Source organism: Pleurodeles waltl, chromosome 2_2, assembly GCF_031143425.1.
Source record: "Pleurodeles waltl isolate 20211129_DDA chromosome 2_2, aPleWal1.hap1.20221129, whole genome shotgun sequence".
Lineage (NCBI taxonomy): Eukaryota > Metazoa > Chordata > Amphibia > Caudata > Salamandridae > Pleurodeles > Pleurodeles waltl.
In genome coordinates, this window is record NC_090439.1 from 516825073 (window position 1) to 516969251 (window position 144179).

General features: G+C 45.2%; 1 protein-coding gene across 1 annotated transcript; it reads left to right on the forward strand.

Moving 5' to 3' along the window:
• Positions 1-26526: 26526 nt before the first annotated feature.
• LOC138276528 (histamine H3 receptor-like) lies at positions 26527-78822 on the forward strand. Its single transcript, XM_069219200.1, has 4 exons — positions 26527-26827; positions 32958-33127; positions 69361-70019; positions 77613-78822. Exons 1-4 carry the CDS (start codon positions 26527-26529, stop codon positions 77644-77646), a joined length of 1164 nt encoding a protein of 387 aa, XP_069075301.1. The 3' UTR covers positions 77647-78822.
• The last annotated feature ends 65357 nt before the right edge of the window (positions 78823-144179 follow it).

A 144179-nucleotide genomic window follows, 5' to 3' on the forward strand; every position in this document is an offset into this window, starting at 1 on the left:
ATGTGGGCCAGTAGCCTAAGCCCTAATGGGCAGCTATACCACCTTACCACTAAGGAATTCCTCAATTCTAGATGGATCATGTGTCCTGGCTCACCACCGAAGAAGCCTAATAGGCCTTTCCTTAAAAAGAACGGGATGGCCTCACATACCCCCCAGGTGTCATACATCTTATAGGCCATCCCATGCTTGCTAAAGCATACTCCAGTGGTGAGAGGGACCCCCATCGGGAGACTGGAGGACCATTGAGGAAGCTCAGGGAAAGGAAGATATTTGAACAAAAATCCCTGCCTCCTACCCAAGGTATATGCTAACTTTATTGTGAGGTGAAGCGGGTTGGTTAAAATCAAGAAAGTGATGGACGAGCCACAGTTTTGATACTCCTGTCCAACTTAGGCTGACATGTTCCAGCCCTTAGTTGGCCCACCAAGGGGTCTTGGTACTTTTTTTCACGACAAGGAGGAAACTATGCAACCCTATTTATTTCCCTAATTGTGGCACATGTACACAATCCCTATGCATACACATACAATACAAAATCTCTCATTTCTGATTATGTCAATAAGGACATTTTTCCTTCTTAGAAAGAGGTCCCTTACTCTGGGATACTCGTACTACATGGAGGAGCGAGGGGGAGAATAGCCTTGTAGTCACACATTCATCAAAGGTAACCCCACCAGAACACCTATTTAGTCTCTTGTTCTCCTCCCGAGCATCACAGAGATATGACTCTCTCCTCCCATCTGCCTAGACCCGGTGCTGATTTCAGCTGCCATGGGCCAGACACACACCTTGGCGCCATAGCGCTAGGTTGTGTGTGTGAGTCTAGCATAGGTTTTGTACTGGAAGGGCACCCTTCCAGTACAAAATACTATGCTTAGACACACTTAGAAACTTGTCATACTTTGTATGTGTGCTGCACAGTGCAGCATGCATGCAAAGTCAGAAAAGAAAAGAGAAATGAAAACATTTCTCCCTTTAATGCCTACTTTTCAGCTGGTTAATTTTGGATCCTAAACCCTGTCTACTAATGATAGTAGATGGGGTTTAGCATCAAAAAGCATGGATGGTTGCATGGGAATGCCCATGTACTATCCATGTAGCGCCCCCTTTGACACAAAATAATGTAAAGCAGGTTTTTGCGCTGCTTTCGTCTTACTTTTGGGTACTTTCCAGTGCCCAAAAAGGTTTACACCGAAAAGTGAATCAGGATAAATACATTTTTGTGCTGAGTAATGTCACTTTTGTGACACTAACCCAGCACAAATTCCTTGAGAATCTCCCGCCTTGTGTTTTTTAAGAAAATGATCTAGAGGTGATCATTGAAGACTTTGATGCTATTGATTGCATGTTACAACATTTATGGTTTACCCTAAGATTCAATTTGTTTTACTTTCTTTTTCATCTCTCACCACTGAGTCACCAGATCAAAATGACTGTCCTCTCTGTGATTGTGTATATGCACCACACATATTCTCTGTTCAAGCAACCAAACAATGGAATTCATTATCCCCACCCATATTGGTCAAAGATAACAATCTCATCTTCAGAAGACTGCTCAAGAGTTGGTTGCTTCCTACATGACCACCACACTCAAACACAAATGTAGAGCATTTTCTTGTGCATTTAAACATGCATAATGTGATTATATTTATGTATTTCTATTTGTTCATTTCTTTGTAAAAATATATATACTACTTATGGTTTAAAAAATATAGATCTTCACTAGGTCTATTTAACAAATTCCTTATGTGTGTGTGTTTGTCTGTGTGTGTGTGTGTGTATATATATATATATATATATATATATATATGTATATACATATATATGTATATCTATATCTTAATCTCTCTCTCTCTCTATCTATATATATATATATATATATATATATATATATATATATATACATATATATGTATATCTATATATATGGATAGATAGATAGATAGATAGATAGATAGATAGATAGATAGATAGATAGATAGATAGATAGATAGATAGATAGATAGATAGATAGATAGATATACGTATGTATATGTTTTTGTGTGGAAGGAGGCCATGTGCCCCCCCGGGCTGATCTCAGCCCTGTGGACCCCAGCCTAAACATTTTTGGGGTTTTTTTTGGAGGGGAGGCTGCTCAGCTCCCTCCTCGAGCCATTCCCGGCCCTGGGGACCCCATCCCCTGGGGCCCATCCATGTAACCTGGGTGCGTCCCAGGCCACCCAGTCACCATCATTGGGACCCGCTGGGGGAGCCTGAAGGCCCCTGTGGTCCCGGCAAGCTCCCCTGTGAGAGCTGGCATTGCTGTCACAGAGAGGGAGCTGCTAATGATGCAGCTTCCTCTCTGTGAAAGCATTGTTTCCTCTGTTTCCCTGTATGCACTTCTGCAGTAAGGGAAACAGAGGAAACCTCCCCTCCCAGCAAGTGAGAGCTGTTTGACAGCTCTCACTTGCTGGAACAGGAGTGCATGTTCTGACTTGCAGAAGCTGACAAAGCCCCTGCCAAGTCAGAACAAACAGTTATGTCTCAGAGGTGGGCACCAGAGGGCATTGCAGGAGCCAGCCCTAAGATGTTGGTGGCCCCCAGGGGCATAATTGGCTCAATGAGGTAGCCATGCAGCCCCCACCCACCAACATTAGAAATTTCCCTGGGGAAGTGGTAGTCCCTGGGCTGGGGGTCTGAAACAGACCCCCTATTTTATTGAAATTTAGCCCCATGGAGGTGGCGGTCCCTGGGGCCTCGGGGGTGTGGACGCCCCCATATCTCATTAGAAATTGTGCCCTGGGGAGGTAGCAGTCCTCTGGACTGTGGGGGGGGGGGCTGGGTGTGGCCCCTCCACATTCCATTATCAGAAATAGTGCCCCAGGGAGGTGACAGTCCCCGGGGCTGTGGTGGTGCCGGGCAGCCCCCTGCATTACATTATTAGAAAATTTGTCACATTGAGGTGTCTGAAACAGGCCTCCTAACAAATTTAAATTTAGCCCTGTGGGGTGATGGTTCCTGCGGCTGCAGGGAGTCTGCACACCCCCTCACACTTCATTAGACATTAGGTCAAGGGAGGTGGTGGTCCCTGGGGCTGTATGGGGGCTAGGCTCTCTCCTGCATTCAAAATTTAATTGCCCTCGGGACTTGCCCCACCCGGGGACTTTACTGAAACAAGCACGGGAGCCCACCCTTTTTAAAAAAAATTCAGTGGATATGCGTATCCCCACCCAAAATATTTAAAAAAAATGCTCTTTAGTCCCTGGTGGGTCCCTCTGACGCCCCAGCACCAGATCTAAGGGGGCAGAATGCCTCTGCCCTGGCCTGTACTCTGGCCCCTTTACCTAATTTTACACTTTTTTGTGAGACTCAGCTGAAGGCAAGACCCAAGATGGCGGCCAACTTTTCCTGTTTGAAGTGCTGGCTGTCAATCAGATATCAGCACAGGGACAGTTAGGTCTGTGGAAGATACACGTCCCTATATATCTATATTTTTTCAACTCTAATTTCTCTAAAACTGCTGAAGGGATTTACACCAAATAGGAAAAAGCACGCTTTCTGGACCAAGAACTAGCTTTCTGCCCTATTTGGTGTAATTCCGGTTCAAGATCTAGTTGTACTTTAAATAATGGAAGAGTCACAGCAAGCAAAACTACACTCCAGTGGGTCCGTGTTTTTAGACTGGTGAACGTGCAATCTGAGCAAACTGGTTTTGATATTGATATCTATGTGTGTATATACATATTTATAAATATATATATATATTCATATATTTATTATTTTATGCTTAACATGTAAATAGGTCACTACATAGTTTTCATAGAAGTTATTTGGTTAGATGCATAAATGTCTATGTTTATTTTATTTATCTATCACAATATGTAAATATGGTCACAACAACTGTATCTATAAATGCTTCATTATTGAAATATTGAGGAAAACCTAAAAATAAAATAAATATACAAAAAACTATTTTAAAAATACATAAATCGCTTTGATTTGTAGCAACACCTGAAATTCTGAATTTCTAATAATCTATCTTTACTTTCACATATGGAACGTTATGCAATACAATTTTATATATCTTTATTATTTTCCTTATAAATCTACACCCTTTCAATGTAGTTATATATCTATAGGTTTATTACTTTACCCCTACTCTCGAAAGAAAGAATCAAAGAAAAAAAAGCATTCAACTTCCTCCAATGTACTACTCTGTGTCTTAACTCTCTCAATATATCCTCTACCTCCACTCTCTAACTCATCTCAAACCTCATTGTATTAGTTGGATTTCCCTAAGAGCTTTTCTTGACCTTTTCCTCTTCTACCTTCCCTAGACTCCCCATAACCTCATTCTCCTACTGTAGGAGGCTGGCCTGGTTTGTAGTGGGTACCACAGGCTCTAACACCTTATACCAGGTCCAATTATCCCTTGTCAGTGAAATGTAGTCAGTGTCTAGAAGTCAGGCTGTCTAGAGGTAGCTGTTGGCAGAGCAGCCAACGCTGAACTAGGAGACATGCAAAGCTCTTGTAATACCACTGTTGTCACACAGTACTTACAGACAAGAAAGACAATACTCTGTGTCACAAAAAATAAAGGTACCTTATTTTAGTGAATCGAGGCCAAAAATATCTCAGAGACTATACTCCTTTAGGATGTAAGTATTATACACAAAATATACAGTAGTAACCAAAATCAGGTAAGTAAACAGTCAAAGAATAGTGAAAACAGTGAAAGTCAACATAGGCTATAATGGGCCTAGGGGCAACACAAACCATATTGAAAAATAGTGGAATGTGAATGTCGGTTTCCCCCTAGGCAAGTGTAGTGTGTAGAGGGGTGCTGGGAGTGTAAGAAAACACCAAAGGTAAGTAAAGTACGCCACCCCAGAGCCCAGGAAAACAGGAGTAAAGCACAGCAAGTTTCCTCAGAACACAATAGGAGTTGTGGTAAATGATTATGCAAAAACCAAGCAAGACTGCAAGACACCAATGATGGATTCCTGGACCGGACGACCTGTGGAGAGAGGATACCAAGTCCAAGAGTCGATGAAGAGTCCAGGAAGAACAGGAGTTCCTGATAACCCGGATGAAGGTGCAAAATGGATTCTCTGTTTGGAAGAAAAAGTCAGAAATCCACCAAAGAAGACAGTTGCGGGTTCCTGCTTGGTGCAAGAGATGTCCCACATCAAGTCATTGGATGCAGGCTTGTTTTTGTCATTGGATTTCCCCAGCAACCCTTGGTTCGCGCAATGTAGGAGGTTGGCCTGGTTTGTAGTGGGTACCTTGGGTACTTACACCTTATACCAGGTCAAGTTATCCCATATTAGTGAAATGTAGTAGTGTTCTAGCTGCTTAGGCTGATAGAGGTAGCTATAGCAGAGCAGCTTAGGCTGAACTAGTAGACATGCAAAGGTCCTGCAATACCACTTATAGTTACACAGTACTTATACACAAGTAAAGACAATACTCAGTGTTACCAAAAATAAAGATATTTATTTGTGTGACACAGTACCAAAAATATCTTAGAGACAATACTCCTTCTGGAGGTAAGTATTATATACAATAAAAACACTAGACACCAAAATTAGACAAGTAAATAGTCATAGAATAATGCAAACAATAGGAAATGCTATAGATTGCATTAGGAGAAAATAGGTCTAGGAGCAACACAGACCATAGACTAAGAAAGTGGAATATGAATCACAAATTCCCCCCTATACAAGTGTAGTGTGTGCAGAATCGCCGGGAGAGTAAGAATACAGTAAAGGTAAGTAAATTACCCCACCCCAGAGCCTAGAAAAGCAGGAGTAAAGTACTGCAAGTTTCCTTAAGAGACACTACACCTCGTGATTGGGATTTTGCAGCAGCCAACCAAGTCTGCAAAGAACAACTGCTGGATTTCTGGACCTGAAGACCTGCAAAGGAACAGGAACCAAGTTCAGAAGTCGAAAGAAGTTCCAGGAAGGACAGGATCCCCTGCCAACCCAGAAGAGGGTGCAAAAGAAGAGTCCACGGTTAGTCGAAGACTGCAGAAATGCACCCTAGGAAGATGCCAGCAGGTTCCTGCATGATGCAAAGGATGTGCCACAACGTGAGGATAGTTGCAAATGTGATTTTGTGTAGGAAGTCGCCAGCAAGCGTTGGCTACGATAAAAGTGAGTTTTGCGTCAAAATGGCACTGGATGTACCGAGGAGGGACCTGGGGGCCTCAACCTTGTGTGAGGAGGAACAGGGGGCTCTCAGCACTTTAGAGAACCCTCAGGATGCCAGCCGACACCCCCGGAGGTCCCAGGACACGGGGACAAAGGAGGTGCAAAACGTGGTTGATGCAGCACAACAAAGGAAGGTTCCACGCCGCCGGACAACGACTCAGCGAGTGGAGCGTCGCAGGATGGAGTGCTGGGGACCAGGGCCAGACTATGCATGAAGCAATTGTGCAAAGAGTGCACAGAGGCCTCAGGAGATGAAGAAGACACAGGGGTACCGTCGCTCTCAGGGAAGGCAAGGTCTTCTTACCTCCTCCAAATTGCGTCAGCAGGACCTCAGGACAGTCTATGTCAATGATGGCCACTCCTCAGTGTCCGTAGGAGCACGCTCGTCATTGTGAGAGGAGTCCAAGGGTACCATTTGTCTTCTTAGAAGGTGCCTGCTTTGGAGCAGGGGAGTGACTCTGTCACTCCACAGGAGATTTCTTCGGTCCTTCTGGTGCAAGAGGAAGACAGGGAGCCTTCAGAGCATTCACACCATGGAAACTGTTGCAGTTGCTGACTTGGAGCTGAGGTTGCTGAAGAAAGGTATCTATGGTGGATACTTTTCTGCAGTTACAGTGTTTCTTGGAGCAGGCTGCGGTTGATCCGAGGTCAGAGGAAACTGAAGTTGTTGCAGAGGATTCTTGAAGGAAACTTGCAAGCAGAATCTGAAGAGAACACACAGGAGAGTCCCTAAATAGCCCTGAGAGGGGTATTGGCTACCTTATCAGCTAAGGAACTATCAGGAGGGGTCTCTGATGTCACCTGCTGGCACTGGCCACTCAGAGGCCTCCTGTGTGCCCCCACACCTTGCAAAGCAAGATGGCGGAAGTCTGGGACACACTGGAGGAGCTCTGGGCACCACCCGTGGTGATGGTCAGGGGGGTGATCACTCCCCTTTCCTTTGTCCAGTTTCGTGCCAGAGCAGGGGAGAGGGGGTCCCTGAACCGGTGAAGACTGGCTTATGCAAGGAGGGCACCACCTGTGCCCTTCAAAGTATTTCCAGAGGCTGGGGGGAGGCTACCCCTCCCCAACCTGTAACACCTATTTCCAAAGGGAGAGGGTGTAACACCCTGCCATCAGAGGAAATGCTTTGTTCTGTCTTCCTGGGACTGATCTGCCCAGACCCCAGCAGGGCAGAACCCTGTATGTGAAGTGGCAGCAGCTGTAGCTGCATTGCAATCCCCAGAGAGATGGTTTGGCAGTACTGGTGGAGCACCCAGGATGTATGGAATTGGCTCCCCAATACCAAATTTGGAATGGGGGGATGATTCCATGATCTTAGACATGTTACATGGCCATATTTAGAGTTACCTTTGTGAAGCTACATATAGGTATTGACCTATAAATAGTGCACATGTGTAATGGTGTCCCCACACTCTCAAAGTCTGGGGAAATGGCACCAACTGCGTTTTGCACCTCCTTTGTTCCCATGTCCTGGGACTCCCGTTGGTGATGTCTGGCATCCTGATGGCTCTCTAAAGTGCTGAGTGCCCCCTCTTCCTCCTCACACAGAGTTGAGACCCCCAGGTCCCTCCTGGGTCCCGCCAGTGCCACTTTGGTGCAAATTACATGTTTGTTGTAACCAAGGCTTGTTGGTGACTTCCAACACAAAATTACGTCTGCATCCATCTTCACGTCGTGGGAATCCTTTGCATCATGCAGGAACCCGCTGGCAACTTCCTAGGGTGCATTCCTGCAGTCTTCGTCCAACTGGGGACTCTTCTTTTGCACCCTTTTCTGGGTTGGGTTCCTTCCTGGAACTTCTTTTGACTTCTGGACTTGGTCCCCTTCTTTTTCAGATCTTCAGGTTCAGGAATCCAGCAGTTGTTGTTTGCAGACTTGGTTGGTTACTGCAATAATCCATATCACGAGGTGTAGTGTGTCCTAAGGAAACATGGAGTACTTTACATCTGCTTTTCTGGGCTCTGGGGTAGAGTAATTTACTTACCTTTATTTTATTCTTACTCTCCCAGTGATTATCTACACACTACACTTGTCTGGGGGGAATTTGTGATTCGCATTCCACTTTTTTAGTATATGGCTTGTGTTGCCCCAGAACTATTTTCTCCCATTGCATTCTACAGCATTTTCTATTGCTTGCACTATCCTATGTCTAATTACTTACCTTATTTTAGTGTCTAGTCTATATATAGTGTATAATACGTACCTCCAGAGGAGCATTGCCTCTAAGAAATGTTTGGCCTTGTGTCATCCAAAGAAACTACCTTTATTTTTGGTAACACTGAGTATTGTCTTTGCTTGTGTATGAGTACTGTGTAACTATATGTGGTATTGCAAGAGCTTTGCATGTCTCCTAGTTCAGCCTAAGCTGCTCTGCTATAGATACCTTTATCAGCCTAAGCTGCTAGAACACTACTACATTTCACTAATAAGGGATAGCTGGACCCGGTGTAAAGTGTAAGTACCCAAGGTACCCACTACAAACGAGGCCAGCCTCCGACATTGATGGTGTAGCGGTGGGATAAGTACTTGCAATTGCTTTACCACTTTGTTACCTGTGCTTTTCACAAGAAAAGCTTGCTCCAATACTTAGAGCTATACATAATCTATACCTAGAAGTAATTTCTAACTTTCTAAAAAGCTCTTTAAACTTTGCAAATGTTTTACAAAGTTTCTGAAAAGTTTTCTTCTTTTCTCTAAAAGTTAGCTCTGTTAGTCTACTAACGTTTTACCCACTTTCCTAAACTTTTTCTCTTTCAATATGTCTTCTGTAGAAGCTACCCCTAGAGTTGTGAAAACAACATATGAAAGTTTGAGGGGTCTCTGTATTGAAAGAAGTTTAGGGATTGGGAAAATCTTCTCCTCCAAGATGATCAAGGACTCAGCATGGTCCAGATCAGACAGAGGGGGGAGGAGAGAAGGGGGTAGAGGGAGATTCCAACCAGGTAGGCTCAGAGGAGCACATTGATTATCCTGGGGAGGGTCCTTCCACTGATCTTTCTGTTAACATTCCCCCTAGTATAACTGGGAGTGGGAATGGTTCACACACTAGTAGGGCTCCCTTTACCCCTAGAGGCCAGGTCACTAGAGTCACTCCAGTTAGAGAAAGATCAGCCTCTGCACATACCCATGTTACTTCTTGTGGCATCCCTTGGTTTATACCATGTATGGTATCTTGGATGCTTAGGTCACTGGGGAAAGGCAAGAGAACGCTGTATAATGAGGAACATAGAATGTTATTGAAGGTGTATGGTAGTTGAAGAATTTCAAGGAAGCCGTGCTGGTGGATGGGCTGTTTCTTCATTAAAGAACCCACAAAATCTTACGAAGATTCCTTCCTTCATTACACTGGCGACGAGTGGCCTTCTGGAAGAGCAGCTCCACACCATTCTGGATCTTTGGCTCTTAGCTCTACCTTCGCTTATCTTTACTACCTTGAACGGTATGGAGAGCCAATTCGGATGATTATCTGTGGACTGAATTCTGCATACAAGTAAGAGGAAAGCGGGATTTAAAGGTTACCTCATTTTGAGTATTTTTTTTGCTCTGAGCATTTTGTTTTTTTCTTATGCTCGTGAGTTTCCTCAAGTGTCTTTTATGCTTGGCAGACGCACGTGCTACTGCACTGTTTTGTTGCTTGGCAACAAACGGTACACGCATGCACTCTTTGTTATGTTCCTGTTTCCTGGTAACTGAGTGCATCTTCGGCGCTCTGACGTAGTTAATTTCAGCTACATTGTTGTGGAAAAAAAAGTAGCACGTCAGCTGGTCCTGATCACGGTGTTCAGACCTTGTTATTTTTGGTTTCCAAGCAAAGTCCTAGCGGAAAAGAAGTAGCGCATCTCCATTACCTGGACTTCCTCATTACTAACAACGCACAAGCATGCTACAATAAAGGAGTGTCTCTACTCTTTGACACGTGTGCTATGCCCCAGCTTCAGCGTCTATCCATACAGGCTCGTCTTCGTCATCAAGAACAGGAGAGGAATTTTCTTTAGTGGTTTCGACTGAAGAAAAAAAAATGTCGATGGGTAAGATCGTCAGGATATTTCAATACTGCTGTTTCTATGCTGTGATGCTCTGAGTTTGTAGCACTGTTAAAAGACTTACAATTTTCCTTTTTTGACATCAAGGAAAGTCGTACAAGTTTGGTGTTATATTTGAGCAATTTCATATATTCAGGAACTGGACCTATTTAGCCTCAACTTTTTTTTTCCTTTTTACAACTACTTCTAAGTACTTGCTGAGAATGCAGAACATCATACTTCCTCCTGTCTTTCTTAGTTCACATGGCGAGCCTACCATAAGACGGAGTAAATGGAAGAAGACATTCTTACCTTATGTGAGAGTTTGTGATACCAATCTTTCTAGTGAAAGGAAAACATTATTGTTATTGCCTTGTCTTGGCAGTGAGGGTCAGGAAGTGTTTGAAAATCTACCAGATTTAGAGGGTGATGTGACAGATCTGAATGAATTTGATATGTGTTTTAAAAAACTAGATCTACATTATCTACCGAAGATCAGCACAATCCTGGAAAGGTATCATTTTGGAATAAGAAAACAAAGGCCTGAGGAGAGTGTTAAAGAGTATGTTACATCTTTGAGAAAGTTGGCGCCTACGTGCAATTTTGGAGCTACTCTAGAGGAACGTATCAGAGGTCAATTCATTTGAAGTGTCGCAGTGACAAAATTAGGCATGAATTGTGGACTAAGGAAAATCCATCTTTGCATGAAGTGATTACTATTGCTAAAAGAGTTGAGCACACTCTAGCATGTGTAGAGGTGTAGGAAAAAAGTAAGAGTCCTTCTGTCAATATAGTTGGTGTGAAAACTGAGGAGAACAAAGGAAAGGATTCAGATAGAAACATAAACACACAAGCCGCGATTACAAGATCAAGGTCTGAGGTGTGTTATAGATGTGGGAATCCGGGACATTACGCATCGTTCAAACTTTGCTCTGCCTTAAATGCTTTATGCAAATCTTGTAACAAAAAGGGGCATTTTGCAATGTGTTGTAAATCAGCTATTGATTCTAAACAAAACCTAGTTAAGGTAATCGATGACTGAATTTTGTCTATAACTTCGCAGTGTGAACAGAGTAGACATCGCAAGGAACTAGTAAATGTAGAAATGCTATTAGATTCTGGTGCATGGTTGACTTTGATTTTGAAAAAAGTGTTTGATAAATTTTTTATTGACAAGATAAAGATTATTGGATCCTGATGTAATTCCAGGAGCCTATGGAGGACAAATAATTGAATTGAAAGGTTATTTTGAGTCTGTTCTGTCATTCAAAACTTCTTCTGTGTGTGGAAAGATCTATGTGCCAGTGAAGGGAGATAGTGTAATTAGTTGGCCCAATCAAAGGGATCTTGGGGTCATCCTTGATCCTAATGCTCCTACTCCTGTCAGGCTCAAAGAAGAGTATGTGAGAGATTTGTTAAGTGTGCGTGAACTTAAGTGTCTGGACCTGCAGCATGATTACTCGCCCTTAAGTAAGGAATTCTCTGATGTTTTTAGTGGAAAAAATTGGTTGCTTGAAAGGTTATGTACATCAGATTAGGTTAAAAGAGGGAACATTCCCCCTTGATAGCCAAGGTTTGTCCTGTTCCTTTATCTGTGAGGGATTCTCTGGAAGCTGAGATCAAGAAATTGTTTGAGTTGGGAGTCATTGAGCCTGTGGAATGTTAGGAGTGGGTGGCACCCATTGTGGTAGCTTGTAAGCCTTATGGTGAAATTTGGTTATGTGTTGACCTCTGCTCTCAATAAGTGTGTAATCAGTGGTCAATTTCCCCTGCCTAATATTACTGAAATGGTCACTTTATTGCATGGAGCGAAACATTTTACCATTTTAGATTTAACGGCAGCGTATCACCAAATCAGATTGCACACAGATTCTAAAGACTATACAACTTTTATTACTCAGTTTGATACCTATCATTATGCTCGAATGCCATTTGGATTGGTGTCTGCAGCGGCTGTTTTCCAACGTGTAATGCATAAGTTGTTCGGGGAGATACTTGGAGCGAAATGCTTTCAACATGATATTTTGATTTATGGTGAAAGCAAAGATACAAAGGAGAGTAAAGGATGTTTGAACAAACTGAGAGATTGTGGTTTGACTCCTAATGAAATAATTGGAAGTTTGGAATGTGAGGGATTGAATACCTTGGTCACAGAATTAATGGTGAAGGAATTTTTCGAAAGAAAGATTTGATTTATAGCATTTTGGGATTACGTGCACCAGAACTGAAAGAAGATTTGCTGTCATTTTGGGGTATGGTGGAATTTCACACACAATTTTTACCTAATTTGGCTGCTAAGAGTTTTGAAATGAGAAAGTTGTTAAAGAAAAAATCGGAATTTGTCCGGACTAAGGAGTGCGATGTGGAGTTTGCAAGTCTCAAACAAGAGTTAGGTAGTGTAGAATCTTTGAAATGTTTTAATGCTAAGAAAGATTGTGTTGTCATGACTGATGCCAGTATTAAAGGTCTGGGGGCTGTATTATTGCAAGAAGATGGAGGAGATGGTTGTCATAGACCAGTAGTGTACATCTCTAGATCTTTGCGTGGTGGTGAGGAGAAGTATTCAACGATTGAGAGGGAAGCATTAGGTGTCTATTGGTCTGTGAAGAAGCTTACAAATTTTACAAACCTTTGGTGGAGGTATTTTCTAAAAAAGGTCTAGATTTGATTTCTATGTGCATCTGCAAGTGGATTGTAGGATTACAAGATTTTTGTTTTAATGTGAAGTATGTTCCACGATCACGGAGCAATGTTGCGGATTGTTTGTTGAGGCTTGGATCTGTTGTGGAAGAAGTGTTGGTGGATGATGATGATCTAAGGGTTTGCAGCATTACAGATGGTTGTATTACTCATGATGAGTGGTTTGCAGCAGTGGTTAATGATTCTGTTCTGCAACAGGTGAAGGAAGCCATATCACATGGGTGGAAGAGTGAGTGGAAAATAAATCTATGTTTATCAAGTTTTTGGAGAATTAATGATGAACTGTCTTTTGAGAATGGTGTTTTGTTACGAGGGTCAAGACTTGTTGTACCTACAGGGTTGTGGGATAGAGTAATGACTCTTGAAAATGAAGGGTATCAAGGTATGTGCAAAACCAAGGCGAGGATTAGACTTAGTTACTGGTGGCCAGGGATGGACTTGATGGTAGAGAGATTAATCAGAGATTGTGTTGATTGTTGCCACAGTGACAAGACACATAAAGTGAGAACTCCGCCGATGGTGGTTAGTGATTTCCCTTCCAAGCCATGGGATGATGTTGCCATTGACATAATTGGACAGTTACATTCTAAAGGTGGGACTAATATCCTCCTGACACTGACTGACCAATTTTCTAGATGGGCTGAGATTGGAGTTTTCAGTAGTGTTGAATCAGGAAGAATCATAGAGTTTTTGAGTGAAGTATTTAATTGTGAGGGATTACCCAAAAGTATTTTAATGGACAATGGACCCCAGTTTGTGTCTTCTACGATGCAGAATTATTTGAATATGCATGGTATTGGTCATAGAAGATGTTCCCTGTATCATCCTGAGGGAAATGGTACTAGTGAAAGATTCAACAAAAGTGTTAAAGAATACATACAGTTGGAATTGAATGCAGATAGATGGTGGAAAGAAGGTTTGAAAACTTTTCTAAAAGCGTACAGATTTTCCCCGCATGTATCCACAGGGGAAGTTCCATTTGAAGTATTTAGAGGGAGAAAACCAAACACACTATTGTCTCCTGGATGGTTGCACTGGGGTAAAGAGGAAGGAGTGTCATGGAAGTTGATGAGTGGGGGAAATGTGAGAGAAGAAAATGGTTGAAAAAAGGAAGAAATATTATGGTTCTCGGAAGGGTACGAAGAGTGTAAAGAAATGGCTCCCTGTTGCAGTTACCCCCCACTTTTTGCCTGATACTGATGCTGACTTGACTGAGAAGAGTGCTGGGACCCTGCTAACCAGGCCCCAGCACCAGTGTTCCTTCACCTAAAATGTACCATTGTATCCACAATTGGCACACCCTGGCATTCAGATAAGTCCCTTGTAACTGGTACTTCTAGTACCAAGGGCCCTGATGCCAAGGAAGGTCTCTAAGGGCTGCAGCATGTCTTATGCCACCCTAGAGACCCCTCACTCAGCACAGACACACTGCTTATAAGCCTGTGTGTGCTAGTGAGAACAAAATGAGTAAGTCGACATGGCACTCCCCTCAGGGTGCCATGCCAGCCTCTCACTGCCTATGCAGTATAGGTAAGACACCCCTCTAGCAGGCCTTACAGCCCTAAGGCAGGGTGCACTATACCATAGGTGAGGGTACCAGTGCATGAGCACTGTGCCCCTACAGTGTCTAAACAAAACCTTAGACATTGTAAGTGCAGGGTAGCCATAAGAGTATATGGTCTGGGAGTCTGTTTTACACGAACTCCACAGCACCATAATGGCTACACTGAAAACTGGGAAGTTTGGTATCAAACTTCTCAGCACAATAAATGCACACTGATGCCAGTGTACATTTTATTGCAAAACACACCCCAGAGGGCACCTTAGAGGTGCCCCCTGAAACTTAACCGACTGTCTGTGTAGGCTGACTAGTTCCAGCAGCCTGCCACACCAGAGACATGTTGCTGGCCCCATGGGGAGAGTGCCTTTGTCACTCTGAGGCCAGTAACAAAGCCTGCACTGGGTGGAGATGCTAACACCTCCCCCAGGCAGGAGCTGTGACACCTGGCGGTGAGCCTCAAAGGCTCACCCCTTTGTCACAGCCCAGCAGGGCACTCCAGCTTAGTGGAGTTGCCCGCCCCCTCCGGCCACGGCCCCCACTTTTGGCGGCAAGGCTGGAGGGAACAAAGAAAGCAACAAGGAGGAGTCACTGGCCAGTCAGGACAGCCCTAAGGTGTCCTGAGCTGAGGTGACTCTAACTTTTAGAAATCCTCCATCTTGCAGATGGAGGATTCCCCCAATAGGGTTAGGATTGTGACCCCCTCCCCTTGGGAGGAGGCACAAAGAGGGTGTACCCACCCTCAGGGCTAGTAGCCATTGGCTACTAACCCCCCAGACCTAAACACGCCCTTAAATTTAGTATTTAAGGGCTACCCTGAACCCTAGAAAATTAGATTCCTGCAACTACAAGAAGAAGGACTGCCTAGCTGAAAACCCCTGCAGCGGAAGACCAGAAGACGACAACTGCCTTGGCTCCAGAACCTCACCGGCCTGTCTCCTGCCTTCCAAAGATCCTGCTCCAGCGACGCCTTCCAAAGGGACCAGCGACCTCGACATCCTCTGAGGACTGCCCCTGCTTCGAAAAGACAAGAAACTCCCGAGGACAGCGGACCTGCTCCAAGAAAGGCTGCAACTTTGTTTCCAGCAGCCTTGAAAGAACCCTGCAAGCTCCCCGCAAGAAGCGTGAGACTTGCAACACTGCACCCGGCGACCCCGACTCGGCTGGTGGAGATCCAACACCTCAGGAGGGACCCCAGGACTACTCTGATACTGTGAGTACCAAAACCTGTCCCCCCTGAGCCCCCACAGCGCCGCCTGCAGAGGGAAACCCGAGGCTTCCCCTGACCGCGACTCTTTGAATCCAAAGTCCCGACGCCTGGGAGAGACCCTGCACCCGCAGCCCCCAGGACCTGAAGGACCGGACTTTCACTGGAGAAGTGACCCCCAGGAGTCCCTCTCCCTTGCCCAAGTGGAGGTTTCTCCGAGGAACCCCCCCCTTGCCTGCCTGCAGCGCTGAAGAGATCCCGAGATCTCTCATAGACTAACATTGCGAACCCGACGCTTGTTTCTACACTGCACCCGGCCGCCCCCGCGCTGCTGAGGGTGAAATTTCTGTGTGGGCTTGTGTCCCCCCCGGTGCCCTACAAAACCCCCCTGGTCTGCCCTCCGAAGACGCGGGTACTTACCTGCAAGCAGACCGGAACCGGGGCACCCCCTTCTCTCCATTCTAGCCTATGCGTTTTGGGCACCACTTTGGACTCTGCACCTGACCGGCCCTGAGCTGCTGGTGTGGTGACTTTGGGGTTGCTCTGAACCCCCAACGGTGGGCTACCTTGGACCAAGAACTGAACCCTGTAAGTGTCTTACTTACCTGGTAAAACTAACAAAAACTTACCTCCCCCAGGAACTGTGAAAATTGCACTGTGTCCACTTTTAAAACAGCTATTTGTCAATAACTTGAAAAGTATACATGCAATTTTTATGATTTAAAGTTCCTAAAGTACTTACCTGCAATACCTTTCGAATGAGATATTACATGTAGAATTTGAACCTGTGGTTCTTAAAATAAACTAAGAAAATATATTTTTCTATACAAAACCTATTGGCTGGATTTGTCTCTGAGTGTGTGTACCTCATTTATTGCCTATGTGTATGTACAACAAATGCTTAACACTACTCCTTGGATAAGCCTACTGCTCGACCACACTACCACAAAATAGAGCATTAGTATTATCTATTTTTACCACTATTTTACCTCTAAGGGGAACCCTTGGACTCTGTGCATGCTATTCCTTACTTTGAAATAGCACATACAGAGCCAACTTCCTACAAAGAGTATGCACTTTAATGTTGGGGACATGGATTTGATAAAGAAACCAACAGGATGCAAGAGTGGGTCCAAGTTCATGGGTCTGTTTAAGGTTGTAAATCTTTTCCGCAATGCTGTGAAAGTAGATGATGTAAGAGTTTGGAATCTCAACAGGGTTGTTAGTGTCAGTGGGTAATTTTCCATGTTAATTTTCCTTTTCATATTGTATTTTTAGTCATTACAAAATGTTGTTGTTTGTGAAATAGGGAGATGTGTGGCATACTTTGCTTTATACAATGTACGGTATCTGGGATGTTTAGGTCACAGGGGAAAGGCAAGAGAACACTGTATAATGAGGAATCTAGAATTTTATTGAAGGTGTATGACAGTTGAAGGATTTCAAGGAAGCTGTGCTGGTGGATGTGCTGTTTCTTTATTAAAGAGCCTACACAATCTTATGAAGGTTCCTTCCTTCATTACACTTCTGTCTCAGAAGTATCCCACACATCTAATCCTGAGGACCAGTCCCTAGATAGGGAACTCAGAAAGCTGAGGTTAGAGGAGGCCAGGCTAAGGCTAATGCAGCAACAGCTGGCCTTAGACAGGGAATCCCTGGCTGTGGAGAAACGGAGGCAGGGTTTGGGGTTAGTTCACCATGGTGGCAGCAGTAGTTTTTGAAATCCAACTGTTAGGTAACCTTCATTTGACTATAGATATCTGCACAAAGTTGTCCCTCCTTACAAGGAAGGTGATGATATCTACAAGTGGTTTACTGCACATGAGAGGGACTGTAAAGTTCAGAGGGTCCCTCATGCACAGTGTGCTGCTATATTTGGTTATCCTTCTATGGAAAAGGGAGAGACAGACTTCTTATTGCCAGAGAGGATGATGCAGATAACTATCAAATTCTGAAAAATGCACTCTTGGATGGTCTGGGCTTAACCACTGAACAGTACAGACTTAAGTTCAGAGAGACCAGAAAGGAGTCATCACAGGACTGGACAGACTTTGTAGGCTATTCTGTGAAGACCCTAGAAGGTTGGTTAAATGGCAGTAAGGTGACTGATTATGGAAGCCTATATAACTTGATTCTGAGAGAGCATATTTTGATTAATTGTATGTCTGACTTGTTACATCAGTATCTTGTGGACTCAGTTCTGACCTCTCCCCAAGAATTGGGAAAGAAGGCAGACAAATAGGTCAAAACAAAGGTGAACAGAAAAGTTCATAAAGAGGGTGACAAGGATGGCAAGAAGAAGGATGGTAAGCCACAATACAAGGGTGGGGACAAGGATAAAAAATCATCAGAGTCCACATCTGGCCCACAAAAATCCTCTGGGGGTGGTGGGTCCAAATCCTTTTCTTACAAAGATAAGAAATCTTGGTGTTATATGTGTAAAGCGAAAGGCCATTGGACAACTGATCACCAAACCTCCCACCACTACAACCCCAACTGCAACAATTAGTGCCCCAGTAATAGTAGTGCTGGTGGGAAAAGCACTACTAATAGCCAATCAAAGGGTGTAGCTGGGCTCACCATTGGTAATGTAGTTGGGGTTGGTCTAGTTAGGGAGATCACTGAGGCTGTTTTAGTCTCTGATGGTGGCATTAACCTAGCCACTTCAATAGCTTGTCCCTTTAATATGGATAAGTACAAACAGCTATCCCTGATTTACGTTGTTTAGGTTGATGCCTACAGGGACACAGGTGCCAGTGTCACCATGGTGATGGAAAAACTGATTGCCCCTGAGCAGCACCTACTTGGTCACCAGTACGAAGTGACAGACACCCATAGCATCACTGTAAGCTACCCCATGGCTGTTGTGAATCTCAACTGGGTGGGGGGGGGGGTTACTGGTCCAAAGAAAGTTGTGGCAGCCACTTATTTCCTTGTAGAATGTCTGCTAGGCAATGATTTGGAGACTTCAGCTTGGGATGAAGTGGAGTTAGAGGCCCATGCAGCAATGCCGGGCATTCCTGGGCATAGCTTTGCTCTTACCAGGGCTCAGGCCAAGAAGCAAAGAGGACATGGAAACATGGATCCTGGAATAATGGACCAAGTGCTCCCAAAAACTAGGGGTAAGAAGGGCAAGCCCTTGTCCACTATCCCTCCCTCCAAAGATGATTCCCCTTTTGAGGAAGAGGAATTCTCTCCCTGTGCAGAACCTACACCAGAGGAGCTGGAAGCTGATAAAGCTGAGCTTTTGGGTGCAAAGGGCCTGCCAGGGAAGAGCTGAGTGTGGCACAGGAAACCTTTCCCACATTGGAGGGCCTTAGATAGCAAGCTGTCAGGCAGCAAAATGGTGATGTCACTGACACACACAGAGTTTATTGGGAGAATAATCTCCTTTACACAGAATCAAGGGACCCTAAACTTGGTGCCACTAGGAGAATGGTCATCCCCCTTCAGTATAGGGAATTCCTCCTAACTCTGGCTCATGACATCCCTTTAGCTGGGCATTTAGGCCAGAGTAAACCATGGGACAGAACTGTTCCACATTTTCACTGGCCTCATATGTCAGAAAACAGAAAGGAGTTTTGTCGCTCCAGTGTCACCTGCCAAGCCAGTGGCAAGACTGGTGGCACCACAAAGGCCCCCTTGATCCCACTGCCAGTGGTTGGGGTGCCCTTTGAGAGGGTAGGGATTGATATTGTTGGCCCCCAGGACCCTCCAACAGCTTCTGGCAATAGATTTATCCTTGTGGTGGTGGACCATGCCACAAGGAATCCAGAAGCTATCCCCTTACGGACCACTACAGCTCCTGCAGTGGCAAATGTCCTCGTCAGAATCTTTTCCAGGGTGAGCTTCTCTAAGGACGTGGTGTCAGACAGAGGTAATAACTTCATGTCTGCATACCTGAAAGCAATGTGGAAGGAGTGTGGTGTTACCTGCAGGTTTAATACCCCTTATCATCCACAAACTAATGGATTGGTTGAGAGGTTTAAGAAAACTCTTAAAGGCATGATTATGGGACTCTCTAAAAAACTCAGAAAGAGATGGGATGTCCTATTACCGTACCTCCTTTTCGTCTACAGGGAGGTGCCCCAAAAAGGAGTGGGCTACAGGCCTCTTTGAGCTCCTATTTGATCACCCTGTTAGGGGTCCTCTTGCTCTTGTTAAAGAGAGTTGGGAACAACCTTTAAAAGCTCCAAAACCACACATTGCGGACTATGTACTTAGCCTGAGAAGTAGAATGGCTGAGTACATGAAAAAGGCCACTAAAATCCTTCAGGCCAGCCAAGAGCTCCAAAAGCAATGGTTTGACCAGAAGGCTGTCCTGACAGAGTACCACCCAGGACAGAAGGTGTGGGTATTGGAGCCTGTGGCCCCAAGAGCATTCCAGGACAAATGGAGTGGACCCCATCTAATTGTAGAAAAGAAAGGTGACGTCACCTACTTGGTGGACCTGGGCACTGCCAGAAGCCCCCTTAGGGTACTTCATGTCAATCTTCTAAAACCTTACTATGCCAGGGCTGACTTAACCCTGCTCATGGCTACAGATGAGGGACAGGAAGAAGAGAGTGACCCTATCCCTGATCTCATCTCCAACACTAAAGCTGATGGCTTGGTGGAAGGAGTGGTTCTGGCAGACTGCCGTACTGCTGAGAAGAAGGAACACTGCAAAAATCTTGATCAGTTTTCTGAACTCTTCTCACTCACACCTGGTACAACTACTTGGTGTGAACATACAATTGACACTGGAGACAGTTAACCTGTCAAAAGTAAAGTTTACAGGCAACCTGACCATGTCAGAGATTGCATAAAAGCTGAAATTCAGAAAATGTTAGACCTTGGAGTTATTGAGCTTTCTGATAGCCCCTGGGCCAGCCCAGTGGTGCTTGTCCCCAAACCGCATAGCAAAGAAGGAAAGAGAGAAATGTGGTTTTGTGTAGACTACAGGGGTCTCAATACAGTAACCAAAACTGATGCTCACTGTATACACAGGGCAGATGTGCTAATAGATACACTGGCATCTGCCAAGTATTTAAGCACTTTTGACTTGACTGCAGGGTATTGGCAGATCAAATGTCAGAAGATGTTAAAGCAAACACTGCATTTTCTATCAAAGGATGGCCTTATCAATTCACAGTTATGCACTTTGATTTGAAAAATGCACCTACCACTTCTCAGAGGCGGGTGAATACAGTCCTCCAAAGTTTGGAAGCTTTTAGTGTAACATATTTGGATGATATTGATGTATTTAGCTCCACCTGGGATGATCACCTGGTCCACCTCTGGAAAGTTTTGGAGGCCCTCCAAAAGGCAGGCCTAACTATCAAGGCTTCAAAGTGCCAGATAGGGCAGGGACAAATGGTTTATCTGGGCCACCTGGTAGGTGGAGAACAGATTGCATCACTAAAGGGGAAGATTCAGACCATTATAGACTGGGCTCCCTGTACTACTCAGACCGAGGTCAGAGCCTTCTTTGGTACCACTGGGTGTTACAGGAGGTTCATTAAGAACCATCGCTCCATTGCAGCACCTCTTAATGACCTCACCAGTAAGAAAATGACTGAAAAGTATTATGGACAGCTAGCTGTCAGAAAGCGTTTGAGGAGCTTAAGCAGGCAATGTGCTCTGCACCTGTCTTAAAGAGCCCAAACTACTCCAAAAAATTAATCGTTCAAACAGATGCTTCTGAATTATGGGTAGGCGCTGCACTATCACTACCGAACTCAGAGGGCCAGGATCAACCTGTTGCTTTCATTAGCAGGAGGTTGACCCCTAGAGAAAAGCTTTGGTCTGCCATAGAGAGGGAGGCCTTTGCTGTGGTCTGGGCACTGAAGAAGCTGAGACCCTACTTGTTTGAGACTAACTTCATTGTTTAGACAGAACACAAACCTCTATTATCGCTTAAACAAATGAAAGGTGAAAACCCTAAATTGTTGAGGTGGTCCATTTCCCTACAGGGAATGGACTATACAGTAGAACATAGACCTGGGAGTACCTAGTACAATGCAGATGGACTCTCCAGATATTTCCACTTAGACAGTGAAGACTCATCTGGGAAAGGTCAGCCTTATTGTCCCTCGGTTGGGGGTGCGGGGTTGTATAGGAAAGTACCATCTTCCTTGGCATGGTACCCCCATTTTTACCTGTATGTCAGTATGTTTTTGCCTGTGTGTGTCTGTGTATAGCTTGACTGTGTCACTGAGGCTCTGCTAATCAGAACCTCAGTGATTATGCTCTCTGCTTTTATATTTGTCACTGTAGGCCAATGACTCATTTACCAATTTCAATTGACACTGGACCCCCCCTTATAAGTCACTAGTATATGGTACCTAGGTACCCAGGGCACTGGGGTTCCAGGAGATCCATATGGGCTGCAGCATTTCATTTGCCACCTATAGGGAGATCAGACAAACTGTTCCACAGGCCTGCCATTGCAGCCTCCGTGAAATAATGCACATGTTATTTCACAGCCATTTTCACTGCACTTAAGTAACTTAAATCCCTTACATGTCTAACCTTCACTTGCTGAAGGTTAGGTGCAAAGTTACTAAGTGTGAGGGCATCCTTACACTAGCAACTGTGCCCCACATAGTTCAGGGCTATTTCCCTGGAATTTGTGAGTGTGGGGACACCATTACACTCATGCACTGCATATAGGTCAATACCTATATGTAGTTTCACAATGGTAACTCCGAATATGGCCATGTAACATGTCTACGATCATGGAATTGTCCTCCCATTCCAAATATGGTATTGGGGAGCCAATTCCATGCATCCTGGGGGCTCCACTATGGATCCTCAGTACTGCCAAACCAGCTCTCTGAGGCTTGCACTGCAGCTACAGCTGCTGCCACCTCACAAACAGGGTTCTGCCCTCCTGGGGTCTGAGCAGCTCAACCCCAGGATGGCAGAACAAAGCATTTCCTTTGGGAGGAGGTTGTTACAGCCTCTCCCTTTGGAAATAGGTGTTGCAGGATGGGGAGGGGTAGCCACCCCCAGCCTCTGGAAATGCATTGAAGGCTACAGATGGTGGCCTCCTAGTATAAGCCAGTTTACACCGCCTCAAGAACCCCAGTCCCTGCTCTGGTATGAAACAGGACAAAGGAAAGGAGAGTGACCACTCGACCGTCCATCATCATCCCAGGGGTGGTGCCCAGAGCTCCTCCAGTGTGTCCCAGACTTCAGCCATCTTTTTTTCCGAGGTGTGGGGACACTCTGGAGGCCTCTGAGTGGCTAGTGCCAGCAGGTGACGTCAAAGATCGCTCCTGATAGATCCATACCTGATAAGCCAATCCCTCTCTCAGGGCTACTTACGGTCTCTCCTGTGGGTTTCCCGTCAGATTCTACCTGCAAGTTTCCAGCAGGAATCCTCTGCAACTACTACTTCATCCTCTGACCTCGGATCGACCGCAGACTGCTCCAGGGACTGCTGTAACAGCAATAAAGTATCCAGAAGGGCTACTTTTCCATTGCAACTTCAGCTCCAGCCAGCTACTGCAACAGTTTCCATGGTGTGCACGGTCTGGGGACTTCCTGCACCAAAAGAGCCAAAGAAATCTCCTGTGGAGTGACGGAGTCACTTCCCTGCTTCAGCAAGCACCTTCTAAGACGACAACCGGTTCTCTTGGACTGCTCTCTTGGCGATGAGCGTGCTGCTCGGAACACAGGTGGTGGATCACTGCGACACAGACTGTCCTAAGGTCCTGCAGTCCAAATTTGGAGGAGATTAGCGCTTGCCTTCTCTGTTTGCGACAGTACTCATGTGCACTGTGTCCTCTTCACCTTCTGAAGCCTCTGTGCACTATTTGCAAGAATCCTTCATACACAGCCTAGCCCAGGACCCCAGCACTCTATCCTGTGACACTCAACCCGCTGAGTTGTCCTACGGCGGGGTTGGACATTCTTTTGTGGTGCTGCAACAACCACAATTTGCACCTTCTTTGTCTGCATGTCCTGGGACCTCTGTGGGTGCTGCCTGGTCATCTGTGGGTTCCCTCCAGTGTTGAGAGCTCCCTCTGCTTCCTCAGTCTGAGTTGAGGCCGCAGGTCCCTCCTGGGTCCAGGCAGCACCACTTTGATGCAATCCATGACATTGCTTGACCAAGGCTTGTTAAACAAATTCAGCGCCGGAACTCCATGTGGGACATCAATTGCATCATGCAGAAACTAACAGCAGTCTTCCCTTGGTGCATTTCTGCAGTCTTCGTCCAACGGGGGACTTTTCTTTTTCACCCTCTTCTGGGTTGGCAGTGGCTCCTGTCCTTTCTGGAACCTTCTCTTACTTCTGGACTTGGTCTCTCTTTGCAGGTCTTCAGGTCCAGGAATCTACCATTTGTTGTTTGCAGTCTTACTTGGTTATTTCAATAACTCTAATCACGAATTGTGAGTATAGTCTCCAAAGTATCTTTTGCCTTGTGTTGCTAAAATAAAGTACCTTTATTTTTATAACACTGAGTATTGTCTTTCATGTGTGTGTGTACTGTGTGAATACAGTATTACTGCAAGAGCTATGCATGTCTCCTAGCTCAGCCTTGGTTGCTCTGCCTACAGCTACCTCTAGACAGCCGGGCTTCTACACACTGACTACATTTCACTAATAAGGAATAACTGGATCTGGTATAAGGTGTAGGTACCTTTGATACCTACTACAAACCAGGCCAGCCTCCTACAGACAAGAAACGACGCACGCCAGCCCGACTGGAGGAGGAACAAGGCATGGTCTCACTTGCGATTGAGAAATCGATGCATCGCTGGACTTTTTCAATGCACACTCACCCATGCGGCATTATTTTGATTCTACACAGGTACTTTTGTAAATAACAGAATTCTCACTGTTTTCTAAGGATTAAGACTCTTATTCTTTTTCAAATTCATATCTTGAATTGTGTATGTTGGATTTTTGTCATTTTTTTCTTGTTTTGTTTTGATATATATTACCTATTTTTTCCAAACCTGTGTTTGTTCCATTTTGTAGTGTTTTCACTGGGTTACTGTCTCTCCTGGTACAAATACTTTATGAATTGCTTCTGAAGTTAAGTCTGCCTGCTCGTGCCAAGCTACCAAGGGGTTGAGCAGGGGTTAACGGAGGGTGATTCTCCTTTACCATGACTAGAGTGAGGGTCCCTGCTCAGACAGGGGGTAACCTGACTGCCAACTAAATACCCGATTTCTTGCACCAATACATCCATTCACACAGACCCTACAATACATCCACTCAAATAGCAACTCACTCAACCAAACAGCCACTCAAACAGCCACTAACTCACCACTAAAGCCACTTACACAGCCGGTCAATCACTCATACAACTTTTCAGACACCCACTCACTCACCCATACAGTCACTCACCAAACTACTCACCCACCCATACAGCCACTCATACAGTCACTCACTCTCTCAAACAGCCACTGACACATCCACTCACTCACCAATGTAGTCAGCCACACCGCCATTCACTTACCCACACAGCTACTCACATACCTACTTATACACCAATACAGACACTCACACACCCATACAGGCACTCAAACACACATTCATGCACAGATACATACAGCCACTCACATAATATATGTTAGAAATAGTATCACACATTACTAGTACAGAATGTATACTATTTTTTTTTTTTTGTACCTTGGTATGTATACTTAACACTCAGAAGCTTGTAGAAAACCCTCACACTCACTGGATGTCTTCATCAGAGATGTCACTGACCATGTCACAAATGATGTATTATGTGAGGTCATGAGCACTGCTGGGGCATAAGTTATAGTTAGCTCAGGCTGCTGAATTTCACTGGTTTTGTGTGAGTGAAATGTGAGCCTAACAATAACGTTCTAGTAATCTTTGTTTTTTTCAACAATTATATATATATATGTGTGTGTGCATGTGTATTTACACACACACAGACACATATCTAGTTAGCGATATATTTATATATTTGTATATATATATATATATATATATATATATATATATATATATATATATATATATACACATATAGATATATGTGTATATATATATATATATATATTTAAAAATACACACACATATACACACACACTATCTAGCTATAGTTACAGATGTGGATATACCTACACACATACATTTGAATCAACTGTATTTGAAGTGTTTAAAGGCGCATTCAGTTTTCCCAATTACTGATTACAACATGGAAAACATAATTTCATGTGAGCAGATGTTGTATAAGCGGTTGAAATTAATTTCCCAGTGATGCTTTTCCATGGAGAAAATGTGTTTGCTTGTGCACTATAAATGCAAGGTGAGCTTGAAGATTCATATTCATTGTACAGCACTTTACTGTCGGATTTTTATTGCATGGAAGAGGAAAGCTACATTAGACAGTGGATCTGAAATGTACTGGTAAAAGGATGATACAAAAGAAAACGTTGTATTGATTAATCTACCTTGATGAATTACAATTTTTGAAACAAAATAATTAAGCCATTGAATCTCAGTACATTGCTAAATGACAGAATAGATTAGGCTGCAAACTTTGCTCTTTGCAATAGCCCATTAAGAGGCTAAGATTCAACAGATGAGCCATAATACAGTCAATCAGATACTTAATTAAACTGTACTTTGATCTCAGGATAATGTGTTCATAACAAGGCTAGTGGCTCCGAAATCAAAAACAAATTTCATTGTTATTAAACTCAGCCTGAAGCAATCATTCCAGATCGACATGAGCATTTTGGATTGTTTCCAGTTTATACACTGACAAATCGAACCACACGTTTTTAGTTTAGAAACAGTAAATGAATATTGTACCACATTATGCTTTAGTAAAAATAACGTTATCTTACTGGGGTACCAGGAGTGACAATGCGGGTTTATATTCGAAACCCTATACTCTTTAACAATATGTTTTCTTTTGCAAGAATTCAAGCTCTTGGATTCGCGGACAACTGTTCGCGTTTTAATTCTGTCTGCCTTGCATCAAACACCGATCTGGAGGATTATGCAAACACCAGCTCCCTTCTGCAGACAGTGATGATCTCTATTTTTATTGTAATGATTGGGGGTTCAAATGCTTTGGTCATTCTCACTTTTCTGGTAGACAAAAGCCTTAGAATTCAAAGTAATTTTTTCCTACTGAACTTGTCTATTAGTGATTTTTTAATAGGTAAGAACAATCACTTTGAACATTTTACTACCCGAAGGTATATGTAGAATTTAAATTCTGTACATTTTTGCTGTGTAATTGACAATGGGTTGAGTGTCTGTGCTAATTTCCATTTGCTAGGGAAGTGTGCGTTATATTGTGGTTGTTTTATTAGATTAATGTCTTTAATGTCTTTGCATTTATTCCTGTGTTAGAGAACCGCTATTGTGTTGTTGTTTTGCATTGTTGTGGTGTAATTGTATCTGGTTCATGTGTTGTTATAGTATTGGTATGCTAACTTGTTTGTTTTATCTCAATTGAAAGCCGTCTGCTTAAATGTGGATACATGTTCTTGTCACAAACTTTCCTGATATTTTGGCAAAGGTTGTTTACACACCACCAATGACAAGTTATAGCACTGACGAAAATAGATTTTTGTATACAACCTGGTAAGTCTTATCCAGTGGGCAAAGCAGTGTTGTGTGATTGAACATGGCTAGCATGTATCAAGCTTAATTAATTAATATAAGCATAGATGCCACCCAATGCTTTAGTTATCTTGTCCACATATCACATGCTCCCAATAGACTCACTGGGCTAACTTTTATATTGTAAGCTCAAGAAAAAAAACGTTGTGGTTTTGTCTTATGCTACTATGTTATTTTACTGTCTGTGCACGTTCCAGAGAGGACCTTAACTTTTACTAAATCTTCTTGCTTCAGTTTTTGTCATTGTTTCTGATTGTTGTTTTCAGATGGACTGCACCCACCCTACTAGACCTTTCAGAAGTTTTCGATATGCTCTCTCATGAAACTGGACAGACTGTACAAAACTTAAGTTAATTCAAGAGCTCTGGCTTGATTTATAGATGTTCTGGCCCACAGAACTTAAACCATTTACTTGCCACCACTGGTCCTGGTAAAGGTCTAGCACCCACATGCAAATAAAGGCATACCCCATGAGATATCCTTTGTCATTTCTATTTGAATGAATACAGTTCATTGCAAGGGAGGAGCTGAATTAACTACAGTCACAAAATGCTCTCTAAATGGATGAACGGTATTTTTACACCACATAGGCTGGAGTAAATAGATTTAATCACACAATCACTAAAGATAATAAACTCACCTCTTAATAAAAATCTTAAAAATTTGTGAAACAGAGGTGAAAAAAATGGGCTGGGCCTAGCAGAAAGACCCTAGTAAAGCAAACACAGCTGATCTTAAGGGAATTGGGAACCTGCATTAAAAAGCGGCATTGATAGCTCAAAAGGATAATTTATGGGCACAGATTTGAGATGCACCGAATTTTACTAGGGTTCTTTTCCAAACCATAAAGGTTTTAGAAGACTCTAAAATTGGTAACCAAGATTCTGCACACTCCTCTTATCGCAAGACATTTGGAGCAATATTGTGCAGGAGCATTTCCAGAAACATAAGGTCGCTCTGGTCAGAGAGAATAGTCCTATATCGGATCTAGACCTAGAAATAATACATTGAGGCTCAATATCAAGCAGTATTCCACAGTTTTTGACTTCTGTGAAATCCCATTGGAAGAAGCCAATCTCTATTATACAATCTTTAAGTCTGACTTTTAACAAGCTGAAACCTGCCACCTAAGACTAGTAAATAGCACTTTTTATTAAAGAAATTAAGGAGTGGGTAATTTCCTCTGCCTGAAAGGAATCCTAAACATAGAGACATAAAAAGAAACCTTCTGTACATGTGTTGCACCCTAAAAGTTACTGTTGCATATCTAAGACACACACTTTATGCTGAAATATTGAAGAGAGCAGACCTTATTCAATTACACGAATTTGCAGTGAGCAGCGCCAAGCCCTATTTAGACTAGGTATATAAGCAAAATGTATTTGTGCTAACTTGCCACATGGACCATCATTACGAGTCAATTGCACAAACGAGATTCTTCGTGAATCCCTTAATAAATGGAAATGTGCTCCAAACATTGAAGTCATTTTACAGGATTAAATTTAGGAGCATAAACTTGCAAGGAATCGGTTCAGCTATTGGTATACATGAATAGACACATTTTCTGTGCATTCTTTATAAAAAGGAACCCAGGGGCATATTTATACTTGTTTTGCACCAACTTTGCATCATTTTTTTCTACGCAAATTCGGAGGTGGCGTTCAGGAGGCATTTCTTGCACAGGGAGGCCTGACAAAATGGTGCAGTGAAATTTGCAACATTTCATTGCACCAGTTTTTCTGTCATTTTGAATACCTACTCAGAGCAGGTGTTAAAATGACGCACCCATTTTAATCAATGGGCCTCCATGATCTTTGCTGCACTACCGTCAATTTTTTTTACGCTAGTGCAGGCAATTGCCACAATAGCATCAAAAATGTTGACACTATCGTCCTAATGACCACCATGGTGCACCATATTGTAAGTACGGTGCAACCATGGTGTCATTTGGTGGGGCAGGGGCGACATAAGAAAAGTGGTGTATCAGGAAAGATGCACCACTTTCTTGTATATATATCCCTTCCCAGAAACCGACCATACACTGTGAGATGAACTCCCACACACACGGCTAATGTCAAAACAGAACTGTGTATTTGTAATTCGATTTCACTGTTATAGTTGCACATGGTGTCTCCGACAGGGCTTGCACTTTCCCACAAGCATCACTGTGTGTTACTCTCGTACATAGGCATTCTAATTTACTGGTTGTATCATTTTTGCATGTTTTAGTTTTAACCTTCACTGCCTGAACTGGCACTTTGTGTCCCTTTTAGCAGAGGCAGATCCTACAACAATTTCATTCTGCCGATTCTCACTAAGAACAGCCCACGTAGTCTTTAGGAAATATCACAAGCCTATGGTGTCATAATGGATCGGAGAAATGGAGCTTGCCCATGCTTAATTTGTAAAAGAAAAAAAGCACTGCTCCAGTGATGCCATTAGAAATTTGCTGCCAAATACGAATGTTGATTAATGTTGAATCCACCCCAGGCCTCTTTTATCCTTTACCAGGGTCGGGCAGGCCTATAAAGCAATCAGGCAGTGTCAGATGGGCTGGTCTGATAGGTTAGTGCCTGGGCCAGTTTTTCAACTGTTTGTGAGCCTATTTTATGGTCTGTTGGGCTGTTTTTTACTGTTGATTCCCCTGATATTCCAACAAACATTGAAGCACAAATTCATGCAGTCTCCATGGTGTACAAAACAACTTTACAGCGTGGCCCATATTTATCAATACTTCATGCAATGCAACGTAGCAAGCCACCAAAGTTAACATTAAAACCACACATTCCTTCTCTCTGACTGCGCTGCTTGAAGAATGGCTGCCTGTGCCAACCCAGGCCTTCTTACACCCTGGTGCAAGGGTGCCTGTGTTGTAGATAGGATTGCTTTTTGTGCAGGAAGGGGCACCTTCCTGAACAAAAACAATCCTCAGAGACATTTTATCTTTTTAGGTGTGCTTCAGAATGCAGCACACTCACAAAGAGGAAACAATGAGAAAAATAAAGATATTTCTCCTCGTGTCACCTCTGGTGGGGAGGAATACTATTCTGACGTATTCTCAGGTCTATGAATGTTGGTAAATGTGGGAATATGTCAGAATCCATGGGTGAATGTGTGGGAACACTCATGCTCCATCCATAGCACCCTCTTCATCACAAAGTAACACAAGGCAATGATTCGCACTGCCTCACACCACTTTAGATTTGTAAAGCCACACAAGGTTTCCTTTCCAGGCCTGATAAATCTCATTTAGGTTTTTGTGTTGCGTCCCTTTGAGTTGTGCAAGAGTGACCCAAAACCTTCATAAACATGGGTGCATGTCTTTCCAAGTTTAAAAGTGGTCTGATTTGCCGAAGGTAGCTACCTATTGAGTTATCTGGATCGCTGTTAACGCCCCTCTTATTTCAATGCCTGGGCTTATTTTTTTGTCCTAGTTTGACCTTGTCTTTTAACAGACACTGCTGCCCCTTTATCCCATTCATGCTGGTCTCTGGGTTCATTTTTACATCTTTCTCTTCCCCCTGCTATCCCGTTCTTGTGTTTTTCTCTTGCTTGCAGTCTATATCTGATCATGAAAAATACTTGCTGGTCCCTAAAAATGAGTGCTGGTGGGCTCCGCCGGCAACCTCTAGTTCAAAATAAATACTGGGATTGTAGCCAATTAAAGGTCCGCTGCTGTTTTACAGAAGTTTTAATTACCAACCAAATCTGTCAACAAATTGCCTTTTCCCACTGCAGTATGTCTCTATAGTCTTGCCATATTTGCCTCGAGACAATATGGGCTTATTTACTTCACCACAATCAGCAGAATTATTCTTTTTTTCACAGCACGGTACTGCTAATGGAGCACATGCCAAAGAGAGACTGCTCACTAGGGTACATACCTATCAATCCACTCAATAACAACTGCAGGCTAAGCCAGGCATTTAAGAGAGTAATCCCAATAGATGAATGGACACAAAATAGCACCTGACACCCGCTAAATGCAGATGAGATGATAGGCGTGAAAAGTGCCTGTCTGCTACTTATACCACTTCACAGCAAAGAGCATGGATAAGGGCAACACTAACATAACACACCTTATGCACCTTTTGAATCCTTGTAATCTCTCATGGTTTGAATGGATAACAGGTAGAAAAAAATAAACCAATTAGTTTTACTTTTGAATAAACAGTGATTTGCCTCTAGTAATCATATTACAGGCATTTTTAGATGTTTTCCTTTGTAACCAAACAAGTTTGTTGTCAAACAAGAAAAAACAAAGTACAGCAAAAATGCAAAGGCAATCTTTGAGCATTTGCTGGGGGCGGCTCCCCCTTTTAGGGCTATAGAGAGACACCCTAACCTCTCACCTGCAGCGGCAGCTGCAAAACCTTTAAAAGAAAACTATAATAAACTGTGTTTATTATCGTTATCTTGTAAAAGGGCGGGGCCACAGTGGTGATGAGCAGTGAGGGGGAGTGCTCTGTATGTTTGGCTATCTGTTTCGACCAGCGAAACACCCATGCTCATTAGGCTCTCTCCAGCCCGGCAACATAGTTGCCAGGCTGAAGAGAGCATGCACAGGCTCCCAGTCTGCCTGGGAGCACCCTGGCTGGGTGCTCCCAGCCAATCCTAACGCTGCTCTGAGCAGTGTCAGGATTGGCTGCACGGCAGGCTTTGAGCCTGTGCCTGCATCAGAGGAGCGGATGGAGCTGTGCGGCGGCAATCGAGGTAAGGGTTTTTAAAAAATTAATTTCATTTTTATTCCACCCCCACCCCAAATGCGCTGCCCCACCCCTTCCATGCACCGCAGACTGGGACTGGCATTGCAGCACCATTGTGGGTACCTGATGTGGCTATGGAAGAAGCAGAACAGGCTCCATGCTGTCCGAAAGGGAAAAACACAAGCGGTGATCAATGGGTGCAATGCACTGCAAGTAGTGGCAAGAGCTCAGTATCTGTGGCTGGGGTATTACCAGGCTCTCAGAATCATTAAAATAAATACATTTACATTTTTTTTTATGAAGTATACACTGGCCCACAAGTCCGTGACACTAAAAGGGACTACTTTCTCTGTGGGAGAGGAATGGCTGAAAGCCCCTGGTGGCAAAAATATTTTTATTAACAAATTACCAGGACCAAAAGATCTTCAAAAAGGCTGTAATTTGAAACATAGAAGTGCAGGTACTCATTATTTAGAGTGTCTGTTTGCTCCTGAGAAGTGTCTGCCCTCTCCCCCATTGAATGTATTGCAGCAGTGCTGAGAAGTGCAGGTACTCTCGCTTTTAAAATAAAGAAGTGCAGGTACTCAGTACGGGCAGTGCCTGGCCATCATTCGCTTGCACATAAACGTTTTGCAGAAGGTTTGGACATCCTTACGTTTTGTCAGTCTACTATTTTGAATGTTGTGTAAAGCAATTAGTGTGCATCTGAGATGCTCACAGTTATGGCCAAATGTATCCATGAGGTATTAAATGGCTATTCCGCCCTCAGTGTTCTGCTCAATTTGAAATATATGGCTCTTTTTATGATGTTTCTCCTGGGCTAATCTAGGGTTCCAGTTTCTTCTTAAGGGTTCACAATCACAGATGTTATATGAAATCAGAGAATGTATTATGAATCTGAAGTGAAATGTAGTATTTTATAGTATGCATTTTTTGCTTCGCTCCCTATGTTCACAGGTACTGTTTCATTGCCATTTTACATGGTAAACTACGTTCTGAATGGAAAATGGATTCTTGGCAGGTCTGTCTGCAAGCTTTGGATAGTCCTGGATTATGTACTGTTTCAGTCGTCACTATATAACATAGTTTTGATCAGCTACGACCGTTTCCTGTCTGTAACGAGAGCTGTAAGTAGATAAGAAATATTTACACTGATGAAATACGCATTTTCTAGAGGAATTTCTAGTTTAATATGTAGAATGGCATCCAATACCCCTCAAACTTTAGACTAGGGAAGGATTGAAACGACCCCACAGGAGTGGCAATGCGTCTCCTTTGACACCATCTGGGTACATTCTACCACTGCTGATGTGTCTGTTTCTTCTCGACGGTTTAAGGAGATGCCACTTTTGTTTTATATCGAAGAAGCATGACACATTATGGAACAGCAGTGCAATGCAGTTATAGGAAGCATTTCTTTTAAAATCAGTTACTTTTTTTAAGGAGATTTCGCAGAACTATGGGCCAAATATACGAACATTTAGAAAAATGGTTTCCACATAGCGATTTTTTCCGTTACGCTATTTAGTAATTGCTTTTTAAATGACCAATTTCTAGTGGGTAGCAAGTTTATCAACCTCGTGAAAATTAATGAGATTGGTTGCAATTTGTGACCCTTTATGAATTACAGAGGTCACAGAGATGATGGCCTGGTGGGGTCAGCAGACCACCATATCTGAGGGTACATTTTAATAGAAAAAACTTTTTTTTTTATTCAGCCCCTTTTCCTTAAACGAAATGGGACCACTCGTAAAAAAGAATAAAATCTGTTTTTGTTTGTTTTAGAGGGGCCAGTTTGCAAGTGGTTTACCACTACGTTTGTATTTAGTAGAGTATTGATGCCTTATGACCGGATTTCAGTCCCAAAACATTAAAACATTAAAATATCTCGTTCAGATTTTGGATTTGGAAGGGACACCCTAGGCACCCCCTTCCAAATGTGATATCGGTAAGTATTCTCAAACCCAAATTGCAATTCTGTAACATGTAATCCAATCACAAATTAAGTTTACAACATGTCAAAATGTGCCTTTGCGGATGCAAATGGCCCAAGTCTGCAAATCAGGGCATTTGTAAAAAGCTAAATGGCTTAGTTCACCTGGTTCTAAATAGAAGGATGGAAGATGTCAGCTTTTCATCTAAATATGCTTACAGTTACACTTTTGACATTGGCAAACATATTCCATAGAATTTGTTATATTTAAGACCAGTGCCATAAAATTCAATTCAGTATTAGAAATATTGCTATTTTTTTAAACGTGCTCTTGCAAGAAGAGCAATTTTCACAAATTCTGGGAAATGGTTGTATGTCAGCGAGGCAGTTTAATAAACTTTGGGACCTATAGAGGGCGTACTTTCCAACGATGGTGATGGAAGGAGTTCAATAAAACGATGGGAGAAAAGTAGGTAGAACAATGGCCTTTGCATTGTAACTTCTAATTGATACTCTACCCAAGAGGACTAGCAAGAAGAAAATAGTGAAATGCCTTTAGGACTGAAAAGTAACGTGATAACTCTATGTTGAAAGAGGGAATCATGAAAAAGAAATTCTTTTGATATGACCCTTCAAAAATATATTATCCAAAGTATCAACAACCAAATGTCATGTAAGGATATATACTGTAGGTGAGCGTAGATTTACTGTTCTTACTTCCACGTCTGCATACCTTGAAGATGTAGAGTTAAGAACAGTAAATTTACTCTTACCTGTATACTCATGTTCTTGATATTGTGGTAGTTAATATACTCTTCACAAGATTTTAGTTGCATGATATTTAGCACACAATATTCTGGCAGTACGCATTGATGAGGTAACTTAGCTATCATAACATGGTCCACATTTAGGGAAATGTTTTGAGCAGACTGAGAAGGCTGTCCCTTTTTTAAATAAACAATTTTTCAATTACATTTGTTTTTTGTAAACAGATTTTATTGCATTTTCAATTAGTACAAGCACAACTCACAGGGTTCAGGAATATTGCACCACATGGGTACATCTACAGTATACAACACTACATTACAATGTGTGGTCTTCATTAACAGTAATACTTGAACAGCGTGATGACACACAAGCTTGGCCTGAACCCTCCAGTTGCAAACAACAGTCCTTTCCATCCTGTCCCTTCTCTCCTCTGTGGAGTGCCCACACCCTTCCCCTGATCCTTCTATAATGCCCAGCCCTCCTCTTTTTAGTGAATCACAGACCTGACCAGTTCCCTTCAAATTGTTGCTCCCAATGTGACAAGAGTTATGAAAGGAATGTGCAGTTCCTGATGTGTCCTCAAGTGCAGGTGTGCTATGAGGGGTGTCTTGCTCAGTGTCAGCTAGACAGGCTACCAGATGTTCCCAGGTTCGGGCCCCTTCCACTGATCCCCCGCCTCATCTTGCTTCTCTAAGTAGGACTGCACTCTTGTATCCTGCCTACTTAGTGAGTTCCTCCTTTCAATTAGTCAGCCTAGGTCCCCTGGCAGATTTCCAATTCTTTGTAATCTCTCTCATCACTTACATCAGAGATAAATCCATGAATCTGGTGGTCGTCTTTAATTACAAGGGCCTTGGGAACCCCCCCAACAAACATGCTACTGGGGTGTGCGGGATCGCCTACAGTGTCACTTAATTGATGCAGGCCACTACTTCTATCCAGTATTTTTCCAGATTTGAGCAGGCCCATACCATGTGGAACATTTCTGCCCCTATTTGGCTGCAACATGGGCAGGGTGCTTCGTGGGCCCCAAAGTGTCTCATAATATGTCCCAGGGTTAAGTAGGCCCTACATAAGTAGTTAAATCTTAACAATTTGAATCTCCAATTATGGGTCACCATGTATGTGTTCATAAGGATTTTGTCTCAGTCAGTGTCAGCAAACGGGTGTGAGACATCCCTTTTTCATTGTTCCCACAGTGTTCCTAATTGCTTGGTGAGATCATGTCATTTGGTTTAGTGGAGGCAGGTTGTCGCTTTAAAGCGACCAGATATAGTGCAAAGCATTTGGCATCCCATATGAGATGGGAGTTTCATCAGCCCTCATTCCCAGTGGTGCAGCAGGGTCGCCCTCACTGCCTGATGCTGTAAGAATTGGCCCCTCAGAACTTCAAATGGGGCAGAAATTTCAAATTATAATAGCTCCCTATCTCTATATAGATCACCAATGCTGTGCACACCGTATGAGGACCACTCTGCCATGTTCTTCAAGGTGGGTCTCTGTGCTATTAGTTCTAGGCCCTGCAGCAGGAGGTCAGGAGAATATGGTACCACTGTCTGGGTGCATTGGAGGGTCCATCTCCAGCAGTGACGGATAACTCCCAGTTCTGTGTTACTGTCCTCTGGGGCAACATTTTTCGATTACAGATTGCAGATGGGTTCTAACACATTTTGACATTCAGGCACTGTCAGTGAATCCTTATAGTATGATTCCTAGTACGTCCTGAAATGTCATAAAACAGATCCAGGCATTAGGTGCTACCAGACTGAAGGTTGTTTCCACACTTTAGTGAATTTCAATAATTCAGTCAGCCATGAGCGTGATGTGGAATCTGAGAGAGCCTATAGTGGGACCACCTCACACCATGTCAATATGGACACAACAATACTGTTCTTTTGAGTGATGGCTTAATGTATTCCGCGTTTTTCACTTTTTTATTCCTTCAAGTGAATTGTTAAGACTAACACATAAAATAAATTATTTGTAGGTGAAAGGTCCATGAATTGAGACAATATCTGCAAAGACCCAGAGGGAGGTGGTCATTTTTAACAGCCTGTAAGACAGATGTTAAAATAATGATTACCCAGGGGTCACTGGCGTATTTAATTTTTGTCTTGTGAATTATTTGTAGGCAATCCACTTAAACTTGGACCTATTCTCTGACTTTCTGCAGTGTAGCTCACAAAAGTAATGCATTCAACACTATCCGAAAATTCTGCACAACACGGTGGACATTGCTTTTGGATGGTCTCCCTCCTATCATGAAACTGTGTGCAGGAGATAGATGGGTGGCGCGCTCCTCTTTTCAGAGAAGTGCCCCATGGAAGTGAAAGTATTTCGCAGACAGTAAGTTGATCAGACCAACGAACTGCAATATGTGTTCAACGAATGGGCAGAAGTGCAATGAGTCAGCAGGCTCCATAGTCTGACCAAGGTTCTGAACTGAAAGCATTTCGTTATTTTCTTTATTTGTGGCTTGGATGAAACTAAGGATATTAATACATGTAATCCATGGTGATTTATAGTTTATAGTCAGGTGTTCCCGGAGATAACTCACTTACAATATTACTTTGGTCTTCACTCCCATTGCTGATTTTGTACAGGCAAGTGTTCAGTCATGCAATTTGCTGCACGAGACACTGGTCTTTCAAGCCTATTAGAGTTTAATTCATACTATGTTTGGCAACACAAACATCAATAAACATCCTGACCCCTACAAATCTGAAGTTTTCTAAAAATAGGTAACAGTAAATCTGTTCTGGATTCACTTAAGGCTTCATTAAAAATTAACACATGCAACAGGGATTGTATCCTTGTCTAGATCTGCGCATACAAGGTGTGCACCGCAAGTAGCCTGTCATTTTTCCTATGAATGGTTCAGTCCAGTTCACGGATGATTTTATTGTTGCATTTGGAAGGGGTATGTTTACGATATCCCTTTTTTAAATTGTGATTTGGTATATACTGTAACAATGGTTTGCAACTGCTACTCCAGTAGCAAACCTCTGGAAAGTTTCTTACTCCCCAGACGGGCAAGTAACACATGCGTAGAAGCTAAGGGTACCTTTGGCATCCCTTCCCCCGTCTGAATGTTGGGGAAAGTTTGTTTGGGCGTAGAGAGTTGTTCGTGAAACCACAGGTAGGTATTAAACAATCTAAGTAAGATTTCTTTTATAAACACGATCTTGTTTTCTTCAAGAGCTGCTTTAAAAAAAAGATTTACGTTCCTTGAATGCAATCAGGGACACAGTGGTCTGCTGACTCTAGCAGGTACCATCCCTGTGATGACCCTATTTACAGTTAGCCACACTTTGCAGCCTACACTGACCAATTAATGCAAAGGTCTGTTAGCAAAATCAGATTGTATTCAAAGCTGATGTGCAGCGTTTGCTAATGAGATTTCTCTAAAACAGGTCTTTATAGTGCCCAGATTTACAACATGTTGTAGTGGGTCTTTAGATTAATGTTTCATTTGAGCTGGTTCAATGCAACCATTCCTTTGGAAATGGACAGATAAAAATGCCCATTGGGGTTCTGCTATATCTTCTAGGCACAGCCTTGTAGATAGCTGGTAAAGTATTTGCTCTGATGCCTCAAAATGTACATGTTGCTTAACCCTGCATGATTTTATAGGCAAAAGTACTTTGGCTAATCTTAACACAACGACGCAAATAGGGAGTGCTACACACCAAAGAATGAAAAAAAATTACTTGATGTCCCCTGGTAAATATATGACAAATATTAGAAATGTTTGCCTTGACTGTTTCTGTTAGCCATAGAACTCTGTGGAATTTACCACTGCTAACCAGGGGTAAATTACTTTTGCTCCTCCTATACACATGATGAAATTGATATGCACCTGATTGGCATCTTTAACTTACCTGTAAGTCTCTAATATAGAGTACAAAGTGTACCCAAGTCCTCTACATTAAATGTCACCGGAGGGCAGCAGTACTCATTGTACCACCCGCTGCAGTGACACAGCAAACCCGACCCCAGGTCTACTTTTGTAGCCTGGTAGAGCAGTTTTAAAACTGCCATTTTGAGCTGTCAAAGTAAACTGTTTTAGAGGCCTAAACTTTCATTTTAAATATTAAAAAAGGGATCCATAAGGCAGGGTGCATGGTGTTCAAAATTACAACATGTAAACGTTTAATGTTCCACAATTCCTTATAGTGAAAACACCTAAAAGCTATTTTCACTGTAGGATGGTTGGCTGCTTCCATATCAAAACATTGGGTTACACTATTAAACCACATAATGCTAAATTTAGATTGGTATCACTTAAAAAAATATTTGAAGGACCTTTTTTAATAGCTGTTCAAAATCCAATTGATGTTGACTTTGGTTTTTGTCTAACAATTAAGCAAACTACACTTTTATAAAATTGGCACTTTTCTGTCTGAAGCCTCTAAGGCCTTTCTATAAGTATTCCATCTGTCAATTGGCAGCTGGTGATTCCCCTGTGGTGAGGTTTAAACTGATTTTAGGGCAGGGACAAAGAGCCTTGGGTGTGGGGAGGTGTTGTCCTTCGCTTGACAATATTGCTTGGGAGCCTTGCCCAACCCCTTGATTACCTTCAAGGAGGCCTTCCCTGTCACAGGCAGATGTAGTCACACCTAAAACTACCCCCTCTATTGTCATAATCAGGCTAGCACCAGGCCCAGAGAGAGAGGGAGCTAATTTAGTGTGACTACACGGGAGGGCATACCCATTTCCTTTTCGCACCTCCAGGTGGGCACAGAGAGCTCTGATCAGGGGGAAGAACGGTTTTGCAATGTTTAGCAATTTTGGAATTAGGAAGAGAGGGGCACTGTAAGATAGCTTGCAGTAAAATACACAGAAAATGGTGCAAAAGTGATTAGGGTTAACCACTTGGCATGTTTACCCATTGGTTATGACAGGCACTTGGCATAACTGTGCCCACCCCAGTGCCCTCCTCAGAAGACTGCTTGACCAGAGAACGATTCAGAAAAAGGACTTAACTGCTGTCTACAGACCTTAGAACAGTCGACTTGATTTCTTTGTACCTGAAAGCCCAGATATGACCCAAAGATCATATGCCTGACTTCCTACATTCCTAGCTAATCAGTTCCAACTGGGGTTCTACCTGGACCCTGCTAATGGCCTGTGCTGGAGTTAGTCTTGACCACCGAATGCTGTTCTCAAGGTCCTAAACCCTTGGCTGTGTTTCAAGTCTATTCCTCCCTGCCTAACCCTAAAACTTGGAACTTTCTGACAACTTTTTCGCTGAAGAACTGTTGGGAGACCGATACCAACCTGCACAGTGATCCAACAAGGGTGCATCATCACTGAGTGTGACTTCACTGTGACTCCTGCAACATTTTTCTTCAGAGTTGCAAATTTGTTTCAGAAGGATCGCCATCGACCAGCATCTCAAAATGACGAAGCCTCTTTAGAAATAGTCTGCAACCTTACCATGCAGAAGAAATCTCACTTCTAGAAATTTTTATAAGTTTGAACATAGAAAGCTTCACCACCATTGGCAACAAAGGGGATTCGATCTACATGGAGGGCTTCCTGGGGGCAGAATTTGAATTTTTCTCACCTGGAGCTTTTCCCAAATATACCAGAAGCTTCAATGAAGCAATCCATTGTTGACAAGCCCTTCCTCAGCTATAGCCTGCTGTCTGGGCTCACTGAAGACTTTTGACTTCATGAGTGTTTCTAGCTGAGAAAGTAACATTTTGAAACAAGATAAACCTGGTCCTTGGATCCAACTCTCTTTCCATTGCGGTCAGCCTAAAATGTACAGTTGTCCCGTTGCACACAACTAGATGACTGCGTTGGTGCATTACACTTTTTTGACACAAGTTTTGACTTTAATACTTCAATTTTATAAATCCAATTCTACTAATTTTTGCTGCTTTGGTGTCTTTTTATTTTTTACAAGAATTTACTCTATTTTTCTAAATAGTTTTTTCGGTTTTTCTAGTGTTGTGTTTGGACTTTATTTTTGTTTGAATACTGAATAAATACTTCACACATTACATTGGAATCAAGACTGTCTGCTCTGTGCCATTCTTACCATGGGTTTGTGTTAAGACTCTGCCGTCCCACATCTAGGGTGCGCTGTAAACTGACTCTCCATAGCCTGGGAATCCTCATTAACAGTCACCCAGAGTCCTTTTGTGACTCATTTTCGATATGGCATGCTATAGAAGAATTACATTTGCTCCCATGGACTTCAGGTTCCATAATGCACTGCCTGGTTGTCGGTAGGACCTGTAATCTGCTGTAAATTGCTTCCTATGGGAAAAGTCTGGTTGCTCCTTTTTACTATATTCTGTCCTCCAGGACTTGTGAGAGTCTGAAACTGCACACACCTGTGATTTCTCTTGTGCAGCCCAGCCATGTTACTCCGCCCTTGGCTTGCTGCTACCTGGAACTGCTTATAAGCTGCCATTTCCTGAAGCTCCTCTTTATGCATTGGAGTTCGATCCCTTTGTGTTCTAGACCCTTTGTTGGATTCTATTCCAGTCCTGCTTCAGCCTTAACCTGCTCTCTGTTTTTCAGCCCTATTCCTGCTTGTTTCAGTCAGAGTCTGCTCCCGGTTTCTCAGCCCTGTTCCTGCTTGTTTCAGCCAGAGGCTGCTCCCTGTTTCCAGTCTTGTGTCTGCCTTGTTTCAGCCTGAACCTGCTCTCTGTTTACCAGTCCAGTTCCTGCTTGTTCCAGCTGCCGGTATTCCAGTCCTGTTCCTGCTTGTTCCAGCCACAGCCTGCTCCCTGTTTTTTTAGTCCTGTTCCTGCCTTTGCTTCAGCCTGAGCTTGTTCACTGTTCCTGCCTTTGCTTCCTAATTTGTTTCTTCTGCTTCTGTTTCCTATTGGGTTATTGTGTCTGGTAAGTGTACTATCAGTCCTCACCTGTGTATAAATGTCCTTTGTACTGGGGTTGGCTCCTGGTCTGCAAGAGGCAATTCCAGCCGCCATCCTTTGTCTAGTGTTGTATGCAGTCTTTAGTGCCTAACAGTGATAGTGTGCCATTGCTGTTTTCCAGGAATTGCCACTGTTTCCAGCTGGACCCACAAGGGCTAGTCTTGTGTATGTTAGTACAATCCTTGCTTGTGCCCTTAGGGTCCAGTGACAGAATCACTTCTGCTACCTCCATTCTATGGGGATTGCGGGGTGACTATATGTAAGAGTAATCTGCACAGAGGCATTGACGTTCCCTGTTGCTGTGGGAAGTTCTGAGCCTTAAACTGTGTACAAACGTGAAACATGGCCTCTGGGAGCTCCCAACAAGGCCCCTGCATCAGACCCCATCCTATCAGATATATTAACCCCCGGGGACCCAAAATCAATGATACTACTGCTAGAGGTATTGGGGAACCCCCCAATGCTGTGAAGCCTTGGGAAACCTGCCTGCAGCACCCTACTTTGTTTTGTTCACCCTGGCTGTGCTGCACCATTGCCAAAATAGGTCTTTCCTAGGGGCCCCTTTTACTGTTAGAGTTGGCGTTGTCCAATGGGGGAGCCCGCAGGACTTTCAGGACTCCCATACACACAATAAATATTGCAGCCTAGATTGTACGGGGATGGGGAATCTGTAGGCTGAAGATGGACGGTTGCTACCTACTCCTGGCCTTCTACTCTCCCCAACTACCTTGGAAGGGTGTCTCTGTGGAATGCTGGCCCCCCCCCCCATGGGTTTGTTCTCTGTTCAAAGATGGCAGGGGAGCTCACTGATGACTCAGACCATTCTCTTTACCTCCCTGTCTAATTGTGCAGTTGCTGCGGAAAGTCTTCTGCTGGACCTGGGGGATATACAGTAGGAGGTGAGTTACTGGCCTGTGCTTTCAGACTTTTTCATTCACCCACTGCTTTGCGACACCAAGGGTGATTGTCTGAGCCTCAGCGCTACCTGGCTTGTAATAAGTAGAGGGGGCCAGCTGTTGGCTAGTGCGGTGATTGGGGATGTATAGTGCTGGGAGGCCTTGCAGTGCATGTCTTTTTTATCCTCGAGCTGTGCTGGCCCAGGGGACAGACAAAAGCAGAAGCCTGCTGACCAGGACCTCCAAGCATTTTCACCCTCTGACTACCTTGGGGTTATGCAGGAGTGATTACTGATGATTGGAGTAGCCACCCTTGTTACACATAGTGGCAGGCTCGCTGATGGACAGGAATACACTGGCCCCCTGTGTGTTAGTGTGGTTAATGAGCCCTGTGCTGCACCAGGCCCAGGGGATGCATCATTCTGGAAGGCCTTTCAGTCTGCATGTCTGGTCCTCTACTCCCTGGCTGCCCTGGAGGAGTGAGAGGGAAATCACAAGAGGCCTGATGAGGCCACTTACTGCTAGTGGTCCAGTAGGAATACTGTGCGCAGTGCATGTAATCCCTAGCCACTGCACTTCAGAGCCTTACTGTGTGCTGGCTGGCTGTGTAGACCCTAAGTTTGTGGCTATTGGGTGCTGCCTGGTGGCCATAGGAGTTGACTTTTAGAGGCCTTCTGCACTGCCTCAGGGGACCCCAGAGGCTGCCCTTCTGCACTATCTCTGGTTTCCCTGTGAAGTGCTCCCTGTAGTGACTGTTGGTAGGAGCTCCTTGTACTATTGAGTTGGTGGGTTCTTTTAATTGGACTTGGCCTTGGCCTTATGGTCCCTGCTGTTTAACAACTCATTCTGTGCAATACCACCTGGCAGGGAGAGCACTGTGAGGGTCCTAATCTGCCCCAGATGCATCTGCTAGCCACACCCTAGTTGCAGGAAGGAGGCCCAATGTCCGGGGCCTGAAAAATCTCCTGTGCATAATAAGGAATCCTGTGTCCTCCCCCCCCCCCCGGATTTCGTGCTGTTCTTGCAGAACAAGTTGGACTCCATCCTTCTGGATATTAAGGACTCTAAGGAAACCCTTGAACACAAAATGGACACAGCAGTCCTGGATCTTGGTCTCCTGAGAGCTGATCTCCATAAGCTGGGGGAACACATTGCAGCTACTGAACTTACCTTGCAAGACCTAGTCTCTCAGACAGAGGATCTTACAAATCCAGATGGAGAAAGTGGTGGGCTAAGTAGGCATTCTTGAAGCCTGAGTGGAGGAGTCTGAAGGTCGTGCCTGCAGGAACAATATCTTGGTGGTGGGTGTGCCTGAGAGTTTGGAGGGCACGCACATTGTGACCTTTCTTGAAACCTGTTTGAGGAGTAAAAATGGCACCTGAGGGCTTGTCCCCCTTGTTCACACTGGAACAGGCCCATAGGGTGCCAGACCACCTCCTCCTGGGGGCTGCAGCAGCCCATTGTGGCACACCTTCAGAGACAAGGACCAAATCCTTACATGTGCCAGAGATCTTGTGGTGGATAATAGTCAGATAATGCTGCTTCCAGATTTCACGCTTACTATGCAGAGACAGAGTGCCTCATTCCTGGAAGCCAAATGCAAGCTCTAGGACCTAGATATTAAATACATCATGCTTTACCCCGAACACTTGAGGGTAGTCACTGACCAGGCACAAAATTATTTTTAGAACCCAGCAGGGTTGTACTTGATCTGAGTCTGGAAACTCAGGGTTGTTATAGGCATTCTCTGAATTGACCCTAGAATGGATGGGGGAGCAGTGGGCCCCCACATTGGATCAAGTGTGCAGATTATCAGAGAGCTGCTAAGATTATGAATTCCAGCACTGTTGCAGAGGGCAATGTCCAGCAGTCCTGACCCAGGCTTGGAGTCTGACTCTACCGTACACAAAGATGGTTCACTGATATAATGTCTTATTGGGAATGTCTACTTATGTGCATTAGAATGCATCTCCCTTCTTCTGCCTTCCTTGTGTGCCTGTGTTAGCCAGCCCTTACTATCTACCCATTGAATGCCCAGGATGTCCCCTTTCTTCCATCTTGTTTGGGCCCTTGGGTTCCTTTTGTTTGGTTCCTGGCTGTGGGTGGGGGTACCTTGTTGGGGGTCCCTTTCCATTTCATGGGGGCTGTGTCTTACTTTCACTACTCCTCTGCCTAAACTGGGGGTGTGTTTCTGACCCACAGAACCGTTTAGTTATGTTTCTTCATTCCTAGAATGTCCTGGGTCTACATAGCATGACCAAGCACTGGAAGGTAGTGGCATATCTGAAACGCAGGGGTGTTCATGTAGCCTTACTACAGGAAACTAACTTAAGTGCTAAGGAGGGGGCTGGCGTTTGCAAGAGGTGGTGTGCTCTTGGAATGTTCACCACTTATTTGGCATTTGCCCTGGAATGGGGGTGAAACCTGGGGTCCTGTTCCAACTTACTAGTAGCTCAACTGATACCAAGGAGGGATACTCTGTCTTTACAGGCTGGTTGGTTGACCAGGATATTTTTTTTGTTCGAGCCTTTTATTTTACAAACTATCCCGTGTGCTGGCTCTTTTATTTCCTGTGGCACTCATTATTTGTGGCGACTTCAATTGTGTGGACATAACTAATCTAAATTGCACTCACTGTCCCTCTGTGACCGCCCTACTGTTCGCTTGGCTTGTAAATTTACTGTTTGATAGTGTTGGGACTTAATTGTTGGCTTGCCGCATCGCCACCCCTAGACTGGGACTACTCCTTCATGATCTGCACATTCAACTTGATTCCTTTCTATGCTTTCCTGATATTGTAGGGGCCATTTCAGTTCATTGAATATCTTGCCAACCTACAGCGAGAATTACTGGTTGCAAAGGAGAGGGTAGCAAAACATGTGGGGCATCTCCGTTATTTTGATCATAAAGCATGTATGGTCACGGCACACACTAAAGGGGATAGATCTACCCCCTTGCTGGCTAGGTTGGTTAACCCCTCTCACTGTGGATCACTGATCCTGGAGTTAGTAAATCTGACCCAGACCCAGGGAAAGATCAATAACTTCTTTGCAGACTTTTATTCTCAATTATGTGCGGTGAGAGAGGCCCCTTGAGACTGTCATTCATGACTGGTTGACTGCCTTACCGCCTAGAGAACTGTCTCCGGAGGCGATAGATGCACTGGGGAGGATATCATGGAAGAGGAGATCCGGGCTTAGGTTTCAGCTGTGGCCCGTGGTAAGTTTCTGGGGATTGATGGCCTCCCGGTTGAATTTTATGCTGCTTGTCTTTATATTTTTCCCTAGTTGGCAGCCTTGTACCAACATGCATTGACTGTCGGTACATTGACACATAACTTGCAAGAGACCTTTATTATCTCTCTACTCAAACCTGGGAAATCTTCCATGGATGTCACTGCCTACCTCCCCTTGGCGTTGTTAAACATTGACTACAAACTTCAAATTAGCATTCTGGGACACCTTCAGTTTCTCCTTATGCCTGGTTTAATTCACACAGACCAGTCCATGTTTATACCAGGCCAGTCTACGGCTCTTAATGCCCGATGACTCCTGGCTATCTTGGGTGAAGGTCCACGATTGCCAGAATGGTTTGGGTCAATGCTCACTGATATCAAGCAAGCTTTTGACAGTGTACACTGGGGCTCCTCCATGCTGTCTTACTTTGTATGGGACTGAAGCCCCAGTTTTTTTCCTGAACTGTTCTATTTATTCTGATTCTGTTGCTAGGGTTTGCACTGGTCGCATAATCTTGGCCCAGTGTGTTGTGGGATGAGAAACCCATCAGGAATGTCTGCCATCCCCTTAGATTTTTGCCATTGTAGTGAAACCTTTGGCATGCAGGTTGCATAGTGGCCTGTCCTTTACTGGAATTTAGACCTAAGACATGACTCATTTCATCTCCCTGTACAGAAACAACATGGTGCTTTACCTACATGACCTGCGCACAGACCCTAAACAGGCAGCAAATTTCCTCATGGCCTTGGGTGGGGGGCTTCTGGCCTTCAAGTGAACTGGCTGAAAGCTAGTTTGTTTTCAATTTAGGGTGATAGAGAAGAGTCTCTGGACCTGGGTGGCATTCGCTGGGAGCCCCCTGTGATACAATATCTAGGGGTTCACATACACCAGACTCTCCACGACCTCTTAGAGGGCAACCCTGGAATGGCTGTGACTACCATGTGTGTGAGTGTGGGGTTTTGGAAGACTTTGGCCCTCTCTTGTATTGCCACACCTTCTGTATTGTTTTATGGTACTCCCACTGGTGATACTGCATGCTATCTTTCAGGAGCTTGATTCAATCCTTAATGACCTTAAATGGAATATGGATAATGAGTCACTTTGGCCAAATTGCAACGAGCAAGGACAGACATTGTAATGAATGCCCCTAACTTTTATTCACATTATTTGGTGGTGCAAATGCAGTGGTGTATGGGCTGGTTTCTGGGGAGGAATGCCCCAGGATTAATGCCATTGCCAAAGCTCCGCAGTTCTGGACAGCTTTGGACCCTCATACTGAACCGGAAGTGGCAGCCCCTATGGGTCACCATGACATCACGGTCCTTGGAGCTTGTTGGATGAGGGTTCTTAATTGAGCAAGGATATGGTCCCCTTATTCTCCTGATATTCCAATGTGGGCACTGGTAACACAATTACCTTGGGTGAAGGAGAGATCGCTATTGGACTAGGAGGGAGGAGGTCTGGGTACAGTGGGCACGTTGTATGTAGATGATGTCTTGTAAGCACTTGCTGACTTATGCATGTAGTTTGACATCCCGATGGGTCAGTTCCTGCTGTATGGTACTCTGGCTGCAGTTTTGCACACACTTTGGGGAAAGCATGGAGTGGACCATAGGCTCCTCCATAGTTGCCTCTTCTTGTGTGACACCTCTAACACTCCCCACCTGGACTCAGGATTGTGTGCTGTCTTGTGGAAGCAGATGTGTCTCTCCCCTTGCAGTGCTATGGGAGCATTGAAAAGTTGACCAGAGGACCCTCTTATCAGAGGAGGACTGGACTAAAATGTGGGAAGTGGTGCCTAGGATCTCCCGGAATGCCTGCTTCAGATTAATACATTTTTACATCTCCCAGGGCATATCTCACATCCCTGAAACTTAGTGTTTATTTTCCACTAACACCACCTCATTGTCCCCACTGTCATGTTGCTCCTGGTGATCTGGGTGATCTGGGTACCCTGAGCTGACCTATTGGGCTGAGGTGGTGCGCCTTTTAGCAGAGGCTGCAGGTAGTGCTCTCACACCTACATCCCGGTTTTGCCTCCTTGGCCTCTATTCTTACTCTGTCAAATATAGGGGCACTACCTGGTTCATTGATCTAGCCCTAGTGTTGGCCAAACGTTGAATTGCTATGCTATAGGGACATGCTGAGGGCCCCAGCTTGGAGAGTGGATTTACTGGGCAACATGGTAAGGGATTGCTGTGGTCAGTGAAGAGTGTCATAGTAGGAGACCCATGAAGTTCGTGACAGGTTGGGATGCTGTATTGGCTGATTTTGGGGGGATCAGCCTGAGGATGATGCGCTGGCTAAAGGTTCCCTCAATTTCCTGTACACAGCCCTATTGGATCTATGCTGTGAAGATGCCTGGATTTTGGCCTTGGGCTACAATTCCCCTACACTGCAACTGATCGCTGGCAATAGCCCAGGATTTGCATAGAGTTGGGGAGGGAATGGTATCCTGTTGTATTGTTCTGTGTACACTTTGGGGGGGATGCGGAGACCATGGATGGGATATCTATCTATCTATCTATCTATCTATCTATCTATCTATCTATCTATCTATCTATCTATCTATCTATCTATCTAACTATCTATCTATACACACGTACATACATACATATATATACATATAGTAGGTACCAAAGGTATTTATGGTTAGGACCTAGTATCCATAGAAAAATAGTTTTTTTTTTTACATTAACTTTAGGCCGTTTGAAAGAGCCTCACAAAACTTTGAAAACTAGTTTGCCACTCAGATCAGCTGCTATCTTGAAAGATTTGGGGTTGATTCATCAAGTGTAGGCAAAGAAAAAGAGGAGGGTCCCAAAATGCTTTTTACCAATGCAATTTCCCATAGGAATTTTGAACATGACGACAACCCTAAACCACTGGTTGGAATTACGCCAAATTGAAAGTGAGCTTCTTGTGACTTGATGTAAATCTGTTCAGTAGTAGAAAACCAAAGTTAAAAAAAAAGATGTCTAGGGTAGCTGATCCTCCGTGGATTTAACAGTCCTTGTACTGATATTTGATTGGCTTCCAACACTTCAACCAGGAAGTGTTGTTAGCTACTTCAGAACTCAGACCCAGCCCAGTCTGAAAAATAAAGTAACTAAAAAAGAAAAGCGGGCAAGGTAGGAATACCCTGTCCCCCTATCCTTGGTGCTGGAGTCAATCAATCAATTAATCAATTAGTTTTTTTGAAGCAGGCTATTCACCTGTGAGGGTCTCAAAGCCCTGGGGGGCAGAGGATGGGCCTCATCGGAAGAGCCACGTCTTGAGGATCTTCCTGAAAATGGTGAGCGAGGGGCTTTGTCTGAGGTGCAGGGGGAGGTTGTTCCAGCTCTTTGCTGCAGTGTAGGTGAAGGATCGTCCTCCGGTGGTGGTTTTGCGGATGCGAGGTATGGTGGCCAGGGCCATCCGGGTGGAGCGATCTGGTGGGCGTATGGAAGGAGATGCAGTGGTTCATGTGGACTGATCCTGAGTTGTGTATGGCCTTGTATGTGTGGGTGAGTAGCTTGAAGGTGATTTGCTTCTCAACCAGTAGCCAGTGGAGGGTCCTTAGGTGTTGGGAGATGTGTTCTCGGTAAAGGAAGTCCAGAATGAGTCTGCTGGCGGCGTTCTGGATGAGTTGTAGTTCTTTGATGTTTCTAGTTGAGGTGCAGGCAAAAAGGGCTTTACCGTAGGCAAGTTTGCTAGTGTCTAAGGAGTGGGTGACTGTCCTGCGACAGTCTGCTGGAATCCATCTGAAGATCTTCTGAAGTTTGCAGATTGTGTTCCAGCAGGTGGAGGCGACTGAGTTTACCTGGTGGGCCATGGATAGGGAGGAGTTGAGGATGATTCCTAGGTTGTGGGCGTGCTCAGTAGGTGAAGGGGGGAGCTGAGGGATGTGGGCCGCCAGGAGTCATTCCAAGCTGAGATGGCATTTCCGAAGATGATGAGGTCACTCTTGTCGGAGTTGAGCTTGAGGCAGCTTGCTCTCATCCAGGTGGCGATGGCTTCCATTCTCAAGGGACCCTGACAAGCATTTTTAAAAACATTTTTAGCGTGAAATGGCTGTGGATCTGCAAATCCAATGCAACTTTTTTTTAAAACAAGCTCAGTCTCCCATGCTTGTTGAAAGATTAGGTCCTGGAGCGCTCTGTATATAATCTAGTTGGGGAGGGGGCACATATGGTCCCCCTAGTCAGGCTCAATAATGGAGGGGAGACATACGGACCTCTCTCCTTGTGCTCCTATGAGCCCAGGGGACAACCAGCTCCTGGAGGCCTAGGGTAACTAATGGAGGGGGGCAGGACAGACCATCCTCCTTGTCCTTCTCAGAGCCATGGGGACCACCACCTCCCTGGGGCATTAATAGAAAATTGGAGGGTGGGGCTGCACTGACCCCCTCCTGTGCCAAAAGAGAAACCCCATGAACCACCACCTCCCTGGGCTATAAAGCTGAATTGGAGGGGGGGCATGCACTTATCAAAATGTGTTACTCATTTCTCCCATCGCACGTTCTACCGAACTCATAGCAAGTGTTCCTTCAATGGCAATATTTGGGGCTCCAAGTGGGGCTGCACCCCTTGTATGTGATACTTTATTTGTGCTTCCAGTATTAACTAATGTTTCCTCTTGTTTTTATTTATCATCTAAACTTTCTTTCTCCAACATGTCATCATAAATGTTGAAGTCTGATATTTAGATATTAAGGGGCATATTTATACTCTGTGCCTGATTTGCGTCATTTTTTTTTTACGCAAATCTGGCGCAAACTGAGTTAAAGTCATTTTTTGCCTGCGGAAAACTATCTTGCGTCAACGAGATGCGAGGTAGGCATTCCCGGGCAAAAAATGACTCAAAGGCCCTAGTGCCCTATTTATCCTTCCATGCAAAAATCACACACGTGAGGAGGAGGGCCTTAAATAATGGCACTAAGCCTGTTTAGCACTATTATTTAACACCTGGGTCAGGGCAAGCGTTAGGGGACCTGTGGGCTCATTTCCATGGTCCGAGACCATGGAAACAGCCCACAGGTGCCCTTCCTTGCCCCCAGGGATACCCCCACCCACCTGCACCCACACCTGGAGGACACTTAAAGAGGGGGGAAGCCATCCCAGGTAAGTCCAAGTAAGTATTTTTACTTTTTTTGTTTTGAAGTGCCATGGGGGGGCTAACTTGGGCCCCCCTACATGGCACTGTGCCCAATGGCCATGCCCAGGGGACCTGACTTCTGTCTTTACTTAGACAGGATTCATGTCCATGGCGATTGTGCGAGGAAATAATGACGCTAATCAGGTTAGAGTATTTGTTTTTACTCTAACCTGACTAGCGCCATTCTTTCACGCACGACCTCAAGTTTCCCCTACGCCTCCCCCACCCGGTTATCGGGCCTTACCTCCGGCTTGTGTCACAGCTTAAATATGATGCTTTGCTGGCGTCAAGGAATGGCGCTAGCCGGCGGTATACTTTTTGACGCAAACCTGCACTAACCTAGGTTTGCATCAAAAAGCATAAATCAGGGCCTGAGTTTGTAGTCATTAATAGCTTGCTCACAACATCAATGTTCCACTCAATCCTTCCTCTTATCGCCATGACTTAAAAACGTTAAGAATACTAAGAAATAAAAAGTTTTGTTTGCAGGATAATTATAAATAGGTTTTCAATAATTCATCAGTGTAGCTTTTGTAATGATGTATTAAGCAACCGTCTGTCTCATACATGTAAAATTTTCCACTATGAACATCCTCAACAGTGTTATTTCTATATGAATAAAATTGAGCAACTATAGATAGTGACAACTTTTCCAATAAAGCGCTGCTGTTGGGATAGCATGTGTCTAATAAATTTGTTTTCACAATGTCCTTGCTTTTGGAATCAAAGTGATGAAGATATTTAATTTCAGGCAAATATTTAAAAACTTTTATTTTTGATGACGCTAATCCTAAACTAAGCCATGTAATGGCACGAGAGTTAGCATGCAAACTGGAAGATCTTAAAATGTCACACGCCTCATAACTGCTGACCCCTCTATGAGATAGCATTTGAAGGCTGAATTGATATAGCCTTTTTTGCTAAAGATTGTGCTGCAGAAATGTCTTCCCATATTTCCTTCATATCAGTATTTCAGCTCTAGTAATATATGAAGTCACATACTGGGCAACAGCAGTCGAATTACCAGCAACAAATTGGGTATCAATGTTAGCATTCCACATATGTAGTATTAAAAGTTTATAATCATTAATCCGCTGTGATGGGTGTCCTCTTTTTGAATTATATGTGTCTTTTGGCGACTTTCTTTTCACAAAATGTCTAACAAAAGACATAACATTATTCACTCTTCTTTTTGAAAAAAAATGGCCTTGGGAATCCAAACTGACATTTAGTATACAGATTTAATCAGTTTCCATATTTCCTTACACAGTATTTTCCGCATTTGTAGATTTGAAATTATGTAACTTGGTCAAACAATTGTTAGGTTTTTTCTTTCTTTATAATGTTGCAAGTAACATATTGTTCAATAAACGGAAAAATGTAATCATCAAAGTCATATCCAAATTTTGGTGCTTTTTGTTCCACAATAGAACATGAATATAAGGTGCACCTCACACTTGGCACTCTTTTTTCCAAAAGAAATCAACCATCTCTCCTAGGGTTTTTTCTTTTTATTTCATAGAGACTTAAGCATAGTTGGAATTTGTGATTAAAAAATCTGCAAACATTTACTCAATCTAAAGAACATAATTCCCCTGTTGTTTTCACAGGCACATCTGTCAAATTATTGGTAGCCTCTACTAGGGAAGTGCATAAAACATCCCATAGGTATTCGGCAAAGCTTAAAGTGAGAAACCAAGTTGGTGGTCCCGAATTCCTCTACATACCTTTCAGTTCTCCTTGTATTTTGAACCAGTATTCATTTGTACCTCTTTGACATGCCATGATATTAATTAAGCTATATTCTGAATTCTCATAATTGCTTTCAACATTTTGTAAAAAATCTTTACCTATTATGTCATTAAACACTGTTCTAGTTTATGTCACACGGGCAACAGCATAAGAGGTAGTACATAATTCACTTTCATATAGTAAAGTAAAAATATAATATATGTTTTTCCTAAAAAGAGGTTATTTTGAATATATTCTTTTAAAATAATATGCAGAAATAGAGATTGGTATGGGGCAATCATCATGTCAACCTAATTTTCCCGTTGGAAATAAAACAAATAAGATTTTCCCAAATATTAACAGGATTTCCTGTAGTCTCTCTCATTTGATAAAGTTCTAAGACATCATTATTAGAACTGAGGTGTCTAGTTGGCAGAGGTACACACCTAGTCCAAGTAGAAACCACAATTCCAGTAAGTGTAAGTAAGATACACACCCTAAATTAACTTGTGTTCATCCTGTGGTAGCTTGGTACACAGCCGTCAGGCCTAATCTAAAAGGCAATATATGAAAGATTAATGCAACACTTAATTACAGTAACACAGTGAAAGATATCACAAAAAGACTCAACACCAGTTTAGGAAAATATATCATATGTATCTGATAAAAACAAGGCCAAAATGACAAACATCCCATGAGTAGATGTTGAGATATTAATTGTTAAAGATTTAATATGAAAACAATGCTTAGAAGTCACTAGCGGTTTATAGAGGTCGCGAGGGACCGGTGCAAATCGAAAATCCTGGCCAACTGTGATGGAGGATAGGCTAGCTAGAGAACCCATGCAGGGTCAGCTGAAACAGAATGGAGCTATGCATCGATGGTGAGAACACAATGCATCAATATTTTTACAGCCCTCGGGCACTGTGTTTCATCAGGCTTTGTGTAAGTGAATGTGATGCAACATTGCCAGGCTGGACACAGCATCATCATCAGGCTGCACAGTCTGTGACCTCCCGTTCATAGGGCAGCTGCTGCATCGCCGCTGATGAGCAATGCACTACATTTTCTCCAGGACTTGGACGATTCATCATTTTTTGCAGGTTTTAGATGCAGAACCCACTTTTGAGGCCTAGGATCAGAGGGTGGGTGGACCTTAGGCAAAGGTAGCACTCACAGATGGCAGAGATCAGAAGCACCAAGAGAGCTGCAGTTAATCTGTGATGTCCCTGAGACTGTAGCAGAACAGGGGGCAAGCCAGCAAACTCTTTAGACTCTTTCATTCAAGGATGTAGAGAGCAAGTCCAGTCCTTCTCACTGCAGGCAAGAAGCATAAGGTAGCAGGCTAACACATCAAATCATGTAGCAAAGTGGCAGTTCCTCCTACAGCACAGCAAGCAGAAGGACAACACAGGTGCAGGTGCAGAGTGGTGGTCCTTCCTGGTAGCACAGAAGTCCTTCTTCATGGCAGAGTGTCCTTGGTTCCAGTAGAGATCTAATTTGCTATGGTTTGGGGTCCATTTCTTGTACCCAAATGTGCCTTTGAAGTGGGAGAGACTTCAAAGAAGCATTTGAAATCCCAAGGCCCCTGCCCTTCTTTTCCCTGGCTGCTGCCACCCTACAGGGAGGTATGCAGTCCTTTGTGTGAGGAGAAACACAACCCTATTCTGAAATATGTGTCATCTCCTATCACCTATCTAGCCCAGGAAAGCCCCTCTGCCTGGTGATAAGCCATCAGTATGCAAATGTCACACCCATGCTCCCTTTGTATGTGACTGTCTATAGGGAATGGGAATACACAAAGCACAGCTGTCAACAACCCCTGATGTGTATTCAGAGACAGGCAGATGCACAAAATGATTCAAGTAAGAAAATGCCAACTTTCTGAAAGTGACATTTGCATACTTACAATTTGAATTCCAGCTTCATCATAAGTCGTGATTTACAATTATGAGCCCAGAGACACCAAACTCCATATTTCCATCTTTAGCCAATTGGAAATTACACTTAAATGATGTGTTAAGGTAATTCCCACTGCTAGTCTATGAGAGAGATAGTCCTTGCAATAGCGAAAAACAAATTTAAGGGTTTGGGCATGTTAAACTTAAACGTGCATGTCAAACATTTTAAATACACTGTCCCTAGCCCCTGGGGATAACAAGGGCTTTCCTTAGGGGTGACTCACATGCAATAAAAGGGAAGGTTTGGCCTGGCAAGGGGGTGCACTTGCCAGGTTGAAATGGCAGTTTAAAATTGTGCACACACAGACTCTGGAATGGCAGGCCTGGGACATGTTTGAAAGGATCCTGTAGTATGTGGCACATTCTTTCTTGCAGGACCACTAGTAACATTTAATTTACAGGCCCTGGGCACATATAGTACACTTTACTAGGGACTTACAAGTAAATTAAATATGATAACTGTAGGGAAACAAATGTTACCAGGTTTTAGAGTACAGAGCACCTGCACTTTAGTACAGGTCAGCAGTTATAAAGTGCCCAGAATCCTAAAAGTCAGCAGAAATGAAGTAAAAAAACAGAAGGTCAGAGGACAAAAAGTTAGGGGAAAGCATACCAAGGATGCCAGGTCTAACAATCACCTATTACATCTTTAAAATGCAATGGTGTATATTATAGTGCACATGTAGTTATTTGGACTGTTCCTTTTGAATTTTCAAAAACTACCCTACATTAGTTTCCTCTGGAAGTAGTAGGTCAATGGTGACAATAAGGTTCTTCACTTAAACTTGTACTGTATGTTATTTTGTAACAAACATGAAATAGCACCCTGTATTTTGGAAATGCATGTTCATTCTTGCCATTTTTTAGCATTAGTAGGACCTCTATTAACTAACATTAGGGAGGGTTAAACATTCAGCTATGCTGGTGGAGTTCACAGAGTTTTGCCAACTCCGCATTCCACGTAAGGCATGGAATTTCAGCAAAACTCCTCCAACCGCTGTGTGCTGGAGATTATTCTTATGTGGGGATTGGCAACTTTAAGCCGGGGAGCAGGAAAAATAATTTGCATACTCTAGTGAGTTTTTTAAATGTTAGAACTCTTCCCTGTGTGATTTTGATTTTTCAATGCAGGTGGTTGCGGCAGGTCACAACCATTTATGTTGAAAAATTTGCTGCTCAAGTAGAAAATCTACTCAAGTAGCAAAAAGAAGCAGCGCCCTCTGGTGTGCACCATGGTGCTGTCCTCACTGATTTTAAAGCATTGTAGAAGCTTCTAATGCTATTAATCAATTGATCACCATGACATGCTCAGTTCCACCTGCTCATGGAACTCCATGGAATCTTTTTCGGCAACTCCAGAAACTCTGTGAGTCCTACCCAGGCCTAACTAACACAACTAAAGGTTCCTCTAATATGCGCTGTAGTCCCACAGTGTTAATGTTTTCTTAAAATGTAATGGGCAGAAAACAACCTTTCCTTTAAGTGTATGGACTAGTTCCTGCACTTGAAATGTTCTTGATTTTGGCTGAACTCTAATCCTAGTTTGAAAAGGATGTAAAGTTTGAATTAAAATACTTTCGCATAAATTCAAATTTTGTAATTCAGGAGGTATAGGTCCAAATTACATGTGTAGGCATGACATTATAGGTACGTTTTACAGTGCAATAGTACCATACAATTTGATCTGAACAAACGTCATGATTGTTTTCCACAATAAGAAACATAGAAAGTCTTCTCCAACCTACTGTATCTTCTTTTTCCGCATTGTCCAGTAAATCAATATGTTTTATTTGTTATCCATACCATGTGTGCATACAGTGAATGCAGACTTCAGTAGGAAAGTCAGCAATGGTTTAGTGGAATATCAACATTTCCAAACGAAACTGTTTAAAGTCCATAATTGTATCATCCACTATAGTTTCTGGGTGTGACATGTTTGTTGAGAAGTCATCCTCAAACATACAACCAAGGTATTTTGATTCTATATATTTCGTAATCAATTGGATAAGAGTGTAATAGTGCATCATTTGTATTGCAGACACCTTCACAAAATATAAAGTTTGTACAAGTTTTCGTCTAGTGGATGGAAAAATTGAAAACATTTCAATGTAAGGAAAAGCGGAATTACACATATCATATTTTAGGCAGCTTAAACTTAGGCTTTGCAGCTGTGTAATGTTGAGAAATGGACAGTTGTTCAATGTTTCCAAAAGTTTAATTTATCCTCGTACTTTTTTCAAGTACTAATATAGTTTAGTAGTATTTCCATGCAATGTGTTTTCATTTTGCATATTGGGGTGCAATTCCATTAATAAACAGGATGTTTACTTCTTTATTCCTGAATATCCTGTTGTGACTGCTCTATAACATTGATAACTTTTATGCATAACTTCATAGCAAAGCCCTTCTTGTTTACTGCTAGAAGCCAATTCGTATATGTATGGTAAACCTCTTCATGAAAGTATTGTCCACTACTGGACTTATTTCTCCACCAGACTTTAAATGAATTTGAGAATTTTAAGCAATTCAAATTTTTTTTGCCAAACTTACATATTTTCTTTTCACTGCAAAGGCTAACTTCTCAATTAAATGTCCGTATAATTTGTTTTAGTTTAGCAGTATGGTGTTTAGAAGAAGGATTACGTTGTAGTAAATTCCCTGATAACTTGTTTTTAAACTGTTAAGAGATAATATTTCTATTAGTCTCCCATCTTGTACTCAACAAGAAACAAATTAACCCATTTGTCTTTGGACATATGTTCTTTACACATACAAGCATGTTTGGAATATTTTTTGCATGCAGAAGCATGTTCTCAGAGCAAACTCATGCTTTACTTAGCACACAAGCAACACTACTCTTACTATTGTCCTCTTTAGGTCATTCAGATTGTTCTTTTGAAGATGTGGCTACCTTTTTTCTAATACCTTTTGGAATCCATTTTAATTTTTGAAGGCATTGTGGTAACTCTGGGTGTACCTGTAAATATTTTTTTTTTTAAAGAAACACCACTACTTCTAATAATCACAATGAAGTATAATTTAAAGAGTACCTGTAGATTTAAGATTGGTTCTATATTAAACATAATGCCAGTTTATTCTAATTAACCTCATATGTAAAAAGAAAACACTACTATTATTTCCCTAACAATGGAACACTTAGAAACAAATGAGTGTATCTCCAAGCTTCACTTAAAGTACAGTTCTAACTCAGCAAAAGAGGTAGACTTTGTTTGCAGGACTCTAGAAGTATTGGGCTATGTTTGCAATATTGCTAAATGTAATGCAATAATTATTTGTGGTATACCCCAGTGTTATTTATAACAAACTAAATAATTGGATATATTTGTCATGTGACCAAAGCTGGTTACATTTTTGGTTTATTTTTCAACAAACCACCAAGTACGTCCCAAATAATTAGTGTCCTACATGTGAAAAACTATACTGTATTGTTTGAAATGGTCTTTGACCTTCTATTGTACTGAAATAGCTAAATGTGCTCTGTAGTATGTGAAAAGCTAACAATCTTATCTTTCTAGGGATTAATGGGCTTCTTGAGTACTGTTTGCAAGTCCAATGTCATATTGAACTAATTAACCTACTCCTTTCATAACTATAATGTGTTACACAGAAAGTCATTGTTGAAGGCTACTCAACAGAACTTTCACTTTACTACTTTCACTAAGTGCTTATTGAAGTTATTTGGTTGTTTTGAAAGAAGATGTTTTGTGTGTGGCTAATAACACCATTATTTTTGGGGCTAGAGAGGACGCCAAGACAAGAGGAATGGAACATAATTTAGGTATGGCAAATGTTGAGATCAAATGGGTGGCAAAAATAGGTTAAACACTGAACAACAGCCTCCCTGTAATTTCATCTCCTGCTAATTGTGACCATCCCCATTTTATAATTATTAATCGTGGATACAATGACATTGGTCACCTGACAGGTGTAAAAATAGAAATTGAGATGAAAGTAACTTGTACACCTTTAATGAGCTTATTTACTCACACCCATTTTGTGTACTCTAATATATGCCAAAGTATAAAACAGAAATACTCTGTTCAAAATGCAGCAAAATATGAAAAAAGACATATCAACAAAGTGTTGTCTACATTCCTAAATGAGCACAAGATTTCTTCCATATGGTCTCCAATTATATTTTCAAATAAGTCTCTTTAGCATGCTGATGGTTTCCATTTCACCACACTTGGAAATAACATCATCAGTAGCATCTGCCAACTCCTACTGCAACATATCTAAATTCAAAATAATCAGTTATAGTAAAGGGCTATTTTTGAAGGCAACCCAAGAGGAGCATCATTATTAATCAATCAAAATGGGTTGCTTTTAGGGTACTACAATACTCTGTAGAGAACAATGCAGCAATACCCAGGTACTAGGTACTTTTTTAAATAACACATCAGTACATCTCGAAACTTTATACACTACATATGACAACATAATAGGCTCAGTCGAATTACAATTATAAGGCTACTCCATTTTTTAACACTGACTTTTAACATATATTCCAAAACACAGTGAACAACATGGCTGCCATTAGCCAATCCCTTGTCATCGCTTTGTACCAGAGTTGTACACCTGTACCACTGCTGCAACTGATATAGCTAAATATACCATAAAACCTAACTTTCACTTTCTTTACTTGTTGCCAATACTGAAAAGAGTCATCTATTCCCCTACTATGTAATACTGCCAAATTTCACAGAATTCCAGCTGACAGTTTTGCTCTATGCAAAGTACAAAACTCCATAGAAAAAGAAATTGAGTAACATTTTTGCACTCCCTTGACCAACTGCTGGAAAACAAAAACGTTTAAAAAAAAAAAGGGGCCAGGGTAGAGTCACTCTGACCCCTTAATTATGTTGCTGTCCCAGAGGGGACCCCCCCCCCCCCCCAGGGCTAAAAACACTTTTTTGAAAAGATTCTGACACACATTTGTGACAACATCGTGAATTCACAGATTATAATTTTTTTAAAACAAGCGCTGGTTACCGTTTTTGTGTTTTTTAGAAACCCTTGTGTGGGCCACATTCTGGGGGCTTTCATATTTTGGAAGTGGGGGTGTACTTGCCCCCCACACAGCCCCAGCAACTGCCATCTCTCCGCTGTATTTGTCAAAATGGATGTGGGGAGCTGCCCAGCGCGGGGGCCTTACAGCCTCCCCCGCAGCACCGGGGATTGCCACCTCCCTGAGGCTCTTTTCAAATTTAGTGGGGGGGAAGCTGTGTGGATCTCCCCACAGCCCAGGAACCACAGCCTCCTTAAGGCACTTTTCAAATTTATTGAGGGGGCCATGCAGCACCCCTAAACCCGAGGACTATCACCTCCCTGGGGCATCTACCAAATTGAGTGCAGAGGGTCCATGTGCCCCCCCCCCACAGCAGCCCAAGGGTCTGCCATGTCCCTGGGGCAATCATCTAATTGAGTGCACCCTTGGGACTGCCATCCCCCAGGACATAGTGTTTTGCTGTGGTTTGCTGCCGCCAACTCACAGCAAACACTCTGCTCACAGTAAGTAAGAGCATTAAAACAGATCTCCCTCACTGCAAGCAGATGTATCCACTGTCTCTGCAGGAAAGGAGACAGAGGAAACAATTGCTCTCACAGAGAGGGAGCTGCTCTAGCAGCTCCCTCTCTGTGACAGCAATGCTGGTTCCTGCAGGAGGCGGGAATCCAGCTGGGTCCATGGGGCCTTCAGGCTCTCCCCACGATCCACAACTTTGTGACTGGTGCCCGGTCACATGGCCAGGTCCTGGGGTCCCCAGGACCAAGATCGTCTTGGGGAGGGGGGCTGCGTGGTCCCCACCCACCCAAAAAACGAATTAGGCTGCCCTCCTGGGGATGGGATCACCAGGCCTCGGGTGATGGGGTCCCTGGGGGTGAGATTGGCCAGAGGAAAGGGGCCATGCAGCTACCTCCCCAAGAATGTAAATGGTTAGGCGGGCTCCGGGGGATGGTGTCCCCAGGGCCGAGATCAGCCTGAGGAGGAGGACCGCGCAGCCCCATCCAGCCAAAATAATTCAGTGTTTAGGCTGGGCCCCGGAGGATGAGATTCCTGGGGCTGAGATCGGCCTGGGGGGGCACACGGCCCACCTCACCCAAATTTTTTTTATATTTAGGTTGGGCCCCAAGAGATGGGATCCCTATGGCTGAGATCAGCCTAGGAAGGGGGACTGTGCAGGGTTAAGTTGTTATAGGGTTTGGCCGCAGGGACTGGCCACAACCCAGACGCTGCAGCCAACCCTCAATGCGCACACCCGAAGGCCAAGCACAGTACATAGCAGGGGTGGGCAGTTACAGTGCTTGGCTGCTGACATGGAGGGGGCCTGAGTTATAGTTATTAGGTATTTGAAATAACTACAACTATAACTGCTGAATTTCTATGGTTTTGTTTCAGTAAATTCAGAACCTAATTATAACATCCCTGTAATCTTTGTTTTTTTCAGTTAATTTTTAAGGTTTTTTTTAAATTCCATTTCCTAACTATAATGTCCATGTAACCTTAGTTTTTTCAGTATATATATATATTTAGATATGCATATACACACACACACACATAAATATATATATATATATATATATATATATATATATATTTACATTTAAAAGAACAAAGGTTACAGGGACGTTATGGTTAGTCTCACATTTTGAACATACAAAGCAATACAAATTCACGTGTTATAGTTATCTCAAGTAACCATTCCCTAAGGTAATTATAACTTGCGCCCCTGCCATGCACAGTTTTTTCATCAGACATTTTACTGCAAATGTTACATTGATATTGTCAATCATGTTATCAAAGATACCATGAGTGCTGTAATTTGTGGGGTAATTAGTAGAGCGTGAGTTATAGTTACCTTACAGAACAAGTTATAGTTACTTGAGATAACTCTAACTATAACAGGTGAATTTTTATGGTTTTGATTGTTTGAAATGTGACCATAACTATAACATCCCTTTAACCTTCGTTTTTTTACGTGAATGTCTACAGTTTATAAATTCAATTCTCTAAGTATAACGCCCCTGTAACCTTTGTTTTTTTTCAGTGTATTTCTATGGTTCGTTTAATATAAAGTCATTTTCATTACTATACGTTAATCCAACCACCGCCGCCATGCCCGGCAGCAGTTGGCAGCAAGGCCTGTGGCCAGGCGTAATCCCCCATAATCACCGAACCTTGTGCCCTTGCGCCGCATATGGCCTTTGGCCATACATGGTGGGATTGGCCGCAGGTCCTGGCCTGTAGCCAGCTCCTGCAGTAAAACCCCCTAAACACCCAAACCTACACTCCACACAGCTCTGGTTTTGTGAAGCCGGGGCTGGGCGTAGGTCCATGATGACCCCCTCCCCCAGCTGGTTTCAGACCCAGGGAGCCTTCTAAAATGTTTTTTTGGTGAGGGGACCACTCGGCTCCCCTCACCTGGCTCATTTCAGCAATGAAAAACCCATCCCCCAGAGCCCAGATTTAATATATTTATTTCTTTGGGTGAGGAAGGGAGCTTGGCTCCCCTCCCCAGGCTGGTCTTGGCACCGGGAACCACATCCCCTGGGGCCTAGAATTCATATTTTTTTGGAGTGAGTGGGGCCGTGTGGAATCCCTCACTAGGCAGATCTTGACCCTGCAGTCCCCATCCCCCAAGACCTGCCTAAACATTTTATTGTTTTTTGTGAGGGGGTCCACACCAACCCCCTCCCCAGGCTGATCTTGGCCTCATGGACCCCATCCGCTGGGGCCCAGCCTAAACATTTTCTTTTTTTGGGAGGGGTGGCACAAGGCCCGCCCTCCCTGGGCTGATCTTGACCATGGGTACACCATCCCCCAAGGACCCACACAAACATTTAATGTTTTTGGGAGTGGAGGACTGCGCAGCCTGCCTCCCCAGGCCTGTCTCGGCACCAGGAACGTCATCCCCCGAAGTCCGGTCAAAACATTTTATTTTTTTGGGAGTTGGGGAAAGCAGCCCACCTCCAGAGGCCAATCTCAGCCTGTGGTACCACAACCCACAGTACCCGGCCCAAACATTAAAATGTTTCATTTTTTGGGGTGTCAGGAGCCGAGCACCCCCTCTCTAGGTCTATCTCATCCTCATGGAGCACATCCCCAGGGCCTGGCCATGTGACCATGGTGCCCTAAGGGCACCCATTGACAATGTTGGGGACATTGGGGGGAGTCTGTAGGCCCGCAGTCCCAGCCAACTCCCACATTGAGTGAGAGCCAGCATTGCTGTCATAGAGGGGGAGCTGCTAAAGCACTCCGGTCCCTGTGAGAACAATGTTCCCTTGATTTCCCTGCCTGCATCTCTGCAGGCATTGAAACAGTGGAATCCTCTGCTCACAGTGAGGGAAGCTGTTTGACAGCTCTCTCTCACTGGGAGTGGAGTGTTTGCTCTGACGTGGTGGGAGCTGTCAAAGCTGCTCAGGAGATAGCAGGAGTCGGGCCTGTGGGGTCACGGTTTCCAGGGTCATTGAAGGCTCCATGAGGGGTCCTCCTTTAACTTTACAATTTAGACAATTTAGCACTGGGAAGGAAGCAGCTCCCAGGGCAGGGGGTCTGAATTAATTTTGGAATAAGCACTGGGGAGGTGGTTGTCCCCATAGCTACAGGGGGCAGACTGCCTCCTTTATTTTACATTATTAGCCACGAGGTCCTTGTAGCTGCAGATCACACGGTGCACAGGCTTACTGTCTGGGGAGGGGAGGCAAGGACTTACCTTCTCCAAATTTGGACAGTTGGACCATTGGACAGTCTGGGCCACTTGGGTCAACTACCTGTGTTCCAAGGGCCACGCTCATCAGGATGAGAAGGGACCCAGAATACTGGTGAAGCTGAAGTTTGGTGCCTGTTGGAGCAGGGGGAATATTCTGTCGACTCAAGGGAGATTTCTTCATGGTTTCCAGTGCAGGGTGAAGGCAAACAGCCCCCAGAGCATGCACCACCAGGAAACAGTCGAGAAAGCAGGCAGGATTAGGCGCTACAATGTCACTGGTAGTCTTCTGGCTACTTTGTTGCAGTTTTGCAGGCGTCCTGGAGCAGTCAGCGGTCGATCTTTGGCAGAAGTCGAAGAAGGAAGTGCTGAGGAACCCTGATGTATTCTTGCAAGTCGTAATCTGAGGGAAAGCCCACTGGAAAGACCCTAAATAACCCTCAGAGGAGGATTAGCCACCTAGACAGGTATGCACCTCTCATGAGGGGTCTCTGACTTCACCTGCTGGCACTGTCCACTCACAGGCCTCCAGATTGCCCCCACACCTCCAGAAACAAGATTAGCAGAGGTCTGAGACACACTGGAGGAGCCCTGGGCACCACCTCTGGTGTGGTGATGGACAGGGGAGTGGTCACTCCCCTTTCCTTTGTCCACTTTTGCGCCAGAGCAGGGACTGGGGGTTCCCTAAACCGGTGTAGACTGGCTTATTCAAGGAGGACACCGTTTCTTGCCCTTCAAAGCATTTCCAGAGGCTGGGGGAGGTTACCTCTCCCCAGCCTTTAATACCTATTTCCAAAGAGAGAGGGTGTAACACCCTGCTCTCAGAGGAAATGCTTTGTTCTGCCTTCCTGGGCTGCCCAGACCCCAGGAGGGCAGAACCCTGTCTGTGGGGTGGCAGCAGCTGTAGCTGCAGAGAAAACCCCAGAGTACTGGTTTGGCAGTACTTGGGGTCCATAGTGGAGCCCCCAGGATGCATGAAATTGGCTCCCCAATACCAGATTTGGCATGGGGGTCAATTCCATGATCTTAGACATGTTACGTGACCATTTTCGGAGTTACCATTGTGAAGCTACATATGGGTATTAACCTATATGTAGTCCACTCTTATAATGGAATCCCTGCACTCATGAAGTCCGGGAAGTTTGTCCTGGACTATGTGGGGGCACCTTTGCTAGTGTGCCCTCACACACAGTAACGTTGCACCTAGCCTTCAGTGACTCAAGGTTAGACATATCGGTGACTTATAAGTTACCTGGTGCAGTGAAAATGGCTGTGAAATAGTGTGTGCACTATTTCACTCAGGCTGCAGTGGCAGTCCTGAAAGAGTGTTTGTATGAGCTCCTTATGGGTGGCAAAAGAAATGCTGCTGCCCATAGGGATCTCCTGCAACACCAATGCTCTGGGTACAAAGGTCCAATATACTAAGAACTTATAAGGGGGAGCTGGTGTACCAATCTGAATTGGAATATGGAGTCACTAAACTATAGAGAGAGCATAAACACTGGAGTTCTGGTTAATAGAACTTCAGTGACACAGTCAAGCATACTGACAACAGAGTAAAACACACTGACATATAGGCCACAAACTATGAGCACTGGGGTCCTGACTAGCAAGGTCCCAGTGAGACAGTAAAAACACACTGACAAACAGGCAAAAAAGGGGGGGTAACCATACTAGAAGAAAGCCACCTTCCTACACCGTGCATGGGGGTGGTTGGATTAACGTACAGAAATTAACATTTCTTTACGTGAGAAAAAAAATTCACTGAAAAAACTAGAGTGAGAGGGACAATTATAGTTAGGAAATAGAATTAAAAAAGCACAGAAATTCACTTAAAAAAAGAAAGGATACAGGGACGAAATAGTTATGGTCTGAATTTGCTTGCACGAAACCAGAGAAATTCATCAGTTATCGTTAGGGATAGGTCAAGTAACTATAACTCACGACCTAAGGTAACTATAACTCCAAGCCCTCACCATGCACTGCTAATTACTTCAGATATTACAGTACTCATGACAACTTTTATATTGTCAATAAAAATATCAATGAAATATTAGCAGTCAAATTATTGAAGTAAAAACTGTGCATGGCGGGGGCACAAGTTATAGTTACTTGAACTAACTGCTGAATTTCCCTAATTTTGTGCGAGTAAATTCAGAAATGAACTATGATGCCTCTGTAACCCTTGCTTTTTTAATTGTATATATACATATATATGTGTATATATATATATATATATATATATACACATATATATATATAGAAAGAGTGAGAGAGTGAGAGAGATCTATATTAATAATATCTATTGGTGGTTGCTACTAGGCAGTTATAGTTGGACCTAGTTTCTATTGAAAAAGCTGTATTTTGCTTGCCCATATCTTTGGCACTGCTTGACGAATCTTCACGAAAACTTCCAAAACAATTTGACAGTCACTTGAGCTGCTGTCTGGAAAGTGTTTTGGTAATCTGTGAAGTGGGTACAGAGAAGGGGCTGGTGAAATTAATAGTGTTTCCAATGTTAATTCCCTTAGGAATAATTGAACAGCGATAGGGCCAAAACCACTGGATGGAATTACACCAAATTTAGTCCAGAAACAGCCTTTTTGTATTTTGGTGTAAATCTGTTCAGTGGTTTTGGAGAAACTGAAGAAAATCCAAAGTTGTATATATAGGGACGTGAAGGATTCATGACCCCTTCCAATCTTGTGCTGAGATATGTTTGGCTGCCAACACTTCAAACCAGGAAGTGTTGGCAGCCATCTTGGAACTCGGCTTGAGCTGGTTACCAGACAAAAATGGGAACAAAAAGAATAGGGACCACAGTATGTACACCCTGAAGCCTTAGCTCCGATACTGAGACCCCCACCAGAGCAAAAAAGCCTTTTTTTTACATTTTCACCGCGATGCACAGAGGATCCACGGTTCTGGCAAAAAACCTTTTCAAAAAATGAACCCCAGGCTCTCACTATTCATCAGCCCCCCCCACCCCCACATCACTGGGGACACCACCTCCCTGGGGCTTATTTCAATTTAAATGTGGGGGGCCGCTTGGAGCATTCATTGTAATTAATGCAGGGGGCCACCAGTCCCCCGCAGCCTCAGGTACCGCCACTTTCCCCGGGCATATCTGAAAATAGAGATCAGGGTCCATTTCAGACCCCCATTGACCCAGGGACCACCATCTCCCTGGGGCATTTATTTGATCATGTGCAGGGGTGCGGTGTGCCCCCCCCCCCCACTGCTCCAGGGACCACCACCTTCCCAAGGCATTTATAAGATTGTTTGCAGAGGGCTCGCATTTCAGCGATAACACATATTGGGCAAATCATAAACATGAACGTCATAGAAATTATTATAACAATAACCCATTTCTGGGGTAGAGAAAGTCTTCTACAGCAACAGCCTAATCTGAAGATGTACACCACAATACAAAACCTTTCCAAAGACTCAAAGACTAGTCTGCTAACACCCCTACATCATAATTTCTAGAGAAAGTGTCCTTCAGAATGATACTTTGGGCATGAAGAAAGGTTTCATTCACAATAAATAATCTCTATAAGGAAAACAACCAATTGAGTCAATGTATCAGGTGCTGCCTGAAGACTATGGGGAGAGAAGATACACAGAGTGATATGTTTTGGAAGGAGTAATGAGCAAGATTAACAAAACGTCAAAAACTGCATCCATTCTAATGAAATGGTGTCACTTCAGAAATGTTGCACAACTAAACTGCATTAATAAACAAACTTCTAGACATTTAAACAAAGTTGTTTCAACGGCAACAATAATAATTCACCAGCTATGACAATATTGTCTATGAAAATCATTTGCACTGACAAATTATGAAAAGTCTTCGACAACATCTAACTGGAAGAATACTAGTAAAATTACTTTTTTCAAATATGATTTGTTTCAGTCATATAATTGATATAGCTAATTAGACTTCTAAGCAGGTGGCTGTTAAAAAATACAGGTTACGGGTGTCCTTGACTTCCTTTCTATCGAATAACTTTGTTAAGAAGTATATTCCATCTAAAATCTTTTTAAGTAATGTATTTATTTTATGCTAATAGCGCTTGCATGCATACTTATTTAACAAATGTATAAATATAACTCATAATATTTCTGTATCTGTTTGAGTAATTAGTACAAGGGTGGCTGAGCAGTGCCTAAATCTATATTTATTGGTCTCAAAATATACAGTAGAAAACTCTGGCAATTTGCACTTGTCATTTATTGGTTTGTCAAGTACATTTGACTTGGGCAATCGGTCCAAATTATGGCAAAAAAATTTAGACTTTGGAGGTAGATGTATCAATTGGTTACTGTTTGGCGCAGTTGCACACTAACAGGTCTGCCTGTGTTCATTGTGGGAAAGGGGGTAAATGTACCAAGGGACATATTTATGAAAAGTTGGCGCTGCACCTAGTACAATGCCACTTTTCTTGCACCCCTTAGCACCTCCCCTAACACCATGGTAGTGCCATATTTACAGTATAGAAGGGCGCACCATAGTGGTAGTTAGGCTGACTAGAGTCATAATTTGTGATGCTAGTCCAGTGCTTTGCAGGACTAGTGTCATAAATTATGACGCTAATCCTGTACAGTACCCAGAGGCCCATTATAATCAATGGGAGTCTCTTTTTAACACCTGCACTTAGCAGGTGTTAAAAAAATACCAATAACAATGGCGCATCCTTTGTGCCATTTTTACAGCCCCTCAGCACTGGAATGCCCCTATTGAATACATTATGCCTTGCGCAGGCATAGTGTGGTGCAAGGGGTTACAAAGTAGCGCAATGCAAGTATTGTGCCACTTTGTAAATATGGCGTGTGGGAAATGCCAGCTTAATGCCACATTTGTGTCACAATAAATGCTGCAAATGTGGCACAAGGTTGCAATAGGGACTCAGGAATATGCCCCCAAATCTTTTAAGACTGGTAAGGGAGTTCATTAGTGGTGTGTGTGTGTTGCCCCATATTTTTTGCTTACCCTGTATATAGACACACTAAAGAGATATCTAATGTTAAGAGGTCGAGGCATGCCCCGAAACATTGACTTATAGTACTTTCTGCTGATGATGCAGTCCATGTGGCATGCTGAAAATGGCCTCCGACAATTGATAGACTTGTTTGTTTCATGAAAAACATCGGCGCAGATTTAAGAAAAGTGGTGCTTCATGTCATGAAGCACCACTTTTCTTGCAGCCCATTGCGCCCCCCTAACACCACCATGAGTGCGCCATATTTAACATACAGCGCACCATGGCACAGGTTAGGGATGATAGCATCATCATTTTTTATGCTATTATTGTTTTTGCAGGATTAGCACCAACCATTTAGGCACTAATCCTGCAACGTACCTAGAGGCCCATTATAAATAATGGTGTGCCTCCTTTTAACGCCTGCTATGGTGCAGCGTTTTTGCCACACTATCCCCTCATTAACGTAAAATAATGACGCTAACGTGGCGATAGGTGGCGCTAGGCCCTTCAGAAATCTGGGCCTTGGATTTGCAAACCACTGTGTCTAAATCTTTCACAATGGTCTGTACCCCAAATTCACCTAAAACCTTGTCGCATTACATTGAAGGTGCACCAGTTCAGCTTGTAAACATTTTCTAGAACCTAGTAGTGCTTTTTGATTCAAGTTTTAAGTGGGAATATTGTCACAAGGCTAAAGCCTGTCATTATGAGATGGCCATTGAACGTGTTTTTAAATTTTCAAGCAAGCTTGGTTCAAAACCGGTTAAGGAGATGTTAGAGATTATAAAAGTAAGTGCATCTCCTTTGTTATTCATGGGACAGGAATTTAGCCATACAGTGATGCGAATGTAAAATGCTCATTTCTTTTTCTAACTCAGCAATTGTATGGTACTAAGCTTTGTGATATATTAAAATGTTGTTATATTTATTTATTATTGAATTATATTTTAGAGTTATTGTATTGTAGTATAATCTTATGATGCTTGTATATTATTTACTGACTCTTTACTTTTTTACATAACTAAATGCAATAAAGAATTTTAAACATAAAATATTTGAATGTATTAATGTTGAGTACAATTTTGTTTTAAGGCTTCCTATAGAGCTGAACAAAACAGGACTAAACCTGCCTTCATAAAGATGGTGGCTGTATGGTCTTTAGCTTTTCTCCTCTACGGACCAATGATTACATGCTGGGAGTACGTAGCTGGTTACACTAACATCCCGGATGGCGAATGTAATCCCGAGTTCTTCTATATTAGATATTATAGACTTGGTTCTGTTGCTGTGGATGTCTTCATACCACTTGCTGCAATCGTGTATTTTGACTTGAGCATCTACTGCAACATAAGAGCTCGCACCAGAAACAAAGCTATGCAGACTGCAACTGCCTCTGCAAAAACGGAAAGAAAATGGACTTTTGAACAAACAGAAATCAATCTTTCAACACAAGAAATTAGATCAGTCTCATCAACATCTGACCAATGCAAAATCATAACAAGACGGAACTTTATTAATTCATCAATCAGGAAAATAAGATTGCTTTGCTCTGCCTTGCATTCTAATAAAACTGTCGGAGTTGTATTTACAATATCACAGAGCAATCTAAAAAATTCGCGTCTGGCTGCAGATAAAAACATAGCCAAGTCTTTATCTATCATTGTATGTACTTTCTGTGTCTGCTGGATTCCCTTCTTTGGTGTCATGGTAATCCGTGAAATTTTTGGTCATGACAGCATTCCTTTGGTCTGGTATGATATAACAAATTATTTCCTCTGGTTAAATTCATTAATTAATCCTTTCCTGTATCCCCTGTGCCACCCATGTTTTAGAAGAGCGTTTTCTAAACTGCTTTGTCTGAAAAGGAACTCGTCAGGCAATGACAGCAGGAAACCCAGAGGAACTTAAAATATTTGTAAAAAATCACCACCATGATGGAAGCAATTTCATTTTAAGAGGGTGATCGCAGAGCGTGTTGCACGATCTGCCCAAACTTCGTCCTATTTTTTTTTTTTAAAGAGCGTGCCAATGTTTCCATCCTCATTGCATATTCAAATTAATATATCCCAAGAATTCATTTTCCAAGAGCATTCCTGGAAACCACAATTCGGGGGTAGTTTTGGAAAACTCTGAAATTCTAATTAAAATCTTTGTGAAGACAGTTCTACATCCATAGTCGTTTTTTGTGGTGTTTCCTTGTCATTTTCACCATGGAAACAGTTCTACTCATGCCAATCACAAGAGGATGTCTCTGACTATTTCCAGGGCACGCATAGGTCATTTACAAGTTTGCAAATATCAATAAGACTGGGCTATTTCCAATGATTCCATCACTTACCGATAATATTAATTACTCTGAATTTCCCGTTTCCCGAACCAATATTTACTAAAATGAGGTGGTCCAACCTAACCAGGCGCATGCGCTCTTGCCAGAACCTACCAAAAGGGTCAATGCAGCCCACCCACCCAAACCTCCAAGGCCCTCGAACCAATCTGGTGATAAAGAGGCATGGAGCCCATAAGACATGCTGTACGTCCCTTAGCTGAAAAAAGTATGATTGAGGTCCGGTAAGGAACAAGGAGGGCATAAGTGGGGCCGGCTTTAGTGCAGTGCGAGCAGTGCGGATGCACCGGGTGCTGACTTGGATTGGGGGACGCTGACCTCAGGGGGGAGCTGTGTTTAGTAATGACTAATGATGTTCAGTGTGCGTCCAGCCTTCAAGAAACAATTAAAATGTCGAAATACCTCTTGTGATTAATGTTTCTGCTAAGGAGAAGATAGGAGTTTTGTCTAGTGCCAGCTTTGAATCGCCATGAAGTAGTGTAGAGGTTAATATGCCTGCTGAAAACAGCAGAACTATATTTTTCATGTGGATAGCTGAGTGGATTAGTAAAGACCGCCTTTACAAGCATTTTAAACCAAATGAATGTGTGTGAAAGGGAGGCTATGGAGAGATGAGGGGCACATTTCGGGTGTAGTGAGTGAATGCAAGGAGGCAGTCATGTGGTAAGGGGGCACCAAAAAAGACTGTCATACAGGGCATCACCAGAGCTAAAGCCAGCCCTGGGCATAAGTATTGGTACAACAAAAAGGGTATTTGGAGTAATGAAGATTACTGGTAAGTAATGGAATCATTACCTTCTCAACCCTTTTTCAAGTCCCAATACTTACTAATATAAAGATATAGCAAAGCTGAAAAAGAACAACCTGAATCCCCCAGAAAAGAAAGAGTGCCTCAGACTCCTGATCACTGCTCAAAAATGTTATTGCAAATCAAGAAGGCATCACACAGGAGACCAAATTGTTTACCAAGAAAACGCAGCCAGGGCACTTGATCCAAAGGTCAAAGAATCACGCACATTGAATCTGTACTGTGATACAAATGTAGAGGGAGAAGCCGAAGTGGCAGCCCGACAAATGTCCAAAATGGAAACATCTGAGCCTCCACCCAGGAAGCCACCATGTCCCTGGTAGACCTCCCCTGGATACTACCTGGCAGGCATGCATTGTGTGATTCATAGACAAGGGAAATCAGCAACCTTATCCAGCAACTCACTGTGAGTGTAGAAGTCTTTAAACCACAAGGAAAACACCAAAGTTCACAAACAAACTTTTGCACTGATGATCATCCATTGTTCTAGCCAAATAGATTTTCACAGCCTGAAACACTTCCAAGGTGGGCAATACTTTTTTCCTAAGAAGTAGCAGGGGCTGGAAAGAAAGAAGGCAAAGTTATCTCTTGCTGCAGGTGAAAGGAGGAAACACTTTGGGAAGGAACCCTTGCCCCAACTACAGGACAAGCCTGTCAGCGAACATCCTCAAATAGGGAGGCCTAACAGAAAAGGAGCCTAGCCAACAAACTTAAGGGCAGTTGTAATGGCTACCAGAAAAAACACCTTCAAGGAAAAAAACTTAAAATCCTCAGTTTATGGGTTAAAACTGAGGAGACTGCAAGGCCCTAACTACCAAAGGCATATCTCAAGCAAGCACCCTTGACAATTCTGTTTGTTAAAGCAAAGAAAAACTCTTAAGGAGTTGGGAGCCCAAAGAATGAAGTTCAGGCATTCCAAAAAGAGAGCAAACTGCCCTAATGGTGGACCATTAGACCTCTGAGGTAGAAACCGCCAAGCCTTTTTGGAAGGTGTCTTTTAAAAATTGAAGGACTCAGGAAGATGGTCAAAGTGGTAGGATCCAGAGACCTGTCCCTGCACCATTTGAAAAAGGAGGACCAATGATGATTATAAGGTTTTCTAGTGGACAACTTTCTAGGCTGAGCCACAGGAGAGGATAGATCCTGCAACCTCAGACTCCTCCTTTCAAGAGCCATACCGTCAGACACATCTTCCAGCAAGTGGCTGGGTGAAGAATGGGGGCATGGAGGAGACCCAGGTTTGTCAGAAGGACCCACCTCGGCACTGCCACTAGTGGCCTCTTCAGTGGAAGCCAACTCATCCGAGGACAAAAGGGAGCAACTAGGTTGAGAAACACCACTTGCCCGTGCAGCCTCGTTGGATAATCAGAGAGAAGGGATAAAAAAAGGCATACAGGAGCAGAGAGGGCCACAGCTTGGACAGAGAATCCACACCCCAGCAACCTGGGTCTGGGGACCTGGAGAAAAACCTGGTAAGCAGAGAATTCTCTCATAAGGCAACCAGGTTCACCTGGGGTGTGCCGAATTACTCACACAACTGGGCAAAAATACAAGGAGCTAGACAGGAGTCATGGGAAGATGGAAAGACACTGCTAAGCCTGTCTACCTACATATAGCCCTTACCCCGAACATAAACAGCAGAGAGAGACAGGCAATGAGATTTGACCCCAGATTTGAAATGTTAGGGAGGCCAGAGACTAAGACCTTGTCCCGGCTTGCATGTTAATGTAGGACTTGGCCACAGTGTTGTCTGCCCTCACCAACACCACCTTATTGTTGATCAATGGCAAAAAGTGTGCCATCTCCAACCAATTCAAAGATACCCTGCTCTCCTGATGTGACCACCACACCTGAATTTAGAGAATGTCCAAGGTCGCACCCCACCCCAATCTGCTTGCATCCATCGGGACAAGTCGGGGAGAGCAGGAGGGAATCCCCATGCCACCTTCCCGGTATCCAGCCACCACTGCATCAACTGCCAAATGTGGGGACAGACTAAGTAATCCAGTGGATGAATGCCTGGTCTCCAATGTGAAAGCAGATGACATCCGAGGTGAAGCCGTGCCCATGGAACAACAAACATGCAGGCTGCCTGAACAATAAAGGAGGACAACATAGGGACAACCCATAAATCAGCAGATCACAATCAATATAAAACATAACATACATACCATGTAACCCTGAAGGCTCAACCAATCCTGTGCTTTCGCCATTGGCCTCTGGCCCAGAGCCAGCAACAGATCTTGCAACACCTGTGTCCTGTCTTGAGGAACACTGACCATGCCAACTGCTGTCTGGAAATGAGCCCCAATGAACCGAAGATACTGTGTTGGGGCGAGATGTGACTTTGCCCAATTTATAAGAAGGCCAAAGACCTCCAGAGTTCGGCACACCAGTGTAATCTGAGCCTGAAGAATGAACAGCACCAGATGATGGAAGAGCCAGTCCTCAGGTAAGTGTGAATTATCACCCCCAGACCATGTAGATGAACAACTGGGGGGGGGCAGAACCTTGGGGAATACTGTGGTAGAAGTAGCAAGTCCGAAGGGAAGGACACTGAACTGCTAGTGAAGACCACCAAGACAAAAGCGAAGAAACTGCTGATGAGACTTGGAAATGGGAATGTGCAGATAAGCATCCCTTATGTCCAAGGAGGCCAACCATTTGCCTGGATTGGATGAGAGCAATGATCCCCGGCAGAGTGTACATCTTGCAACAAGTTTTCTTCAGGAAGAAATTCAGAAGTTTCAGATTAAAGATGAGTCTGAACTTCCCTGAAGGAATCGGGACAAGGAAGACCGGGCAACCCTTCCCCTGTTGACCAGCTGGAACTGGGACCACAGCATGTTTCTTTTTACGAGGCCCACAATTTCCTATGTAAGAACTAGAAGGTCATGAAAGGCCATGAGGGACTCCACAGGGCCTGACTTAGGAGTGCAGCTATTGAAATTAAGGGAGTAGCCTTACAAGATGATCTGCAGCACCTAGGCATTTAAAACATGTTTTTGCCAGGTTGGAGGAAAAAAAGAAAGACGGACTCCCACTGGGAGGGTGGCATAGTCAGGAATATTTTCCTGCCTTAGGTGCAGGCAGAGACTGAGGTTTTAAAACCTGTTGAGCAGAGAAGGAGGAATTCTGTTTGGGCTTGCCCTGAAACTGCACCAAAGGACCTCAGGAGAGCTTTTTACATGCCACCTTATGGGTGAAGTCAGACTTTTGTTGAAAACAAAAAAGCTGAGCATGCTTCTGATTTTTGAAAGCCTTGTGAAGCATAGCCTCCATATCATCACCAAACAGCCAGCAGCTAGTGAAGGGCATATGTAGCATTCCTGATTTCTGAGTGGAATCCACCTTCCAGTCTCTCAAATAAAGATTGCGGTGAGCTGAAATGGAAGAAGCCATGGCAGAAGCAGAAGTCTTCAAAACATCACAAGAAACTTTGCTAAAAAACCTGGCTTGTGTCTCCATATTGGCATACAGTGCTGCACACTCAACCCCATCCTAGATTGCTGTTGTCAGGGACTGGAAGTCCTTAACGAGGTACTTAGAGGCATATACTGCATAATTTCCGGCACAGAGAGACAAATTCAAGCATGAAAAGCACTTCTTAAGAGACGCTTCCACCTTGCAATCAACAAAGTCAGAAATAGGGACTGCATCAGACAAAATAGAAGGACATCCAGCGAAGTGAGAAAGCAGGGGATCAATTTTGACTGAAGACAGAAACTCTGCATCACCCTTGGCCAGAGAATAGAGGTGAATCAAGAACTTGGGAATATCCGCCTTCTCAGGATGTTTCTATTCCCCCATAAGAATATCCAAAACCTTCTTGTTGACAGTCAAGCAAGTGGGGGAGCGAGAATGAATCTTTTAGAAAAGACCCAAACAAGGACCTGGAAAGTCATCCTCCATAGGGATATTCAGATTGTCACCCCTGAACTGGAAGAGAGCTAAAAGATCTGGTTTCTGGATAAATGTGTAACGGGGCGTAGCTTCAGCAACTGAAGGATCATTCTCTTCATCATATTCCAGGGAAGGCCAAGAAAGGGAAAAGGAGGGGAAAGACAATGCCAATGATGAAACAGAAAAAGTGGGAGAGGATGGGGAGTAAGTAGAGTTCCCAGCATCCTTGGACCTCTGAAAAGCCTCTGACAGCAAAGAAAGCAGGAGGTGGAACTGGTCATCAGAAAGCCCAAAACCCTGAGATGAGGTACCAGGGATATCTTCCCCATGCCTGCACCACCACTTCTCCTGAGGAGCACTGGAGAAAATTGTGTCAAGTGTCCGTATTCTTTCTGTGCTCCATGGTGAACTGAAAATGAAAAGGAAGCAGCGCCCCAATATAAGGCCTACCAGGACCCCAAGTAGGCCAAGTCAGGTCCTGAAAGAAAGTAAAACACCCCACCTGCACAGAAAACATGTGCAAAAGACGATTGCAGCAGCAGGGAGAAGGAAAGGAAAGTCCCTAATGAAATTTAAAAAATGAGATTTCTCATAGCATGACTATGATGCCTTTCTATTTTTTTTAGAGAAAAAGGACAAATGATTAAAATAATAAAACGAGCAGAGAGACTACCAACACATACCAGGACTCAAACCTACAACCTACAGAGTGACAGGCCTAGGGATTAACCATTAGGCAATTGGCGACTCTACAACTACATGGAAGTCCTCCAGCCACAGTGGGGGCACTAAATAGAAGACTCATCCTGATGTACAACCCACTAAGTGACAGGCCAAGAGATTAATCACTCGGCAAGAGGCGACTCTGCAACTGCACGGCAGTCCTTCCACCACAGTGGGGGCACTAAATAAAAGACTCATCCTGATGTACAACCTACTGAGTGACAGGCCAAGAGATTAACCATTAGGCATTAGACATGATAGTCCTCCCGCCACCGTGGGGGCAGTAAATAGAAGGCTCATCCTGACCAAGCCAGTGCAGCAGGCAGGAAGTGCTGCTTGTTGGGTTAAGCCTTTCTGGACTACAGTTTTACAGGGAAAGAATGGAGCCTCCTGGCACCACACACATGAACTGCAAAGCGTGCTGTGCAAAACAGCAAACAATGCGTCGGTCAACTGCTAGCGGCTGCATTCACCCGCTGCACAGCAGACGTCCAGTCAAAGAGCCCCATTCCCACAAAGGTGCGAGAGGTAGTGTGTCAGCCTAGGGCACAGATCCAAGGAGGTAAGCACCCACAGGCAGTAAGGAGCACCCAGAGCTGTCCCACCAGAGAAGGATTGTATAAAAAGGAAGGCCCAGCATTCCTATGAACCAGGGAGACCGCAAGGGGAAACCAACCCCAACTCCGGGCACAGGGCCCAGCACAGTAGCTAAATTGACCAAGGAGTTACAAAACGGGGGAGCCATAAAAACCACCTCCAAGATGCCCTGCCTCCCAGGGCTTACTTATTGGAAAAGGCTCAAAGGACCATAGGTGGTTGCTGGAGCAGATGAAGAAATCCGGATGTCTTCTGGACTCCATGCCTCTTTAACACCAGATTGGTGGGAGTTGCTTGAAGGTTAGCTGAGGGTTTTTGCATTAAGCCAATCATTGAGCCTTTTGATGGGTTCTGGCCAGGGCACATGTGCCTGGGCAGAGGTGGAATATCTCATGTTAGTAAATATTGGAATAAGAAAAAAAGGTTGAGGAGGTAAGGTTTCCAAGGCATCCGTGCCCTTGCATCCGACTATGCACTGATAGAAGTGTTACATATTCATACTGTCATGTCCTACTGGGTAACATTGATCACATGTAAATCAACTAATAGACACAATTATCTTTAGTGAAATGCCAGAATCCATGAATTGGGAAATGTTGAAATTAAATATGAAAATGGCTTTGTGCTTCTGAACCAGTTTTTCTCTCCTTTTATGTAGTGTGTTGCCAATGGAAATAACTAAGGGCCATAGTTAGATTTTCAGTGGATGGATTACTCCGTCACTACCCGTCCCCGAAATCTAAATCAAGCCCTAAACCTTCTTTTGTCAACGAGGTTTCTGTGGGTGAAAAACTAAACATTTATAATGCTTTTATTAGTTATGTAACAATATTGTTTCATCAGAACTGCTTATACGATGTGTACTACATTCCTTTATAAAAGTATCGTATGTCTCATCATCTTTCTCCCTCTTTCTTTTAAAGGTGATTGCTTGTCTTAAATCACCATCATTTTCTTCTTTATTCACAGCAATGTTCTTATTCCGCTCTTAAGAGAGAGATAGAGGGAACACAAGGTGAAGCATCCGAAGCATCAGGCATGAATGACTGACCGAAATGTGTACAGCAGTGACTGCTATGAACATATTCTGAATAACAGAAACTAGTTAATAATAATTTGAGACCGTATTTCCATTAATTAGCCATCTGGAGGGAAACGTTTCTCTGTCTACAGAATGTAATTTTTTGTTCCTATATCTGTAAAGAGTAATCGAGTATTGATTTAATCCTGGTTCACTTTGTCCTGGTTCACTTATTTTACTAGAGAATGCCACTACTAGGCTAAGGTCAATAATGATGTGTGGTCTCAGCTTACAAAAGTAATCATTGATCTAGAAATGAAGAGAAAATTTCAAAATTGCACAATGCATATGTCACCTTTTTCAGGTCCTCACATTGTACCATATTTGATGGATTGCTGTTGAAAATGTTTTTCTGAACTTGAACTCATCTGAGCCTCTGAGCATCCTAAATCCTATGTTTGGAGCCAAATTACATAACGGCTCATGTTTACGACTATAAAGAAGAAGTAACCGATGAAAATACTCTATGAAGAAATGCACATGATGGAGCAAAAACACACTTTGCATCGTGTTCATAGATAATAAGGGGACTAAGTAAATAAACTTTTTTAAATCGTTAATGTTTCGGTCCTAATTTTATAGAACCTCGAAGCACATCTTAAAATGTTTGTTATTGAATGTGGTCAGATATCATCAACACATTATACAAGCAACATATTTAATTAGTAAGCATATGAGAAAGAAGCAGTAAAGGTAAACATTCATTAAAGAAAATAATCTGTCGAATGGCCATATTTTGCATTTCTATTCACAGACACTTGGGGTGCTAGCTGATAATAAGTGCTAGTTCACATTCTGTAATGGTTAAAGGCAAATTTGTATTCTCTTATGCCTTGTGCCTCTAATGTTTCGTTGAATGTCATTATCATCAAGTCATCAGCTGTGATATCTACACAGAAATAAAACTCAAGTCGAGCAGGGAATTGACAATGAGTAAGGTAGTTAGGTTGTTGCATTTTGGAATTGTGCAGCAGAGATGAAAATGCTATTTTATTCTTCAGTTTGCTCTGTAGATCAGTGCCCTACCAGTCAAAGCGATACTGCTACTTTATTAAAAGATTTAGGGCCTGATTTAGATTTCAGCAGACCGGTTTATCCCCCACAACGATGACAGATATCCCGCCTCTCAAAATCTCATTATTCCCTATTGAATTTATATTTTGGAGGATGGGATATTTGTCACTTTTGTGATGGAGTAATCCATCCTCCAAAATCTAAATCAGGCCCTTAGGTGGTTATTTCGAGTTTGGCAAAGCACACAGTATGCTAAACTGACTGTTCGCTGTTGTTGAAGCAGATACGCTAAATAAGAGAATTATTAATGATGTTTATGTGTTTACTAATGAGAAATGCGTAGAGAAATTAATTATAGAGAAAGTAATGTGCACGTTTGACATTTGTGCCCTTGGGGTATGATCACCATGTGTACAAATATAACTGGGACTATATGAAATAATGAAAATATATGAGAAAAATGTAGTAATATGTCATATTGGAATGTATAACCTGTGTTTTACTTCAACTTGTAGTGATAACTTAGCCGAACTTAAAGGCCTAGTCTCCCTGGGCCTCGCACTGAGAGCAGAAACAATAACCGCGTTTACAAAGAAGCTGCTAGCTTTGACCCACCCGATGTTAAAGTTGCTTAGCTAGAATTTTCTGCAATGTACCAGCAGACAGGAGATGATGAAGACAATTTAATACAATTATGTGTAGAGTAGGCTAAATGTACTTTCCCAGGACTTGAACAATGAAGGCACTGACTGAAGAAGAACATGCAACAATTTCGATACCTGAAGAGACAGATGATGAGTACATTGTAAAGTGGACTAATCCACATCTTGTGAACGAACTGATACTGAAATTAGTAGATTCGGTAAACCAATACTATAGGTTAAAGTTATATCTGCTGACTGACTGACCAATTAGGAATTAGAGGGACGGACTGGGAGACCTTAATAAAAAGTCATGACAAGGGGCTAAAAACTTCAGATGATGCAGGAGACTTTAGGCGGATGTGATGGGAGAGTTGATGATGTCAGGAGACGCTGTCTGAGGTGCTGTCGTTAGGCTCATGCTCTGTGAGCCTAATGCGTGGCTGACTAATTGATGACCTGAAGACGAACACTGACTTGTTGCTGATCCATCCTGGATAGGTAGCTATGAAATGTGATTGACTATTTTTTTGTGCTTTTTCTTCTAGGTACCAACTGCGCTGATGATAGAAATTCTCACTTAGATAGATCTTTTTCCAAATTAATGTTTTCTCTAAAATGTTTTTGCATGAAGACCCACATGCTGATGCTAATCTTGGATAGATAGGCTGTTAAGGATGACGTTGACAGTGACAATTGACTGACAAACGTAATTGCTGAACTCTGCTTTTAATGCTGGTATTCTTGGCTTATGGAATTGCGTTTTCGCATATGTTGTTCTTGAAGTGATGATGTTTTCCATTAATTAATTAATAAATTGAGTAAATTGAATAAAGATTGAACTTACTGAGGACTTAGAGTTGTAAACAATAGGGACATAAAAATTGTTAACCCATTACCGAGTTGTGGTTATTCATGAGTAGTTGATTCTTCAAAAATGTTTCTTGGTTATTGATGTTAATTATAGATCTAGTAATCATTGCATGACTAGGATACTCCATGCGATTCAAAAGGTTCATCGACCTCTACGCGTCCCCTTGTAAGTTTTCTTACTAAGGACCAGGCGCCCTAGCAGGTTTTGGTAGCAGCTTGATGGTTAGTTTCCTTGGAGAACTAATAATGTGGTGATTATTGGTTATGGTGGTAGTTTAAGGTTGGGTTAGTTGTTCGTATTTTATGAGGTTTGAATTTTGTTTTTCTGAAATGGCAATTGTAGCAAAGATGATGTCCCCTTAAGCCCAGAAATGACTTTCCCAGATCCTGGATCCCGCTAGCAAGATGGATATGTTCTCGTCGTTTATTGTGATAGTGTGAAAGTGGTAGGTTGCGCTTGTACATTGTTTGAGAATTTGGACAAATTGCGAATGGGTTTATATGAGATGAAGCTGTTACCGAGACCAGCACAGTTTGAGGCTTTCTTGGTTTGGGAGCTGGTGGCCAGACAGCAACAAGAGATTAAATTCATGAGGAGAATGAAAAGAGTAGAAAAATCCTTAGCTGAAGCTAGGTGGGATTGGGAGCTGAAAAGGTGGAGAACAGAGACGCTACAGGGAATTAAATTGTTTTCTGCAATTACAGAGGAAGACGAGACAGAGAAAGAAGATAATGCTAAAGAGAGTGAGAGTGTGGGGACAAAGAAAAAGAAGAAGCCTTATGTAGACGATAAGGACTCTGATGATGAGGACCTTATTACACAGCGGTTGAGGGATCAACCTCCACACTTTGGGACTTATTTAGGGGGTCCGAGTACTAGTGCCATTACAACTGCTCCAGCACAAGCATCGGAAACAGAGGGGGCAGTACAGACAGACAGTGGACAGATACCAGGGGTAGTGCAGAGTACACCTAATGCAGGGACTACTACTGTGGTCCAAATGCAGATGCATCCACCATCGATACAGAGAATTTATCCAGATGTGCCAGTCCTTGAGACGATTTCGAATTTAGTGGTGCCGTCGGAGCAAGTGCTCCAGAGGCCAATGCTAGTCCAGACAGAGCCGACTCCAATGTTCTTGCCTGCTGCACGGCCACAGGGTTTGCCGAAGTTTACACCGATAGGAACACAGTCAGATATTACACCGGTCATGAATCAGGCAATGGGAGTAACTCTTTCACAAGGTGCGAGCGTCAGGGCAGCTCGAGATGCAGTATTGCTACAGATTACTGTTGGTCCAGCAGTACTCTTATTCGCGCAAAAGAAAGCGAGTGTGGGAGATCAGAGTGAAATGTCACAGAGTCTTGTGAGAAGGGGAGTGAGTGATCCTGGGCAGATGATGTCGTCTGTGGGTCAGACTTTCAATGGATCTAGACCGTTAATGGATCTTAGTCCACTTGTAGCACTTCCAGATGCAGTAAATGGCCTGAATGCAAGTCAAAGTCTGAAACTTTTGATGCCGCAAACTCCAGGTGCAGTGATGCAACATGTACCAGTGCCAAATGCAAGTAACATCTCATTACAGGGATTGTCAGCACAGCAATTGAGTGAATGGTTAGACAGTCTAAATACACCTCAAAATACATTCAAGAGTGAAGAGCAAATAAATTGTGTGAGGTTAAATATAGAAGCAACCGAGTTAGTTGAGGGAACAATGGGTGTGAACAGGTTAGAGTCCTACACAGACGAAGAGCTGAGGTATTTGTGCCCAAAGATTACAAAAGAAGTGAGCAAAATACATCAGAAATTGGCAGAGCCAGTAGAGAAACATGACCATGAGATTGAGAAAACAAAGCATTTGAAAAGTAGTTACAGGTTAGATTTTTTGGCAAAGTATTTTGAACAGATGAGATCAGCAGGAATGAAGGCTCACTTGAAAGAATTGCTGCAGAGTGCTCAGACCTGGGACCTGGGGAGCATTAGAGAAGTGGGAAGGTAGATGGGCAAAGAAGAAGGATAAGCAGAAGCGGGATTCACAAGAGGGGTCTGAAGATGTTCAGAAAGAAAGGGAGTCAGTAAAGATGCTTCCGATGAGAGAGATTCCAGGGGGGCAGTTTGTTCATGTCCCATGGCACAGGAGTGATATATTGTCATTCACAAATGATTACCCCAAACTGAGAGAGAAACTGGTTGAGTGGTATCAGGAGACAGACAGGTTTGTGAAACTTACTAAATGTTTGTGGGAGGACTTAAACACATTGTTTGAGATAGTGGTCCCAGATGATTTGTGGGTCGAGTGTAAGAGAGCAGTGGATTGGCCAACAATTGAACCAGAAAGGGATAGAGTAACTTGTGCACCTTCACCTGAGGTGATGAAACATTACTATAAGGTGATTGAGTTCCTGAAGACAAGAATTTATCCCAAAAATATTGACTGGCAGAGAATTGACAGAACGGTTCAAGAGTCCAAAGAGTCAATATATACCTACTATGAAAGATTGTTAAAGGCGTTCAAGGAGTAAGTTTTGTCAAAGGTTTGAGACCAGAAGTAGGACAGATAATTAAGAATCATTTGATTTGCTGTCAGGCAAAGCCGATTGATGAGGTGGTGCAGTAAGCAAAATACTGTAGTGATGAGATTGAATTGAAGCAGAAAAAGGAGAAAGCAATGATCATGCACATAAAGGCAGCTCAGCCAGGAGTGCAGGGAGCTTTAGTACCGCCTATGCCGACGCAGCAGAGAACTGTTATGTTCCAACCTCAGATGAGAGGTAGAGGTTGTGGAATTCACATGATGCATGGTTCGGAGTTGGGTACTGTAGTGGTTCAGAATGACATGCAGGGGATGAAAAAGATGTTACTGTGTCATTTGTGTGGGAATGTGAGACACCGGAAGCGGGAGTGTCCGTTGATGGCGCAGGATGGTGCCGTTCAGCAAGATGATGTCAGTACATTTCAAGCTGTGAAAGTCCCAAGACTGAAAGGATTTATTCCTAATGTTCAGAATCAAATGCAGAATTTCCAACCCATGCAGCAAATGCCGCGTGCACAATTAACACAGTTGCAACCAATGCAGCAGCAGGTTCTCATGGTTCCTAGACAGCAAATGCAGATACCTCAAGCCCCGATGGAGCAGCAACAGGTGATGCTTACTCAGCAGGTCACACAAGACAGAAGTAATGGCATAGTACACCAATTTCCATTTTACAGTGAGGATGAAATAAACAATGAATGGATGAGTGACAGTTCGGATGAAGGACCGGGTATGCTTGCAGCATCCCAAGAAGTAGATCAGAGAGGACCTTTTGTGAAGGGAAAGGTGATGGATTACAAGGTCTCATTTTTGGTGGACACAGGAGCTACACGCTCTACAGTAAGAAGTGTGGAAGTCCTGAATTTATCTCTTTCAGGCAAAACAATTCAAGGTGTGATCCTGGGCAGATGATGTCGTCTGTGGGTCAGACTTTCAATGGATGTAATCCAATCACAGACCCAGTGCAGGTTGAGATTGGCAATTACCAAGGACTACATAGATTTGTAGTATGTGATTCAAGTCCAGTATCTCTTCTGGGAAGAGATTTAGGGCCAGATGTAGCAAAGCTTTAGCGCCGTTGCGAGTCGCTAAAGACACTTTGCTATGTGAAATGCATTTTGCGAGTCGGAACCGACTCGCAAAATGCATTTCCAAGTCGCAAATAGGAAGGGGTGTTCCCTTCCTATTTGCAAGTCGCACTGGTATGCACTTGAAGTGGATGGTAACCCAGTCGCAAACTGGAAGGGGTCCCCATGGGACCCCTTCCCCCTTTGTGTCTGGACCAAAAAATAATTTTTCAGAGCAGGCAGTGGTCCAATGGACCACTACCTGCCCTGAAAAATACCGAAACTAAAGGTTTCGGTTTATTTTTCAAAGTGCAGCTCGTTTTCCTTTAAGGAAAACGGGTTGCACTTTGAAAAAAAAAACTGCTTTATTTAAAAGCAGTCACGGACATGGAGGTCTGCTGACTACAGCAGGCCTCCATCCCCGTGAGTGCCCTGAATCGCTATGGGGTCGCAAATTGCGACCCACCTCATTAATATTAATGAGGTGGGTCTTTGCGACCCCATAGCGACTCGCAGAAGTTGTCTGAGACACCTTTCTGCATTTCCTTTTGCTTTTCCGAGTCGCTGGGACTCGCAATTTGCACCTCGCAAAAGGAAACCTACCTACATCTGGCCCTTACTGTGTAAGACAAAATAATCCATTAATTGTTCAGAAACTGGAATAGAAGTACAAACAAATAGCAATGATGAAGAAGAACAAGTGACTGAAATGGTGATCAGCAATGCTAGTGAGGAATACCCATTGATTGAATTTTTCCCGATGTTTACTGTGAGAGAACTGCATGCAGACTTACAGGGAACAGTGAAAGAAGAAGTCTGGGACCTGACAGGTAAGGAAGTAGGTCTGATTAAGGGAGTGGAGCCAATTAAGATCACTTTGAGGCCAAATGCAGTATTTCCACAACTTCCACAGTATAACATGCCACAAGATGTTCTGATGAAGGTACAGCAAATAACTGGAGATTTTCTAAAACAAGGAGGTTTGAAGGAAGTGTTATGCAGTCCATGTTATTCACCAGTAATGGGCTTAAAGAAGCCATGTGGGAAAGTGTGCATTGTGCAGGACTTGTGAAAAGTGAACGATTTAGTGGTCAAGTGTTGTCCAGTGGTGCCAAATCCAGCAGTGATACTGTTTAAGATTCATTGTGATGCTGAGCGGTTCACAGTGTTTGACTTGTCACAAGCGTTCTTTTCTCTGCCTCTTCATGAGGATAGTCAGTTTCTTTTTAGTTTCAAATTCCTAGACAGAGTCTATAGCTGGTTCAGGCTTCCACAAGGGTATACAGAGTCACCATCACTGTTTAATCAGGTTTTGAAGAAGAATCTGGAGACAATGGAATTGCCATACCAATCGACTCTGGTGCAATACATTGATGATTTGCTGATTGCATCCAGGACAAGGGACGAGTGTAAGCATGACTCGATTGCCCTGTTGGACATAGTGTGTCACCTGTAAAATTGCAGTATTGTCACAAATCAGTGAAATACTTGGGACATCAGATTGAAAAGGGATTAAGGAGAATCTACTGAGAAAGAATTACCATGATACTGCAGAGAAGTCCTCTGACCTCTCAGAGAGAGGTCAGAATGTTTTTGGTAATGGTGGTGTACTGTAGACAGTGGATCCCAAACATTGCTGAGATTGCGAAACCCCTTCAGCAGTTAACAAACAAGGAAGTTACAGATCCTATTACCCTAGATGAAGATCAGATGAAAGCGTTCACTGAATTGAGAGAGAGTTTGTGCAGAGCTTCAGCGTTGGGAATGCCTGATTACACAAAGCCATTCACATTGTTTTGTCGTGAACGTGATGCTTGCTCTTTGTCTGTTTTGACACAGGTCCATGGAGGTGCTAATCACCAGTAGCCTATTTTTCATCTACCTTGGACCCGGTCGCAGCAGCTTTATCAGGTTGCCTGCGTGCAGTTGCCGCAGTTGGTCATAGTCTTTCCCAATGTGAAGGGGTAGTCATGGGATACCCTTTGATGGTAATGGTACCACACTCTGTTGAAATTTTACTGACATGGACGAAAACGCAATACTTTAACGGGTGCAAGGTTGACAAGGCATGAGACAAGCATATTGGAAGCTCCAAATGTGACACTGAAACGATGTACAGTGTTGAATCCAGCAACATTGCTTCCAAGTGATAATGTTGAAATTGAGAAAGAAAAAGAAATTGAGCATGATTGTCTTGAAGTAACTGAGCTGTGTACAAAACCAAGACCTGATATTAGAGACATGCGTTTAGAAGAAAATGACCAAATTGTTTTTGTTGATGATTCGTGTCTCAGGGAACAGGGACATTGAGGGCAGGATGTGCAGTATGCACAATTACAGGCACGTTGGAAGCGTACTGGCTTCCAGGTGTATATTCTGCACAAGTGGCAGAATTGGTAGCTCTTACTAGAGCATGCTATGTTTCTGTGAGACTAAGAGTCACAATCTATACAGACAGTCAATATGGATTTGGAATTGTTCATGATTTTGGTCAGCTGTGGTCACAACGAGGTTTCTTGACCTCTACTGGAGATGTTGAATGCAATACAGTTACCTGAAGAAATTGCAGTGGTAAAATGCAGTGCACACCAAAAGACGCAGGATTATATTTCATTGGGAAATGGATATGCAGATCAAGTCGCAAGGTTTTGCGCATTGAACTGTACATCGTTTAAAGACAAGTGGGAATTGATGCCTGAGGAAGAGAACAATTGCTCAAATTATGCCTTAAAAGTGATTGATACTCTAGAAGAATTCAAAACCTTGCAGGAGGATGCAGAAAAGGAGGAGAAACGACTTTGGGTCAAGTCAAAATGTATCCAAAGACCTGATGAAATTTGGGTTTTTGAGGAGGGTCAGATGGTGTTGCCCAATAGTTTATTGTCTCAGATGGCCAGAACTATCATGGCCAGGCACATATTGGAAGGGAAGCCAGGGTCAGGTTGTTCAAGGTTGATTGGTTCAATCCAAAATTCAGACAAGCAGCAGGGGCGGTGTGTCATCGATGTGTAATTTGTCAGCAACTAAATGTGGGAAAAGGGGCAGTGGTGAATTTGAGCCACATTGGAAGAGCAGGGGGCCCATTCAGCAGGATGCAGTTGGATTTCATTGAGATGCCTGCATGTGGTGGGTTGAAGTATGTGTTGGTGATTGTGTGTGTCTTTAGACATTGGATTGAAGCATACCCCACATGAAGAAATGACAGTCTCACAGTAGCAAAGCTGTTGCTTACAGAGTTAATACCACGGTTCGAATTTCTGATCTGTTTAGAATCAGATAGAGGAACTCTCTTCAATAACGAGGTGATCAAACTATTATGTGCAGCGCTAAACATTGGGCAGAAGTTGCTATCGCCCAGAAGCATCAGGACTAGTGGAACAAATGAATGGTACATTGAAATCAAGAATTGCCAAGATGTGTGCCGCTACCAAACTCAAATGGCCAGACACATTACCTTTGATGTTGATGTCAATGCGAAACATACCTGACAGAAAGACAGGGCTATCACCCCATGAAATCCTCATGGGCAGAGCAATGAGATTGCTGGCAATTCCAGCCAATGCACTCGTCAATATTACAAATGATATGGTGTTGGACTACTACAAAGGTCTTGCTGATGTGGTTCACTCTTTCTCTCAGCAGGTGCAGGCCGCTACCCTGTAACCCATCCATGACCCAGGTCACAATCTGAGAGCTGGAGATTGGGTCGTGATCAAAAAGCATGTCCGCAAAACCTGTTAGGAACCACGTTGGAAAGGTCCCTACCAGCTGGTGTTAATTTAAAGAAAGCTAAAAAAAAAACTGTTGAGATAAAACTGGAAAGGGCATTGATAACCTGATATGACAATTAAAACCCGGATGTGACAAGCTGCTAATCGATTTTGACAAAGGAGAAAAGGGTTCCTGGGTGTGAAACTGAACTGTGAGAAATAAATATTTTTCTTCATTTTGATTTTTCCGTTGCACTTTATCTAAGTGTTGCTTCTACTTTCTGATTCTTTACAGATCATGGCCGAGTTAAATAACCAAATTAAAAATGTTAAGTATTGTAGGTATTTGAGTGTTGGAATAGCAATTATGTGTGGAATAATGTTTATAATAATGATTGTGGGAATGTCTGTTCATGAAATGAAAGAGGCTACTATTGCTTCTGTTCCTGAAACTACTAATCTAACAGCTTTAGAAAGGTTTAGAAAGGTTTAAGTTAAATGAGAAATACTTGCATGACTATACTAAAGCTCAAGAAGAGCTTTCTTCTAATGTATTCTATCGCTTTTTGAGTATGTTGAGACAATGGATGCAATGAATTGTCTTGTGTGTACACAAATTTCTTCCTCTGTGGAAGAAGGGGTTACGTACCATAGTCTGCCATTACAATATGGCATAAGCTGTAGTCTTCTACTAACAAGATTCTATAACCAAGAGTATATACAATATTTGTACTCAAATTATGACCTAGTGTTTTCGTTTGTTCTTTTTATTAGATATTTGAGTAAGATAGCTAAAGAGCATGATATGGTATTAGTTAGAGGCTTCTTTGAACCAACATTAACATTTGGCACTGCGTATGCCCACAAAAACAATCTGACATGCTTACTCACACCATTAGAAAAGAGCTTTATAGGGCATACTGATGACAGGAGAAAGGCATTAAAGGGGAAGTTAGAGAAAGGATTAGAGAAGAGGACTTATAAGAATGATTATGCTTACACTGCCATTAAAACGCAAGGGAAGTTAGCTTTAGATGCATTACATGTAGGGAAGCCTTGTATATATAGGCCAAAATCACGCACTGACACTTTATTTGTAGGAACGAGTGAATGTAGGCATGTGTTTTTGTTTCAGAGCAAATGGACTTTTATGCTGAATGGTCAGGACCCTGCGATTCCTGGGATTTACTATATTTGTGGACTCAGTGCTTATTACCGTCTTCCTAGAGGATGGTATGGGACATGCTATTTGGGGATAGTTTTCCCTAAAATTTATCAGATAGATGATTTAAAGAAATTTCAGAAAGCGACTGAATTACATCATAAGCGACAGAGGAGGGAAACATCTTCTGCAATTGTGGGAGATATTTTTGGTGCAGTAATTCCTTCTGTAGGAGTTATTTTGAATGCAATCAATATACAAAAGTTGTCTACTATTGTGGATAACATGCTGGCAAACTTTACAGGGGCAAAACTCCTGTTAGATACTGAATTAGCTGCGGATGGAGCTAAGACGCTTCAAAAAAGGGTTGCTTTAGACATACTTTTAGCGAAAGACGGTGGAGTCTGTAGGATGATTAATGCTAGGCATTGCTGCTCTTACATACCTAATAATGATAAGGAGATAAAAATAGTAATAATACAGTACTTACTTTTAAATCTCTTTAACAGTTAGCCAATTTAGCTTTAGGTAGAATGCTAGACCTTTTTCAGCTCTTAGTGCATTACCACTGGCGTATGCAACTAGGCCTGGGCGAAAAATTAATTATTCAGGCATACTTTTGTTAATTTTGTGTCAAAGTTTTTTACAGGCATTCTCAGATTATCCCACATCACATTATTTTAATGTTAAATGTGGTATTCGGGTAGCTTTTGAAAGGAAGCAGGATTACAGGTACATTTCTTACTTGAGCAGACTGTTGGGTTGATTTTTAAATGCAAACTACAAATCTGAATAGGTTTCTAGAGTGTTTGGGGTGGGGAGGTTCAATGTAAGTGATCAGAAATCAACTAAAAATGACAATTTGTAATTTGAATTTTCACCCAAACTGACTCTTCTGGTATTTTTTTAGTGGAAGATGCATTTTCATAATTATTTAATTTCATACAATTATTCTACAACAAGTTACACAAGGTTTGCATGCCCCTAGATAGAACCTGGTGGTTAAGTAGCCCAAGAAAACCTGTTAATACATGTTTCACATTGGTATTGCAAAATAGACATGGATTAACAATCTTTGCAGCAAATCCACCAGGTCATCACTGGAACAATTTGCATGGCAGTCAGCCATTCAAGGTCAGGTAGAGATCTACAATAGTAGAGCAATAAGGTGAAGCAGTAGAGCAAGTATATTATTAAGATTTTTAAGTATATTTGCTGCTAATTGCTGTGTGCCTTGCATAGATGAGTCCTTGTTACACACACCTATTATGATTGTACACTGACTTGCTGTGTGAAGATGAGTTAAGACCCAGAGCTGAGCATTGTGGTCTGGAGGGGCATGGTACAAGCAATGCACCTTTAGCAATTATAACGGCTTGTAGCTTACTGGGTTGCAGAAGACTGACAGTGATGGCTGCAACTGGGTATTCCATCAGGTGAAGGGCTTTTTACTTGCTATTTGTGCAGTGAGACCTGCCTATGGGTATCACCTATTTAAAATCTGGTTCATTCACTCCATTCACGTGGAGCATGGATATGCCTGTATGCTTATGCTCTCTTTTTGTAGCAGGGTTAGTGTGGAGTGTATGTTTTGGGATTGACTGAGGCAGTCCTGAAATCCATTTTGGATCTCCTGCCTCATCACAGCCCTAATCATGGCTTTTTACAGGACTGAGTTCCAAACAATTTTTGAGGGCCTTTAAAATTAAGGCTAGACTCTAGGATGTGGAAAATAGGTGGTAAATGACCCATGTTTCAGCACATGGTTAGTCCTTTCTCCCTTCCTACTAATGTCACATGCAATATAGTGAGAGATACTTGAGTGAAGTGTTTCTCTCTTTTGTGACTTTGAGTTGGGTTTCCTTGAAAGGAAGATCCCAGCCACACCCCTTCCTTCTGCTAACAAAACAGGCACAAAACCTGTGGCCTGAAGCGCCTGGGATGAATGCTCAGATAGGCAGGAAAAGTCTGAAAATGTACTACAGCTAGGGCTCTGGACTTCAAATCTCTATCTTGTGCAAGTGTGGAGGAGAAATTCCCATTCAGTTTGGCAGGATTTCTTTTTGATAATTCCCAGGGTCCTACAAAAGTGGAAACCCATGAACCTAGAAGTGCACAGGCAGACTTACATCAACAATGATCTTTGCTTCTGCAGTAATGCGCCACACTATAGTTTGAAAGAGGAGGGTCTGCCTGCGCACTGGTTTGCAGAGACCACACTCACTCACACTTATAGCAGGCTGGATAATCTCCATAGTTGGACTTACCTTAGGCTCATAGCCCAAGCCCACGATGCAAAAAAATAATTATCCCACCAAGGGTCACAGTATTGATCTCTGAAGAGGGGTCGACAATAAAACTGCCGAAGATCAATTTATTTTAGCACCTGACTCAGAACCTTGACTCAGAACCTTATGTGAATCTTGAAAAGAGCAAAAGCAGTGCCTCCATATCTTCTGGCAGCAGACAATGAAGAGTGCTTGCTTTTCATCAATTAAAGGTATTTGATCTAAGGTTGTGGGGACTATAATAACCTTACAAGACCTCAGGACAGATACACAGCCCTAGGCAAAGTAAAGTCATTGTACCCACTAGCCTTGGGGCAGCTAAATGTGTTTCACACTGATTTAGTCATACCACTTGTAAGAATCTGGGAATAGTCTTACAGTTAGGATTGGCTAAATTCCTCTTCACTATAATATCCCTTTAAAAATGGTGAATTTTATTTTTGTTGCCTGAATTTCATCAGCTTGATTACCTTCTGAATCTCTACTTCTCATCACCTATCTGAGTAAATCTGCTTTTAGGGGTATGTGATAAAGAGGTATCACTGGTGTTAAATTTTTAAGTCAAATAGTAATTCAAGCCACAAAAGTAAAGGCCTTTAACTGTCACAAATGTCACAATTTGAGCCTGGTAACCCCTGGGTCTCCTAAAAAGTTCTGACAAGTAACGCCTGCTAAATATATCACATTTACACTGTGGAATTACAATATGCTATACATGATTAATAATACTAATAATAATAATAATAATAGTAATAACAACAATAACAAACTTCTTCTTCTTAATATTATTATTATTATTATTATTATTATTAACATTATTGTTAATATTATTGTTGCTGTGGTTATATTATTATTATTATTATTATTATTATTATTATTGTTATTATTATTATTATTATTATTATACAGTACTGCTAATAATACTACTAAAAATAATATTAATATGGTTGTTATTGTTACATAGTTCTAATTGTTCTCAGTGGATGGAAAACCTACTAACAATCTAAGGGTCTGATTTAGATCTTGTCAGAGGGGAATAGTCCGTCACAAATGTGATGGATATCCCTTCCCCATGATTACGAATCATAATATGGTGAACGGGATATCTATCATGTTTGTGATGGACTATTCCATCTGCAGTGATCTAAATCAGGACCTAAGGGTTAGATGTGCAAGGATTCCACATAGCAATTTTATCCAAATCATTATTTGGAAATCACTATTCCTTAGGTATGAAACTTTTTAGGGTAGATTTAAGGAAAGTAGTGCTGCACCCAGTTCAGTGCCACTTTTCTTGTGCCCCTCAGCGCCTCCCTACCACCACCATGTATGCACAGTATCTAAGATATGGCACACCATAGTGCAGGGTAGCTCGCAATAGCGTCAAACTTCTTGACGCTAATGATGTACTGTGCAGGATTAGCTGCAACATTTTGGCGCTAACCCTTAGCAGTACATAGGGGCCGATAGTAAACAATAGTGTACCCCCTTTTAATGCCTGTTCTGAGCAGGCGTTCAAAGGACCAAAAAAGTGAGCCAAAGAACTCTCTTAGATTCAGACTTCTCGGCTAGTAGTTCAGTGAGAAACAATTTCTTGCAGGAGATAAATTACAATTTGCCAATAAAATGGGAGGCAGAGAAATAAGACAGGGGATTTTCCCCAAAAGAATGAATTGGCGAAATAGGTGAGGCTTGAAAGCTCTTGGATGGTAGTGTGTTTTTGGGGCTTTGAAACAGTGGGACCTGAGAAAGTAATGTAGCCTTTGCTGAAGGATTGTAAATTGCCAAAGAGAAAGAAGGACTGCTGAAATAGGTATCCAAAGTTACCTTGATTGCCAACACATAAACATTCCATGACAACCAGCCTAATGAACAGCTGTAGAGAACAGTGAGCAACCTTTATCTTAAGAACTTCAAATACAGGTGAAAATATCTTAAAGAATAAACGCTAGGCCACAGTCTAAAACAACAGAACATAATCCCTTTTAAATTTGAGTAGAGGATGGGTGTGAATTTTATATAGCTACTGAATATGATAGGCAAACAATGCCAGTCAGTGAACACCTGGCCTGATAGGGTCATTGGCTCCATTATAGTATCTCAAGATGCTATAAATTAAATGAATCATAAATCAAATGAAGAAAACTATAATGTCTTTAAAACCTCTCAATGGTACAATGGAGAATTTAAATGGTCATCAAGTTAATACTGCGGTAGATAGAAATACATATAAATGTGATAGAAATACCCATAAAAAGTGATAGACTTTCAAAGGTGAATGAGGTCATTCTGGTGAGCTACAATGAAATTGATATCCTGTTTTCAATATGTGTCCTTAGCCAGGCTGTCCCGTCTGATTGAGTACACTAACAAAGTCCTCTGTACAAATATTTTTTCCTTAGTATCCTAGGAGAGAATAAAGAGGCTTGAGTAAACTTATGACCATCATCATGCAGTTGAGAAAAACAGAAATTATTTTGACTTCTGACTCCAAGATCTGACTGGTAAATAATAATGATCACCTTTTTCAAGTGGCTTCAGTCACCAAGCATGCAATTAGGATGATAAATAGGAACAGCACATGGACGTCAGATTAAATGACAGTATTCTGAGTTGCCGAGTTAATCCAAGTAATTTAGTAATTCTGGAACAAAGAGAGCAATATTTCATACATTTGCAAACATTATCCAATATAACTGAAAATGTCTATGCATTTAATATAAATTGATAGGAAATATGACAAGAGTTTCATTAAAGTTACATAGGTAATGCAGAAATATCAACAAGAAAATGCTCAGAAAATTAAAAACAAAAGTAATCCAAATTGTTATTCCATTAAAGAGAAAAGGCAAATGTTTGAGCTGAACCTGATGCTCCTTTTTACCTGGTGAGGTGATGTCAGTTACCATGGGAACAAACACTACAAAAGCATAGGGGAAACAAATTACAAGTACTCTGCCAATTTTAACAATGTCCTTTGATACTGATTGCCAATGACACTTGTATTTACCAACTGAGACACTTGGGGTCTGATTTAGAACTGTGACAGATATCCTGTCGGCCCAAATCTAAATCCCATTATGTGCTGTGAGATTTAGATTTAGACAGACATTGTGACAGAGTAAAGCCCTTGGTTACAAGTTGTTGATGTCATTTTTAAACTCAAACATTCAACATGGTCAATTCGTACCATACTTAGTGGAGATACAATTGAAAGACGACCTCAATATTCTTCCTGGTGTGAAGCATTTTGCTGTGTTTTTGAATCTTCCAAAAAAACTAAAGATGGCCAGAGATGGAGCATTTGTTCATCACAAATTCATCCTATGTGCCCACTATGTTAATTACGTAAGAATTGATCAGGAACAAATGTACATTTTGGAAAATATAAATCTTGAACAAGACTTTCAATTAGATTAATTTTAGCTACTAACAGAGACTACCTGACCCTCAATGCAATAATCTCAATATTGAGCTTTACCAGTAAAATAGGTCATTGAAAAAGTGATAAAAAGCAAGGGAATATCTACTTTACCTAAAAGAGTTTTTAAAATTCACTCAGAATGTCCCTATTGAACAAGTTACTTACCTTCAATAACGCTTTTTCTGGTGGATACACTGACTACCTGTGGATTCCTCACCTTAGGAATTCGATTCCTGCACCAGCATCCGACGTAAAGTCTTCTTCCTAGCTGTCTACGTCGACGAGGACGTCATAATGGCACGGCTCCACGTTACTCCGTCTGACGTCAGCGTGCCAATAAGAGGTCCCCGTCGGCGTACTAACGTCAGTTTCACCTCACTTCTTTCGTGCCTCCAAAGCAAATAGGAGTAAACCGACCATGAAAATTTATAAATAATATAGAAAGATATACACACACAAAAACCTTGATCATTTAAATAATCCATTCTTATTGAAAGCTGGGATACATAAATATACAAAATAAATAGAGAAATATCACTATATACATATAAATATACATATATATATATATATATATATATATATATATATATATATATATATATATATATATACGCTTTCATTTATATAAATATAAAGCTAAATACTGCAAGATAAGAGTGTAACCAGGTAGTCAACGGGGAGGCGGGAGGGACCGTGAGGAATCCACAGGTAGTCAGTGTATCCACCAGAAAAAGCGTTACCGAAGGTAAGTAACTTGTTTTTCTGATGGATACAACTACCTGTGGATTCCTCACCTTATGAATAGAGTCCCAAGCAGTACCGCACTCGGTGGTGGGTGCCCACCTGATTACACTAACAAATCTTGCAATACCGAGCGAGCAAAGTGACCGTCCCTCCTCATCTCAGAGTCTAAACAGTAATGTTTCACGAAAGTATGGAGGGATGCCCAAGTTGCTGCTTTACATATGTCCACCAATGGAACTCCCCTAGCCAGAGCCGAGGATGCAGATTTAGCTCTAGTAGAGTGGGCCCTGATACCTTCAGGAGGGGCCTTTTTTGCCAAAGAGTAACAGATCTTGATACACAAGATGACCCACCTAGAGAGTGTCCTTTTCTGTACAGCTCTGCCTTTCTGTTGACCAGCATACCCAACAAATAGTTGCTCATCCAAACGAAAGTCTTTAGTTCTTTCGAGATAAAAACTCAGGGCCCTCCTAGGATCCAACCTATGGAGTCTCTCTTCTTCTTTAGACGGGTGGGGAGGAGGGTAAAAAGCAGGAACAGTGATATTCTGCCCTAAATGAAAAGGGGTAACAACCTTCGGCAGAAAAGCAGCCCTGGTTTTTAGAACCACTTTATCAGGGAAAAACACAGTGAAAGGAGGCTTAACGGAGAGCGCCTGAAGCTCACCAATCCTTCTAGCAGAAGTAATCGCGATCAAGAAAACAGTCTTGAAGGCTAAATATCTCAATGAACACGAATGCATGGGCTCGAAAGGCGAACCCATTAAAAATGTTAACACAAGATTTAAGTCCCACTGAGGCATGTGAAAAGGAGTAGGAGGAAATCTATTCACCAAACCCTTAAGGAACCTATGTACAATGGGAGACTTGAATAAAGATGGCTGATCCGGAAGGCAAAGAAACGCCGACAGAGCTGCCAAATAACCCTTAACTGTAGCTATAGCACAGCCTTTCTTTGCCAAACTGAGAACAAACAAAAGTACATCTGAAAGATGGGCCTTTAAAGGATCTCTTTGATTCTCTCCACACCACAACACAAATTTTGCCCACCTTCCGGCATAAATAGACTTAGTGGAGTGTCGCCTGGACGATAGTATAACATCCACTACATCCGGTGGGAGAGAAAAAGAACCCCGTTCAATCTCCAGGCATGAAGGTGCAGGCTCTGGAGGTGGGGGTGTAGAACCTGCCCCTGTGATTGAGAGAGGAGATCTGCCCTGAGCGGGAGACGGAGCGGAGGGCACTGAGAGAGTTGAAGTAGGTCTGTATACCATACCCTTCTCGGCCAGTCCGGTGCCACCAATATGATTTGGGCCCGGTCTTGACGAACCTTCCTCAAAACCCGAGGAATCAAGGGTATGGGGGGAAACGCGTAAAGCAACTGGCCGTTCCAGGACATCTGAAACGCATCCCCCAACGCCCCTTGCATCAGATACTGGAGGCTGCCGAATAACGGGCAATGCGCGTTCTCCAGAGTGGCAAATAAATCCACCTGAGGAGTACCCCACATCTCGAAGATGTGGAGGACTACATTCGGATGGAGACGCCACTCGTGATCTAATGAAAAGTAACGACTGAGAACGTCCGCACGTACATTCAACACTCCGGCCAAATGATTTGCTATCAAGCAAATCTGATGGTCCTGAGCCCAGGACCAGAGTCGTAGGGCTTCTCGGCAAAGAAGATACAACCCCACTCCTCCTTGCTTGTTTATATACCACATCGCGGTAGTGTTGTCCGTCAGGATCTGAACTGACTGACCGCGAAGGGAAGGGAGGAAGGCCTTGAGCGCCAAACGCACAGCCCGCAATTCCAACAGATTGATATGCAACATCTGTTCCACTGGAGACCAACGACCCTTGATCTCCAGGTCCCCCAGATGAGCTCCCCACCCTAGAGTGGAAGCATCCGATATCACTGTGGCCACCGGAGGTGGTAGTGAAAAAGGTTTCCCTTGGGAAAGGTTGCCGTCCACTGACCACCAATGAATATCCGCTACAGCGTCCCTGGAGATCTTTATTGAATCCCTGAGATCCCCTTTGTGCTGGAACCACTGTCTGCGGAGACACCACTGAAGAGCCCTCATATGCCAGTGAGCATGAGTGACCAACAGAATGCAAGAAGCAAACAGACCTAGCAGGCGTAAGACTTTGAAGACTGGAACTGCCGCTCCTCTTTGAAACAAAGGAATCAGAGCCTGAATGTCCCGCACCCGCTGAGGCGGGGGGTAGGCCCGAAACCTTGTCGTGTCCAATACTGCCCCTATGAACAGGAGGCGTTGAGAGGGCTCCAGGTGAGATTTGGGTATGTTCACTGAAAAACCCAGATCGAACAACAACTGCGTTGTCATTCGCAGATGAGACAACACAATCTCTGGAGACTTGGCTTTGATCAACCAATCGTCCAGGTAGGGAAAAACCGCTACCTCCCTCTTTCTGAGATGTGCTGCAACAACTGCCATCACCTTTGTGAAGACCCGGGGTGCTGAAGTAAGACCAAATGGGAGGGCCCCGAACTGGTAATGCTGCGATCCGACCACAAAACGGAGATACTTCCTGTGCGACTTGACTATGGGAACATGAAAGTACGCGTCCTGCAAATCGACAGACACCATCCAGTCTCCTTCGTTCAACGCCAATAGCACCTGCGCTAGGGTCAGCATTTTGAATTTTTCCTGTTTGAGGAACAAATTCAAAATCCTCAAGTCTAGGATCGGCCTTAGACGACCGTCCACCTTGGGAATCAGGAAATACCTTGAATAACAACCCTGACCCCTTTCCTGCAACGGTACCAACTCTATAGCGCCCTTTGCCAACATGATTACAACCTCCTGTTGCAACAACAAAAGATGTTCTTCTGAACAAAAGGAGGGACGGGGAGGGACGGGGAGGGAAGGGAGGAGGAAACTAATGAAAGGGGAGAGCATAGCCCTTTTCCACAATTCCTAGCACCCACAAGTCTGTTGTAATTGACCTCCATTGCTGCAGAAAAAGGCTCAATCTTCCTCCTACAGGAGAAGTGTGACTGATAAAGTGGGGAAAACTAGGGCTGCTTCTGCTGCTGTCCACCCGAGGAAGATGAAGAAGAAGAGAGCTGCTGGGCTGGACCTCTAGCCCTGCCCCTACCTCGCCCCCTGAAGGCATGATAGGGTGGATTGGGAGGTTGATGGGCATACGATTGAGACCTACGAAAGGCAGAGCCTCTAGCAAACCCTCGAAACCTACGAAAAGGCCTGTACATAGTAGCAGAAGGGGTCTGCAAACCCAGGGACTTAGCTGTAGCCCGACAGTCCTTAAACCGTTCAAGGGCAGAATCTGCCTTGTCCACAAACAGCTTTTCCCCATCAAATGGAAGGTCCATTAACTTGGACTGTACATCCGACGAGAAACCCGAAGACCTTAGCCAGGCATGCCTTCTCGTAGCCACCGATGTTCCCTTGGCCCTGGCTATAGAATCCGTAGTATCCAGGCCAGATTGAATAATCTGCTGTGCAGTAGCTTGCGCGTCCAAGAAAAGGGCCTCAAAAGATTTCCGCACTTCCTGTGGCAGATCTTTTGCCATCTCCTTCGCAGAGTCCATCAGGGCATGAATGTATCTGCCTAGCACACAAGTGGAATTGGTAGCTTTCAGGGCCATGCTACAAGAAGAGAAAATTTTCTTCGAGGATTGCTCCATCCTCTTGGATTCTCTGTCTGTTGGAACACCAGGGAATGTACCAGGGGCAGATTTCGCGGAACATGATGCCTGAACCACCAAACTCTTCGGAGTCGGGTGACGAGATAGGAATGATGGATCTCCTGGGGCACTCCTATGCCTTCTCGTCACTGCCCTGTTCACTGCAGGAGATGTCACCGGCTTTCTCCACAGGTCCATCATAGGCTCAGTCAACGCCTCATTAAAAGGCAACAAGGGGTCAGCACTGGAGGAAGAAGGATGAAGAACCTCCGTGAGCAAGTTAGTCTTGACTTCTGCCGAGGACAAAGGCAAATCTAGATAGTCAGCCGCCTTCCTCACCACAGCATGGAAAGAGGAGGCCTCCTCAGTAAACTCCCCCGGAGAAGCAATGTCCCACTCCGGGGAAGTATCCAAGCCACTTGCAGTGGCAAGTCCTTGAAAATCATCAGAAGGCTCTATCTCACCTTCCTCAAGCCTTCTGTACTCCTCTTCCTCCAAAAGCCTCAACGCCTTCCTCCGAGATCTTAAATGGGTCTCCAGAGCCGGCGTCGACAAGGACTCCATCGACGCCGATGACCTCAAACCTTGAGTTGGTTCCCGAAGACCCCCGGATTCAACCGGCACCGACCCGAAGTCGGCCGATGACCTCCTCGACGCTGAATGCGCTGAAGGAGATGGAGCCGGTCTGGATGAGGCCACCAAAGACGCCGGATGGCGCTGAGAAGGAGTCGGACGAGAAGCCGACGGATCCACAGTCCCAGGCGAAGGACTCCTGCCAGGGGAAACCCCCGGCTCCTGACCACCAGGCTCTGAAGGGCAGAAGGCCATGAATGGAGGAGCCCTGTACGACGTCGGCGCGCCCAAATTGAATGCCAATGGCCCCGTGGGACCCGCCGGTGCACCAGCAGGGGCCATGGCTTGAAACACAGCATACATCGCATTCAAAAATGCGGCCGGATCCGTCCCTGGAGTCGGGAACGCTGGGTACTGCTGTGTAGACGTCTGGGGAACATCAGAATCCCTCGGCGCCGGTGAGAAACGAGGACTATCTTGAGTGACCTCATAGACTGAAGGCGCCGGTGACAACCTCGGACTCTCCGGCTGAGGCGTGACCGTAGGACTCATCTCCCACGTCTTCTGGCGCTGTGACGAACGAGACCTCGACCTCAAACGACTCCTCGATCGGCTCCGCTCCGAACGGCGCCGAGAGTCATGACGGCGCCGAGAGTCATGATGACGCCGCTTCTTATGTTTTTTGGGAGAAGCATGGGAAGAAACCTTCTTGTGTTCCTTCTTCTTTGCCTTGGCCAAGAAGAGCTTCGCTTCTCGTTCCTTCAGAGCTTTCGGATTCATGCTCTGGCACGAAGAACAGCCTTCCACATCATGCTCAGAGCTCAAACACCAAATACAATCCGAATGGGGGTCGGTCACTGACATCCAACCCCCGCATTCCCTACATGGCTTAAACCGGACTTCTTTGGAGGCGACGTTGTAACTTCACAAGATCGCTACAGTAACCAACGGGCCAGGAAGAAAACCGTTGAAGTTGAATGCACGGAAAAAGGAAAAACTGACGTTAGTACGCCGACGGGGACCTCTTATTGGCACGCTGACATCAGATGGAATCACGTGGAGCCGTGCTATTATGACGTCCTCGTCGACGTAGACAGCTAGGAAGAAGTCTTTCCGTCGGATGCTGGCGCAGGAATCGAATTCATAAGGTGAGGAATCCACAGGTAGTTGTATCCATCAGAAACTCAAATTATGTCATCTTTAAAATGTGAATGATATATTAAATTTCCAGGTTAAACAGAAATATATTTCTTGTTGCCTTACGCTTTTAGAAAAACCATTATCAATAAGCTTTATGATAAAAGATCTATTTGCTTCTTTGGAATAAAAATCTAACATATCACCTGCTGAGGTATTACTTCATTATCTGACTGAACCAAAATTACTATAAGAACAACTTTTTGAGAAAGCTGAACAATAGCTTAGACAAGTATTTATAGATATATAAGAAATTGTATTTAAGCATTTGATTTGCTGCATTTCTAAAATGGATCATAATCAGAATTTGCATTTGTGAGAGAATCTTCATTGCAAGTGTTTATTTAGCTATGAAGCTAATCTGCATTTGCAAGCTGGATTTATTCCAGGTTGTTAGCCCCTGAGAAATGAACATATTTTGCTATACACGTTATTGTAAGTAGAGGTGTGGTAAATGAGAAGTGACACTTTTTTATTTGTGCAGCAAAGAGGTTATCTCATTATAACTCACAATAGAGTGGGTCTGAGAATTAATCTCATCTTCAAAGTAAAGTGGTTATACTTTCAACATGGGTCTGAAATCAGTTTTTGGTGATTTCTTCTGACATATTTACAATCATAAAATGCAAAAGGCATGGACACCCTATTTCGTCTCTATTCTTATTTTTTGCAGAAGAGCCTCTAGCTGCTTCTATTTAAAAAAGCCTTACGAGAGGGGGTTGACGCTTCTGATAACAGCAAAGAAAAATCTCATTTGCTGGCAACCTGCTATTAACACTATCTGACCACATATCGTCTATATCGAATCTGATATACCTGACAAACAGGCTGTAATAAAGATTGCAAAGTTGAAACGTGTTGGCAGCAAAAATTAATCTTTAACTGAGAGCGTAATCCTGGAGTATGATTCTTTCCTGAATCCCGGATGGTGGACATAGGATTTCTTCACACCCTGAAGTTTATCTGCTTTCTTGAGCCATAAGGTGGATTGAGTGAGACTGCTCTCATGCCAAAACACATGATCTCAGGGAAACCTTATCTTCAAGCTGGGTTGCTAGCTAACCTCAAACTCACATGTTTTCTAGTAAATAGGGGTTTTAAGGACGTGGTACTAGATCATTTTATCTTCCTTGTTGAGAAAGCGTCAGGAGATTTTACCAGGTGTTCATAATTTCAGCTATTGTATAGGGCAAAGTACAAGTGGTTAGGATGACGGTACACCACCATAATGAAGATGATGATGACTAAGAATAAATTACTAGAGCAAGACATCACCTGCTACATGCATCCTGGCACTAGCAGGAGGAAACTGACGATCAATAAGAATTTAACAAGCGAGTCTTTATTACTTTGATAAATTTGCGGAAATAAAATTCATGTGAATGGGAAGGTGAATAATGTTTCAAGGTTAGGTAGATAACATAGACATTGCTCTGCATTGCTTTGCAATAATTGTAAATATGAAAAAGCCAACCAGTAAGAGTTGTTAGAGCAGACAGGTCTGGTAGGAGAAGAAGCAGTAGATATGGTTGTTACATAGTTTTTCAAATACAGGCTATGACATGCTTTTACAACAGAAACACAGTGCCTTGAAAGCAGTTCGCTTGCAGATGGGAAGCCAAAGGAGTGAATGCAGAATCTGAGAAATTCTGGAGTGTTTGCTGCAGTCAGAGATGAGATGGGCCACAGCATATTAGTGACTGAACAACAATTTGTTTGGAAGGTAGACAAGAGCTACATTTTCCTGATGACAATGATCATAAAGAAATAAGTAGAAAATACTTTATTAATATATGCTTTAAAAGAAATGTTGTTTGTGTGAAATCCCTCACTTTTTTATTTTGAGAGGGAGAGTCCCGGCACATCTAAATAAAAACATAATACTTTCAATTGGAGAGTACCAACACTTCTCAGAAACAAGCAGATACTCTTGAACAGAGTACCTGCATTTTATGTTTTCCATTTCAAGCACTGGACATATATATCTTCTTTTCAAAGCAAGTTATCAGGAAACATAGCCAGCAAATCAAAAGAAACTTAACTAGCCCCTAATTTGGGACATGCATTTTCCATTTCTGTTTTAATGTTGTAATTTTCTTTAATGTATGATTCATGTCTAAAAGTGCTATAAATCATTTAGTAGCTTTAATGCCCATCAAGAGACAATCTGGTTGGTGATATTGATCAAACATGGACAGTATTATTATTATTATTATTATTATTATTATTATTATTATTATTATTATTTATTTATATATTTATTACTTGAGTAATATTATTTCAAATACTTACTAATATAGTTTCTCTGGCCAGCAGTTTTGGTCAGAGGGACATGGGAACCTGAAATTTCACACATTAAGGTCCTATATAAATATGAGTACCCAGTTATAGAGGAAAAGGAGAAGGGAACATGAAAGCTTATTGAAGTGCTGAAAAGGACGGGTTTAAAAGTAACCTCAGAAGAAACTATATTACTGGAAGTAACCTTAGCCCCCTACCCTGTGGACAAGGAGGGCCAGATAAAGAGCAAAGAGAGGAGTGGAGGCCTTCTTCCTCACAACAGTTTACACATCTAACTGTACCGGAGAAGGCCACAGTCACAAGAAAGTCATTATGGCTACCACCAGATGTCCCTGTTCTAGTTGAGTGTGAAGAGCAGGAACCAAACAGACCCAGAAGTCCAACAAAAAGCATGTACAGAGTAGCCTCTCAACCAGAAAAGGATGTTCTCAACAGGCAGAAAATACTCAGACTGACTTCTAAAATTCCAGGCCTGGGAGACCTGAGGTCCAAGGACGTTGAATATGTGACCTTTTGGCTACCCAATCGAGAGAACACTAGGAACAAACTGAAATAGGACTAATGGAAGAGCAACTCATGCATAAGCATTAGCAAAATTGAGCCCTGTTGCCTTCCTGGGGGATAAGGTTTCAGTGCCACTGGAACAATCGATACCCAGCACTCCTTAATGCCCCCTCATCAAATAAGAGAATACTGGCAAAATGAGCCATCCCTATTCCCCTCAATATTGCAGAATGCCAGAGGTGTACAAGTAGAGAAATGGAACACAGCTGGACAGGGGAGGTACATCAGACTTTCTGCGCACAAGGTCAGGGGAGGCAAACTGCTCCAGATGACAGTAAGGAGGGATTTTCATCTTTTGAGCCAGAGCAACAGAGAGGCAAACCATCAGTTGTGCCAGGAAACCACAGGATGTCAAATAAATTCACCAGGTCAAATGTGGAGCGGACAGATGTGCCTGGGAAAATGATGCCCAAGTTGGGATTGAGAAGTAGTCATAGCCCTGATTAAATGCACCCGGGAGAATACAAACTGGGAATGGCTGGTCAGGTCACTGATTGTGTGCCTGTGAAGCAGAACAGTGCACACAACAGAGTATAGTACTAAAAGTAATTTTGGGGAATGTAAGAGGGATCTCAGAGATAAAAATAAAAGAAGAGATTTGGAAGAGCAAATAACATATGATGTGATATGCATTCAAGAGACATGGAGGCTAGAGGAATAGTCTTTAGAAGATCACGTCAAATTCAGTGCCCCGGCAAGATCCTCAATATGTGGTGGCGACCCAAGTGGTGCTGTATCTATTCACATAAAACAAACTGGGCCATTAACACTTCCAAAATCTGGGCTGGCAATTGAGATGCCATTATTGTTAAAATCAGTGCAATTAAATACCTTAACAGGACAATGAAAACACAATCATAATTGGAAACATTTATCTATACCATGCATTGACTAGGAAGCGGCAAACAGCAACAGTCCTTTTGGAGAAGCAAGAGGCCATGAAGACAGAGCATGGGGATGCCATGTATTTAATCTACTAGAGCCAAGCATGGCTGAAGATTGAGAAGAAACAGAAAACACCTACTGGAAAATCCCCAAAATATCTAGATTAGTTCAGAAAAAATACGTTTTTGGCTCTCCACCTGCCACCAAGCTCAAAGCCCTAGATCTTCTGTGCCTGAATGGCAAAACTAAGGGTGATATCCCAGCCATGTACACCCACATATCCCCACATAGATTAGCTATTCCAGATTATATCTGGTGCTCCACAGATCACTTCCATCTCATTGACAATCTTCACATAATGACTATCAGTTATCAAGTGACCGTGCAGTTTTATCCTGTGCCATCATCTACCAGAGCCTCAGTCACCCAAGACTGCAAATAATAGGAAGCACAAATGATAGGGCCCCTTTGAGGTGATTTGCTTGCGAGTAGACTGATCCAGATTTGGATAAAAATCAAAGGATAACAACAAGATGGGCCAACAGGTTTCTAGATAATTCTAAGTTAGACAGCAACCCCAAAGTAGTGTGAGAATATGTGATAATAGTGCTTTAAGAACCCTCCATTAGCCCCTCCGGGTGGGGGGAGTGCCTGAGCACAAAAAGTGTATTGATTGGGAGCCTGAAGCAAGAAAGCTGAAGAATGAATTGAATAAACTCATATACTCCACTAGAATGAGCGGGGGACAGTGCAAGGACTAGAAAGAAAAGATCAAACTTCTCAGAAGAACATACAGAAAGTTAAGAAGAGCGGTGCAGTCTTAGAAAGATGAACATAGTTGGGCAAGACTCCATGCAGCCTTGAAATTAAGGAATTAGAGAAAATTCTGGGGCCATGTCAACAGCTATACTAGCGGAAAAAACTAAAAGAAATTGTAACATTACGTCAAAGGAGTGGGGAGATGTTTTCAACAGTTATATAAAATGTCAACCTCTATTTCCACTCCAAACATTATAACCCCATGAAGCAAAAGCTATAAGGAATGGCTAAATAATCAGGTGTCACAGGGCAGATGAGCATGTCAGCACCATCTAAATTGAAGACTGACTCAAGAACAATGGCATGGAAAGTTGGGTAAACAGAGATGGGACCCCAGAAAATGGGAGCATCACTCAAGTCAGAGTGTGTCCCCTGATGGCAGCTTTCAATGATCCAGACTGAGTAGCATTAAATGGATGCTAAGCAGACTAAGCGGGTCAGGCACCCTTGTTAAATGGTGCACCTGCTGCTTTGCCTAAATCAAACACTTCCCTATGGGATCCCATCTTGACATCTGTTTATGCCAACTGCTTCTGACAAGCTTGGTCCCAAACTGTTGGAAGGGGTCTCTTCTAGTTCCAATATATAAAATATGCTGCTGCCAACTGGCAAGTAATTACAGAATAATTGAGCTCTTGGATACGCTTGACTTTTAAACAAAGAACTCAAAGCCTGGCCTAGCGTGAAACAGCTGATCCCTTGGTTTCAATTGGGGTTCCAAACAAACTGCCATATAGAAGCTAACTTGCTGACCATGACTTGTCTGTTAGAGGATTCTACTCTGCCAAATGCCCTCCACTATATATGGCATTTATTGACTTCACTCATGCCTTTGATAACGTACCAAGTACAAGGTTGTTGGACAAGCTTCCTGGCTGAAGGATCACACCTTCCCTTCTGAACGTTCTTGAATCCTGATATAGTGAGACCTGGGTGAAAATTAAATTGACAACAAATTGGGCAACCTCAGGAAAAAAACATGCATATAACAGTCTTAGAAAGATGAACATAGTTGGGCAAGACTCCATGCAGCCTTGAAATTAAGGAATTAGAGAAAATTCTGGGGCCATGTCAACAGCTATACTAGCGGAAAAAACTAAAAGAAATTGTAACATTACGTCAAAGGAGTGGGGAGATGTTTTCAACAATTATATAAAATGTCAACCTCTATTTCCACTCCAAACATTATAACCCCATGAAGCAAAAGCTATAAGGAATGGCTAAATAATCAGGTGTCACAGGGCAGATGAGCATGTCAGCACCATCTAAATTGAAGACTGACTCAAGAACAATGGCATGGAAAGTTGGGTAAACAGAGATGGGACCCCAGAAAATGGGAGCATCACTCAAGTCAGAGTGTGTCCCCTGATGGCAGCTTTCAATGATCCAGACTGAGTAGCATTAAATGGATGCTAAGCAGACTAAGCGGGTCAGGCACCCTTGTTAAATGGTGCACCTGCTGCTTTGCCTAAATCAAACACTTCCCTATGGGATCCCATCTTGACATCTGTTTATGCCAACTGCTTCTGACAAGCTTGGTCCCAAACTGTTGGAAGGGGTCTCTTCTAGTTCCAATATATAAAATATGCTGCTGCCAACTGGCAAGTAATTACAGAATAATTGAGCTCTTGGATACGCTTGACTTTTAAACAAAGAACTCAAAGCCTGGCCTAGCGTGAAACAGCTGATCCCTTGGTTTCAATTGGGGTTTCAAACAAACTGCCATATAGAAGCTAACTTGCTGACCATGACTTGTCTGTTAGAGGATTCTACTCTGCCAAATGCCCTCCACTATATATGGCATTTATTGACTTCACTCATGCCTTTGATAACGCACCAAGTACAAGGTTGTTGGACAAGCTTCCTGGCTGAAGGATCACACCTTCCCTTCTGAACGTTCTTGAATCCTGATATAGTGAGACCTGGGTGAAAATTAAATTGACAACAAATTGGGCAACCTCAGGAAAAAAACATGCATATAAGGGCCTTAAACAAGGATGCATACTCGCTCCTTTATTATTTAATTTCTTCATGGTGCACTTGGAAAGTAACCTGACTAACCCCAGACTATGACCCTAGCACCTATTTAGCTAGAAAGTCCCAATACTTCAATGTGCCAATTACATGGTTATTCTCAATCACATCCAAGTGGGCTTTCAAAATACTCTCAACTCCCTGGCCCAAAATTGCAACTTCAATTCAATCAAGATAAGCTTGAATAAAATGAAAACAATAATATTCTGCAAGAAACTAATCAAAAAAGGCACATGGTACATGGAAGACAGTAAAAACCTTCAAATATCTGGGAGTACATCTGGATGAAAGAGGGGCAAAAGGACACAAGAGGGGGCAGTAAAGACCTCTACCAAGCATTTATCACGTGCAATAGGGCATCTAAAATGGAACCTGGCAGGTTCAAACCTCCAACCCCTCCTAACCATGTGGGCTATTAAAATGATGCCAACTCTATCAATGGAGCTATAATATTTACAGTTCACCTATTTGAGCTATTGATAAGCAGCAATGTGCTCAATCGAGAAATCTGTTTTCCCCACCACAGTACAAGAGCAATCCTAAAATCAGCCTGGAATTCAACATCTTGAAGCAAAGTTGGGAGTTGCATGCAAAATGGATAGTGTACAGATTAAAATTAAAAACAGCTACAACTAGCATCTTAAAACAGTTTCTATGGAGGAAAATCTAGTAGCCGAACTCTGAATGGGCAGGCATTTCTGAAGAAATCCATTGAGGTACTGGAACTTGAGAACATTGTCAACCTAGAGCTCCCTATAAAAACTATTGCTTAACTTGCAATGAAGAATGCAAAAGCCCTCTCAGCAGCAGAAGGTCTAAATGATCTAGAGAATAAAAAGTGTGGCATCTGTGCTGTGGAACAATATTCACCAGACTGCCTTCCAACATACCTCTGTTCATTGCTTCTCTTCAGGTCACAAATCATGCTCATGAAATAGCGATTTGGATTGATATCTCTAAAATGTAACTAGTTTGGATGCTGATATGGATAAATTAATAAGCAATGCCGATGGTGCGGCGAATCAGAGGAGTCACTGACGTGATTTGTTCAACCGGTATTTAGGAAGTTCTGGCTTCGACCAATAAATCGCATTTTAAACATTCGATTATGCATGAGCGCCATCATTTGCTGTCTAAAAGGTGAATCAAGCCAGCTTTCAAGCTGCCCTATATGGTACATGGGAGAGGTGACAGACAAATAGAACTTGTGGTCCATAATGACACTGAACGCTCAACGAACGAACATGAATTGAGATATTGCTTGTAATTTGGACATGTTCGTTTATCTTCGTAAAAAGGAGACAGACAAGCAAAAATCACATTGTGTAACAGTACGTTACTGACAATGTGTATGGGTAAGGAATGAAATGCCCAAGGGTGCCACAGAAATCCTAGTGCAATGACTGGATTAGTGCAATATCTACTCATAGCTCGCTTTTTGGTATAGCACATTTTGAGAAAACTCGTCATTTGAAATACCTGAGTGCAGTAACTGGATAACTCCTACACCAGTCTGATCAGGAGTACAGAAGTAACCTTGGGCCAGATATAGCAAACGTTTGCGACTCGCAAACGGGCCGAATCGCAATTTGCGACAGTGCAAAATCGGAAATGGGATGCAAAAAGCCCATTTCCGACTCGCAAAAAGTGATGGGACCCGTTTGCGAGTCGCATCCGGTGCGACCCCATTTTGCGACCCGCAAATTGCAAGTCGCAATTTGCGAGTCGCAACCCATATGCAATAGCAACTCGCAAATTGCGACTAGTCGCAAAAAGCCCAGTTTGCATGTCCCATTTACCACTAACTCAGAGCAGGTGGTAACCATTACCAAAGTATAAAAGGGGACCCAGAAGGCATCTGGGTTACTCAAGATGGCGGAGATATACCTGATAGCAGTGAGGAGGAGAGTCTACGCAGCCCAGCAGAGGAGGAGGAGGGGCCACAGACAGGAGAAGATATATAGAACCAGGCAGACTCTTTTTCAGCAAACTGAAGAGGAGATCTATGACAAATACCGCCTTAGCAGCGCAGCCATTCTAGAATTAATAGATTTACTGAAACCACAGCTAGAACACAAGACTCTGCGTGGCTGCGCCATCCCTACGCATGTGCAAGTACTATGCGCACTGCACCTCTTGGCCTCAGGGAGCTATCAGGGGGTCATTGCCGTGGCAGGTGGGGTATCCCAAAGTGCAGTGTCAAGGTTCCTCAGGGCATTCCTAGATGCCTTAGTCACGCACATGTCTCACTTCATATACTTACCAAGGAATGAGGCAGAAATTACCAGCACCAAGCTGGACTTTTACCGCATTGCCCACTTTCCCCATGTCATAGGGTGTGTAGATGGGACACACATTCAAATATGCCCCCCTGCTAATCTGGAACACATTTTCCGCAACAGGAAGTGTACCCACTCACTCAACATACAGGTTGTTTGTGATGCCCATTATGTCATCACGGACATCGTAGCTAAGTTTCCTGGCAGTACCCATGACTCATAAATTTTTAGGCATAGTGGGATACATCAACGCCTGGAACGTGGGGAATTTGGAGACGATTACCTCCTAGGTAGAGCCACAGACACTTGCAGACATACACAAAGGTCACTGTGCACGACTATCTGGAGTTCCTAACAGTGTACTTTTGTGCCCAACAGGTGACAGTGCATATGCTCTCAGGCCTTGGATCATGACTCCGTTTTTAACACCCAGAACTGAATCTGAGAGGCAATACAACAGTGCGCATAAGAGGACCAGGAACCTGATCGAGCGCACCTTCGGACTGCTGAAGGCAAGATTCAGATGCCTCCACCGCAGTGGAGGCGCCCTCCAATACACCCCCATTACCGCTTTCAAAATTGTGGTCGCATGCGCCATCCTCCACAACATAGCCACCCGACGTGGGCTACCTCTCACCCCTGCAGACCCAGATCCTGATGATGAAGAGCAAGAACAACCACATCGCCATCATGGGGAAAGGAGTATCGCTAATCAAGGCAGACTGAGACGGGACCACATTGCAACGCAATATTTTGGACGGTACGTGTCAACTCCCACCATACTCACCTATTAACCATAAACTCAATTTGTTAAGTGGAACAAAAATAACTGTTTTCTTAATGTCATGAAGAAACTATATACAAGTTGAAATTGTCCATGGGCAGGAAAATGCCAACCAGTCATGTGGCACATTAATGCCATGTGCCACATTAATATGTCCTGGCTGTTATCTATGATCTCCTGCCCCTCCTGCCAGCCTGGCTGGTCCCTGCTGCGTCCATGGTGCTCTGCCTACCACTCCTGAGCACCCTACTGTCAGTGGCAGAGACACTGCTCACTGTTAAGCCCTCCTCACTGTCTTGGGGTGTTTCCCCGGTGGCCCTCGACATCTCCCGTGTCTCCATAAGTTCAACTATGTGGCTAAGACGTCCCAGGCCCCTGGCAACATCCCCAGCAAAATGGCCCATCTCTATTTGCAGGCCAACTGTCCTCCTCGACAGGCCTGTTGTATTGATGGCTAGCCTGCCGATCGATGTGGCCATCCTGTCCAGTCTTAGCATTATCTGGCGATCTCTGCGCCGCCCAGCCTCTGCCTGGCCCAGCAGTCCGGCCGCCAGTTCCCTGATGGCAAGGGCAATGTCCCCAGTGTTCTGGCACATCAGGTCCATGCGTCTGTTGAGGTGCTGCATGCTTGCATGGTTGTTTCTAACAAAGTGGTGCAGCACACCACTAATCCTGCCCAATATTCTGTTCTGCAGGCGCTGACCCCGCAGCAGATGTGCCTCACTGCTGGTTGGAGGAAGTATCCCGGATCCAGATGGTCTTGCCCTGCGCCGCCTGCGCAGCGGTGGCTGCCCTGTGGTCACACCTGTATCCTCCCTGCCTGTTGCTGGGGCAGCTCCTGGCGTGATTGTTACAGCAGGCGTTACCACTGCAGGCATGCTGCTGACTGTGCAGGTTGGGGTGCTGGCGGGTCCTGGGGTGTCCTCCTGGGCCTGGGTGCTTGGGGTGTTGGGGGTGTCTTGCTGGAGACCTGTGGGACATGGGGAACACACTGTCAGTGTCTAGTATCTATTGCACAATTCCTAATAAACATTTGCCTATGAACTGCCTCTTTGACTACATTTCCCATAATGCATCATTCTGGCTTTTTCTACCCTGAAATGGAGCTAATTCGGTTGTGCATGCACCTGTGTACATGGTGGGTGGGGTATGACATTGATAGGGGTACAGGCTTATCACATGGTACTCACCGGTTGATGTGCTGGGCTCTGAGGTGTCCAGGTCCCCAAATCCACACACTGCCTCCTGCTCAAATGTTTCCTCAACCCTTTCTTCCAGAGGTGTGGGTGGTGGCACAGATGATGGTCCCCCTCCAGTGCCTCTCATCTCCCGGAGCCTTTCTGCCACCCTCTCCTTGGTCCGGGAGCGGAGGTCATACCACCTCTTCTTAATGTCCTCAATTGTCCTGTGGCTCACACCCAGGGAATTATTTTTTTCTTGCATGTCCTGCCAGAGTTTCTTTTTGGTTGCCTCAGGAACAGTGAGGGCTGCTCTCCCAAAGAGCTCATCATGGTGCTGACAGCATTCCTCAGTCAGCACCTCCAGCTCCCTCTCAGAAAATTTTATTTTTATTTTTCGTGGGGTTCCCTCCATGGCTGCTGCTGCTTGTTCACTGTGAAGACTGGCAGTTATAAAAGGGTGTGGTCCTGCCTCCTCCCAGGTGTATTTGTAAACTTCCTGGCTGTGATGTCATCATCATGTGCCAGGAAGTGTTTCCAGAGTGTTCTGGTATGCTTTCTGGAGTGTTCTGCTGCACCTGCAAGCAATTTTGAAGGTAATCGCAATTTGCGACACCTACTCGCTAATTGCGAGTTCGTTTTTTGCACACTCGCAAACAGCGACCTCGCAAACTGCGGACTCGCACACAGCGTTGCGAGTCCGGCTGCGAGTCGCAAAATCGGATCGTTTTTTTTTATGGCATTCCAATTTGCGACTCGCATTTTGCGAGTCGCATCAACTCGCAAAATGCGAGTCGCAATTTTTATTTTTGCTACATCTGGCCCCTTGAGGGCTATCACAAAATCACTGCAATATTCCCCTATGGTTCAGTTTTATTCAATTTCAATGGTCCAATAAGGGCACAACATGCACTAGGCTATGAAGGATGCCATAGGACATTTAGTGCAATAAAGTAACATGTGCAATATTGATGGGAATCTGCCTTTGGGTTTGGTAAGTGTAATTCTTCCCTATGGTTCAGAACAATATTTACTGAAGGCCCATTCTAGGCCTGCATCTGGAGCAGTAATATTGAATGTAAGAATAGAACTAGTGTATTACCTACAAAAGGCATATTTTGGACTTGCACGTGAAGAAGTAATAATGAGTGCAATTATGGGACTAGTTCAACTATCATCGATGACTTAAGTGCAGTAGTATTGAGGTTCATTCCTAGCTCATGCGGGATAATCCCTAAACGTGGCCCCGTCTGCCATTTAATCATAAGGAGGGTTCCAACAAGGGGGAAAAGATCTTTAGGAGCTCAAAGAGAGTTCATAAATCAAATCTGGAAATAGGGTTAATTTGTTGATATGTTCCTATTATACTTTTTATCTCTGAGGGCTGGTGGTTGAGGGTGCATGTATATATTTTTACTGTAATGATTTTAATTAATTGAACAGTCAATAAAATTCTAATTCATGGTTCATAGTTTCTCAGCCTATGCTAATATTGTACATACTCCTGTGGCCAGCCTCAGGTTCTTTCTTAGCTCCATTTTATAAATATTTGTTCACAGGTGCATTCAGGTGTGAGTGTAGACGAGACTGGGAGGGAGGAGGGAGACGAGGAGGAGGGGGACACAGTGGAGGCAGCGGATGTTGGTGTGTCTGCATGTGTCTGATGCTTGCGTGAGTGCCTGTGGGATGTGTGGTGCTTATGTTTGCCTGAGCTTACCTTGTGTGTTGACGTGTGTGCATGCTGGTCTGAAGGTGTGCTTAGGATAGGCTGGGGTACAGGGGATTGGGCCTGGGTGGAGGAAGTTGGAGGGGGGAGGCTAGACACAGGGACAATGGCTGCCATCAGTGCTGAGGCCAGAGTCTGAAAAGCTCGCTAATGGGCCGTCTGACCAGAATGAATGCCCTCCAGGAATGCATTGGTGTGTTGCAACTGCCTTTCGACACCCTGGATGGCATTCAAAATGGTAGATTGCCCAACAGTGAGGGACCTGAGGAGGTCAATGGCCTCCTCACTGAGGGCAGCAGGGGTGACTGGGGAAGGGGCTGAGGTGCCTGGGGCAAAAGTGATGCCCACCCTCCTGGGTGAGCGGGCACGAGGCAAAGGCTGAGTGGCTGCTGGGAGGGCAGTGCAGGTGGGGGGGTGGCGGCTGTAACTGTAGATGCGGGGGCACAGATGTTGCCACCACCACAAGGGAGCTCCCATCAGAGGATGAGTCAGTGTCGCTGGTGTCAGCTCCTGTCCCCTCCGTGGAGCTCCCCTCGTCCTCCGTCCCACTGGTGAAATCAGACTGCGTAGTCTCGCCCTCCATGGACATGTGGGTTGCAGCTCCCTCGTGCTCTGGAGCCACTGCTCCTCCGCCTGATGATGCTAATGCACACAAGAACAGGGAGACCACAAAAAGGGGGGGACGACAGAAGAAAGAAATGTTGAGTGCATGCATTACCGCTACAGTTGGCAGACACGACAGACACAGAAGCCCAATGCACTACGCCGTGCTCTTGGGCTCCACTGTTCAATCCCTGGGAAATGGCCTACTAGGCTATGGACGACATCTGCACACATGGATGACACAGGGGCATGACTAGGTGTACTTGGCACTCTACAGAGGTGGGGTGGGGTGCCACATGGCCTGCCTTACAGAGGGACCTTGCCTACTAAACTCGCCCTGGCCTAGGGGAACCCACAGCCCACCTCCCCCACCCAGACCCCTCCACTGCGTACAAAATCAGCAGGATGAGAGTGTACTCTTGTGGCTGCTGTGATGCCCTCAAGTGTCCATCCAACTCCGGGTACGCCACCGCCAGGATCCTGTACATCAGGGGGTCATGGTGCGACAAGCACCCCTCCCACGTTGGGATGCCATCCCCAGCTGAGCCTCCGCCGTCTTCTTGCTCCAGCGGCGAATGTCCTCCCATTCTTTTCCGGCAGTGGATGCTCCGTCTGTGGTAGACCCCCAGGGTCCGGACGTCCTTGGTGATGGCACGCCAAATATCTTTTTTCTGGTGGGCGCTGACCTACATGATTTACACAGGGGGAAGAGAAACGTATTACCAACTGCACCGTCACAGTCATTGGCCCCCATCCCTACCCTTGCCATGTGGCACATGCACTCACTGTCGTTTCATGCACGCCACACTCTCCCCCCCTTCTTACATCCACCCCTCTCCACACAGGCATAGCCCATACAGCATTCTCCCAGTCTACTTACCTGTTTGTCTGAAGGACCGTAGAGCAGCATGTACTGGGGGAGGACCACGTCCACGAGTTTCTCCAACTCCTCCGATGTGAAGGCAGGGGCCCTTTCCCCAGACACTCGAGCCATTGTCTCTTCCAGACCGAGGTCACAGCAGCACTTGCAGTGTAGGTCCTCTCCTGTCGAAGATCAGGTATCGAGTGTTTGAATAGATAGACAATGGCAGTCACGTCCGCGGTGGTGCGTACCGTCACCGCCGGCGTACATCGTCATTGGCTCCTGGGACCCTTAGGGTCCAATGTTAACCAATGCAGAATTGCGCCACGGTCTTCGACCACTTACCGCAACGGTGTACAACGCCAGCGCAGTTACCTCACATCCCATTGTCCCACTTTAGAGGTCAGACAGCCACCATTTCAGGGGCCCACATGGCTTCATTTTTGACTGCGTCACACATACCTAGGCCTAGACTCAACACACATAGAGGCCACTTTTCGGATTATGATTTGTGTTCTGTGTAAGCTGTGGGTACGTACCTCTGAGTTGGTTGACTCTGTGCTTGCTGTTGTCCTTCATAGGAACCGTCCGCTGGGACATGTGAGGAGATGGCGCTATCCTCCGGAGTACAGAACGCTGGTGGACCTATCGACAATGGAGGAAAGACATGTGATCATCACATACAGGCTTGACCGTGCCACAATCCAGGAACTGTGTACCCAGCTGGAGCCAGACCTGATGTCAGCTATCCGCCATCCCACAGGAATCCCCCCTCATGTGCAGGTGCTGTTAGTGCTCCATTTCCTTACAAGTGGGTCATTTCAAACAACAGTGGCCATAGCATCAGGGATGTCCCAGACTATGTTTTCCAACGTGTTGTCCAGAGTGTTGTCTGCCCTGCTGAAACACATGCACAGCTACATCGTTTTCCCTCAGGTGGAGGATTTGCCTACAGTGAAAGGTGATTTCTATGCCCTTGGACATATCCCCAACATCATAGGTGCCATTGATGGGACACATGTGGCTTTGGTCCCCCCCACAGGAGTGAACAGGTGTACAGAAACCGGAAGAGTTATCATTCTATGAATGTGCAGATGGTATGTTTTGGCACACCAGTACATCTCCCATGTGAATGCCAAGTTCCCTGGCTCAGTGAATGAAGCCTACATCCTGCGGAGTAGCAGCATCCCTTATGTGATGGGTCAACTCCAGAGGCACCGTGTGTGGCTATTAGGTGAGCACCTGGAAGCAAGTCAGTGGGAATGGTTGTCTGGGTCTGGGATTATCCCTACAGGTTAGTGTGTGTCTAACAGTTGTCCCTCGCCATTTGCAGGTGACTCTGGTTACCCCAACCTGTCATGGCTACTGACCCCAGTAAGGAATCCCAGGACAAGGGCAGAGGGACGCTACAAAGAGGCCCATGGGCCACCACAGCAGATAATCGGGCGGACCTTCGGCCTCCTGAAGGCCAGGTTCCGGTGCCTCCATATGACAGGTGGATCCCTATTCTACTCACCAAAGAAGGCGTGCCAGATCATCGTGGCCTGCTGTATGCTTCACAACTTGGCTTTGCGACGACAGGTGCCTTTTCTGCAGGAGGATGGTCCAGATGGCGGTGTTGTTGCAGCTGTGGAGCCTGTGGACAGTGAAGACGAGGAAGCAGAAGAAGAGGACGTCAACAACAGGAACTCTGTGATCCTGCAATATTTCCAGTGAGACACAGGTAAGAATACAGACCTGCCTACTACATGTACTTTAACACTACTACCTCTCTACTGTCTGCTGTTTTCAGCCAGTGTATGGTCACTGAGTTGTCACGTTGCCTTACGATTTCACACATGTGGGTCCCACTGTGTGAAATCTGCTTTGATTCCTCATGGACTAGAGCTGTGTGACATAGGTATGTTGACATTACAATTGAAGAGCTTTTTGCCACAGTAATTGATAATACACTAATTCGAAATCACAGACTGACTCCAGATTGTTTTGTGCTTCAATTGTGTTTATTTAAGTGCTCAATATTGGAGGGGTTGCAAAATGGGTAGGGGTGATGGTGGAGGTATGTCCATGGCAGAGTCCAGTCTATTGGTCTCACAGGTGCATTGCCCAAATGGGCATAAGAAGTGGAGCTGGGGCAGTTTAAGGATGGACAGGGTGACAAAGTTGGACAGAAAGATGACATTCAGGGTGGTCTCATTTCTTGGCGGAGGTCTTGGCATCGTTCTCTGTCTTTGTCGTGGTTCTCAGGGACTGTTTGCAGGGTGGTTCTCCCTCTGCAGGGGGTGGGGTGCTGGTGTGGTGGTCCTGTGGCGGTGCCTCCTGTCCACTAGCGCCGGTGGAGATGGTGGGCAGTTCATCATCCAGGCTAGTGTCAGGGGCCCCTTGTTGTGCCACAGTGTCCCTCCTGGTGTTGAGTACTTCCTTCAGCACCCCTACGATGGTGCCCAGGGTGGAATTGATGGCTCTGAGTTCCTCCCTGAAGCCCAAATACTGTTCCTCCTCCAGGCGATGGGTCTCCTGAAACTTGGCAGGTACTGTTGCCATCGTGTCCTGGGAGTGGTGGTAGGCTCCCATGATGTTGGAGAGGGCCTCGTGGAGAGTGGGTTCCCTAAGCCTGTCCTCCCCCTGTTGCACAGCAGCCCTCCCAGTTCCCCTGTGTTCCTGGGCCTCCGTCCCCTGGACCGTGTGCCCACTGCCACTGCCCCCAGGTCCCTGTTGTTGTTGGGGTGGTGGGTTAGACTGGGTTCCCTGTAGTGGTGGACACACTGCTGATTGACGTGTCCTGGGCATAGAGGTATGGGCCCGCTCGGTGGGTGCTGTGCTGGTGTTTCCAGAGGGGGGAAGCTCTGTAGTGGCCTGTGACTGTGTGATGGGAACCGACTGTCCTGAGGTCCCAGTTGGGCCGGGCTGGTCATCTAGATCCAGTTGGACAGAGCTGCTGTCATCACTGTGGGCCTCTTCTGTTGGTGGTGTGGACATGTCTAGACCCTCCTGGGCGGTGACATTGGGTAGGGGTCCTGCAGGGGTGTAAAAGCATGATTATTGTATCTGTGTGTGCCATTGTGTGCAATGGGTGGGTGACCGTGTACCCCAGTGCTTGCATTCCTGTGTGGGACCTTGTGTGATGATGGTCTAGGGGGGTGTATGGGTTTGTGCAGTGGGCATGCTTTGGTGTTGGTTGTCCATGCTTTGTATGCAGGGCTTGGTGTTGGGATATGTGGTTCGTGATATAGGGACATTTGTGAGGAGTTGGAGTGATGGGGGTGAGGGTGGGGGTATGTGATGGCATGCAGGTAGGGTGGGCGATGTAATAGTTAAGATTTGATTTACCAGAGTCCATTCCTCCTGCTACTCCTGGGAGGCCCTCAGGATGCAGAATTGCCAAGACCTGCTCCTCCCATGTTGTTAGTTGTGGGGGAGGAGGTGGGGGTCTGCCGCCAGTCCGCTGAACCGCAAGGTGGTGTCTTGAGACCACGGAACGCACCTTCTCCCGTAGGTCGTTCCACCTTTTCCTAATTTCATCCCTATTTCTTGGGTGCTGTCCCACTGCGTTGACCCTGTCCACTATTCTTCACCATAGCTCCATCTTCCTTGCAATGGAGGTGTGCTGCACCTGTGATCCGAATAGCTGTGGCTCTACCCTGACGATTTCCTCCACCATGACCCTGAGCTCGTCCTCTGAGAACCTGAGGTGTCTTTGCCGTGCCATGGGGTGGTGTGGGTGATGTGTGGGGTGGTGTGTCTTTTGATAAGTGTGCTGATATGTAGTGGTGTGTTGTGTGAGGGTCATGAAAGTTATGTGGGTGATGGTCTGGTGTGCCTGTGGATGCTAGTATTGTTGATGGTGGTGTCTCTCTCTGGCCTTCTCTCAGTGATTCTGGTCACAGGGGTTTGTGGGTGATGTGGGTGTGTGTTTTATATTGTATTGGGTGTGTGAGAGTGGTGTGTGTATGTGTATCAGGTGTGTGTATTTTGAATTGTCCAATGTGTCTGTGTTTTGTAAATGTGTGTGTATTTTGAGCGCGGCGGGGTGTACCGCCAATGGAATACCGCGGTTGAAAGACCGCTGCGTGAATTCGTGTGTCGTGATAGTGTGGGTGTATTTCTGTTGGCGTGATGGTGGAGGTTTTGTTTTCGCCAGTTTATCACTGACCTTTGGTGTGGCGGACTTGTGTGGGTGTCTGAATTTTGGCGGATTCCGTGCTGTGGGTCGTAATAGGTGTGGCGGATTTCTGCGGGCGTGGCGGTGTGTTGCTGGTGTTCTGCACGGTGGTAAGCGGCTTTTACCGCCAATGTTGTAATGACTACCATAATGTTTTGAAATAGGCTTTGTGTTGTGATGAGACACAAATAGCTAAAGAAAATTGATATTTACACAATACAACTCTCAAGTAACCACAGCCCTAAAGGCTTCAAAAAACGGCAGAAATGTGCTCAAGCTTACCCTTGGAGTAAGTAAAGCACCAAGCATGGCCAACAACAGGTACTACAGCATACTCCTATAGAAAACAATGGAGGGGAATATAACGGACTAATATTAAAGAAATCCAATTAGTTCATCATTTAAACTGCATGCACAAATACATATATGTAAGTGATACAATCATCTATAATTATCTAATTATTTAAAGAAATCAAAAACTTTATTTAAAAAAATATATTACTCTACAAAACCATGTAAATACTTTTAAATGAATCATAAATATATAACGTTTAAACATGTTTACTTAATATTAAATGAACAGTAATGAGGGTGAGTATGTTTGTTTCTTCAAAATGAAAATTTATAAACATAAGTAATATATTAAATGTATTTAATTATTTCCCAGATATGTATTGCACGAGTTAATGTACTGTCATCGGTGATGTCATTTGCGCTAACAGTGATGTCATCATCGATGCCACTGATCATGTCTTGAGTGATGTAATCTGTGAGGTCATAAGCTCTGCATTGTGTGGGGTGTAAGTTATAATTAGCTCAGATAACTATCAATGCTGAATTTCTATGGTTTTGTATGTGTAGAATCTGAACCTAACTATAACGTCCCTGTAACTTTTGTTTTGTTAGTGCATTTAAAAAAAAATTCATTCTATCATCTACCTATAACATCCTTGTAACCTTTGTTTCTTTCATTGAATTTATATGGTTTTGTAATGGTATTTTCTAATTGTAGCATCCCTGTAACCTTTGTTTTTTCAGTGAATTTCTAACGTTATTTTTTACAAAAAACATGTATTTGTTAAACACACCTAACTATAACATTACTTTAACCTTGTATTTTTCAGTGATTTTAATCTACAAATGTTTTATGTACAAATGAATAACTTTAGTTCTTTCAAAAACAAAAGTTTTGGTTTTTTTAACATTGTTTAGGATTTGTGGATTGGCTGTGAGCCCAACCCATTCATATTCCTTATTTAAGGTTCTACAGGAGAACTTGTGACCTGGCATAATTTTTAACAACATTTAAAAACCTAAGTGGACACTAATAAATTGATGTTTGAGGTTAGTGATTCAGTGAAATAACATGGAAACTGTTATTCCATTTCCTTCTTATAGCTCACAAGGTTGCTTTAATACATATTTTTGGATCTGCTATGGTGTCACGGTGCTACTGTGACATCAGTGAATCTCATGTGACACAGCAACAACATTGGTTGGAACACAAGCCAAACTCTTGTGCAGAAAGTTCCTTCCTATTTCTTTTCTTTTGGTTTGTCTCCTTAGTCTTGATAACTCTCCCGCACAGAAGGAACTCTTTCTTTTTTTCTCATTTTTTGATGAACCATGGTATCAGGATGAGAAAGAGGGCAGGAGGAAAAGCAGCAGGAGCAAGTGAAAGAAGAATAGCGCAAAAAAGAATACTTCACATGGAACTTTTGTTCCATACCATCTGGAGAATAAGAATGTGGAAGCAAAGGTTGTTAAATTCAACCTTTGAAATAAAGAACTTTTCCAGAGAGACAACAAAAACATACTCTTATGTGATGAGCAGCATGTTAAAACATCAGCAAATCATCCCCCCAACAACTGGTGAGAGCGGAGACCCAGAGGGATGCACCACAGACATCAACATCAAGTGCTCCAACTCATCTTACTTCTGAAGACCTGGTACATGCTGCCATAATGCTGAAAATCACATCTTATTGTGCAGTAATTGTAATTGTAATTGTAATCGTATTTATATAGCGCTTACTACCCCTGACGAGGCGTCGAAGCGCTTTTCGATGAGTAGCACGCTACTCCGGTACCCAACAAGAATTAGTGATGGATTAGTATAATTTAATAAGGAGTACAGTTTTAGTATTATTATGAGTTAATTTGAGTTGCGGATATGAGAGTTTGTTAGTTAGATTGACTGGAGTAATGGAGGGGTGGAGGAGGAAAGAAATCCAGAAGTGTTAATTGGGAGTTTGTCCTTCATTTGCTCAATCCAAAGGCTTGAGATGAATAAAAGGGGGGCGGAGGGGAAAGAGGATGTGGAAGGGTTAGGGAGAGCATAGTAGCAGGGTGAGATGAATGCAGGAGAATTTAGTAGGGTTGTGTGGGAGGTCCCAGAGGTAGAGTGAGGTTTGGTGAGTTAGATGTGGGGGTGGAGGGATGAGCTTAGGCAGAGATATTTAGGAGATGGAAGTGGTCGAAGGGATTTGGGATGAGTCTGAGTGAGAATGGAGGATAGTTTGATAGAGACATGACATAAGAGCGATGAGTAGATAAGTGTGATAAAAAGAGAGTAGAAATTCATAGAAACATGCCAGGCACAGAAACAACATATACACATATATATATATATTTATACACACACACACACATGACTATACACACACATCTGCACATACAATACATAATTAGAAACATGGGTAAAAAATACTTATTCGTCCATCCATCATCCTGGTAAAAAGGCGGGAACTCCCCCACCTACCTCGAGGGTGGACGGGGCGTGGCCCAGCGGGCGGAGCCCACAGGTGCTCCACAAAGGGAGAAACCCCGCCCCGCCCCATCCCTGCTAAGCCCAAGAGCCAGGGTGGGCCGTCCTTTCCAGAAGGTGAGCTTCAACCGCGGCATCTGCCGCGTCCACATTGTACACTAGGGTACGTGATGGGCCACGGGGGCAAAACGTCTTCAGCAACCTTGTGTGCCCCCGGCAATGTCATTGCCACTAGTGCGTCCCCGCGGAGATGTCCTCGCGCCCCTGCGCATCAACAACACACCACCGGAATCGGCGGTAAACGCAGTGGGGTCGTTTTGGAAAGCTGTCCATCATCCTGGCAAGAGGCGGGAATTCCCCTACCTACTTCGAGGGTGGATGGGGCGTGGCTCAGCGGGCGGAGCTTACAGGTGCTTCATAAAGGGAGAACCTTCTACTCTGTGTCTCCAGGAGAGGAAGATAGAACCCGCGCGTCACAGTCAGACACAGACCACGCTCCAGCACACCATCAGTTCACCTCCAGGAAGGACTCCAGATCTTCCTCTGCTATGGGATCTCTGAGCGCACAGCCGTGCTTCATCCTTGCCAAGCCCAAGAGCCAGGGTGGCTTGTCCTTTCCAGAGGCTGAGCTTCGACTGCGGCACCTGCTACGTTTATATTGGTAAGTGCTTCCTGTTGAGGTTTAGTTTCTGTAAATGAGCATCGTGGCCTACACAACCGGAGTATTTTCTACGAGTATGTCAGTAAGTGTTACCTAGCATGTTTTACACACCCTGTTTATATTGTACACTAGGGGTACGTGATGGGCCACGGGGTAAACGTCTCCAGCAACCTTGTGTGCCTTCGGCAATGTGATTGTTACTAGTGCGTCTTTGTGGATAAGTGTTTCTGCGCATCAACAACGCACCACCGGAAACGGCGGTAAACGCAGTGGGGTCGTTTTGGAAAGCTGTCCATCATCCTGGTAAGAGGCGGGAATTCCTTTACCTACTTCGAGGGTGGACGGGCGTGGCTCAGCGGGCGGAGCTTACAGGTGCTTTATAAAGGGGGATCTTTCTACTCTGTGTCTCCAGGAGAGGAAGATAGAACCCGCACGTCACAGTCAGACACAGACCACGCTCCAGCACACCATCAGTTCACCTCCAGGAAGGACTCCAGATCTTCCTCTGCTATGGGGTCTCTGAGCGCACAGCCGTGCTACATCCTTGCCAAGCCCAAGAGCCAGGGTGGCTTGTTCTTTCCAGAAGCTGAGCTTCGACTGCGGCACCTGCTACGTTTATATTGGTAAGTGCTTCCTTTGAGGTTTAGTTTCTGTAAAATGAGCATCGTGGCCTACACAACCGGAGTATTTTCTACGAGTATGTCAGTAAGCGTTACCTAGCATGTTTTATATACCCTGTTTATATTGTACACTAGGGGTACGTGATGGGCCACGGGGTAAACGTCTCCAGCAACCTTGTGTGCCTTTGGCAATGTTATTGTTACTAGTGCGTCTTTGTGGAGATGTCCTCATGCTTCTGCGCATCAACAACACACCACCAGAATCGGCGGTAAACGCAGTGGGGTCGTTTTGGAAAGCTGTCCGTCCTCCTGGCAAGAGGCGGGAATTCCCTACCTACTTCGAGGGTGGACGGGGCGTGGCTCAGCGGGCGGAGCTTACAGGTGCTTCATAAAGGGAGAACCTTCTACTCTGTGCCTCCAGGAGAGGAAGATAGAACCCGCGCGTCACAGTCAGGTACAGATTACGCTCTAGTACATCATCAGTTCACCTCCAGGAAGGATTCTGGATCTTTTTTTGCTATGGGATCTCTGAGCGCACGGCCTTGCTTTATCTTTGCCAAGCCCGAGAGTTAGGGTGGCTTGTCCTTTCCAGAAGCTGAGCTTCAACTGGGGCACCTGCTACGTTTATATTGGTAAGTGTTTCCTGTTGAGGTTTAGTTTCTGTAAAAATGAGCATCGTGATCGAACCAACCGGAGTATTTTCTACGAGTATGTCAGTAAGCGTTACCTAGCATGTTTTATACGCCCCGTTTATATTGTACACTAGGGGTACCTGATGGGCCACGGGGTAAACGTCTCCAGCAACCTTGTGTGCCTTTGGCAATGTTATTGTTATTAGTGTGTCTCTGTGGAGATGTCCTCGTGCTTCTGCGCATCAACAACACACCACCGGAATCGGCGGTAAACGCAGTGGGGTCGTTTTGGAAAGCTGTCTATCATCCTGGCAAGAGGCGGGAATTCCCCTACCTACTTCGAGGGTGGACGGGGCGTGGCTCAGCGGGCGGAGCTTACAGGTGCTTCATAAAGGGAGAAACCTTCTACTCTGTGTCTCCAGGAGAGGAAGATAGAACCCGCGCGTCACAGTCAGACACAGACCACGCTCCAGCACACCATCAGTTCACCTCCAGGAAAGACTCCAGGTCTTCCTCTGCTATGGGATCTCTGAGCGCACAGCCGTGCTTCATCCTTGCCAAGCCCAAGAGCCAGGGTGGCTTGTCCTTTCCAGAGGCTGAGCTTCGACTGCGGCACCTGCTACGTTTATATTGGTAAGTGCTTCCTGTTGAGGTTTAGTTTCTGTAAAATGAGCATCGTGGCCTACACAACCGGAGTATTTTCTACGAGTATGTCAGTAAGCGTTACCTAGCATGTTTTATACACCCTGTTTATATTGTACACTAGGGGTACGTGATGGGCCACGGGGTAAACGTCTCCAGCAACCTTGTGTGCCTTTGGCAATGTTATTGTTACTAGTGCGTCTTTGTGGAGATGTCCTCGTGCTTCTGCGCATCAACAACGCACCACCGGAAACGGCGGTAAAACGTAGTGGGGTCGTTTTGGAAAGCTGTCCATCATCCTGGTAAGAGGCGGGAATTCCTTTACCTACTTCGAGGGTGGACGGGCGTGGCTCAGCGGGCGGAGCTTACAGGTGCTTTATAAAGGGGGATCCTTCTACTCTGTGTCTCCAGGAGAGGAAGATAGAACCCGCGCGTCACAGTCAGACACAGACCACGCTCCAGCACACCATCAGTTCACCTCCAGGAAGGACTCCAGATCTTCCTCTGCTATGGGATCTCTGAGCGCACAGCCATGCTACATCCTTGCCAAGCCCAAGAGCCAGGGTGGCTTGTCCTTTCCAGAAGCTGAGCTTCGAGTGTGGCACCTGCTACGTTTATATTGGTAAGTGCTTCCTTTGAGGTTTAGTTTCTGTAAAATGAGCATCGTGGCCTACACAACCGGAGTATTTTCTACGAGTATGTCAGTAAGCGTTACCTAGCATGTTTTATACACCCTGTTTATATTGTACACTAGGGGTACGTGATGGGCCACGGGGTAAACGTCTCCAGCAACCTTGTGTGCCTTTGGCAATGTTATTGTTACTAGTGCGTCTTTGTGGGGATGTCCTCGTGCTTCTGCGCATCAACAAACGCACCACCGGAAACGGCGGTAAACGCAGTGGGGTCGTTTTGGAAAGCTGTCCATCATCCTGGTAAAAGGCGGGAATTCCTTTACCTACTTCGAGGGTGGACGGGGCGTGGCTCAGCGGGCAGAGCTTACAGGTGCTTCATAAAGGGAGAACCTTCTACTCTGTGCCTCCAGGAGAGGAAGATAGAACCCGCGCGTCACAGTCAGGTACACATTACGCTCTAGTACATCATCAGTTCACCTCCAGGAAGGATTCTGGATCTTTTTTTGCTATGGGATCTCTGAGCGCACAGCCTTGCTTTATCTTTGCCAAGCCCGAGAGTTAGGGTGGCTTGTCCTTTCCAGAAGCTGAGCTTCAACTGGGGCACCTGCTACGTTTATATTGGTAAGTGTTTCCTGTTGAGGTTTAGTTTCTGTAAAAAATGAGCATCGTGACCGAACCAACCGGAGTATTTTCTACGAGTATGTCAGTAAGCGTTACCTAGCATGTTTTATACGCCCCGTTTATATTGTACACTAGGGGTACCTGATGGGCCACGGGGTAAACGTCTCCAGCAACCTTGTGTGCCTTTGGCAATGTTATTGTTACTAGTGTGTCTCTGTGGAGATGTCCTCGTGCTTCTGTGCATCAACAACGCACCACCGGAATCGGCGGTAAAACGCAGTGGGGTCGTTTTGGAAAGCTGTCCATCATCCTGGTAAAAGGCGGGAATTCCTTTACCTACTTCGATGGTGGACGGGCGTGGCTCAGCGGGCGGAGCTTACAGGTGCTTCATAAAGGGAGAACCTTCTACTCTGTGCCTCTAGGGGAGGAAGATAGAACCTGCGCGTCACAGTCAGATACTGATTACGCTCCAGTACATCATCAGTTCACCTCCAGGAAGGATTCTAGATCTTTTCTGCTATGGGATCTCTGAGCGCAGAGCCTTCCTTCATCTTTGCCCAGCCCAAGAGTTACGGTGGCTTGTCCTTTCCAGAAGCTGAGCTTCAACTGCGGCACCTGCTACGTTTATATTTGGAAGTGCTTCTTTTGAGGTTTAGTTTCTGTAAAAATGCGCATCGTTGCCTACCCAACCGGGGTATTTTCTACGAGTATGTCAGTAAGCGTTACCTAGCATGTTTTATACGCCCCGTTTATATTGTACACTAAGGTTACGTGATGGGCCACGGGGTAAACGTCTCCAGCAATCTTGTGTGCCTTTGGCAATGTGATTGTTACTAGTGCGTCTTTGTGGAGATGTCCTCGTGCTTCTGCGCATCTACAACGCACCACCGGAATCGGCGGTAAACGCAGTGGGGTCGTTTTGGGAAAGCTGTCCATCATCCTGGTAAGAGGCGGGAATTCCTTTACCTACTTCGAGGGTGGACGGGGCGTGGCTCTGCGGGCGGATATTATAGGTGCTTTATGAAGGGAGAACCTTCTACTCTGTGTCTCCAGGAGAGGAAGATAGAAACCGCGCGTCACAGTCAGATACTGATTACGCTCCAGTACATCATCAGTTCACCTCCAGGAAGTATTCTAGATCATTTCTGTTATGGGATCTCTGAGCGCACAGCCGTGCTTTATCTTTGCCAAGCCCAAGAGTTAGGGTGGCTTGTCCTTTCCTGAAGCTGAGCTTCAACTGCGGCACCTGCTACGATTATAATTGCAAGTGCTTCCTTTGAGGTTTAGCCTCTGTAAAAAGAGCATTTTGGCCTACCCAACCAGAGTATTTTCTACGAGTATGTTAGTAAGCGTAACCTAGCATGTTTTATACGCCCAGTTTATATTGTACACTAAGGGTACGTGATGGGCCACGGGGAAAAACGTCTCCATCAACCTTGTGTTCCTTTGGCAATGTGATTGTTACTAGTGCGTCTTTGTGGAGATGTCCTCGTGCTTCTGAGCATTAACAACGCACCACCGGAAACGGCGGTAAACGCATTGGGGTCGTTTTGGAAAGCTGTCCATCATCCTGGTAAAAGGCGGGAAATTCCTTTACCTACTTCGAGGGTGGACGGGCGTGGCTCAGCGGGCGGAGCTTACAGGTGCTTTATAAAGGGAGAACCTTCTACTCTGTGTCTCCAGGAGAGGGAGATAGAAACCTGCGCATCACAGTCAGATACAGATTACGCTCCAGTACATCATCAGTTCACCTCCAGGAAGGATTCTAGATCTTTTTCTGCTATGGGATCTCTGGGCGCACAGCCTTGCTTTAGTTTCCAAAGAAACTATAAATCAATAGAAATATACATATAATCTGAAAAAAATAATTATCCCCATAGGCATATGCAGTTCATAGTTGTTTGAAAAAGGTGGTTATGAAGGAAAGAGCCAACTCTTGAGTAGTTTCCTGAAAACAAGAAAGTTATCTGTGGCTATTATAGTTGGGGGTAATGAATTCCATAGTTTGGCTGCTTGGACGGAGAAGGATGTACCACCTACAGTCTTTTTCTTGTATGGTGGTGTTCTAAGGCGGGGTGCCAGTCTTGAGCGGAGGGTTCTTTGTTGGATGTATTTGGTAATTTTCTTTCTGATGAAAAGCGGTCCTGTTCCATGTATAGCTTTGTGGGTGATACAAAGCACCTTGACCCAAGGGTAGGTCGCTCCACCTGCCGCTGCAGCTCCTCCAAGTTCCCGAGTTCCTGTGTTCCTGAGACCCACCTAACTGTAAGTACCCCCCTCCTCCCAGCCCCTCGCCCTGCCCCGCGCCACTCACCTTCTCTCCTGCTCCTGCTTCTTTTCCTCCTCTCTGTCTCTTCCTCCTCGCTCCCCCTCTGCAATCTTCTTCGGTGTTCTTCTGTTCTTCTCTTCTGTTCTTCTGTTCTTCCCTTCTGTTCTTCTGTGTTCTTCCGGTCTTCTGTGTTCTTCTTCTCTGTTCTTCTCGGTGCTTCTGTGTTCTTCTTCTCGGTTCTTCTCGGTTCTTCTCTGTTCTTCTCTGTTCTTCTCTGTTCTTCTGCTCTTCCGATCTCCTGTTCTTCTGTTCTTCTGTTCTTCTGTCTTCTGTTCTACTGTCTTCGGCTCTTCTACCTCCTCCGTCTTCTTCCCCCGAGCCTGCCCTCCTGCTCCTTCCTCATCCCCCTCCCTCACTCGCCTCCCCCTCTCTCACCCCTAGCTAACCCGTTCGCTATCTACCTCCCTCACTCCTCCTATCTTCCTATCTCTCTAGCTCCCTATCTCACTATCTAACTCCCCCACTCTCCACCTCCTCCTACCTACCTATCTGTCTATCTATCTATTTCCCTATCTATCGACTTCTCTATCTATTTTCTCTATCTATTTCTCTATCTCTCCCCCCTCCCGCCACCCCCTCTACTACCTATCTCCCTATCCTCTCACTCTACCTCTCTCCCTCACCCACCTCTACAACCCCCCCTCCCCTATCTTCACAACCCTACTCCTATCTCTCTCCCTAATCTCCAAACCTCCTAACACTCACCCTCCTCCACCCTAAACCCCCTCCCCCAGCTCCTCTCACTCTACCTGTCCCCCCCCTCCCTCGCGCTTTCCCGCCGCGACCTCCTGCACGCCCCCGCCCCCCAGCTCCCATTCGCCCCCAGCTGACCCCTCCCCCCCCCTCCTACCTCTTATGGCGGCCGCTGCGCGACAGTGGTAGCGACCCTTGACCCAAGGGTAGGTCGCTCCCCCTGCCGCTGCAGCTCCTCCAAGTTCCCGAGTTCCTGTGTTCCTGAGACCCACCTAACTGTAAGTACCCCCCTCCTCCCAGCCCCTCGCCCTGCCCCGCGCCACTCACCTTCTCTCCTGCTCCTGCTTCTTTTCCTCCTCTCTGTCTCTTCCTCCTCGCTCCCCCTCTGCAATCTTCTTCGGTGTTCTTCTGTTCTTCTCTTCTGTTCTTCTGTTCTTCCCTTCTGTTCTTCTGTGTTCTTCCGGTCTTCTGTGTTCTTCTTCTCTGTTCTTCTCGGTGCTTCTGTGTTCTTCTTCTCGGTTCTTCTCTGTTCTTCTCTGTTCTTCTCTGTTCTTCTCTGTTCTTCTGCTCTTCCGATCTTCTGTGCTTCTGTCTTCAGTTCTTCTGTTCTTCTGTTCTTCTGTCTTCTGTTCTTCTGTCTTCTGTTCTCCTGTCTTCGGCTCTTCTACCTCCTCCGTCTTCTTCCCCCGAGCCTGCCCTCCTGCTCCTTCCTCATCCCCCTCCCTCACTCGCCTCCCCCTCTCTCACCCCTAGCTAACCCGTTCGCTATCTACCTCCCTCACTCCTCCTATCTTCCTATCTCTCTAGCTCCCTATCTCACTATCTAACTCCCCCACTCTCCACCTCCTCCTACCTACCTATCTGTCTATCTATCTATTTCCCTATCTATCGACTTCTCTATCTATTTTCTCTATCTATTTCTCTATCTCTCCCCCCCTCCCGCCACCCCCTCTACTACCTATCTCCCTATCCTCTCACTCTACCTCTCTCCCTCACCCACCTCTACAACCCCCCCTCCCCTATCTTCACAACCCTACTCCTATCTCTCTCCCTAATCTCCAAACCTCCTAACACTCACCCTCCTCCACCCTAAACCCCCTCCCCCAGCTCCTCTCACTCTACCTGTCCCCCCCCCTCCCTCGCGCTTTCCCGCCGCGACCTCCTGCACGCCCCCGCCCCCCAGCTCCCATTCGCCCCCAGCTGACCCCTCCCCCCCTCCTACCTCTTATGGCGGCCGCTGCGCGACAGTGGTAGCGACCCTTGACCCAAGGGTAGGTCGCTCCCCCTGCCTCTGCAGCTCCTCCAAGTTCCCGAGTTCCTGTGTTCCTGAGACCCACCTAACTGTAAGTACCCCCCTCCTCCCAGCCCCTCGCCCTGCCCCGCGCCACTCACCTTCTCTCCTGCTCCTGCTTCTTTTCCTCCTCTCTGTCTCTTCCTCCTCGCTCCCCCTCTGCAATCTTCTTCGGTGTTCTTCTGTTCTTCTCTTCTGTTCTTCTGTTCTTCCCTTCTGTTCTTCTGTGTTCTTCCGGTCTTCTGTGTTCTTCTTCTCTGTTCTTCTCGGTGCTTCTGTGTTCTTCTTCTCTGTTCTTCTCTGTTCTTCTCTGTTCTTCTCTGTTCTTCTGCTCTTCCGATCTTCTGTGCTTCTGTCTTCTGTTCTTCTGTTCTTCTGTTCTTCTGTTCTTCTGTTCTTCTGTTCTTCTGTCTTCTGTTCTTCTGTCTTCTGTTCTCCTGTCTTCGGCTCTTCTACCTCCTCCGTCTTCTTCCCCCGAGCCTGCCCTCCTGCTCCTTCCTCATCCCCCTCCCTCACTCGCCTCCCCCTCTCTCACCCCTAGCTAACCCGTTCGCTATCTACCTCCCTCACTCCTCCTATCTTCCTATCTCTCTAGCTCCCTATCTCACTATCTAACTCCCCCACTCTCCACCTCCTCCTACCTACCTATCTGTCTATCTATCTATTTCCCTATCTATCGACTTCTCTATCTATTTTCTCTATCTATTTCTCTATCTCTCCCCCCCTCCCGCCACCCCCTCTACTACCTATCTCCCTATCCTCTCACTCTACCTCTCTCCCTCACCCACCTCTACAACCCCCCCTCCCCTATCTTCACAACCCTACTCCTATCTCTCTCCCTAATCTCCAAACCTCCTAACACTCACCCTCCTCCACCCTAAACCCCCTCCCCCAGCTCCTCTCACTCTACCTGTCCCCCCCCTCCCTCGCGCTTTCCCGCCGCGACCTCCTGCACGCCCCCGCCCCCCAGCTCCCATTCGCCCCCAGCTGACCCCTCCCCCCCCTCCTACCTCTTATGGCGGCCGCTGCGCGACAGTGGTAGCGACCCTTGACCCAAGGGTAGGTCGCTCCCCCTGCCGCTGCAGCTCCTCCAAGTTCCCGAGTTCCTGTGTTCCTGAGACCCACCTAACTGTAAGTACCCCCCTCCTCCCAGCCCCTCGCCCTGCCCCGCGCCACTCACCTTCTCTCCTGCTCCTGCTTCTTTTCCTCCTCTCTGTCTCTTCCTCCTCGCTCCCCCTCTGCAATCTTCTTCGGTGTTCTTCTGTTCTTCTCTTCTGTTCTTCTGTTCTTCCCTTCTGTTCTTCTGTGTTCTTCCGGTCTTCTGTGTTCTTCTTCTCTGTTCTTCTCGGTGCTTCTGTGTTCTTCTTCTCGGTTCTTCTCTGTTCTTCTCTGTTCTTCTCTGTTCTTCTGCTCTTCCGATCTTCTGTGCTTCTGTCTTCTGTTCTTCTGTCTTCTGTTCTTCTGTTCTTCTGTTCTTCTGTTCTTCTGTCTTCTGTTCTTCTGTCTTCTGTTCTCCTGTCTTCGGCTCTTCTACCTCCTCCGTCTTCTTCCCCCGAGCCTGCCCTCCTGCTCCTTCCTCATCCCCCTCCCTCACTCGCCTCCCCCTCTCTCACCCCTAGCTAACCCGTTCGCTATCTACCTCCCTCACTCCTCCTATCTTCCTATCTCTCTAGCTCCCTATCTCACTATCTAACTCCCCCACTCTCCACCTCCTCCTACCTACCTATCTGTCTATCTATCTATTTCCCTATCTATCGACTTCTCTATCTATTTTCTCTATCTATTTCTCTATCTCTCCCCCCCTCCCGCCACCCCCTCTACTACCTATCTCCCTATCCTCTCACTCTACCTCTCTCCCTCACCCACCTCTACAACCCCCCCTCCCCTATCTTCACAACCCTACTCCTATCTCTCTCCCTAATCTCCAAACCTCCTAACACTCACCCTCCTCCACCCTAAACCCCCTCCCCCAGCTCCTCTCACTCTCCCTGTCCCCCCCCTCCCTCGCGCTTTCCCGCCGCGACCTCCTGCACGCCCCCGCCCCCCAGCTCCCATTCGCCCCCAGCTGACCCCTCCCCCCCCCTCCTACCTCTTATGGCGGCCGCTGCGCGACAGTGGTAGCGACCCTTGACCCAAGGGTAGGTCGCTCCCCCTGCCGCTGCAGCTCCTCCAAGTTCCCGAGTTCCTGTGTTCCTGAGACCCACCTAACTGTAAGTACCCCCCTCCTCCCAGCCCCTCGCCCTGCCCCGCGCCACTCACCTTCTCTCCTGCTCCTGCTTCTTTTCCTCCTCTCTGTCTCTTCCTCCTCGCTCCCCCTCTGCAATCTTCTTCGGTGTTCTTCTGTTCTTCTCTTCTGTTCTTCTGTTCTTCCCTTCTGTTCTTCTGTGTTCTTCCGGTCTTCTGTGTTCTTCTTCTCTGTTCTTCTCGGTGCTTCTGTGTTCTTCTTCTCGGTTCTTCTCGGTTCTTCTCGGTTCTTCTCGGTTCTTCTCTGTTCTTCTCTGTTCTTCTGCTCTTCCGATCTTCTGTTCTTCTGTCTTCTGTTCTTCTGTTCTTCTGTTCTTCTGTTCTTCTGTTCTTCTGTCTTCTGTTCTTCTGTCTTCTGTTCTCCTGTCTTCGGCTCTTCTACCTCCTCCGTCTTCTTCCCCCGAGCCTGCCCTCTTGCTCCTTCCTCATCCCCCTCCCTCACTCGCCTCCCCCTCTCTCACCCCTAGCTAACCCGTTCGCTATCTACCTCCCTCACTCCTCCTATCTTCCTATCTCTCTAGCTCCCTATCTCACTATCTAACTCCCCCACTCTCCACCTCCTCCTACCTACCTATCTGTCTATCTATTTCCCTATCTATCGACTTCTCTATCTATTTTCTCTATCTATTTCTCTATCTCTCCCCCCCTCCCGCCACCCCCCTCTACTACCTATCTCCCTATCCTCTCACTCTACCTCTCTCCCTCACCCACCTCTACAACCCCCGCTCCCCTATCTTCACAACCCTACTCCTATCTCTCTCCCTAATCTCCAAACCTCCTAACACTCACCCTCCTCCACCCTAAACCCCCTCCCCCAGCTCCTCTCACTCTACCTGTCCCCCCCCTCCCTCGCGCTTTCCCGCCGCGACCTCCTGCACGCCCCCGCCCCCCAGCTCCCATTCGCCCCCAGCTGACCCCTCCCCCCCCCTCCTACCTCTTATGGCGGCCGCTGCGCGACAGTGGTAGCGACCCTTGACCCAAGGGTAGGTCGCTCCCCCTGCCGCTGCAGCTCCTCCAAGTTCCCGAGTTCCTGTGTTCCTGAGACCCACCTAACTGTAAGTACCCCCCTCCTCCCAGCCCCTCGCCCTGCCCCGCGCCACTCACCTTCTCTCCTGCTCCTGCTTCTTTTCCTCCTCTCTGTCTCTTCCTCCTCGCTCCCCCTCTGCAATCTTCTTCGGTGTTCTTCTGTTCTTCTCTTCTGTTCTTCTGTTCTTCCCTTCTGTTCTTCTGTGTTCTTCCGGTTTTCTGTGTTCTTCTTCTCTGTTCTTCTCGGTGCTTCTGTGTTCTTCTTCTCGGTTCTTCTCTGTTCTTCTCTGTTCTTCTCTGTTCTTCTGCTCTTCCGATCTTCTGTGCTTCTGTCTTCTGTTCTTCTGTTCTTCTGTTCTTCTGTCTTCTGTTCTTCTGTCTTCTGTTCTCCTGTCTTCGGCTCTTCTACCTCCTCCGTCTTCTTCCCCCGAGCCTGCCCTCCTGCTCCTTCCTCATCCCCCTCCCTCACTCGCCTCCCCCTCTCTCACCCCTAGCTAACCCGTTCGCTATCTACCTCCCTCACTCCTCCTATCTTCCTATCTCTCTAGCTCCCTATCTCACTATCTAACTCCCCCACTCTCCACCTCCTCCTACCTACCTATCTGTCTATCTATCTATTTCCCTATCTATCGACTTCTCTATCTATTTTCTCTATCTATTTCTCTATCTCTCCCCCCCTCCCGCCACCCCCTCTACTACCTATCTCCCTATCCTCTCACTCTACCTCTCTCCCTCACCCACCTCTACAACCCCCCCTCCCCTATCTTCACAACCCTACTCCTATCTCTCTCCCTAATCTCCAAACCTCCTAACACTCACCCTCCTCCACCCTAAACCCCCTCCCCCAGCTCCTCTCACTCTACCTGTCCCCCACCCTCCCTCGCGCTTTCCCACCGTGACCTCCTGCACGCCCCCGCCCCCCAGCTCCCATTCGCCCCCAGCTGACCCCTCCCCCCCCCTCCTACCTCTTATGGCGGCCGCTGCGCGACAGTGGTAGCGACCCTTGACCCAAGGGTAGGTCGCTCCCCCTGCCGCTGCAGCTCCTCCAAGTTCCCGAGTTCCTGTGTTCCTGAGACCCACCTAACTGTAAGTACCCCCCTCCTCCCAGCCCCTCGCCCTGCCCCGCGCCACTCACCTTCTCTCCTGCTCCTGCTTCTTTTCCTCCTCTCTGTCTCTTCCTCCTCGATCCCCCTCTGCAATCTTCTTCGGTGTTCTTCTGTTCTTCTCTTCTGTTCTTCTGTTCTTCCCTTCTGTTCTTCTGTGTTCTTCCGGTCTTCTGTGTTCTTCTTCTCTGTTCTTCTCGGTGCTTCTGTGTTCTTCTTCTCTGTTCTTCTCTGTTCTTCTCTGTTCTTCTCTGTTCTTCTGCTCTTCCGATCTTCTGTGCTTCTGTCTTCTGTTCTTCTGTTCTTCTGTTCTTCTGTTCTTCTGTTCTTCTGTTCTTCTGTTCTTCTGTCTTCTGTTCTTCTGTCTTCTGTTCTCCTGTCTTCGGCTCTTCTACCTCCTCCGTCTTCTTCCCCCGAGCCTGCCCTCCTGCTCCTTCCTCATCCCCCTCCCTCACTCGCCTCCCCCTCTCTCACCCCTAGCTAACCCGTTCGCTATCTACCTCCCTCACTCCTCCTATCTTCCTATCTCTCTAGCTCCCTATCTCACTATCTAACTCCCCCACTCTCCACCTCCTCCTACCTACCTATCTGTCTATCTATCTATTTCCCTATCTATCGACTTCTCTATCTATTTTCTCTATCTATTTCTCTATCTCTCCCCCCCCTCCCGCCACCCCCCTCTACTACCTATCTCCCTATCCTCTCACTCTACCTCTCTCCCTCACCCACCTCTACAACCCCCCCTCCCCTATCTTCACAACCCTACTCCTATCTCTCTCCCTAATCTCCAAACCTCCTAACACTCACCCTCCTCCACCCTAAACCCCCTCCCCCAGCTCCTCTCACTCTACCTGTCCCCCCCCTCCCTCGCGCTTTCCCGCCGCGACCTCCTGCACGCCCCCGCCCCCCAGCTCCCATTCGCCCCCAGCTGACCCCTCCCCCCCCTCCTACCTCTTATGGCGGCCGCTGCGCGACAGTGGTAGCGACCCTTGACCCAAGGGTAGGTCGCTCCCCCTGCCGCTGCAGCTCCTCCAAGTTCCCGAGTTCCTGTGTTCCTGAGACCCACCTAACTGTAAGTACCCCCCTCCTCCCAGCCCCTCGCCCTGCCCCGCGCCACTCACCTTCTCTCCTGCTCCTGCTTCTTTTCCTCCTCTCTGTCTCTTCCTCCTCGCTCCCCCTCTGCAATCTTCTTCGGTGTTCTTCTGTTCTTCTCTTCTGTTCTTCTGTTCTTCCCTTCTGTTCTTCTGTGTTCTTCCGGTCTTCTGTGTTCTTCTTCTCTGTTCTTCTCGGTGCTTCTGTGTTCTTCTTCTCGGTTCTTCTCTGTTCTTCTCTGTTCTTCTCTGTTCTTCTGCTCTTCCGATCTTCTGTGCTTCTGTCTTCTGTTCTTCTGTCTTCTGTTCTTCTGTTCTTCTGTTCTTCTGTTCTTCTGTCTTCTGTTCTTCTGTCTTCTGTTCTCCTGTCTTCGGCTCTTCTACCTCCTCCGTCTTCTTCCCCCGAGCCTGCCCTCCTGCTCCTTCCTCATCCCCCTCCCTCACTCGCCTCCCCCTCTCTCACCCCTAGCTAACCCGTTCGCTATCTACCTCCCTCACTCCTCCTATCTTCCTATCTCTCTAGCTCCCTATCTCACTATCTAACTCCCCCACTCTCCACCTCCTCCTACCTACCTATCTGTCTATCTATCTATTTCCCTATCTATCGACTTCTCTATCTATTTTCTCTATCTATTTCTCTATCTCTCCCCCCCTCCCGCCACCCCCTCTACTACCTATCTCCCTATCCTCTCACTCTACCTCTCTCCCTCACCCACCTCTACAACCCCCCCTCCCCTATCTTCACAACCCTACTCCTATCTCTCTCCCTAATCTCCAAACCTCCTAACACTCACCCTCCTCCACCCTAAACCCCCTCCCCCAGCTCCTCTCACTCTCCCTGTCCCCCCCCTCCCTCGCGCTTTCCCGCCGCGACCTCCTGCACGCCCCCGCCCCCCAGCTCCCATTCGCCCCCAGCTGACCCCTCCCCCCCCCTCCTACCTCTTATGGCGGCCGCTGCGCGACAGTGGTAGCGACCCTTGACCCAAGGGTAGGTCGCTCCCCCTGCCGCTGCAGCTCCTCCAAGTTCCCGAGTTCCTGTGTTCCTGAGACCCACCTAACTGTAAGTACCCCCCCTCCTCCCAGCCCCTCGCCCTGCCCCGCGCCACTCACCTTCTCTCCTGCTCCTGCTTCTTTTCCTCCTCTCTGTCTCTTCCTCCTCGCTCCCCCTCTGCAATCTTCTTCGGTGTTCTTCTGTTCTTCTCTTCTGTTCTTCTGTTCTTCCCTTCTGTTCTTCTGTGTTCTTCCGGTCTTCTGTGTTCTTCTTCTCTGTTCTTCTCGGTGCTTCTGTGTTCTTCTTCTCGGTTCTTCTCGGTTCTTCTCGGTTCTTCTCGGTTCTTCTCTGTTCTTCTGCTCTTCCGATCTTCTGTTCTTCTGTCTTCTGTTCTTCTGTTCTTCTGTTCTTCTGTTCTTCTGTTCTTCTGTCTTCTGTTCTTCTGTCTTCTGTTCTCCTGTCTTCGGCTCTTCTACCTCCTCCGTCTTCTTCCCCCGAGCCTGCCCTCTTGCTCCTTCCTCATCCCCCTCCCTCACTCGCCTCCCCCTCTCTCACCCCTAGCTAACCCGTTCGCTATCTACCTCCCTCACTCCTCCTATCTTCCTATCTCTCTAGCTCCCTATCTCACTATCTAACTCCCCCACTCTCCACCTCCTCCTACCTACCTATCTGTCTATCTATTTCCCTATCTATCGACTTCTCTATCTATTTTCTCTATCTATTTCTCTATCTCTCCCCCCCTCCCGCCACCCCCTCTACTACCTATCTCCCTATCCTCTCACTCTACCTCTCTCCCTCACCCACCTCTACAACCCCCGCTCCCCTATCTTCACAACCCTACTCCTATCTCTCTCCCTAATCTCCAAACCTCCTAACACTCACCCTCCTCCACCCTAAACCCCCTCCCCCAGCTCCTCTCACTCTACCTGTCCCCCCCCTCCCTCGCGCTTTCCCGCCGCGACCTCCTGCACGCCCCCGCCCCCCAGCTCCCATTCGCCCCCAGCTGACCCCTCCCCCCCCCTCCTACCTCTTATGGCGGCCGCTGCGCGACAGTGGTAGCGACCCTTGACCCAAGGGTAGGTCGCTCCCCCTGCCGCTGCAGCTCCTCCAAGTTCCCGAGTTACTGTGTTCCTGAGACCCACCTAACTGTAAGTACCCCCCTCCTCCCAGCCCCTCGCCCTGCCCCGCGCCACTCACCTTCTCTCCTGCTCCTGCTTCTTTTCCTCCTCTCTGTCTCTTCCTCCTCGCTCCCCCTCTGCAATCTTCTTCGGTGTTCTTCTGTTCTTCTCTTCTGTTCTTCTGTTCTTCCCTTCTGTTCTTCTGTGTTCTTCCGGTCTTCTGTGTTCTTCTTCTCTGTTCTTCTCGGTGCTTCTGTGTTCTTCTTCTCGGTTCTTCTCTGTTCTTCTCTGTTCTTCTCTGTTCTTCTGCTCTTCCGATCTTCTGTGCTTCTGTCTTCTGTTCTTCTGTTCTTCTGTTCTTCTGTCTTCTGTTCTTCTGTCTTCTGTTCTCCTGTCTTCGGCTCTTCTACCTCCTCCGTCTTCTTCCCCCGAGCCTGCCCTCCTGCTCCTTCCTCATCCCCCTCCCTCACTCGCCTCCCCCTCTCTCACCCCTAGCTAACCCGTTCGCTATCTACCTCCCTCACTCCTCCTATCTTCCTATCTCTCTAGCTCCCTATCTCACTATCTAACTCCCCCACTCTCCACCTCCTCCTACCTACCTATCTGTCTATCTATCTATTTCCCTATCTATCGACTTCTCTATCTATTTTCTCTATCTATTTCTCTATCTCTCCCCCCCTCCCGCCACCCCCTCTACTACCTATCTCCCTATCCTCTCACTCTACCTCTCTCCCTCACCCACCTCTACAACCCCCCCTCCCCTATCTTCACAACCCTACTCCTATCTCTCTCCCTAATCTCCAAACCTCCTAACACTCACCCTCCTCCACCCTAAACCCCCTCCCCCAGCTCCTCTCACTCTACCTGTCCCCCACCCTCCCTCGCGCTTTCCCACCGTGACCTCCTGCACGCCCCCGCCCCCCAGCTCCCATTCGCCCCCAGCTGACCCCTCCCCCCCCCTCCTACCTCTTATGGCGGCCGCTGCGCGACAGTGGTAGCGACCCTTGACCCAAGGGTAGGTCGCTCCCCCTGCCGCTGCAGCTCCTCCAAGTTCCCGAGTTCCTGTGTTCCTGAGACCCACCTAACTGTAAGTACCCCCCTCCTCCCAGCCCCTCGCCCTGCCCCGCGCCACTCACCTTCTCTCCTGCTCCTGCTTCTTTTCCTCCTCTCTGTCTCTTCCTCCTCGATCCCCCTCTGCAATCTTCTTCGGTGTTCTTCTGTTCTTCTCTTCTGTTCTTCTGTTCTTCCCTTCTGTTCTTCTGTGTTCTTCCGGTCTTCTGTGTTCTTCTTCTCTGTTCTTCTCGGTGCTTCTGTGTTCTTCTTCTCGGTTCTTCTCTGTTCTTCTCTGTTCTTCTCTGTTCTTCTGCTCTTCCGATCTTCTGTGCTTCTGTCTTCAGTTCTTCTGTTCTTCTGTTCTTCTGTCTTCTGTTCTTCTGTCTTCTGTTCTCCTGTCTTCGGCTCTTCTACCTCCTCCGTCTTCTTCCCCCGAGCCTGCCCTCCTGCTCCTTCCTCATCCCCCTCCCTCACTCGCCTCCCCCTCTCTCACCCCTAGCTAACCCGTTCGCTATCTACCTCCCTCACTCCTCCTATCTTCCTATCTCTCTAGCTCCCTATCTCACTATCTAACTCCCCCACTCTCCACCTCCTCCTACCTACCTATCTGTCTATCTATCTATTTCCCTATCTATCGACTTCTCTATCTATTTTCTCTATCTATTTCTCTATCTCTCCCCCCCTCCCGCCACCCCCTCTACTACCTATCTCCCTATCCTCTCACTCTACCTCTCTCCCTCACCCACCTCTACAACCCCCCCTCCCCTATCTTCACAACCCTACTCCTATCTCTCTCCCTAATCTCCAAACCTCCTAACACTCACCCTCCTCCACCCTAAACCCCCTCCCCCAGCTCCTCTCACTTTACCTGTCCCCCCCCCTCCCTCGCACTTTCCCGCCGCGACCTCCTGCACGCCCCCGCCCCCCAGCTCCCATTCGCCCCCAGCTGACCCCTCCCCCCCCCTCCTACCTCTTATGGCGGCCGCTGCGCGACAGTGGTAGCGACCCTTGACCCAAGGGTAGGTCGCTCCCCCTGCCGCTGCAGCTCCTCCAAGTTCCCGAGTTCCTGTGTTCCTGAGACCCACCTAACTGTAAGTACCCCCCTCCTCCCAGCCCCTCGCCCTGCCCCGCGCCACTCACCTTCTCTCCTGCTCCTGCTTCTTTTCCTCCTCTCTGTCTCTTCCTCCTCGCTCCCCCTCTGCAATCTTCTTCGGTGTTCTTCTGTTCTTCTCTTCTGTTCTTCTGTTCTTCCCTTCTGTTCTTCTGTGTTCTTCCGGTCTTCTGTGTTCTTCTTCTCTGTTCTTCTCGGTGCTTCTGTGTTCTTCTTCTCGGTTCTTCTCGGTTCTTCTCGGTTCTTCTCGGTTCTTCTCTGTTCTTCTGCTCTTCCGATCTTCTGTTCTTCTGTCTTCTGTTCTTCTGTTCTTCTGTTCTTCTGTTCTTCTGTTCTTCTGTCTTCTGTTCTTCTGTCTTCTGTTCTCCTGTCTTCGGCTCTTCTACCTCCTCCGTCTTCTTCCCCCGAGCCTGCCCTCTTGCTCCTTCCTCATCCCCCTCCCTCACTCGCCTCCCCCTCTCTCACCCCTAGCTAACCCGTTCGCTATCTACCTCCCTCACTCCTCCTATCTTCCTATCTCTCTAGCTCCCTATCTCACTATCTAACTCCCCCACTCTCCACCTCCTCCTACCTACCTATCTGTCTATCTATTTCCCTATCTATCGACTTCTCTATCTATTTTCTCTATCTATTTCTCTATCTCTCCCCCCCTCCCGCCACCCCCTCTACTACCTATCTCCCTATCCTCTCACTCTACCTCTCTCCCTCACCCACCTCTACAACCCCCGCTCCCCTATCTTCACAACCCTACTCCTATCTCTCTCCCTAATCTCCAAACCTCCTAACACTCACCCTCCTCCACCCTAAACCCCCTCCCCCAGCTCCTCTCACTCTACCTGTCCCCCCCCTCCCTCGCGCTTTCCCGCCGCGACCTCCTGCACGCCCCCGCCCCCCAGCTCCCATTCGCCCCCAGCTGACCCCTCCCCCCCCCTCCTACCTCTTATGGCGGCCGCTGCGCGACAGTGGTAGCGACCCTTGACCCAAGGGTAGGTCGCTCCCCCTGCCGCTGCAGCTCCTCCAAGTTCCCGAGTTACTGTGTTCCTGAGACCCACCTAACTGTAAGTACCCCCCTCCTCCCAGCCCCTCGCCCTGCCCCGCGCCACTCACCTTCTCTCCTGCTCCTGCTTCTTTTCCTCCTCTCTGTCTCTTCCTCCTCGCTCCCCCTCTGCAATCTTCTTCGGTGTTCTTCTGTTCTTCTCTTCTGTTCTTCTGTTCTTCCCTTCTGTTCTTCTGTGTTCTTCCGGTCTTCTGTGTTCTTCTTCTCTGTTCTTCTCGGTGCTTCTGTGTTCTTCTTCTCGGTTCTTCTCTGTTCTTCTCTGTTCTTCTCTGTTCTTCTGCTCTTCCGATCTTCTGTGCTTCTGTCTTCTGTTCTTCTGTTCTTCTGTTCTTCTGTCTTCTGTTCTTCTGTCTTCTGTTCTCCTGTCTTCGGCTCTTCTACCTCCTCCGTCTTCTTCCCCCGAGCCTGCCCTCCTGCTCCTTCCTCATCCCCCTCCCTCACTCGCCTCCCCCTCTCTCACCCCTAGCTAACCCGTTCGCTATCTACCTCCCTCACTCCTCCTATCTTCCTATCTCTCTAGCTCCCTATCTCACTATCTAACTCCCCCACTCTCCACCTCCTCCTACCTACCTATCTGTCTATCTATCTATTTCCCTATCTATCGACTTCTCTATCTATTTTCTCTATCTATTTCTCTATCTCTCCCCCCCTCCCGCCACCCCCTCTACTACCTATCTCCCTATCCTCTCACTCTACCTCTCTCCCTCACCCACCTCTACAACCCCCCCTCCCCTATCTTCACAACCCTACTCCTATCTCTCTCCCTAATCTCCAAACCTCCTAACACTCACCCTCCTCCACCCTAAACCCCCTCCCCCAGCTCCTCTCACTCTACCTGTCCCCCACCCTCCCTCGCGCTTTCCCACCGTGACCTCCTGCACGCCCCCGCCCCCCAGCTCCCATTCGCCCCCAGCTGACCCCTCCCCCCCCCTCCTACCTCTTATGGCGGCCGCTGCGCGACAGTGGTAGCGACCCTTGACCCAAGGGTAGGTCGCTCCCCCTGCCGCTGCAGCTCCTCCAAGTTCCCGAGTTCCTGTGTTCCTGAGACCCACCTAACTGTAAGTACCCCCCTCCTCCCAGCCCCTCGCCCTGCCCCGCGCCACTCACCTTCTCTCCTGCTCCTGCTTCTTTTCCTCCTCTCTGTCTCTTCCTCCTCGATCCCCCTCTGCAATCTTCTTCGGTGTTCTTCTGTTCTTCTCTTCTGTTCTTCTGTTCTTCCCTTCTGTTCTTCTGTGTTCTTCCGGTCTTCTGTGTTCTTCTTCTCTGTTCTTCTCGGTGCTTCTGTGTTCTTCTTCTCGGTTCTTCTCTGTTCTTCTCTGTTCTTCTCTGTTCTTCTGCTCTTCCGATCTTCTGTGCTTCTGTCTTCAGTTCTTCTGTTCTTCTGTTCTTCTGTCTTCTGTTCTTCTGTCTTCTGTTCTCCTGTCTTCGGCTCTTCTACCTCCTCCGTCTTCTTCCCCCGAGCCTGCCCTCCTGCTCCTTCCTCATCCCCCTCCCTCACTCGCCTCCCCCTCTCTCACCCCTAGCTAACCCGTTCGCTATCTACCTCCCTCACTCCTCCTATCTTCCTATCTCTCTAGCTCCCTATCTCACTATCTAACTCCCCCACTCTCCACCTCCTCCTACCTACCTATCTGTCTATCTATCTATTTCCCTATCTATCGACTTCTCTATCTATTTTCTCTATCTATTTCTCTATCTCTCCCCCCCTCCCGCCACCCCCTCTACTACCTATCTCCCTATCCTCTCACTCTACCTCTCTCCCTCACCCACCTCTACAACCCCCCCTCCCCTATCTTCACAACCCTACTCCTATCTCTCTCCCTAATCTCCAAACCTCCTAACACTCACCCTCCTCCACCCTAAACCCCCTCCCCCAGCTCCTCTCACTTTACCTGTCCCCCCCCCTCCCTCGCACTTTCCCGCCGCGACCTCCTGCACGCCCCCGCCCCCCAGCTCCCATTCGCCCCCAGCTGACCCCTCCCCCCCCTCCTACCTCTTATGGCGGCCGCTGCGCGACAGTGGTAGCGACCCTTGACCCAAGGGTAGGTCGCTCCCCCTGCCGCTGCAGCTCCTCCAAGTTCCCGAGTTCCTGTGTTCCTGAGACCCACCTAACTGTAAGTACCCCCCTCCTCCCAGCCCCTCGCCCTGCCCCGCGCCACTCACCTTCTCTCCTGCTCCTGCTTCTTTTCCTCCTCTCTGTCTCTTCCTCCTCGCTCCCCCTCTGCAATCTTCTTCGGAGTTCTTCTGTTCTTCTCTTCTGTTCTTCTGTTCTTCCCTTCTGTTCTTCTGTGTTCTTCCGGTCTTCTGTGTTCTTCTTCTCTGTTCTTCTCGGTGCTTCTGTGTTCTTCTTCTCTGTTCTTCTCTGTTCTTCTCTGTTCTTCTCTGTTCTTCTGCTCTTCCGATCTTCTGTGCTTCTGTCTTCTGTTCTTCTGTTCTTCTGTTCTTCTGTTCTTCTGTCTTCTGTTCTTCTGTCTTCTGTTCTCCTGTCTTCGGCTCTTCTACCTCCTCCGTCTTCTTCCCCCGAGCCTGCCCTCCTGCTCCTTCCTCATCCCCCTCCCTCACTCGCCTCCCCCTCTCTCACCCCTAGCTAACCCGTTCGCTATCTACCTCCCTCACTCCTCCTATCTTCCTATCTCTCTAGCTCCCTATCTCACTATCTAACTCCCCCACTCTCCACCTCCTCCTACCTACCTATCTGTCTATCTATCTATTTCCCTATCTATCGACTTCTCTATCTATTTTCTCTATCTATTTCTCTATCTCTCCCCCCCTCCCGCCACCCCCTCTACTACCTATCTCCCTATCCTCTCACTCTACCTCTCTCCCTCACCCACCTCTACAACCCCCCCTCCCCTATCTTCACAACCCTACTCCTATCTCTCTCCCTAATCTCCAAACCTCCTAACACTCACCCTCCTCCACCCTAAACCCCCTCCCCCAGCTCCTCTCACTCTACCTGTCCCCCCCCTCCCTCGCGCTTTCCCGCCGCGACCTCCTGCACGCCCCTGCCCCCCAGCTCCCATTCGCCCCCAGCTGACCCCTCCCCCCCCCTCCTACCTCTTATGGCGGCCGCTGCGCGACAGTGGTAGCGACCCTTGACCCAAGGGTAGGTCGCTCCCCCTGCCGCTGCAGCTCCTCCAAGTTCCCGAGTTCCTGTGTTCCTGAGACCCACCTAACTGTAAGTACCCCCCTCCTCCCAGCCCCTCGCCCTGCCCCGCGCCACTCACCTTCTCTCCTGCTCCTGCTTCTTTTCCTCCTCTCTGTCTCTTCCTCTTCGCTCCCCCTCTGCAATCTTCTTCGGTGTTCTTCTGTTCTTCTCTTCTGTTCTTCTGTTCTTCCCTTCTGTTCTTCTGTGTTCTTCCGGTCTTCTGTGTTCTTCTTCTCTGTTCTTCTCGGTGCTTCTGTGTTCTTCTTCTCGGTTCTTCTCTGTTCTTCTCTGTTCTTCTCTGTTCTTCTGCTCTTCCGATCTTCTGTGCTTCTGTCTTCTGTTCTTCTGTCTTCTGTTCTTCTGTTCTTCTGTTCTTCTGTTCTTCTGTCTTCTGTTCTTCTGTCTTCTGTTCTCCTGTCTTCGGCTCTTCTACCTCCTCCGTCTTCTTCCCCGAGCCTGCCCTCCTGCTCCTTCCTCATCCCCCTCCCTCACTCGCCTCCCCCTCTCTCACCCCTAGCTAACCC

Excerpts from the sequence above, each read along its gene's own strand:
- LOC138276528 (XM_069219200.1), top strand. The coding sequence starts at position 26,527 with ATGCGGGTTTATATTCGAAACCCTATACTCTTTAACAATATGTTTTCT. Across the intron at positions 33,128-69,360 it reads TCCTGTCTGTAACGAGAGCT|GCTTCCTATAGAGCTGAACA; the intron begins GTAAGTAGATAA and ends TTTTGTTTTAAG. Across the intron at positions 70,020-77,612 it reads GACAGCATTCCTTTGGTCTG|CAATGTTCTTATTCCGCTCT; the intron begins GTATGATATAAC and ends CTTTATTCACAG.